This window comes from Cervus canadensis, chromosome 22, assembly GCF_019320065.1.
Source record: "Cervus canadensis isolate Bull #8, Minnesota chromosome 22, ASM1932006v1, whole genome shotgun sequence".
Lineage (NCBI taxonomy): Eukaryota > Metazoa > Chordata > Mammalia > Artiodactyla > Cervidae > Cervus > Cervus canadensis.
Genome location: NC_057407.1, coordinates 10433070 through 10554965, shown reverse-complemented (window position 1 = coordinate 10554965; position 121896 = coordinate 10433070). Strand labels below are relative to the sequence as shown.

Genomic DNA, 121896 nt, shown 5'->3' with positions numbered 1-121896 from the left:
GACAGTGTGACCTCAGATAGGTCTGGAACAGTTCTGTCCCCAGCTGTGGCAGCTGACCCCACATGAGGTCACAGCCTGAGCCCCATAGACCTTCTAGGCCCAGCGTTAGGTGGGTGCCACTGCCCTTGACCTCCTGCAGAACTCTGCAGCCCAGATCCACTTGCCTCTCCTGGTGGGCACTCCCAGGAGTGTAGACTTGGGGCTTCTGTTCCAGCAGGTAAAACTCAAGTCACTTAGTACTTCCTCTCATCCCTTCTGCCCTTGCCTTCTTACCTGCCGCCTGCCCCCATGAACATTTGGTCTACACTTCTCAGGTCGAGCTGTGGGGCCAGCTGTGAGGCCAGTTCTCTGCTAGGCCTAGCCTTTGGCCATCAGCCCAACTCCCTATAAGAGAGGAGAGAGTTCAGGGACACAGGCTGCTGGGTCTGAGAAGTTGGCCTACCTGTCTTTTGAAGGTTTAAACTGGTCAAGTCTGGAGCAGGATCACCCTCTGCAGTCGGGACTTGAAGTTCATCTCTGGGTATCTTCCCATCTGTGCAGTAAGATGCCAGGCATAAGGCCCTATCACCCTTCACTGCCCCTCCTACTGACTGCCCCAGGGCCAGGGTTCTGTGGTGCGGGTGGCATCCCGTCATCACTGTCCCACTGTGGGGCACTCCCTGTGCTGGGCTTGCCCTAGCTGACTCTAAAGCGGGAAACAATGAGGGTCATGGCTCTGCTTCCCCACTCCCTCCCACTGGGCTGTGTGCACTTCCTTCCTGCTGGCTGCCTGAGGAAATGTCCCTGCCCTGGAACAGTATAGTCTGGCCTTTGTTTCCCCAGGGGCCCCCGCCCTTGGAGCTTCCAAGGCCTGTGTCCCTTACAGAGCCAGCTTGGTGGTCCAGGGATACCATCCTCCCATGCCATGTCCTGGACTCCTTGGTCATCAGGGGTAGACTATAGGATATGTGCCCACCTCCCCCACTCCACCAGGCTTACACAGCCTTCTATTAGGGGAGAGGCCCCAGGCATCAAAGGGGTGGGATGGTAGGTCCAGGGGGAGTAGGCCCAGGGTGATTTGAGGGTATGCAGAGTTGTCTGCACCTCTGAAGGAGTCTGCTGGAACCCTGCTGCAGCCCTCCCTAGAGCCAGCCACATTATGGACACCCTCTTCCCACAGAAATACACCCCTCCCCTCATCCATTTTCTAAGGAGCCCTGTATTCGGCAGCATCTTAGTGAGAACCACCCAGGAATGTCCTCTGACGAGAGCACCGTACAGAAGCCTCCCGGGCCCTGTCCCCCCCTCCCGCCCATCACCCACATCAACACTCTGTCACACTTTGTCCACTCTGTCACACAGAGATGCTTCCGCTCTCAGTGGAAAAAAAGATGACTCAACTCCTGTAAGTTCCCCCAACACCCCCCACCCCGGGGCTGGTTCTCTTCACCACCTGCTTTAGGGAACCATCTGCCAAACATCCCCCAAGTAGTTTGACTTCCCAAAGCACCACCACCAGGGCCCCTCCACTCATAAGCTGCTGGATTTGAGGATGGGCCTCAGCCCTAGGGGCAGGTTTGGGAAGCTGTCAGCATGGGGGAGGCTGGCACCTTGACTGGGTCCCCCAGCCTTCCTGTCACCTGGTGTAGTTTGCTGGGCCAGGGCCTACTCAGGGGAGGGGCGGGGCAGGCAACCAGCCAGCAGGACAAACCGGAGGGAAACAGGGTCAAGGCGGTCCCTTCCCCCGCGCCTGTTCCTGGCCCTTTCCTCTTTGAGGGGCAGCAGGAAGTGAGGATAAAGGGCTGGGGTGGGAGGCGGGAGCCGGTGGGAGGGATGGGGGTTTATCAAGTCGCCGGCGGGCTGCCCAAAGGGCAGGAGCTGGCGCGAGTAGCTTGGCTAGAGACTTACCCCGGGAAGGAGGGAGGCCGCCGACCTACTGGGCCAACGCACTCCCACACAGGTGAGCCCAGGGCAGACGACTGGTCTGCACCCTGGTACATGGCGCTCCCTCTCTCTCCTCCCAGGCGCGTGCGCGGGGAATGGGCTGGCCAAGCAGACCCGGGCCCTTTGGGGAGCTGAGGACCCTGGGGAAGCGGATTTAGGAAGAGGCAAGGAATTCTCGCTTCCATTGTAGCGCCAAGCCTGACCCCCAGAGGGAGGGGCGTGCAGGGCGAAAAGACAGGATACCCAGCGGAGGCCCAAGGGAAACCTTCTGGCTGAGCCGGTTTCCTCTGCCCTTCGGCCAGGAACTTCTGTAAGGGTGGCAGCCTTCTCAGAGTTGAAAGAACCACTTGGGGGTTCCCATAGGGCCCCCAGAGGCTGGACAGAGAGGATAGAAGCTCAAGCACTGGCCCGTCCCAGATGCTAGTCGGGAGCAGGGGGACGCCCTACCCTCAGGGCTCGCTGGGCTTATAGGCTCCCAGCCAGGCAGGCCTAACTGCGACCCAGGAGCTTGTGTTACCAGGACAACCACTGCTTCCACCCAGCCCTGGATGGGCTAAGACGCGGGTGCTAGGCCCCCCAGCCCCAGACTGGCAAGGGGCGGGGATTCCCTTCCGACCAGGGTCGGGGGAGGGGAGCCCTGAACCGTAAGGGGGCGGGGCAGTACTGTCCCGGGAGACCGCAGACAGGCTGCGGGTCACCGTCCCCCTTTCCATACAAAGGGGGGGCCCCAGGACTGGAGATTACACTCAGGGGTGCAGAGCCAGATTCACTACTGCCCCCAGCCAAGGCCTCAGGGTCCCACAGCACCTCCTTACGGACGAGTGAGGGAACGCCACACTACTTTCATTCCCTTCCCGACCCTCGTCCTTTACGCTGTCCCTTTAAGCGGCGGGCCGCGTCGCTGAGCAGGGAGGAGTGTACCACTGGCCGCAGGTTGAGGGGGTGAACTCTAGGCTGACTTTGCGCTCATGGCTGAGCCTCCGGGAGAAAGCCCCATTTGGAGGCACCTCAGAGTCCCAGAACGGTGGCTACATCCCTCGGAAGAGGATCTGCGGTCCTCGGAGCCCAAAGCGCGGTACTGGCACCTCGAAAGTCAGGCACACCTTCCCTCCCCCGCCGTAAATCCTGCGCAGGGCCCGCCTCCGCGCTGGATTCTTAAAGGGCCGGAGGGCTGGGGTGGGGGGGGGCGGAGCCAGGAGAGGCGCTGAGCCGGGGCCGTGCCTAGGAGAGCTGCGGGCCGGGCTGGGACGGAGATGGAGGTGGCCATGGCGCAGGTCCCGGCGGCGCCCTGCGCGAGGTGAGTGAGGGCAGTGCGAGCCGAGCTGCTGTCTCCGCGAGCTCTGTTCTGAAGCCCCCGGGGAGGCGGCCCAGACCGCCCCCCTTGCCGGCAGGGTTCAGCCCCCACGTGCGGGGCGGGGGCGGGGTTCCGGACAAAGGCCAGGTGGAGTGGGCTTTTACCCCCGGCCGCCTGGCCCGCGGGCACGCGCATTCCTGGTAGCTGTAGAGGGAAAGGCCGGTCTGCTGGCGCCACCGTGGGAGATCCACCACCCCTTTGTCCCCGCGGGGCCTCCACCAAGCTGGGAGAGAGTGTCTGCGCTGAGATAAAGTCTGTTAGCCTCACTTTTCTGTTGGGCGGGTGCTAAAAAAGATACCAACTCGGGGCTGAGTTACAGCTTCCTAGCTAGTGCAAGAGCTGTGCCTTGCCTCACCCAAATGCTGTGATTTCTCAGGACCAAGAGTTCTTCACGGGGGCCTCGGTTTGGGGCTCTCAGAAACTTTGTCCTGGGTGATACTCAGTCATGAGTGAGCCTCTGGGCAGTGAGTCCATAGCTCAATTCGTCCAGTTTCGGAGGGGTCACAGACCTAACAGCAGTTCCTGCCCAGCCATAGGCTACTTGTCCAGGAAGGAGCCTTGTGCTCCTGGCAGTGAGCTACCTGGATGTGTTGCTTGTCCTTCAGTGGCCTGTGGTCTTTCAGACTTGTTATAGCTAATAATAGAGTCTGAACAATCCTGGGCACGGTGGCCTGCTGCAGCATGGGCTTTGGGAGTGTGGATGGGTTTGGGGTGGATGACCTCCAGGATCCTCTAGACTTACTTGCTATCTCCCACCTTTTCACCAGTTCCTGAGCTGGTGCCCGGCAGGTGACACTGACTTCCTGCAGCCCCCAGCATGTGGACAGGCCTGGGCCCCGCCGTCACACTGGCCCTGGTGTTGGCGGTGGCATGGGCCACGGAGCTGAAGCCCACAGCACCACCCATCTTCACGGGCCGGCCCTTTGTGGTCGCATGGGATGTGCCCACACAGGACTGTGGCCCCCGCCACAAGATGCCATTGGACCCAAAGGACATGAAGGCCTTTGATGTGCAGGCCTCACCTAACGAGGGTTTCGTAAATCAGAACATCACCATCTTCTACCGTGACCGGCTGGGCATGTATCCACACTTCAATTCGGTGGGGAGGTCAGTGCATGGTGGTGTGCCACAGAATGGCAGCCTCTGGGTACACCTGGAGATGCTGAAGGGACACGTGGAACGCTACATTCGTACACAGGAGCCTGCAGGGCTGGCAGTCATCGACTGGGAGGACTGGCGGCCAGTGTGGGTGCGCAACTGGCAGGACAAGGATGTGTACCGCCGATTATCACGCCAGTTGGTGGCCAGTCGCCACCCCGATTGGCCACCAGAGCGCGTAGTCAAAGAGGCACAGTATGAGTTTGAGTTCGCTGCACGGCAGTTCATGCTGGAGACACTGCGATTTGTCAAGGCGTTTCGGCCTCGGCACCTATGGGGCTTCTACCTCTTCCCTGACTGTTACAACCATGATTATGTGCAGAACTGGGAGACCTATACAGGCCGCTGCCCTGATGTTGAGGTCTCCCGAAATGACCAGCTGGCCTGGCTCTGGGCCGAGAGTACGGCCCTGTTCCCCTCTGTCTACCTGGAAGAGACACTGGCTTCCTCCACTCACGGCCGCAACTTCGTCAGCTTCCGTGTCCAGGAGGCTCTTCGCGTGGCTGACGTCCACCATGCCAACCATGCACTCCCAGTCTACGTCTTCACGAGGCCCACCTATAGCCGTGGACTCACAGGGCTTAGCGAGGTATGTGCCTCCCAGGGCCCTGTGTTCTTCCCTGGGAAAGCACTGCACGTTTGGGTTACCAGAGGGTCTCCTGCCCCCAAGTTTACTAACTACTCTACATCCCCTCACCTCATTCTCTCTGTAACCCTATGAGAGGGTGACCTTGTTATCTCCATTTTGTGGGTAAGAAAATTGAGGCCCAGAGATGCTGAGAAATTTGCCCAGAACTTCCCAGGAAATCCAGGCAGAGGAGGCCCTTGGGCCTAGCATTCTGACTTTGTAGTCCATCCTGATAGATGTAGGGCTTCCCTGGTGGCTCAGATGGTAAAAAAAAATCCACCTGCAAAGCAGGAAATCTGGGTTCGATCCCTGGGTCAGGAAGATCCCCTGGAGAACAGAATGGAAACCCACAACAGTATTCTGGCCTGGGAAATCCCATGGACAGAGGAGCCTGGCAGGCTACAGTCCATGGGGTTGCAAAGAGTTGGACACGACTGATAGATTCATGCCAGGCTCAAGTGGGCCCTTGGCTTGAGAATGGGAGGCCAAAGTGGGGGGGCGGAAATGGCTTAAACATTTAAGGAGAAAGTGAACCAGCTGCTGCCTGGGAAGGGGAGGGCTGGGCTGGAGTCGGGGGTCAGTAAATGGGTACAGGCTAGGGCCTGCCTACCCCATCTGTCCTTCTCACCCTGTGGTCTCATCCGCTTCCCCTACAGATGGATCTCATATCCACCATTGGTGAGAGTGCTGCCCTGGGTGCAGCCGGCGTTATCCTCTGGGGTGACGCAGGGTTTACCACCAGCAACGTAAGTAAGACCCACCCAGCCAACCAGAGCTGAGCCTGCAGGGAGAGGCAGAGTGGTTGCACTTTTGAATGCAAACCTCAAAGTGCTCCCCTCCTCTGTTTCCCAAGGCAGCTTCTGTCCCAACAGAGAAGACAGGATCCACCCCCACCCCCACCCTTGCCCTTCACCCAGGAAGAGGGAGTTGCTCTCTTGACCAGCTGTTGAGTTCCACCCTGCCCCACCTGCCCTGCTGGGTTCCAGTCCCTGCCCGCACCCTCTTCTTAGAAGGAATGGGAACAGTGAGGACTCAGGCGTACGTGCGTGCGTGTGTCACGCGCTGTTAAAAGAAGGTGCAGTCACACAGTGTGGACTGAGTTTCCACGTTGGCTGAGGCCTCTGACCCGCCTCCCTGTCCTCTGCCCCCAGGAGACCTGCTGGCGCCTCAAGGATTATCTGACTCGGTCGCTGGTACCCTATGTCGTCAATGTGTCCTGGGCTGCCCAGTACTGCAGCTGGGCCCAGTGCCACGGCCATGGGCGCTGTGTGCGCCGGGACCCCAATGCTCACACCTTCCTGCACCTCAGTGCCAGCAGCTTCCGTCTAGTGCCTAGCCATGCACCTGATGAGCCGCGGCTGCGACCAGAGGGGGAACTCAGTTGGGCCGACCGCAACCACCTGCAGACGCACTTTCGCTGCCAGTGCTACTTAGGCTGGGGCGGTGAGCAATGCCAGTGGGACCGCCGGCGGGCAGCTGGTGGTGCCAGTGGAGCCTGGGCTGGGTCCCACCTCACTGGCCTGCTGGCACTGGCAGTCCTGGCCTTCACCTGGACTTCGTAAGGGTCTCTCACCCAGCTGCCAGGCCAGCTGGCCTCTGCCACAAGGGGTCTGCCAGGCATGTAGGAGCCCGCAAGGGGTGGACAAACCAGAGTCTGGAGGGGCAGAGCCCTCTGGGATGCCCGGTAGGATGTCCATACCAGCTCCCGCCCCCTGTTCTAAGGGGGAGGGGCAGTCCCCTGGAAGGCCCCATCTCTCCCTGCCAGAGAGGAAGAGGGGCATGGCTGGGCCGGGGAGGACCTGACCCTACTCCCCTGCCCCTGGATAGTTTTATTATTATTATTTTGGGGTCTCTTTTGTAAATTAAATATAAAACAACTGCTTCTTTGCTTGGACTGTCCGTGCCTGGGCCAGGGCATGTGAGAGCGCTTTCAGGCTCTTCCAAATAAGGTTTGAGCTCAGCGGTGTCTCTGTGAGACTCTCTGCTGGGGCCTTCTCATCTATAACACACGTGCACTGGGATCTGCAGGCCCGAGCTGCCCGATTTGGCTGTCCTGCGAGGGCACTGGCCACTGGGAGCGGAGGGACTCCCATTCTACGCCAATACCAAGGACCTCGCTTTCTCCACGCTGACTGGAAAGCAGTTGGGTCCAGCCTTCTGTGAGGGGCAGGGCCCCTGTGCTGCTCCTACTTGGTGCTGTAGCCCCAGCTGGGCTGGTGCCAGTCTCCTCGCTTCGCCCACCCAGGGAGAAAGTGGGAAATGGATGTTTGATCTTCCCTGGCTGGGCAGGTAGCCAGATCGCTCCTCCCTGCTATTCTCAAAGGCAAGGGCGTCTCCTCCACTCCCTGTTCTCAAGGGCAGTGGACTTCAGCCACACGCACCTCTCCCCGTCTGGGTCAGAGTCTTCCAACGGGTACGGTCAGGGGGAGGCCAGCAGGGCACCAGGATCTGAATCATGAGGCCCACTCCCTGTTCCACTGCAAAGATGTATGATGGGGTGAGCGGGGGGCCTTCTTCAACAGGCTGCCCTGTCCTGGCCACAAGAGAGCATAGCTTGTCCCCATCTGTCCCAGGGGAGAGGAGGAGTAGCTGGAGCAGTCAGACCTGCTTCACTTCCTCTGCTTCTGTTGTGAGTTACCCTGGGTGGGGCGCTGCCCCTCCCTCCAGCCGTGGACCCATACCTGCATTCCTCCCGTCCACATCAGGACTGAGCCCCTGCCCTCAGCTGACACCGACTCTGGGGAGACAGACTCAGGAAACTGCCCCGTGGCAAGAAGGGCACCCCTCCTCAGGAAGTCCTGACGCCACCACCGGGACGTGGGAAGCAGCCTTGAGGAAGGGCTTTCTACACTGAGTTTTGAAAGAGGGGGGGAACGTGATGCTGGGAACAGCACGGGCACAGTCTGGCGGAAGACCGAACACAAAGGGGGATGCAGCATTTGAGGCAGGGGTGTGACTGGGGGTCTGCCACAGGCAGCTCTAGAGTGGCAGCAGGCCTGATTTGTCTGAGGGCGGTGACTGTCTCACCTGTTCAGTGAAGGCCCTGAGCCACACGCGTGCCAGGGCTGGGCGGGTGCGCCCGGGAACCACCCCAAAGACAGCCATCCCCAGGGGCGGTGGTTTAGTCACAGAGTCTTATCCAGCCCTTTTGTGACGCCAGGACTGCAGCCTGCCAGCCCCTCTGTCCATAGGATTTCCCAGGCAAGAATGTGGGAGTGGGTTGCTGTTTACTTCTCCAGGGGATCTTTCCGACCTGTCTCCTGCAGTGGAAGGTGGGTTCTTTACCACTGAGCCCCCTGGGAAGCCCATATATTCAGGGCTATGATGGTGTAAGGGAGATGCGTATTGGATGCTAAGACCAAGTCAGACACTGGGCAGTGGAGAGTATTCCACAGGGAAGCATGCATGCAAGAGGATGGTGTGGTTAGAGCCTGGGGAAGCCATCCCTCCCAATCCAGAGAACGCTGGTGGGCCGGATTGTGCCGATTGCAGCCATAGGTTTCGGGGGGTAACGTAGGAGTTACCTCAGTTTCAGGAGGTAGGGTGGAGCCTTGGGGAGAGGGGGTCAGGGGCTACTTTGATGGTCTCCTGTCCCCTCAGCCCTTGGGAGTTGTGCCAAGATCTCTAACACTAATGCTCATCCCTGGGGGACCCTGCGTTCTGAACAGAATCCTCAGCTACCACTGCCGTGGGTAGATCCCATGCTTGGGTCTGGCTGGGGCACTCACAGCCCCCAATACCCGGGACCCTCCTCCCCTTCAGCCCTGCCCCCTTCATCCTAGCCAGCCTAGAGGACCAGTCCAGATGGTAGCCAGCTGTGTTCGTGCCGGGGGCCATGAGCTCAAGTTCAGACTGGGCTATAGACCCAGGCAGCGCGTTCCCCTGGACCAGGGATGTGATGCTTCCTTCACCCAACTCAGCCAGGCAAGCCTGGGCCCGAGCACCTTGAAGGTCTCAGTTACTAGGGTCTGAATCAGCAAACAAGGGGAATCACAATGGAAAGAACAAGTGTGTCATCAATGATTCCCTTGTGCTCCTACCCATGGTCACACAGGCATGGGGTCTCATGGTCATAGGACAACAGGGTCCCAAATACACCAGGTCCTGGGCACTGGGTCCCACGCTTGCATATGCCCACTCTCCTGGAGTTTGTGGAGAGGCCCAGATGGTCACTAACGAGCCTCATAAAGGCCCAGTCGCTGAGCCAGCACGTACACAAAGGGTGACCGCGCAGCCCTGACTTCAAACACAGGTCCCTAAAGCAGGGGCGACTTATCCACTCGGCATGGTAGGCACAGGGCCACAGTATTTATACAAGCCTGCAAAAAATGTTTTAATTTTAATCTTTTTTAATCAGAAGAAAATATTAATATAAAATAATGAATTCAGTCTAGATTATATCTGTGCTTATACCAAGGTAGTTGTAATATATATATTTTTTTGACTACAAGGTTGTGAGAGCTTAGTTCCCTAATCCGAACCCCTGCCCCCTGCATTGGAAGGGCAGAGACTTAGCCACTGGACCACCAGGGGATTCTCTTAAAATGTTTTTTTTTAAGAAAGGGGTCAACAAAAGCGAAAGTGCCTAGTGCCCAGAGATGCCATAATTCAGCTCTGTGGGGAAAGCACCCAGACTTCAGTATTACAGACAAGCCTGCCCCGTGGGTTCTGCCACCCAGACAGCCCCGACGCACTGCCTCCACTCCCACCCCATCCCAAATAAACCCACCCGAGTCCTGATACAGACAGTCCAGCCCAGTGCTGACCGAGTGGGAGGGGCCACTTCCGGCCCAGTCCCACCTCCTACCAAGGGCTTTTTTTTTTTTTTTGCTTGGAGCGCAGGGGTGGCTCAGCTGTCTGGCCCAGCCCTCTCACCCACGGCCCGCCCCTCAGCCCGCCCCCAGACTGGGTGGGGTGACCCCCTACAAAAGCTCAGCGTTTCCAGCAGCAGTTTTCTTCCTCCAAGAGTGTCGGTGCGCCTGGGACCAGAGTTAAGGAACAGAATCTTGCTGATGCCTGCACAGGCCCAAACCCAGGGGTCAGGAAGTTTGGAGAATGAGGCCTTTCAGCCCTGAGGTCAGCAGGGACAAGTGGGCAGACTGGAGGGTGTACAGAAGGGCTGGGTTGACCTTTCCTGCGTCACTGAGCGGCCCCTTCTCCAATGGCTGGCCAGGATTCCTGGCAGAAGAGACAGGGAAGCCCCTGCCTCCATCCATCTGCCAGCTTGGGGGCTGAGCACCTGGCTCTCAGCCACGCTTCTCAAGACAGATGTCATGGCTTCTATGGCCCTTGGGGAAGTGGGGGTGGGCGAGCTTAAGCCAAGACCAGACTTGGAAGGGAGACAGAGGCTGGCCCAAGAGGCAAGTCGAGTGTGCCCTCTAGTGGCTATGTTCCCCTCATTGCCTCTCCTTTGCCCTCTGACCACCCTGAGCCCTGCAGGTCCATACTTGCCTGAAGCCAGAGCAGAAGTGGATTAAAGGCACTTGTCCTGCCTGCCCTTAGTAGGGGTCAGAGAGTTCAAGGCCTGCTCTCCACTTTGCCTTCCCTGGCCAGGTTTCCCTACACCTGCCCTGGGCCATGGCAGCCCGCTTGCTTCCTGTCTGCACCTTCTTCCTGAACTTGCTCAGCATGACCCAAGGCTCCCGGGACCCTGTGGTACCCAACCAGCCCTTCACCACCATCTGGAACGCTAACACCGAGTGGTGTATGAAGAAACACGGCGTGGACGTGGACATCAGTATCTTTGATGTGGTGACCAACCCGGGGCAGACCTTCCGCGGCCCTAACATGACCATTTTCTACAGCTCCCAGCTGGGTACCTACCCTTACTATACATCTGCTGGGGAGCCTGTGTTTGGTGGCCTGCCCCAGAATGCCAGCCTGAATGCCCATCTGGCCCACACATTCCAGGACATCCTGGCTGCCATACCTGAGTCTCACTTCTCAGGGCTGGCAGTCATTGACTGGGAGGCATGGCGCCCGCGCTGGGCCTTCAACTGGGACACCAAGGATATTTACCGGCAGCGCTCACGGGCACTGGTACAGAAGCAGCACCCAGACTGGCCAGCTCCTCGGGTGGAGGCTGCAGCTCAGGACCAGTTCGAGGGGGCTGCAGAGGAATGGATGGCAGGCACCCTCAAGCTGGGACAAGCACTGCGGCCTCAGGGCCTCTGGGGCTTCTATAACTTCCCTGAGTGCTACAACTATGACTTTAAAAGTCCCAACTATACCGGCCAGTGTCCACAAAACATCCGTGCCCAGAATGACCAGCTCGGGTGGCTGTGGAGCCAGAGCCATGCCCTCTACCCCAGCATCTACCTGCCCGCAGCACTGGAGGGCATGAAGAAGGCACAGATGTACGTGCAGCACCGTGTGGCTGAGGCATTCCGTGTGGCAGCGGGTACTGGGGACCCCAAGCTGCTGGTGCTGCCCTACACGCAGATCTTCTATGACATGACTGACCACTTTCTGCCCCCGGTGAGTCTCCTGCAACCCCGCCCACCCGTGACCTGCCTTGCCAGGCCTTAGTCCAGCACCTGAGGCCACACAGCCCTGGGGCACTTCAGCCTCGGGGCACCTTCATCCATTCCCTTTCATATTCTTTGAGCACCTCCTGTGTGCCAAGTTCTGTGCTAGCCACAGACGATTCAACATTTTTCAGAAAGAAATTGTCCCTGCCTGCATGGCACTCACGGGCTAGAAGGAGGGCAGGCTTACCTCTGGCCACCAATGTTAGAGCAGCCCCCAGTGGGGGAGATGAATTATTTGTCCCATCCAATAGTGATTCAGCAGCCTGCTATGGGAAGCCAGGGAGGCCCCCTCAGAGCTATTCTGTCCTTTTCCCAGGAGGAGCTGGAACACACCCTGGGGGAGAGTGCAGCCCAGGGGGCAGCGGGAGTGGTGCTCTGGGTGAGCTGGGCGAACACAAGAACCAAGGTGAGCTCAGACCCAGGATGGGGGTGAGAGTGGGGGCAGGGGTGGGGCTGCCAGGCTGACAGGTGAGACCCCAGCCCACCTTTTACTCCTGCAGCCTTGGCTGGCCAGGAGGCGAGTGCTTCAGTGTCCTAGGTGGACCCATGCATGGCCATGGTGTCCCTGATGCTCCCCTTCCCACGTAGGAATCATGCCAGGCCATCAAGAAGTATGTGGACACGACGCTGGGACCCTCCATCCTGAATGTGACCAGCGGGGCTCGTCTGTGCAGTCAGGTCCTCTGCTCCGGCCATGGCCGTTGTGCCCGGCGCCCCAGTTACCCCAAGGCCCGCCTCATCCTCAACTCCACCGGTTTTTCCATCAAGCCCACGCCTGGTGGTGGGCCCGTGACCCTACGAGGTGCCCTCTCACTCGAGGATCGGTTGCGGATGGCGGTGGAGTTCGAATGTCGCTGCTATCGAGGGTGGCGGGGGACACGGTGTGAGCAGTGGGGCATGCGGTGACTGGCACGGGCACACACTGGGTATCTGATGCAGTCTGGGCCTGGCTAGGGCTTTCCCAAGTCCAGGCAGGCACGGGAGTCATGGCTACAGTCAGAAGTCCATTCAGCCAGTGTCATGAGCATACACCAGTGCGTGCACACCTGCTTACAGACCAAGATAGCTGCATAAGGAGTTAGAGCCCTGGGCATCCACCCAACAGAGTCAAAAATACTTCCTCTGGAGACACTGAGTCAGTCTTCAAACACAAGCAGCCACAAGCAGTGACATTCGGGACTTCCCTCGCCGTCCAGAGGTTAAGACGTGGAGCTTCCACTGCAGGGGGCACGGGTTCGATCCATGAGTGGAGACTATGATCACGCATGTTGCGTGGTGCGGTTAAACAAATAACAAATAAATAAACTGACATTCACTGGGCGTTACTCTTTCCAAGTCCTGTGCTAAGCATTTTAAGTAGGCTAACTTAACTGTGCAATCCTAACACGAGGAAACTGAGGCACGCCCAGGGAGGGTAAGCACTCTCCCCAGGGTTGCACAGCCAGAAAACAGAGCAGCTGAGATTCAAGCCCGGGCTGCCTGACCAGAGGTACCACCTTTTGGCTCCAACTGATAAGTCGATGGTAACCAGCTCTGCACTGCACTCTGAATCCGTTCAGAGGTAGCAGCCTCGCAAATAAAACAGGATTCTAACTTCAAAAGCTCTTTGTTGAGGGCCTAAAACGTCCAGGCGCTGGTATCCAGAGGGTGCTGGAAAAGTTCTTTTCTCTCACTCAGATCTGATGTGTGTCCGAGGGCGGCTGCTTCCCCAGTGTGGGGCCCAAATCTGAAGTAGAAGCTCCGCCTGATCGTTTTCACGCCGCGCAGGAGGGATAGCGTGAGCCCAGACAAAGCTAAACTTTGGGCGAGACCTATCTGAGGCTGGGGCAGGGCGAGGACGGAAGCCCAGCCAACCCGAGATGGAGCCAGGGTCACTGGGAGCGAGGCTACGATAAACCAGGGTGGGAGGGACAGAGCTAGAGACCGGGTAGAGACCAGCCTGCGTCTGGTCGGTGTTACGACCCGCCGGGTCGGGGGAGGGGCCTAGGCGGAGGTACAGGGCGGCCCCCGGCCGCCCGGAAGACCCCGGACTAGGCGGTGTGCCGCGGACCGGGACAGCTGCAGTTCGTCCGCCGCACCGCTAGGGGGCGAGCGCTGGGAGCCGGAGGGGTCCGAGCCAGAGACAGCGAGATACCGATCCAGGAGAAGCGAGGACGCGGAGCATCCCGGAGCCCGGCAACAACATGTCAGTACTACCCCGTCCCCACGCGCGGCGTTCGTCTTCACTGTCCCCCCGCTCTCCCAGTCCGCTCCGCGCGGACAGTTCTCAAGTGACTAAGCCGCCCCGCACGCCCTCCCTGCGTCTTTCGTTCCCTCCCAAAGCATGCTGAGCCACACCCGCCCAGGGTCTAGCATCCGAAGCCCCCACCCCCAGACTCCACGGTTTGTCACCCACTGGGAGGAAGGGGGAAATCGAGGCAGGAGAGACTGCCGCCTCTCTCGGTGGACCCGGGAGCCCCGCCTCACAATGGTTGGGGTCGGCATAGAAGGGGTTAAGTCTGTGAGGGAAGTCTGGGGTTCCAGGCCCAGGGGGCGGATCCTGGGGCTTCCTCCCTCCTGGTCCAGGGTTGCAGCTGCTGCGGAGGTGGCTGATGCAGGTGAGAGGCTTATAACCCTCTGTGAGGGAAGGGGTATGAGGGAAGGGGGCTGCCTGTTACTGACCAGTGTGAAATTGGCCTCAAGCTCACGGGGTCTTCCTGGGGAGGTGGGGATGGGGAGGGAACCAGCGCATCCCCTCTGAAGCAGGTGAGTAGGAAGATGGGGCCCAGAGGCCACCTGTCGCTAGAAATCCCCCAGCATAGACCCTCCTGCCAGCAGAGCCTGAGGTGGGATGGGCAAGCAATGGAGTTTGGGGGCAGGAGGTCTGAGCCCCCAACCTGCTAGCCGTTAGACACCCCTGTGGGTGTAGGAAGGAAGCTGTGGTTCTTATCTAGAGTGGCTACGAAACAGACCAGTGAGGAACCAGGCCTGCAGGAGCCACGTTGCTGTATGAGCCAGGCCCCTTCTGAGGGGCAGTTGGGTCCGCAGGCAATCAAAGTGTCCCAAGCTGGGCCGTTTGGGGGAGGGAGCCATGGATTCTGTCCCCTAGGCAGGGAAGGCAGTCCAGGGAGGGGAAATTTGAGCCTGATGGGTGGGTGAATGGCAACCCAGGATCTTAAGTGGCCGGTGTGGCCCAGATGTTCAAAAAGGCTAGGACCTGGAGTAGGGAGTAGGGAGAGGAGAGTTCCTGGGGTAGCTGGGGTTAAAGCAGGGGGTTGTGGTGTCTGGTTTGCATGTTCTGTCTGATGGCCAGCCACCTGCAATGGTGTAGGGCGGATCTACTGTCCTAGGGAGGACAAAGTGGTAGCCAGAGCAGACTGGGGCCAGGCCTCTTGAGTTCTTGGGGCCGGCCCTAGCCTTTAGCCCTCAGCCCCCGTCCAGTATAAGGCAGAGCACCCTGGACCCACCCCCTCTGCTCTTCATTTGAGTCAGCGCCCCCAAGTATAAGGGATGGGATCCTCCAGGTCACCTGGGCCATCAGATGAGATCCAGGATGCATGGCCCTCCCTAGGCACTCCCTGCCCCAACCCCGTCTTCCTTCTGGCACAGCCCAGCATGGCTGTTATCCACAGGAGCAGCAACCTTGTGGTCTGAGGAGACCCCACTGCCTGGAGACTGTGGCCTTAATACCCTGCCTGGCCCTGAGCCATCTGTACCCCAGCAGGAGATGACCCTGGCTCCCAGCCTGACTCAGCTGGGCCTGGATCCTACATGTAGGCAAGAACTGACTCTGAGCCCTGACCGAGGCATGCTGATCCATAGCCTAGACCCTGTGCACCAGGTGGGGCCGATCCTGAGTACCCGCCCAGCCCAACTGACTCTGGATCCTGCATGCCAGCCAGAGGTGACCCTGAGATCCAACCTGGCCAAGCCGACCCTGGATCCTGCACACCAGCCAGAGCTGACCCTGAGCCCCAGGCTAGCTGAGCTGACCCTGGTTTCCGCATGCCATCCAGAGATGACCCTCAGTTCTGGCTCAGCTCAGCTGATCCTGGATCCTGCACGCCAGCCAGAGGAGACCCCAGTCCCCAGCCTGGTTGAGCTGACCCTGGAGCCTGTGCACTGCCGACCTGAGCTCCTGGATGCCTGTGCCGACCTCATCAACGAGCAGTGGCCCCGCAGCCGCGCTTCCCGCCTCCACTCCTTGGGCCAGTCCTCAGATGCCTTTCCTCTCTGCTTGATGCTGCTAAGCCCCCGACCGACACCAGAGGCAGCCCCCATTGTGGTGGGCCATGCCCGCCTGTCCCGGGTGCTGGACCGGCCCCAGAGCCTGCTAGTGGAGACCGTGGTGGTGGCCCGGGCACTGAGGGGCCGTGGCTTTGGCCGCCGTCTCATGGAGGGCCTTGAAGCCTTTGCTCGGGCCCGGGGCTTCCGCCGGCTACACCTCACCACCCATGACCAGCTGCACTTTTATGCCCATCTGGGCTACCGGCTGGGTGAGCCAGTGCAGGGCCTGGTCTTCACCAGCCGGCGACTGCCTGCCACCCTGCTCAATGCCTTCCCCAGGACCCCCTTTCCCCGGTCACCCTGCAAGGCCCCTAGCCTGACTGCCCCAGCTGCCCCAAAAGTCCCCAAGGGCTCATCATTGCTGCCACCCCCTCCCCTGCCTGAACCCCCGACCACCTTACCCCCACCTCCAGCAGGGCCCCCTCCACAAAGCCCCCTGGAGACACAATACCAAGACCTGAGAGGACGCCCCATATTCTGGATGGAGAAAGACATCTGAGGCTATTCCCAGGGCAAGACGCTGTCTTTCTGGGTCAGTGACTGCCCAGGACAGTAGCAGCTTCAGCCCACTGGCCATCCCTCAGCTTCTAGCCCCTGAGGGTGGCTTCAACTGAGGCCTGTTTCCTGACTGCCAGTGGAGATGGGACCATGGCTGTGGCTCAGAGCTCTCAGTGTGGCTGAATAAAGGCTTCTGCTGGGTGTGTCTGTGACAGTGTATTTGTTGACCCCCACCCTCATCTCCCAGTCATTTCTTAGGTCCGCTATCCCTGCAGGAGCCCCCAGATGCACCTTGGCCTCAGGGCCATGGATGGAGGGAAAGCCCTTTGCTCCTCTCATTCTGCCTGCCTCAGGCGTCAAGGTGTTTCTTTCTTTCCACCTTCACTCATCACCATTCCCCGAGCACCTCCTGTGTGACAGGCCCTGGATTGAGCACAGGCAGGGAGGAATGAGACAGATACGGTCTCAACTCAAGGGACAGGGCAGGCGTATAGTGACAGGGCCTATGCTGGGACAGTGGGAGCTCAAATGTCCTCACTCCACTTGCGCCAGAAGATGATGTCATAGCAGAGACCTGAGTGCTGAGTAGGAATTAAGTCAGGCAGAGTGGAGGTTGAGTGTTCTTGGGGCAAGAAACATAATGGGCAGAGGAAAAAAGGGGACCTGTGAGAGCTGAGGGTGGGAGAGGTTTCAGAGGGCACAGTGGTGCCATGGTAGAGATGGACAACACCAGAAGGGAAGTGGCCAGGCCAGCTTGGGCTTGGGTTGCTCTGAGAGGTCTACGAGACCCCTTAGGAACCATGCTTTGCTCACCTCCCTTCCTTGTGAGGAGGAGCTGGAGGAGTCTTCCCAGCTTGATCTGCTGTGGGGAAGGTGTGGTCATGGCCATGGACTCTTAAGCTCACACCCCCTCTCTCCTGCAGGTTTCCATCCCTGGGGCATGACCATGCAGCTAGGCCTGGCCCTGGTGCTAGGGGTGACCCTGTGCTTGGGGTGTGGCCGATCCTTGCTGCGGGCCCCTGCACGCCCCTTCTCGGTGCTGTGGAACGTGCCTTCAGCACGCTGTAAGAACCGCTTTGGCGTGCCCCTGCCACTTGAGGCCCTGGGCATCTCAGCCAACCGTGGCCAGCATTTCCACGGCCAGAATGTCACCATCTTCTACAAGAACCAGCTCGGCTTCTACCCCTACCTTGGGCCGAGGGGCACAGCTCACAATGGGGGCATCCCACAGGCTGTGCCTCTGAACCGCCACCTGGCACGGGCTGCCTATCAGATCCGCCGCAGCCTGTGGCCGGGCTTCGCTGGCCTAGCAGTCCTGGACTGGGAAGAATGGTGTCCACTCTGGGCCGGGAACTGGGGCCGCCGCCGTGTCTATCGGGCTGCCTCCTGGGCTTGGGCACAATGGGTATTCCCCAACCTGGATCCCCAGGAGCAACTCCATAAGGCCCGCGTTGGCTTCGAACAGGCAGCCCGAGCACTGATGGAGGACACGCTGTGGCTCGGCCGGGCGCTGCAGCCCCACGGGCTCTGGGGCTTCTATCGCTTCCCAGCCTGTGGCAATGGCTGGCATGGTACAGCTTCCAATTACACGGGCCACTGCCATGCTGCTGCCCTGGCCCGCAACACCCAGCTGCGTTGGCTCTGGGCCGCCTCCAGTGCCCTCTTCCCCAGCATATACCTCCCACCCAGGCTACCACCTGCTCACCACCAGGCATTTGTCCGATACCGCCTGGAGGAGGCCTTCCGTGTCGCTGTCGCTGGGCACCCACATCCCCTGCCTGTCCTGGCCTATGCCCGCCTCACACACCGGAGCTCTGGGAGGTTCCTGTCCCAGGTGAGTGAAAGCTGAAATCTAGGGGTCTGATGGGGAGGCATGATGTTCTCTGAGTGGAGGGCCTGAGAAGCCACTCAAAGAGGCTCAGGGCCGAGGGGTCCTCCTCTAGAGGTGGAATCAGATCATGCAGTGAGCCATGAAAGTTCTTGAAGGTAGAGTTAAGGACAGAAGGAGCTGGGCATTCCTGCCTTGGCTTAGCAGCTCTCTGCCCCCAGGACGAACTTGTGCAGACCATTGGTGTGAGCGCGGCACTGGGGGCAGCCGGCGTGGTGCTCTGGGGGGACCTGAGCTTCTCCAGTTCTGAGGTGATCACTGCCCCCCTCCAGTCTGCCACACAGCCCATGCTGGGGTCCCAGAGACGGGGAAAGACCATGGCAGGGCCATGAGACAGGAGCATTGATACGTCCCTCCCTTCTCCTCAGGAGAAGTGCTGGCATCTCCATGACTACCTACTGGGCACCCTGGGTCCCTATGTGATCAACGTGACCAAGGCAGCCGTGGCCTGCAGTCACCAGCGGTGCCATGGCCATGGCCGTTGTGCTTGGCAAAAGCCAGGACAACTAGAAGTCTTCCTGCACCTGCAGCCAGATGGCAGCCCTGGAGCTTGGGAGTCCTTCAGCTGCCGCTGTTACCAGGGCTGGGCTGGCCCTACCTGCCAGGAGCCCAGGCCTGAGCTTGGGCCTAAAGAAGCAACATAAAGCCAGGAGTCACCTGCCCCTGACCGTCTTGTTCCTGCTGTCATTTTTCCAGTCCTGGAGGGAGGACTCTGTCCCCCCTCTTGTTCTATGTAGCTTATTGTCATTTCTCCCATGCACATACTCCACTTCCCATAGCACCCCTGGGGAGTGGAAGAGGCCAGAAGAAACACACCATTTTAAAACCAGAGGCCCTCTGATCCCTCCTGACATGAAAGCAGTATGCCAAAAAGTTAAGGTTGCCAGCTCAGGGCTCTGTTCTACACCTCACTGAGTCTGCGCAGAGGTCACAGGCGACCCGTCCAGGGGCAGGGGGTGGGGCCCCCAAGGAGATCCTGGATAACATCTGTTAAGTGCTAAGCTGTTGTCTCTACTCTGCTTTCATCATAAAGTTACTTTTTCTCTCACTGCATGATGTTTGGCTGGTCCCGAGTTCTTCCAAACCCACCACCCTTCCCGTGGTGAGCGTCCTGCTGCAAAATGCAGAGAGATGCGGGTCCTGCGTGGTGGACAGCAGTGTGCGGGCAGCTTCAGAGTTAATGACTACACGTGCTGGGGGGAGGGCGCAGGGCATTGTGGGTGCATAGTTCAGCTGGGGCGCCGTGGGCTTATGGGCACCCCGGAGTAGACTACAATTCCCGAGGTGCTCTGCGCCCAGCCCGGCGCCGGTAATCTGCGCACGCAGCACCTTGGGAATAGAAGTTTCGGCCGCATGGATGCGGTCTGAGCCGAGTGGCCAGGGACTCGCCTTCCCGGCCACCCATTTAGCGGGGCGGGGCGCTTCCACCCATCTGGCAGGGCGGGGCGCCTCGTGAAGATGGTGGCGCGCGCAGCGTGTGGCTCCCGTCGTCTGCCTAAGTCTCAACTCAGCGCACCGGCCGGCGACTCGCTGGCCTGGAACCCCCCGCCGCCGGGTCCCTGACCCCGCGCCCCATCGTGCCCGATTTGCGGCATGCCCCGCGCCCGAAAAGGCAGCGCGCCCCGCAGAGGCGGCCAGCGCCGCGGAGGAGGTAAGTTGGGGTGGAGTGGGTGGCGGGGCATGGGGCAACTGAGGAACGTCAAACTAGGGTCCTGAGTGGGTTCCCGTCAGTGTCCCTTAGAGTTTTCGGGTACAGACTCCTGCCTTGCCCAGTCTGGTGCCGCCACCTGCGCACTCCCCCCCGTGACGGGCACGTGCCCCAGAAGTCAGCGGCCACGTGTGCGCCTGACTGGCGTGTGCTGCCCGCGCGCCCGAGCCCTCGCTCCGACTCGCACCTGCTCCGCACCTGCCGGCCTTGGTTGCTTTCTCATTGCCTCCCTACCCAAGCTGTCCGCTGTTCTGGACAAACTGGCCAGACGGAGCTGGAAGCCTGTCCGCTCTCCAAACCCTGATCCTTCCCCAGACCGGACTAGGAAATTGGTGGGAGACCTGGCTTATCCTGGAGTACTGGGAGATAGGGTGATGGGGAAACTGCAAAATTTGGGGCCTTGACTGCCCGGCCCTAGAAGGCAGATGAGCGTCCTGGGGCCCGAGGCAGTCCTGAGAGGCGCTTATCAGGTCGACCAGGAGGTGCAGCATATGTCCTGATACAGTAAACACGTTTGTGTTTACTCAGCAGCGATGGGGTGCCTTTTAGGCATGGCTGACACCTGGCCACCATTTTAATGGGGCTTGGATGAGGGTGTTACCGAATCACACTTGGATTCACTTGCCTGGGAGCAATAAAGCCAGTCTACTGATGAAACCGCAGAAATGCGGGGCGCGGGGGTGGGGGTGCGGAGGCGGGGGTGAGGCTCTGAGGAGCGCTGGTTCTTTATGTATCAGAGCACAGAGAATTCAGCAGGAGTTGAAAGTGATAAATAAAAAGTGACTTTTTAGAATAGGACACTTGAGAGGCCTACAAGTGGGTGGGTGAGAAGGTGCTGCCCCAAGAACTTGGTGGGTATAGTTTTATAATCAAAGGAAGAGTGGGGAGAGCAAGAAGACCACCTTCTTCCTCATTCTTGAGGAGATGTCATGCTTCCATCATCAGTTCCTTCTGCACATGGGATAGGGGAGTTTTCTGGCCCCTACAAGGTCAAATCAGGACTGTCATGGCGCAATAGGAATGTGCAAAAAGGCAGTAACCATATACTGAAATATGATAAGTCATTTCAGGTTTTAGTGTAATGTCACTCTTTCCTTAAACTTTTTCTTTTAGTGCACTCAGGGAGCATGTCCTAGGAATCATTGGGCTGGATGTAGATTTCCTTCTACCATTAAAACAATGGTTGTTTGGGGGCATGCCTCCTGCTTCTGTTTCATGATTTTATGATTAAGCAAACCTACTTGCTTTCTTTTTTTAAAGGTGCTTTCTTGAATGATGATTAACTTAAAGCAGTCTCCCATAGTTTTTTCTTTAACTATTTAATCACCTACTTTTGGTCTTTTTACTGTCCCTGTCATTCCCTGCCTCCAGGTGTTTATCCCTTATGCTTAAAGGGGGTTAAGGGCCAACAAACTTAACTGCTTTCTGCTGAGATGGGATGTAGGCCTCCCTGGGGAAGAAGTGTAAGACCTGACTGAGTCTGCCTTCTCTTTTGGGAGAACTGTAATGCTAACTCTGGCTGTGTGTGTGTTAGTCACTCAGTCATTTCCGACTCTTTGTGAACCCATGGACTGTAGCCCACTGGGCTCCTCTGTCCATGGAATTCTCCAGAATACTGGAGCGGGTTGCCATTTCCTCCTCCAGAGGATCTTCCCGAGCCAGTGATTGAACCAGGGTCTCCTGCATTGCAGGCAGACTCTTTACTGACTGAGTACTATTCTGTTAGCCCTTGTGGGTGTTAAACATCAGAGAATGAGTTTATAGAAGATACAAATGAAAAGAATCAAAGCAATAGACATTAGAAGAGTTATTAAAAGAGATTGTAGCCACAGTTTTGGAGACCCAAACCATATTTTCCAAGCAGTTTCCATATCTGGAGAGGGTTACTTGAAGCCTCACTTGTTTGCTTTTGGCTAGGCCCGGAGCCTTAATGTTTTATACTTCAAAGTCTTTTAGTTATAGATTTAGTCTTGTTATTTAAAAGAAAAAAAATTTGTTCACATCATTTAGTGATAAGGGTGGCTTCCTTGTCCTTCGAGAAACAGAGTGGCCCCTAATTTAGTTAATAAGTCCCATCTATTAAAGGGAGAGGACAATCCGGCACAGACAGAAAGGAATGTAGAAATGACTGGCCACTGATGTTGCACAAAAAGGGTTGCAGGAAAGTATACCCGTGTCTCTTTACTGACACTCCCACTACATATTTCTTATGATTGTTAAGGCTTTCAGTCTTTAGGTTAAGACTGAGAGGGTTGCCCTGGTGCTTATGAGAGATTTTATCAAGTGGCTCACCACATCAATGACCGCCTGAAGCTTGAGGCTCACCACGAGTTATGTAGGTGGTATCTCTACCTATAGCCACTTTTGGTCTTGGGCTCCCTCAGCCTTTTGATTATAAAACCATCAAAAGCTTATGGGTCCCTGTCCCTTTCTGGCATCTGGGGCTTTCCCTCTGCCAAAGCTCTGATTGTTCTCAAAGTGGACTGAGCCCCTTCTTTCCGTCAGTGCCCCGTCTGACCACCCAGGGTTCACTGGTTTTGTCTGGGTGTCCATGAGCCTTACGGTTTACCACGGCCAGTTTGGCCTGGAAAGGCCAGCCTCGCCTTCAGTGGTTTTTCAATGGACAAAGCCACTGCCAGCGTTTGGGCCTTTTGTATATTTCTTTGGGTGCCTTTGGTCTCTTAGTTTATATTCCTATGATTGAAAACTGAATAAACCAACTGGAGCAAGTCACTTACAGGGGTCTGAGGACTGGTAGTTGGCGTTTTGAATCCTGCACTGATGTCTCGGGTGGACTGGGCTATGAAATGCATAGCCTGAACGGCCTGTGCCTGGAGGAGGGAGGGATCCACATTCATATACTTCTTATTCATTTATCTGGCTCTGCCTGGTCTTAGTTGAGACACCTGGAATCTTTAGTTGCAGCATGCAAACTCTTAGTTGTGGCATTTGGGATCTAGTTCCCCGACCAGGGATTGAACTCACATTCCCTTCATTGGAAGTGCGGAGTCCTAAACGGTTGACCACCAGGGGAGTCCCTGTTTGCAGACTTTTTCATGATGGCCCTTCTGACTGGTGTGAGGTGATACCTTGCTGTAGTTTTAATTTACATTTGTCTAAAAATTAGTGATGTTGAGCATCTTTTCATGTGCTTTTTAGTCATTAGTATGTCTTCTTAGAGAAATGTCTATTTAGATATTCTGTTTTGTTTTTTTTTTTAAACATAGAACTGTATGAGCTGTTTGTATATTTTGGAGATTAATCCCTTCTCGGTCGCTTTGTTTGCAGATATTTTCTCCTATTCTGTGGGTTGTCTTTTTGTTTTGTTTATGGTTTCCTTTGTTGTGCAGAAGCTTTTAAGTTTATTTAGGTCCCATTTTTAAATTTTTTAAATCTTCATTATTCTAGGAGGTAGATCAAAGAAGATACTGCTGTGATTTATGTTAAGGAGTGTTTGCCCTATGTTTTCCTCTAGGAGTTTTATAGAGTCTGGCCTTACATTTAGGTCTTTAATCCATTTTGAGTTTATTTTTGTGTATGGTGTTAGTGAGTGAAAGTTGTGTCTAACTCTGCGACCCCATGGATATACAGTTCGTGGAATTCTCCAGGCCAGAATACTGGAGTGGGTAACCATTCCCTTCTACAAGGGGTCTTCCCAACCCAGGGATCAAACCCAGGTCTCCCACATTGCAGGTAGATTCTTTACCAGTTGGACCACCAGGGAAGCATGTATGGTGTTAGAGGATGTTCTAATTTCATTCTTCTACATTGTAACTGTCCAGTTTTCCCAGCACACCACTTACTGAAGAGACTGCCTTTTCTCCATTGTATATTCTCGCTTCCTTTGTCATAGATTAATTGACCATAGGTGCATGGGTTTATTTCTGGGTCCACTGATCTGTATGTCTGGTTTTGTGCCAGTACCCTGCTGTTTTGATTACTGTAGCTGTATAGTTTAGTCTGAAGTCAGGGTGCCTGATTCCTCCAGCTCTGGTTTTCTTCTCAGGATTGCTTGGCTATTTGAGGTCTTCTGTGTTTCTATATAAATCTAAACATTTTGTTGTTGTTCTAGTTTTGTAAGAAATGCCACTGGTAATTTGATAGGGATTGCACTGAACCTGTAGATTGCATTGGGTAGTAGAGTCATGTTTTGACAATATTGACTCTTCCAGTCCAAGAGCATGGTGTATCTTTCCATCCGTTTGTGTCATCCACAATTCTTTCACCAGTATTTTCAGAGTATAATTCTTTTATCTCCTTAGGTAGGCTTATTCCTAGGTGTTTTACTCTTTTTGATGTGATGGCAAATGGGGATTATTTCCTTGGTTTCTTTCTTTAAAAAATATTTATTTGGCTGCACCAGGTCTTAGTTATGGCATGTGAGATCTCTGATCTCTATTGTGGCAAGCAGAATCTTTTCATTGCAGCATGTGGAATCTAGTTCCCTGAACAGGGATTGAACCCAGGCCCCCTGCATTGGGAGTGTGGAGTCCTAGCCATTGAAGGCAGGGAAGTTCCCTGTTTTCCTTGATTTCTCTCTGATTTCTTGTTGTTAGTTATAGAAATTCAGGTGATTTCTATATTAATTTTGCATCCAGCAAATTTGCCACATTCATTGGTGAGCTCTAGTAATTTTCTGATAGCATCTTTAGGATTTTCTGTGTACAGTATCACGTCATCTGCAGACAGTGACAGTTTTTCTTCCTTTCCAATTTGGATTCCTTTTCTTTCTTTCTTTTCTCTGACTGTCATACTTAGGACTTGAGAACTATGTTGAATAAAAGTGGCAAGAGTAAACATCCTTGTGTTCTTTCTAATCTTAGAGGAAATGTTTTCAGCTTTTCACCATTGAGAATGATGCTAGCTATGAGTTTGTCGTGTATGGCCTCTATTATGTTGAAGTAAGGTCCCTCTGTGCCCACTTTCTGGAGAGTTTTTATATAAATGGATATTGAATTTTGTCAAAAGCTTTTTTTTTTTTTGAACTGTTGTTGGAGAAGACTCTTGGAGTCCCTTGGACAGCAAGGAAATTGAACCAGTCCATCCTAAGGGAAAAGAAAGAAAGAAAGTGAAGTCGATCAGTCATGTCCATTCTTTGCGGCCCCATGCACTGTAGCCTACCAGGCTCCTCCATCCATGGGATTTCTCCAGGCAAGAGTACTGGAGTGGGTTGCCATTTCCTTCTCCATGTCAAAAGCTTTTTCTTCATCAATTGAGATGATTATATGGTTTTTATTCTTCAGTTTGTTAATGTGGTGTATCACACTGATTGATTTGACTATATTGAAGAATCTTGGCATCCCTAGGATAAATCCCACTTGATCCTGGTGCATGAGCCCTTTAATGTATTGTTGGTTTCAGTCTGCTGGTATTTTGTTGAGGACTTTTGCATCTATGTTCATCAGTGATATTGACCTGTATTTGTATGTGTCTGTTTTGGTATTAGGGTGATGGTGGCCTTGTAGAATGAGTTCAGGAGTGTTCCTTCATCTGGAATTTGGGGGCATATTTTCAGAAATATAGGTGTTAACTCTTCTCTACATGTTTGGTAAAAGTCACCTATGAAGCCGCCTGGTCCTCAGCTTTTGTCTGTTGGAAGTTTTCTCATCACAGTGTCGCATTCATTGTGATTGGTCTGTTCATATTTTCTATTTCTTCCTGGTTCAGTCTTGAAAGCTATACATTTCTAAGAATTCGTACATTTCTCTTTTTAAATTAAAACTTTTTAAAGTGTTTGTTTGTTTACGTTTGCACCCTGTGGCTTGCATGATCTTAATTCCCTGACCAGGGATTGAACTTGGGCCACTCTGCGCAGTGGAAGCGCAGAGTCCTAACCACTAGACCGCCAGGGAAGGCCCAGAATTTGTCTTTTCTTTTAGGTTGTCCATTTTATTGGCATAAAGTTGTTTGTAGTAGTCTCTTATGACCCTTTGTATTGATATTTCTGTGGTGTCCATTCTCACTTCTTTTTCTTCTCTGATTTAATTTTTTTATTATTATTTATGTATAGGCTGTGCTGCCTGGGCTTTTCTCTGTTGGCAGTGCACAGACTTCTCACTGCAGTGGCTTCTCTTGCTGTTGAGCACTGGCTCTAGGGCGTGCTGGCTTCAGAATCTGTGGAGTGAGAGCTCAACAGTTTCAGTTCACCTGCTCTAGAGCACAGACTCAGTAGTTGTGGCACGCGGACGTAGTTGCTCCACCACGTGTGGGATCTTTCCAGATCAGGGATCGAACCTGTGTCTCCTGCACTGGCAGGTGGATTCTTTACCACTGAGCCACCAGGGAAGCCCGCTAATTTTATTGATTTGAGTGCACTCTCTTTTTTTTTTCCTTGATGAGTCTAGCTAAAGGTTTATCAATATTGTGTATCTTTTCAAAGGACAAGCTTTTACTTTCATTCATCTTTTCTATGATTTTCTTTGTCTCTATTTCATTCATTCCTGTTCTTATGTTTATAATTTCTTCTACTAATTTTGGATTTTGTCTGTCTTCTCTAGTTGCTTTAGGTATAAGTTCACCTTGCTTCTTTGATATTTTGTCTGGTTTCCTGAGGTAACATTGCATCCCTGTAAAGTTGCCTTTTAGAACTGCTTTTGTGGCATCCCATAGGTTTTGGATTTGGTGTTTTCTTTGCCATTTCTCTCTCAGTTCAGTTCAGTCGCTCAGTCGTGTCCAGCTCTTTTCTACCCCATGGACTGCAGCACACCCGGCCTCCCTGTCATTCAGCATCTCCTGGAGCTTGCTCAAACTCATGTCCATTGAGTCAGTGATGTCATCCAACCATCTCCTCCTCTGTCGTTCCCCCTCTCCTCCCGCCCTCAATCATCAGGGTCTTTTCAAATGAGTCAGTTCTTTGCATCAGGTGGCCAAAGTATTGGAGCTTCAGCTTCAGCATCAGTCCTTCCAATGAATATTCAGGACTGATTTCCTTTAGGATGGACTGGTTTGATCTCCTTACAGTCCAAGGGACTCTCAAGAGTCTTCTCCAACACCACAGTTCAAAAGCATTTCTCTCTAGGTATGTTTTTTCAATTCCTCGTTGATTTTTTTCAGTGATCCACTGAATATATATATTCTTATTTGAATTTTTTTCCCATATAGGTTTTGAGAGAGTGTTGACTAGAGTTACCTGTGCTGTCCATCAGGTCCTTGTTGATAATCTGTTTTACATACATTGATGTATATGTGTTCATCCCAACCTGCAAATTTATCCCTCCCTCCCATCCCTCCATTTGGTAATCATAAATTTCTTTTCTTTTATATATATATATATATATATATATATATATATAGGCTCTGGACTGCAGATTCTGGCATCTCAGTTCCATGACCAGGGATCCAATCTAAGACCTTGACAGTGAAACCTGAGTCCTAACCCTGTACTGCAGGGGAATTTCCCATAAATTTCTTTTCTAAGTCTGTGAGCCTGTGTCTGTCTTATAAATTAGTTCATTTGTATCAATTGTTAGATTCCGCATATAAGCAATATCATAGGATGTTTTTGGATCTCTACTGATTTTCTTGAATCACTGTAATCATCTCTAGGTCCTTGTTGCTGAAAATTGCATTATTTCATTCTTTTTTTTTTTTTTTTTTGGCTGATATATCATTGTATATATATACCATATCTTCTTTATTCATCTATCAAGGGACATTTTGGAGACTTCTGTGTCCTGGCTGTTGTGAATAGCCAGGCTGCAATAAATGTTGGGGTGCATGTATGTTTAGGAATTATAGTTTTCTGAGGATATCCACTGGGAAAAGCATTTCCAAATCCTATGGTTGGTGTATTTTTCATTTTTTCAGGAATCTCCCTCCTCTTTTCCCAATTGGCTGTGCCCCTTTACGTTCCCGCCAACAGTGTAGGAGGGTTCCCCTTTCTCTACACAGTACTTATTATTCGTAGACTTTTGGAGGCTGGTCATTCTGCCCGGTGGGAGGTGATACCTGTGGTCCTTTTGATTTGCATTTCTCTACTAATAAGCTATGCTGAGCAAGTTTTCAAGTGCTTTTCTTTCTTTCTTTCTTTCTTTTTTTTTAACAGCGAGAGTGAAATATTCATCTTGAAATTGACTTCGTGAAAGTCCACCCTCTGAATTTTTTTCTGATTACCTCCCCAGGGATATTTCTTACGGGCAAGTGCCACTTACTTACAGTGCCCCAGCCCTTGTGATGATTAAGTACCCAGAAAATGAAAGTGACTCAATCCTGTCCAACTCTTTGCGACCCCATGGAGTATACAGTCCATGGAATTCTCCAGGCCAGAATACTGGAGTGGGTAACCTTTCCCTTCTCCAGGGGATCTTCCCAATCCAGGGACTGAACCCAGGTCTCCCGCATTGCGGGCCGTTACCAGTTGAGCCACACAGGGAAGCCCAAGAATACTGGAGTGGGTAGCCTATCCCTTCTCCAGTGGATCATCCTGACCCAGGAATCGAACCGGGGTGTCTTGCATTTCAGGCGGATTCTTTACCAACTGAGCTATGAGGGAAGCCCCGAGTGTCCAGAAGCAAGGGTTTTAAAGCTGTAGTTCTGAGAAGTGGCCACAAGGCGGAAGGATTTTTTTCGTGCCCAACACTGGGTCTTCTGGCCGCCAGAGCCTTAGCAAAGAGGCCTGTTCTTGGCTTATAACTGAGTGGAATGTGCCAGATCAAACAGTCAAGGGCTTGTGGCTCTTGTTCCCCGTTACCCTTCTCACCCCCGGACAAACACCAACGCTTGTAACGCGGCAGCGCTCAGGGTGCGGTCATAGAGGACAGGGTTGACTCGAAGGAAGTAGGCTGGAGGTGGGAAGCCCACCCCCCGGAGACCTGCACACAAGGTGACTCTCCCTCGCTCTTCCAGCCCAGAGGGTGCCCCACCCTTCGGTTGCCCTAGTTTTGGTTTTGCTGCTGGAGGGCCCGCCTGGATGTGGACAGCGTGGTCCCATTCAGAGGGGATCAGACACCGCAAATCCAAGGGGGGTTCTTGTGCAGGCACGTGCTCCCTCAGCCCCAGGGCTGCTCTGGCGCCCAGGGAATTAACACCTGCCTAGGTCCCCCTGGTCTGAAGGGAATATAGTAGGCATTTCTGTTTCTTTTTTAATTGGAGTTTTATTTTATGTTGGAGTAGGGTTGATTTGCAACGTTGTTACAACTTAGGTGTACAACACCTAAGTTGTGTTTGTTTTTTAGGTGTGCAGTTTCAGGTATATGTGATTCAGTTCTGCATATACATGTACCTATTCTTTCTTGGATTATTTTCCCGTATCAGGTTTGACCGAGTATTTAGTAGAAGTTCCTGGGCTCCACAGTAAGGCATTGTTGATCACATATTGTGTATATGTTTTGTGTTTATGTTTATCTTAACCTCCAAATTTCTCTCCCCTACCCCACCTGATTCTTTTGGTAAACATATATTTGTTTGCCAAGTCCTTGAGTCTGTTTCTGTGTTTTTAAATTAGTTCATTTGTATCAGTTATGAGTGTCCACCTATAAGAGATATCATAGGACGTTTTTGTTCCTTGTCTCCATTACACTTCTCGGTATGATCATTTCTACCTCCAGCTGTGTTGTTGCCAGTGGCATTATTTCATTCTTTTTTATGCCTGAGGAATATTGCATTGTCTATATGGACACCATGTTTATTTCTTCATTCACCTGTTGATGGATGTGGAGCAGACTTCTGTGTTCTTGCTGCTGCAAATAGAGTGGTAACGAATGTTGTGGTGCATGTGTGTTTAGGAATTATGATTTCTGAGGACAAAGGAATGCCTGGGAGGGGCACTTTGGAATTCTGTGGTTGGTCTGTTTTTTTGTATTTTCAGGAATCTCCCTGCTGCTCTGCATATTGGCTGTGCTGCTTTGTATTTCTGCTGACGGTGTAGGCATGTTCTCTTATTTCCATGCCAGGTTCAATATTTACTGTTTGGAGACTTTTGGAGGACGGCCACATTCCCTGGTGGGAGGTGATACATCGTGGTCCTTTTGATTTGCATTTCTCAAATAGTGGTGCTCAGCAAGTTTTCATGTGGTTTTCTTTCTTTCTTTTTTTTTTTTAAATTAAAAATTTTGTTTGTTAATTTTCAACACCAAAAACATTTTGTATTGGGAAATAGCCAATTAATGGGGCTTCCCTGATAGCTCAGCTGGTAAAGAATCCGCCTGCAGTGCAGGATACCTCAGTTTAATTCCTGGGTCGGGAAGATCCGCCGGAGAAGGGATAGACTCCCCGCTCCAGTATTCTGGCCTAGAGAATTCCATGGACTGTGTAGTCCATGGGGTGGCAAAGAGTTGCACACAATGGAGGGACTTGAACTTTCACTTTCACTTACAGCCGATTAACAATGTTGCGATAGTGTCAGGTGATCAGTGAAGGGACTGGGGCATAAATGTATCCATTCTCCCCCAGACCCCCTCTCACCCAGGCTGGCATGTAACAATAACATGGAACATAGTTCTCTGTGCTATACAATAAGTCCTTGTTGGTTATACTTTTTTTTTGTTATCCATTTTTAAAAAATAATTTTATTTATTTTAATATAGTTGATATACAGTATTGTTTTTGAGTTCTACACCAACCTGATTCAGTTCTACATATACCTGTACCTGTATTTTCTCGGGTATTTTACCCACAAAGGTCATTACAGGTTGAGTTGCGTGTCTTCTGCTATTTCATACATCCTTGCTGATTATGTGTTTTACATACACACACACACACACGTGTATTTACTATGTATTTATGTGTTGTGTTCTGTCAGTCTCAGCCTTCTAATTTATTCTTCTCCCATCCCCAACTGTTCCCTTTAATAAATTTAAGTTCCTTTTTTTAGTCATTCTTCTCTTTTGTTAGTACACTAGTTCATTTGTATCAGGGTTTTGATTCCACCATTAAGTGATATCAGTGATACTTGTTTTTCTCTGTCTGACTCTCTCTACCTGGTGTAGTCATCTCTTTGTGTATCCGGCTGCCACAAATGGCGTGGTTTCATTCTGTTTTCTAGCTGAGTAGTCGTTCATGGGGTATGTGTTGCATCTCTTTTTCTTCCTTTTATCGATGGATGTACTTTTGTTTTTTTTGTTTTTTTTTTTTTTTGGATGTACTTTTGGGTGGTTTCCACGGATTTCCTATTGTGAATAGTGGAACACGGAACTTTGGGCACAGGACTATTTTTGAAGGATGGTTTTTTCTCTGTTATTGTCCCAGGACTGAGATATCCAGGGCTTGTGATAGCACTTTGTTTTGTTTTAGAAATAACTTCCATAGTGTTCTCTATTTCAAAGTGGCCACTGACAGCATATTTGCCCCAACAGTGCAGTAGGGACCCTTTTCTGCCCAGCCTCTCTTGCATTTTTTTTTTCTCTCTTGCATTTATTTTTTCTCTCTTGCATTTATTGTGTAGACTTTTTGATACCTGGTATGGGGGTTACAGATTTGTCATTTTGATTTGCATTTTACTATCACTGGAGATACTGAACAACTTACCATTTGACTTTTTGTTTCCTGTAAATAGGAGTGTAGTAACACTTAGCTCTTGCCATTCATTTCTTGAGAGTGAGCCCCATTTTCAAGTTGATTTCCTTGACCTACCAGAAGACACTCCTTGAGGGCAGGCATCGCTCACAGCCCTGCAGTCCTTGTGAATGGTAACTACCTGCCCTTTGTCTGGGCTTCAAACTTGATGTTACAAGAAGAGCCCACGAGGTGGCAGCACTTTCCCCCACCCACCCTGCTGTTTCCAGCCAGCAAACCTTTCATCAGCTCAGGGAAAGCCGTTTTCCGGGGTGGTCCATCCGAGTGCAAAGTGCCCGAAGGGAGAGCCAAGGGTTTGTGACTCATCCCCACGTCTGTCCTGCTCTCCAGGCTCCGCTCTCCCCTCCCACTCTGGAGACACATCTCAGGCCCTGCAGTGGTGTTTGCTGAGGGTGCTGCTGTTTGGAGGTGGGGCGACCCAAAGGAATCAATGCTTAAGTGGGTTCCCCAGGAGCGGGAGCCATGGAGACAGGGAGGCTTTTCAAAGCTCTTACTACTTAGTGACTACAGCATCCTTCATGCACTAGGCTTGCCTTAGCTGATAGAGGGCCAGCCTGCCTTACAAGGCTGTGGTCCCCTCCAGAGGGTCGTAGGCTGCACAGGTGCAGTTCAGTCGCTCAGTCGTGTCCGACTCTTTGCAACCCCATGAACTGCAGCACGCCAGGCCTCCCTGTCCATCACCAACTCCTGGAGTCCACCCAAACCCATGTCCATTGAGTCGCTGATGCCATCCAACCATCTCATCCTCTATCGTTCCCTTCTCCTCCTGCCCTCAATCATTCCCGGCATCAGGGTCTTTTCTAATGAGTCAGCTCTTCGCAACAGGTGGCCGAAGTATTGGAGTTTCAGCTTCAGTATCAGTCCTTCCAATGAATATTCAGGACTGATTTCCTTTAGGATGGACTGGTTGGATCTCCTTACAGTCCAAGGGACTCTCAAGAGTCTTCTCCAACACCACAGGTACAAGGGAGCCTGATTTGCTGGCCCAGGCTCCATAGCTCTCTCAGAGTTAGCCCAGGACAGCTTGGGACCCAGGCCTGCAGGGGCTCTGTGGGTGTGACACCAGTCCAGGAGACATAGTCCTCCTCGAATAGAATAGGCAGTCCAGCCTCTGTGTTTTGTTTTTTTTTTAATTTCCATTTTGTTTTGCAATATAGTTGGTCTAGAATATTGTTTTTGAGTTCTTCACAAACCTGATTCAGTTCTACATATACCTGTACCTGTACTTTCCTCAGGTGCTTTACCTACAAAGGTCATTACAGTGTTGAGGAGAGTGTCTTGTGCCATTTCATTCATCCACGCTGATTCTTGTTTTATATAGATGTTTATTTACTACTATGTATCAACAGACTGGTTCCAAATAGGAAAAGGAGTATGTCAAGCTGTATGTTGTCACCGTGCTTAGATGGATGGATGAAGCACAAGCTGGAATCAAGACTGCCGGGAGAAATGTCAATAACTTCAGATACACAGATGACACCACCCTTATGGCAGAAAGTGAAGAACTAAAGAGCCTCTTGATGAAAGTGAAAGAAGAAAGTGAAAAAGTTGGCTTAAAGCTCAACATTCAGAAAACTAAGATCATGGCATCTGGTCCCATCACTTCATGGCAAATAGATGGGGAAACAGTGCAGACAATGGCAGACTTTATTTTTGGGGAGCTCCAAAATCACTGCAGATGGTGACTGCAGCCATGAAATTAAAAGATGCTTACTCCTTGGAAGGAAAGTTATGACCAATCTAGACAGCATGTTAAAAAGCAGAGGAAAAAAAAAAAAAAAAAGCAGAGGCAATACTTTGCCAACAAAGGTCCATCTAGTCAAAGCTACGGTTTTACCAGTAGTCATGTATGGATGTGAGAGTTGGAATATAAAGAAAGCTGAGCGCCGAAGAATTGATGCTTTTGAACTGTGGTGTTGGAGAAGACTCTTGAGAGTCCCTTGGACTGCAAGGAGATCCAACCAGTCCATCCTAAAGGAGATCAGTCCTGGTTGTTCTTTGGAAGGACTGATGTTCAAGCTGAAACTCCAATACTTTGGCCACCTGATGCGGAGAGCTGACTCATTTGAAAAGACCCTGATGTTGGGAAAGATTGAAGGAGGGAGGAGAAGGGGAGGACAGAAAATGAGATGGCATCACTGACTCAATGGACATGAGTTTGAGTAAACTCTGGGAGTTGGTGATGGACAGGGAGGCCTGGCATGCTGCGATTCACGGGGTCGCAAAGAGTCGGACACGACTGAGCGACTGAAGTGGTGTATTGACTTGTCATTTTCTGTCACTCCCAGCATTCTCATTTATTCTTCTTCCCACCCCAATTGTTCCTATGGTAAATTTAAGGGTTTTTTTTTAGTCCTCCTTCTGTGTCGTTAGTACACTAGTTCTGTTGTATCAGCTCCACCTCTAAGGGGTATCAATGATATGTGTTTTTCTCTGAGTTTCGCTCAGGTGGACTGAGTGGCTGAACTGAGCTGAGCTTTCATCACGTTAGAGAAAGCCGTTTTCCTGGATGGTCCCTTTGAGTGGAAAGTGCCGGGCAGTTTGTGATTCATTCCCTCTTCCCTCTTGCCCTTCAGGCTCTGCTGTCCCCACCCCTACTGGGAGGCACATCTCAAGCCCTGCAGTAGTGTTATGCTGAGGGTGCTGTTGTTTGGAGGTGGGGCGACCCACAGGAATCGATGCTTAAGTGGGTTCCCCAGGAGCAGGAGCCATGGAGACCAGGAGACTTTTCAAAGCTCTTACTACTTGGTGACTTCAGATCCTTCCAGGTGCCCTCGGCTAGCCTTAGCTGATAGAGGGCCAGCCTGCGTTACAAGGCTGTGGTCCCATCCTGAGGGCTGTAGGAAGTACAGGTGTCCGGGGGGCGCACGTGCCTGCAGGCTCTTCCACTCGCTCAGGCTCGCCCAGGCTGTCCAGGCCTCGTGGGTGTGACCTGGACCTCCTGGAACAGGGTAGGCGCCCAGATTTATTTTAATTTCCATTTTGTATTGTAATATAGATGGTACAGTGGTGTTCTGCTGTTCTGCATCACCCTGATTTACTTAAATATATAATTGTACCTATATTTTCTTGGATCATTTACCCACAGAGGATATTACAGTGTGGTGAGTAGAGTCTCCTGTGGTATTTCATACATCCTTGGTGATTTTGTGCTTTATATGTATATATACATCTATACACACACTATTTATTTATTTGCGCTTTCCTGTCAACCCCACCATTCCCATTTTTTCCCTCCACTCCCCATCTATTCCCTTTAGTAAATTAAGTTCTTTTTTTGGTCTCCCTTCTGTATTGTTGGTACAGTGGTTCAGTTGTTCCGGGTTTGGATTCCCCGTTTGTGATATGAATGATGCGTGTTTTTCCCTGACTGCGTACCTAGCGCAGTCCTCTCCTGCTGTGTCGCAGAGCCACAAATGGCATGGTTTCACTCTCTTTTCATGCTGACTACTAGTTCATGGTATGTTTGTTCCATGTCTTTTTCTTTCATTAATTAATGAATGTAGTTACCGGTGGTTTCAATGGCTATGCTGTTTTGGATATTGGAGCAAATACCATTTGAATGCATATATGTCTTTTCAAAGGATGGTTTTCTCCAAGTATATTCCCAGGAGTGTGATTTCCAGAGGTTGTGGTAGCAGTCTGTCTCGTTGTGGAAGGAGCTTCCATAGTGTTCCCCAGGGCGGCCGTTGCCAGTTTATATTTGCACTAACCGTGTAGTAGTGTTCCCTTTTGTGCCCAGCCTCTCTTGAATTTTTTGTGTGTAGCCCTTTTGATAACTGGTGTTACGGTTTACCGATTTGTCATTTAGATTTGCATTTTTCTAATCACTGAAGGTGCTGAACACCTGACCATTAGACTTGTGTGTGTGTGTAAAGTAAGAATGTAGTAAAATTTAGCTCTTGCAGTTGGTTTCCTGAGAGTGAGCCCGGTTTTCAAGTCGATTTTCTTGACCTGCCAGAGGATATTGCTTGAGGGCAGGCGTCACTCACCGCTCTACAAACCTATGTTGAGTGCCCTGAGGCGCCTATTGAAAGCTGCTGTTACTAGTCGTGGCCACAAGGTGGCAGCTCTTCCCCTTCGTCTCCCCTGTGTCTCGGGCAGCCTGATCCTTTATGAGCCTTAGAGAAGCCGTTTCATCGATGGTCCGTTAGAGTCGAACTTGCCAGGAGAAATAGCCATTAGCTTATGATTCAATACCTCTTCCTTCTTGCCCTTCTGGGTCCTCCCTCTCCTCCCACCTTGGAGACAGATTTCAAGCCCTGCATGAGTTTTATTCAGGGTTCTGTGGTTTTAGGTGGGGAAACCGAAAGGAAGCCTGCGCTAAGTGGGTCCCCAGGACCAGGAGCTGTGGAGGCCGGGAGACTGCGGAGCTCTTCCTACCCAGTAGCCCCAGCATCCCTTCAGGTGTGCTAGGCTGGCCTGAGCTCTTAGAGGGTCAGCTTGCATTACCAGGTTGTGGTCCCAACTGGAGGGGAGCAGGAAGTACAGGTGCCAGGTGGCACTCATTTGGAGGCACCAACCCTTCAGCTCTCAGATTCACCCCAGGCCACCCTGGGACCCAAGCCGGTTCAGGCTTCAGTACTCTGACCCTGCCCAGAGGGCACTGGCCTCATGCAATAGAATAGGTAGGCCCCAGTCAATTTTTTAAAAATATCATCTCCATATTCTGTTGCATTATAGGTGATACACAGTGTTTTTATTTCTGCAGCAACCTGATTTTACACATGGACTTTTACCTGTCCCTTCTCGGGTGCCTTACCCATGTGGTTATTACAGAGTGTTGACTAAGTTCCTTCTGCTGTCTCATATGTCCTTGCTTGTTAAATATACTTATGTGTGTGGGGTGTGTATTTATTTGACAGAAAACCACAATCTCAACGTCCTAATTTATTCTCCTCCTCTCTAACCTTTACCTTTGGTAAATCTGAGTTCCTTTTTAGTATCTCATCTGTTTTATTTTTTAGTACCTCAGTTGTATCAGTGTTTAGATAGCACTTCTAAGTGTTATAAGCAGTGTTTCTCTTTTTCTATTTAGTGTAATCATACCTTGCTGGGTCCAAGTGCCCAGAGATGGCATGATTTCATTCTGTTTACTGGCTGAGTACCAGTCCATGGAGTGGTTGTGGCAAGCCTTTTTTTCCTCATTTATCTGCAGTTCGACATTTCCATGGTTTCGGTTGGTATTCTATCTTGGATTATGGCACAAGGACGGTTGGGTTTCACGTGTCTTTTCGAGGATGGTTTTCTCTGGGTATAGGCCCAGGACTGGGATTCGCAGAGCTTGTGGTAGCATTGGTTTTTGGTTTTTAAAGAACCTTTATAGTTTTCCGACAGAGCGGCTATTTCCAGTTTACACTTGAACCAGTAGTGCTGTCGGGCTCTCTTTCTGTGTGTCTTCTCCAGCGTTTTTTGTGTAGTGACTTTCTGATGACTTGTGTGATGGGTTGCTTCATTGTCACTTTAATTTGCATGCATTAATCATTGGAGATGCTGAGCATCTTTTCAGTTGATTTTTGTTTTAAAGTATAAAATTTAGCTCTTGCAATTGATTTCTTTAACTGCTCTGAAGTGTTGGTTTTAAAGTTCTGTTACAAGCAGCGGCCACAAGGCGGGTACCACCTTGCCCCAGTCTGTTATTTCGGGCGAGCTGAGCCTTCATGGCTCTTAGAGAAAGCTGTTTCCCTGGGTTGTCAGTTTGAGTGGGAAGTGCCCAAACAGCCAAGAGTCTGTGACTCATCACCGCTTCCCTCTTGCCCTTCAGGCTGCTGCTGTCTGCTTCTACCTGATAGACAAATGCCAGGTTCTGCAAAAGTGCTGTGGTTTGGAGGTGGGGTGACTCAAAGGAAGCAGTCTTTACTTGGGATCCCCAGCAACACGAGCTGTGCTACCCAGGAACTTTTCACAGCTCTTCCTGCCCAGCGGCCCCTGCATCCTGAAGTTGTGGTCCCAGCCAGTCGGGACCAGGCACTGCCGTCAAGTGGGGTCTTTCCGCCTCCCATCCTGCTCGGCTCCCTCAGCCCCAAGCACACCTTAAAGTGTAGCCTTGGGATGAAGCCTGCTCAGGCTCCAGGGATATAACACCAGACCAGGCTGCAAAGGCCTGAGGGCAATAGAATTAGCAGTCTGTCTTTTCATTTTCAATCTTTATTGCACTCTGTGTGATATACAATATTGTGTTTGAGTTCCGTAGCCACTTGATTCTGCTGTACAGATTGCTGTAAGAATTCCTTTTCAGATCCTTAACTCAGGTAGGTTATTACAGGGCGCTTGAGGCGCTGTGTAGTGGTCGGAGTCCACTCTAAGGAAGTAGTCTGGAGATAACCACCTCACAACTAGGAGACCTGCAGACAAGGTGAGAATTTAAGGCTCTTGCAGCTTAGAGGGTTCAAGCCTAGAAAGCAAGAAATAGATGAGAGAGAGGGGTAGGAAGAAATTAGGAGAGGGGAAGAGGGAGAAAAAGAGAGTGAGATCTATAGAGAGACACTGTCAGAGAGAGAGACTGTAGGGATGAAAAGTGGGTAGAAAGAGAAAGAAAGCAATAGAGAGTGATAGAGACAGCGAAAGGATGAGAGAGAGGAGAGGAAGAAAGGGATGGTGAAAAGAAACATCGTGAGAGCAAGCGAGAGAAACAGACGTGAAGAGATGGAGCGAGGAGAAGGGAAAGGCAGAGAGAGAAAGGGAGAGAAAGGAAGAGAGCGAGCGACAGACTGGAGGGAGGGAAGAACAAGGAAAGATGCAGAGAGCCGGAACAGCGGAGGAGCACAGTGAAGGAAGCTGTCAGGAAGGGAGAACAAGAGAGGAAGGAAGATACAGAGAAAGGAGTAAAGAATCAGAGAAAGGGAGAAATCAGATAGGAAGATAGAAAGAAAGAAGGGTAGAAATCAGAGGAGAGAGAGAAGTAGTAATGAGAGAAAGAGATGAGGGAAGAAAGTGAAATAGGAAAAAAGGAAGAGAGGAGAAAGGAAGGAAAGAAGATAGAGAAAGAGGGAAATGGAGTGAGAGGACACATAAAAAAGAAAGGAAGGCAGGGGAGAGAGAAAAAGTTAAAGCAAAAGGAATACAGAGGAAAGGGAGAGAAGGAAAGAGTGAAAGAAAATCAGAAGAAAGGAAAGAGAGGAAAAGGAAGGAGGAGAGAGAAATAGAGCAAAGAGGAAGAATGGAAGGAAGAGAGAAAGAGAAAGAAATAGAGGTGAAGGGAGGTGGGAAAAGAGAAGGGTAGGAAAAAGGGAAAGATGAAGGAAGATAGAGGGAAGGAGAGAGTATGAAACAGAAAGAGGACAGAGAGACAAAGAAAAAGGCAGGAAGCAAGGACGATAGAGGGGAAGGAAGGGAAAGAGAAAGAGACAAATAGAGGGGAAGAATGAAAGGGAGACAAATAGAAAGCAAAGTAGAGGGAGGGGAGAAAACGAGGATTAGAGAGACACGGAGTCAGAGACAGAGAAAGAAGGAAGGAAGGGGGAATGAGAGACAGATATAATAAAAAGAGGAGAAGAAAGGGAAAAACAAAGTGAAAGGAGGAAAGAAGATTGAGGGGAAAGAGAGTGAAGTAGAGGAAGGGAGAAAGAAAGAGGAGAGAGAGAAAGAGAATCAGAGATGGGGGAAGGAAGGAAGAGTTAGAGCAAAAGAAATACAGAAAGGGTAGAAAGAATGAGAAGGAAGGAATCAAGAAAGGAATTAGGGAGAAAGAGAGGGAAGGAGCGAGAGAAAGAGACAGAGAACCAGAGGAAGGAAGAAAGGAAGGAAAAAATGAAGAGAAAAGGAGACAGAAAGGAGGAGAGAGAGAGAGAAAGAGAGTAATGGAAAGACAGAGTGAGAGAGAAGCAAGAGAGAAATAGAGGGAAAGGAAGGGGAAAAAAGAGGATAGAAAAAAAGAGGAGGAAGGAGAGAGTGAAAGACTGTAAGAGAAAGAAAGGAAGGCAGAGAGACCGACCAGAGGTGAAGAATGAAAAGGTGAGAGAGGAAGGAAGCTACAGAGACAGAAAGGGAATTAGAGAGAGAAGGGTAGAAATCAACAAAGGAGAGAGAAGAGTGAAAGATAATCGTAAATGTTGAGAGGGAGCAAGGAGAGAAAGGGAGGGAGGGTGAGGGAAAGAGATGGGGGAAGAAGGAGAAAGGAAGGAATCAAGGAAGGAGAACGAGAGAAAGAGAAATGCACTAAGGACAGAGAGAGCAAAAGAGCAAAAGACCCACAGACAGGAAGCAAGAAAGAGAGGGAGAAAGGGGGGAAGAAAATCAGAGGAAGCAAGGAAATTAGAGAAAGAGTTAAAGAGCGAAGGAGAGAGAGAGAGGAGGAAAAAGAATCAGGAATAGAGTAATAGAGGAGAGGAACAATGGAAGGAAGAGAGATTGAGAGAAAGATGAAGGAAGGGAGGTACCAAGGAAGAAAGGAAGGAGGCGAGAAAGAGAACAAAAAAAGAGTGAAAGAGTGGGAGGAAGGGAGTAAAAAGAAGGGAGAGAGAGAAAGTGTTAGAGGAGAAAAAGAGGGTGGAAGAGACAGAGACAAGGAAATTGAAGGAAAGAGAAAAAGGGAAACAGTGAAACAGAAAGAGAATCAGGAAGGAAGCGAGAGAGAGGAGAGGAAGGAAGAGACAGAATAACTGAGACAAAGGAGAAAGAGGAAGAAAGGAGTGAAGAAAGGAAGACAGGAGAGGGAAGGAGAGAGAAAAACAGTGGAAAAGAAGAGTGAAGGAGAAATAGAGGGGGAAGAAAAAGAGAGAAGGAAGATAGGAAGCGAGGAAGGCAGAGTAGGATAGAAGAAAGGGAAAGAGGAAAGGAGAAGGTAAGAGAGGAAACAAGGGAGAAAAAGAATAGGAGAGAGAAATGGAAGGAAAGAAAAGGCATTAGGGAAAGAGAGAAAGAGGAAGGAAGACAGGAGGAGGATGAAATCTGAGAAGGAAGGAATCAAGGAAGACAGAGAAGGAAGGAAGGGTCAGAGGAGGTGAGATAGGGAAAGAGAAGGAAGAGACAGAGAATCAGAGATAGAAAGGAGGGAGAGAGAGAGGGGAAGAAATAGAGGGAGACAGGAAGGGAGGAAGAGTTAGAGAAAGAGAAAGAGTGTGAAGGGGAAGAAAAGAAAGAAGGGTAGAGAGAAAGGAGGGGAGAGCAAAAGTGAGAAGAACAGGAGAGGAAGACAGACAGTAGGAAGGAAGGAAGAATCAGAGAGAGGAACAAAGGGGGAATGAGAGGAAGCAGAGAAGGAAGAGAAAGGGTGAAAGAGGAAGGAAGATGAAGAGAGGGAACATGATAGGAGAGGAAGGAAGAAAGAGAGAAAGAGATTAAGGCAGAGGAAGAAGGAAAGAAAGGGACACAAAGGGAAAGAACGAAAGGGGGAGAGAAAGGAAGGGAGAGATACGACAGAAATGAGTGAGAAATAGAGAAGGGAGAGAGAAAGGAGGATGAGGGAATGAGGGCATAATGGAGCAGAGAGGAAGGAAGGAAGCTGTAAGAGAGAAAGGGAGTTAGAACAGAAATCAACAAAAGAGAAGAAAGAGGGAAATAGGAACAAAAGAGAAAGAGTGAAAGAATCAGAGGGAGAGGGGAAGAGAGAGAGATGAGGAAAGAAAGGGGAATAGGGAAGACGGAAAGAAAGGGGATAGGGAAAGAATAGGGAATGAGAGAAGATAGAGTGAGGGAAAGAGAGAGAAGGGGAGAGAGAAAGAGAAAGAATAAAAGAAAAAGAGCCAAAGATAGGAAGAAAGGAAGGGAGAATGAGAGAAAGAAAGAAATGGAGTGAGAGACACAGAAAGAGGGCAGAAAGAGAGAAGGGAGTAAGAACATGAGACAGAACGGGTGTTAGAGAAAGAAGGGTAGAAGTCAACAAAGGAGAAGAGAGAAAAGGGAGAGAGGGAACAAAAGAGTGAAAGAGAATCAGACGGAGAGAAGGAAGAGAGGGATAGTGGAGGAGAGGGACAGAGAGGAAGGAAGAAAGGGGGAATGAAAGGGGGAAACAGGAAGGAAAGAAGATTGAGGGAAGGAGAATTAGAGAAAGATTGAAAGAGAGGAAGGAAGGAGGAGAAGCAGCAGAAGAGGAGGAGGAGGGGAGAAATTAAGGAAGAGAGCAAGAGAGGGAGGCTAGAAAGAGGAAGACAGAGACACGGAGGGAAGGAAAGAACAAGGGGGAAATAAAACTAGAGAAGGAATGAGAATGAGAGATAGAAAGCATTAGTAAAAGCAAAAGAAAAGAGAGAGAAAGAGCAAAAGAAAATCAGAGAAAGGAAGAAAGAGATAAAGAGCGAAAAAGAGAGAGGAACGGAGGAGGAAAGAGAAACAGTAATGGAGAGAGTGAGGGAAGGAAGAGGAACAATGGAAGGCAGAGAGAATGAGAGGGAGAGACGGAAACAGAGGGGAAGGGAGGAAAAATACGTAAAAAAGAGACGGAGGAAGGAAGAGAAGGACAGGAAGAGTAAGGGAGAGACACACAGAGACTGAAAGAAAAAGGAAGGAAGGAATCAAGGGAGAGAGAGAGAAAATGAGGAGGGAAACAGAAATAGACACACAGAAACAGATGGAAAGGAAGGAAGGGAGAAGGAAGACACAGAGAAACAGAAAGGGAGGGAGGGAGGAAGTTAGGAAGACAGACAGACTGCCTGAAATTGAAAAAGAGTGAGAGAAGGGGCAGGGAGGGAGGAAAGAGTGAGACAGAGGAGAGGAAGGGGAGAGAGAATCAAAGGAAGGAGGGAGAGAGGAGAAAAACTGAAAAGGAGCGAGAAAGTGAGAGAGACAAAGGAAGAAACAGTGACAGAAAGAGAGGAGGGAGGACGGAAGGAGAGGGGGGAAGACAGCAAATAGGAAAGAGAGGCTCAAAGGCAGGCAGGAAGACAGCAAGCGAGAGAGGGGGAGAGAGGACAGAAGGGGTGAGAGAAAAAGGAAGAAAGATAAACAGGAAGGAATCAAGGAAGGCAGGCAGAGAAAGAAGAAAGTAAAAGGGAGAGGAAGCAAGGAAGCTAGAGAGGGAGACGGAGGGAGGAGGAAAGAGCAAAAGAGAGAGAAAGGCAAGAGGGGAAGGAAGGAAGATAGAGACAAAAAGTTAGGAAGGAACCAAGGGAGAAAGACGGAAGAGAAAAAAGGAGAGGAGGAAAGCAGAGAAGAGACACAGAAACAGGTGGAGAGAAAGGCAGGGTGAAAGAGAAATATACAGAGACAGAGAGAGGAAGGGAGGGAAGGGGGGAGGAAAGAGAGGAGAGAAAGAGGGAGGATCGAAGGAAAGTAGAAAGGACGAAAGAGATGAAATACAGGGGAAGGAAGGAAGACAGATAATGAGAGAGAGCAAAAGACAGGAGGACAGAAAGGGTGAGAGAAAAAGAGAGGCAGGAAGATAGAGGAAGAAGAAAGATTGAGAGGGAGAAAAAGAGAAACAGGAAGAAATAGAGGAAGGAAAGAAGCTAGAAAAAGATACAGAGACAAAGAGAGGAAGGAAGAGTGAAACGGGAAGAGAGTGTGGGAAAGCAACAAAAGCAAAGAAGAGTGGGGGGGGGGAGAAAAGGAGGGAGAAGGGAAGGAAGAAAGGGGAAGGAAGATAGAGGCAAAAGAAGGAGAGGAAGCAAGGGAAAGAGAAAAAAGGGAGAGAAAAAGACAAAGGACAATGGATAGGCAGAAAGGGAAAGAGAGAGGAAGGAAGTGTAGGAAAGAAACAGAAGGAAACCAAAAGCATTAGAGAAAGAGGGAAAGAAATAGAGAAAGAAAATCAGAGATAGAAGAAGAATGGAAGGACAGTAGAAGAGGAGAAAGGGAGGAAGAGAGGAGGAAGGCTGGAGAAAGAGACGGAAGGAAAGAGAGGAGGGAACAGAATCAGAGATAGAGGGAGAGAGGAGGGGAGGGAGAAAGATGTAGAGAAGGAAAGAATCAGAAAGAGACAGATGAAGGCAGAGAGTTAAGGTCAGACAGAGGGTAGAGGGAAAGAGAAGGGAGGGAATCTAAGGGAAAGAAACAGAAGGAAAGCAGGAGAAAGAAGGGACAGAAAAAAGAGCGGGGAAGGAAGGCAGAGAGAAAGGGAGTCAGAAAGAGAGGAAGGGGGAAGGGAAAGAATCAAGAAAGGAGAACGAGAGAGTGGGAAAATACAAAGCGAAAGAGGAAGAAAGGAAGATAGAGGAGGAAGAGAAAGAGTCAAAGAGGCGAAGGAAGATAGAGAAGGAAGGAGGAGGAAAAGAGAACAACAGAGCGATGAGAGACGGAGCAAGAGGAAAGGGGAGAGAGACTGGCGAGGAAGCGGATCTGGGCTGGCTGGTCCCCACTTACCTTTTTCTTCCTCCTTCTTCCCTCGTTTCTTCCTCCCTTCCCTCCCCCCCGCCGCCCCACCCCCACCTTTCCTTCCATTTTGGTTGCATTTTTACTTTATTTTGGTGTGTATTTGATTTACTCTGATGTTTTTTTAGGTGTACAGAAACATGATTTAGTTATACATACACACATAGATCTGTGTGTGTACAGTATATATGGATATATAGATCTGTATGTACATATATATATAGTGTATATATACTGTACACACACACACATGTACAGATTCTGACCCAGGGCTGAGTAGAATCCCCTGTGCGCCACGTTAGGCCTTGGTGACTATGTTACTTACACTACTGTGTATATGGCAGTTTTATGGGCAGGTGGCGCTAGTGGTAAAGAACCGTCTGCCCGTGCAGGAGATAGAGGAGACATGGGTTTGATCCCTGGATCGGGAAGATCGCCGGGAGAGGGACATGGCAACCCACTCCAGTATTCTCACCTGGAGAATCCCATGGACAGAGGAGCCTGTGAGCTACAGTCCATGGGGTCACAAAGAGTCGGACTCGCCTGAAGCGACTGAGCACACACAGATGTCAGTCCTAACCTCCTGATTTATCCCAGACGCACCATTCAACAGCAGGGGCGAACCTCCCCTCTCCGCGGGCCCAGGCTTCTCAGAGGGTGCCTGAAGACAGGCCGTCTCCACCCCACCCCGTCCTGGGCCCTGCTCTGACCTCGGCAGCCCCATCTTCCGCCGCACACCCCCCCAACCACGCAGGGTCAGCCTGGTGACCAGCAACTGTCTGGGTCTCCAGCTGCAGCTGCCGTCCTCACACACGAGCGTCCAGCTCTGCTGATGACCCGGCACACCTTCCTGTGTTCACCTTTCTCAAGGGCTCCCGAAACCAGGGCCACTTGGCGCTCTGTACATCCCAGGGTCAAGAGGAGCCTGTGTGTCCATCCACTCTGGGCCAAATGGCACGGCCCAGGGGAGCTCAGGAGACTGTGTGTTAGAGGCCTGGGGTGCCCACCCACACCCACCAGGAAGAATGGAAGTTATAGAGTTACAGAGCGTAAGAGAAAAAAGAGGGCTCGACCCCCAGTGCTGGTGGGTGAGCTGGCTGACCCACCGAAGAGCCAAAACTAGTCACCTGTGTACTTACTGTCTGCATTGCTGGCCCCAGAGAGGTGCTTTTCACCTCTTTTGCGGACGGAGAAAGTGAGGCTTTGAAGACTAAGTCCTCTGACCTGGTTAACCGGCGTTAAGCTCTGCAGCAGGGATGTGGATCTTGGGTCCGTCAGGCTCTGTAATCTAAGGCCCTGGCCTTTAGGGGCATCATCTGGGCCGGTGATCCAGCTCCCCCAGAATCTGCCTGGATGTGCCCCTACTCCAGGCCAAGGTGGGGTCTGGGCAGCCCCTCTGCACCAGCTCACGTCTCCTCCTAAAAGCACACTCGAGCCTCAGGAGGCCCTGCCCACCAGGCCTGCCAGGTTATCCGAGGTGGGACCTGGTGCATGACCACCGCAGGCCGCCTTCCTGGCTCAGGGTCTCAGGCACCAGTCAGCCTTGAGGAGGGCAGCATCCTGTCCGGCGGGGTCGTGAGGCTGGCGAGGTAACCCCCGCCATCACGCCTCCACCAGGGCAGACCAAGTGCCCCCGTCCCGCCCTCCCCAGGTGCCCGGAGCAGTACCCAGGCTGACTCAGGCTCCAGTGAGGACGAGGCAGCCAGCGAGGCCCGCAGCACTACCAGCGAGTGTCCCAGCCAGCTGAGCGCCGCCGCCGAGGAGAGCCTGGGTGAGGGGATGGGGTGCAGCGGGGACCCCGCAGGGCTCCGGGGGTGGGCCGGAAGGGGCATGACGAGCTGGCCTTGCAGGGGGGGAAGCCGTGGAAGAGCAGGGTCAGCAGGAGGACCTTGAGGAGAAGGTGAAGGAGTATGTGGACTGCCTCACAGACAAGAGGTACCCCGACCTCCAGCCAGCCCTGTCCCGCGTCCCCGCTCAGCCCGCGCCGGCTGCCAGGGCAGGCTGGCCCACGAAACCCCTTCTCCATCCCCCAGTGCCAAGACCCGGCAGGGCGCTCTCGAGAGCCTGCGCCTGGCCCTCGCAGCCCGTCTGCTCCCCGACTTCTTGCTGGAGCGCCGCCTCACCCTGGCCGACGCCTTGGAAAAGTGCCTCAAGAAAGGTGGGGCCCGGGGGTGCAGGGGGGCGGCCCTGAACCGGCTGGGTGCTGGCCCTCCCTGCCTGGACTGACCGCCGGCCTTCCCGCAGGCAAGGGCGAGGAGCAGGCCCTGGCCGCGGCCGTGCTGGGCCTGCTGTGCGTGCAGCTGGGCCCCGGCCCCAAGGGCGAGGAGTTCTTCCACAGCCTGCAGCCGCTGCTCGTCTCTGTGCTCAGCGACAGCGCGGCCAGCCCTGCCGCCCGGCTGCACGTGAGTGTCCTTGTCCGGGCCACCCCGCCTGCACCTCATCCCTCCCCCACCCCGCCTCCAGGCTCCCCCTGCTCTGAGGGGGAGCCCCGGCCGGCAGCGGAGAGCCCGGGCCTGCCTCTGACCGCCAGCCGCTTTACCCTCCTCCCAGCAGTGCGCGTCCGCTCTCGGCTTGGGCTGCTACGTGGCCGCCGCCGACATCGAGGTGAGTGGCCTAGAGGCCCCGGCAGGAGAGCCCCCAGGCCCCGGCTCTGCCCCTGAGCCCCTCCCCTGCCTCCTGTGCGCCCCCCAGGACCTGGTCTCCTGCCTCACCTGCTTGGAAGGTGTTTTCAGCCGGGCCTGCAGCGGACGGGGCCCCGGCCCCGTGGTCCCCGCCAGCCTGCAGGGCCTGCTCTGCGCAGCCCTGCAGGCCTGGGCGCTGCTCCTCACCATCTGCCCCAGCACGCACATCGGCCCCATCCTGGACAGGTAGGGGCGCTGCGCCCCCGCCCCCGGAGCGGGAGGGCCGGGCTCAAGAGGCCCCCCGACCCGCACACAATGGCTCAGCCTGCCCCTTCCCCAGGCAGCTGCCCCGGCTGCCCCAGCTCTTGTCCAGCGAGAGTGTGAACCTGCGGATGGCTGCCGGCGAGACCATCGCCTTGCTCTTTGAGCTCGCCCGGGACCTTGAGGTGTGAGCGCCGGGGGCGCACTTGGGAGGGTGCCTGCCAACGCCTCCTGCCCGTCTGGGGCGGGGTGCAGGGGACGCCCCAGAGAGCAAGGCAGCCTGAGGTCACTACAGAGGGAACGTGGCCCCCACCGACTCAGATGCCCGGTGCTCTGAGAGGCCCCCTGGCCGGGGTGTCTGGCACAGGCAGGGGCCAAGGAGGAGGGATCGGGGGTCAGGCAGAGGAGAACATCGCTCCCTCCGAGAAAGGCAAGGTTGGGGCGACCCCACCAGGCTCAGAGCCAGCGGCGCTCAGGCCCGGCCCTCGTGTCCTCCCCGGCCCCGCTGCAGGAGGACTTTGTCTACGAGGACATTGAGGCCCTCTGCAGGGAGCTGCGCACTCTGGCCACCGACAGCAACAAGTACCGGGCCAAGGCCGACCGCCGGCGCCAGCGCTCCACCTTCCGGGCGGTGCTGCACTTCGTGGAGGTGCGTGTGCGGAAGGGTGCGGCCCCGCGCGGGTCCACCCCACCCCCGGGCGCCGTCGGGCACAGCCGCCGAGCCCAGTCCCGGCCCCTCTCACCTGCAGGGCGGCGAGTGTGAGGAGGAGACCATCCGCTTCGGCCTCGAGGCGCTCTACGTGGACAGCTGGGCCCGGCGCCGGGTCTACGCCGCCTTCAAGGACGCGCTGGGCTCCGGGATGCACCACCACCTCCAGGTGGGCGGGCGGGGAGGGGGCGCCCTGGGGCGGTGCCACGCGGACCCGAGCTCACGGCCTTCTCGACCCCCAGAACAACGAGCTCCTCCGGGACATCTTCAGCCTGGGCCCGGTGCTGGTGCTGGACGCCGCTGCCCTGAAGGCCTGCAAGATCTCCCGTTTCGAGAAGGTTCGGCCCCTTTCTCTCTCCTCCACTGCTTTGGCCTGGCGCGCTGGCGGGGGCTGGAGGAGGGCTGGGGCCGCCGCCTCCCCCGCTCACGCCCCTCACTCTGCGCCCCCAGCACCTGTACAACGCGGCGGCCTTCAGAGCCAGGACCAAGGCGCGCAGCCGCGTGCGGGACAAGCGGGCGGACGTCCTGTGACAGACTGTCCGCGTCCTCGCCTGTTTTTTTTAACAGAAGACCGTGCAACACCCTGTCCCTGCCAGGACTTGTCGCTTTTATTTTTTTAATGACAAAACCAAAGAGATACGGGGCTGGGCTGGCTGGAGGTCACTTGGGACCCCCGCACGCAGCCCTGTGGCCTCTCCCCCGTCTCAGGGCTGCGGGGCGGGCAGAAGGCGGCGCCTTCCTCAGGCCTTGTGCCCCTGCGATGAGTCACTTCGTGTGTGGGGGGGAGGGGGGTGTCTGGACAAATGCCGCTACGCCACAGTGGGGAGGTGATGCTACCTGGAGAGGAGTTTTGTGCTGGTTTTTAAAGATGATTAGAGATAATTAAACAGAACGCGCAGCCTTCTGTGGCCCCGGCTGTTTCCTCTGCCCTCCCTCCCACCCAGGTCTGCACGCCGCTGGGCCTCCCCGTCCCCTTCTGCTTACCTGTGCCCTTCGAAAGTCTCCCCGCCATGGCCCGCCTGCCTCCTCCCCGGAGCCCAGCCTGCCTTTTGAGCGTGGAGACTGGACCCCACATTGGGAGTCCTGGCTGAGTTTGGGTGACCAGCTATATTTAGGCTTCTGGACCCACCATCTGGAGGAGGCCAGTGGGTGCTGCCAGGCCCCAAGAGGAGCCAGGAGGCTGGTGTGGCTTCCTCTGACCTTGGGCCACACCAGGCGGAGCCTCGGCCTCAGAAGGCCTGGCCTGGCCGGAGAAGGCACGAGAGGCGGGCAGCTGTGGGGTCAGATCAAATCTCACGCCAAAACCACACCCAGGAAGTCGTGAGGAGCAGCAGTGGGAGAGGAGAAAGCTGCCAACGGCCACTTTATTCCCCGGCACACACCCCCAGGCCCCGGGTCCGAGCGGCATCTCAGCCGGGTGCTCGGGCCTCACTGGAGTTGAGCCTCCGCAGCTGGCTGAGGCTGGCGAGCCGGAGTTTGAGCAGCACCTCCTCCCGGGTTCGCAGCGTGTGCGCCAGCACGCGGAGGGACTCGCTCTGCAGCACTGCCGGAGGAATGGGGATCAGCCACCCCGCAACCCCTGCCCTCCCAGCTCCGCACTGCCTCGGCCTCCCCCTTCGGCTGGCTCCCGACGCCCTCCCTACCACTCAGGTAGACGGCCAGCACGGCCAGCGCCAGGCAGGTGAGGACCAGCAGCGCGAGCAGCAGCAGGAAGGCCCCGCGGCTGTGCACCGGGCCGCAGCCGGCCTGGGCGCACAGTGAGGGCGGCAGCACGCCCAGCAGCTCGCCCCACGGCTGCCCCTCCTCGGCCAGGTAGGGGCACAGCGGACCTGCAGGGCAAAGGGGGCATCAGGAGGGTAGGCAGGCGAGCCTGCATTCCTCCCCGCTCCCTGCGCTCAGACCAGCGGCCCCACTCCCCTGCCCTCTCTCACCGCCGTTGTGAAGGTCGCTGATGGACTCCACCTGGTGGAGGCGCACCTCCTCCACGTGGTTGGGAGCCAGCGGCGCCCTGCTCCTCATCAGGGCCGCGGTGTCTGCGGGGGCAGCGTGGGGCTGGTTGAGCCAGCGGGTCAGGCCCCCCTCGCCCTTCCAGAGGGTGTCCGGCAGCAGCAGGGGTAGAAGGGGCCGTCAGACTCCTAATCCCCTAAAACCAACTCAGAAATGACCTGTGATTTGCAGCCAAGACAACCCGAGAACCACGTGGGCCTGTCTCACCCACAGGAGCAGGAAGGGCACATGACTTAGCTTTGTTTCCCCCAGGCAGGCAGGGACTCTCGGCAGTCCTCTCTGCCTGCTCGTGGCCAGATCATTGGAGGACTAAACCCACGGCCCCCGACACTCACTGCTGCAGCCGCTGCGGTCAGTTTGCCCCACACACCCTGTGCCTGCCACCTTGTTCCTGTCCCCAACAGCAGCAGCCAGCTTGGTGCCCTTCCCTCCTGGCCTCTGCTCTGCCAGATTCTGAGAACTCTCTTCTACTCAGGATCACAAGGAGGCCGCCTTTGTTACCTAACTGCTGCACGTGCCTGCGAGGTCTCCCCTCCAGGCTGCCTGAGCATTTAGCTTGTTTCCAGTTCCCTCCTGAATTCAGTAACTCCTAGGAAAGGATGTGTACAAAGGTTCCCCCCAATTTCCCAGTAGTTACTAAGGATGGATTCCTAGAAATAGAATTAGCTATCATCAGGTTTTCCCTGGGGATAGTTGTCCAGAGCCCCTAAAAGAGTACAACATCGCCACCATTAGGCATCTCCACTGAAAAAAAATTTTATATATGTAAGCGTTCACATACATATTTGCTAAGTTAGGAGATGGTGGTTCTTCCCAGCTCATCCTCTTTAAATTTTGGCCCCTTGAGATCTCCAGGACTTCCCTGGTGGTGCAGGGGATACGAGTCCACCTGCCAGTGAGGGAGACACGGGTTCAATCCCTGGGCCAGGAGGATTTCACGTGCTGCAGAGCAACTAAGCCTGTGTGCCACAACTCCGAGCCCACGTCCTGCAAGTACTGAAGCCTGTGCCCCTCGTCGGGGAAGTTGCCGCAGTGAGAAGCCTGCGCGCCAAAGAGTAGCCCCCACTCTCCGCAACTAGAGAAGCCAGCACAGTGCAACCAAAAAAAAATAATAAATATAAAAAACCTCCAGAAGCCTAGCTGGAAGCTAGAAAACAAATTTGGGGGCATTGGGAGGTCATCTCCAGATAGAGCCAAGGGTGATGGGACTCTCTGGGTCTCTGGCTTTTAGAATACTACCTCGACTTTCATATTTGCTTCAGACTGGCTTTTGAGATGCTCAAAATACGTAAAACCAAAACTGACGCTGTCTGGGTGGTGGCGGGTTGGGGTCATATTAAATGCCTTCTGTGCACTTGGCTGTGCTTTTTCCACACTAAAAACTGAACTTAGATTCTGTTTGTGACCACAAAACACACATAGAAAATGTCATCCTTAAGACGTCAAAAGGAAGCACACCCAGGGCCAGGCCCCTCCCATTCAGTAATAAACGTTGACACTGTGGGTGGGGCGGGGGGAGTTGACCAGCTGGTCCCACACGCTGGCCAGCATCGAATGGGAAGCTGCCCGGGTCCCTATGCTCCCCCTCTGAGCCTCTGTACCTCCTGCCCGAAGTGCGGCAATTAGGAGACTGGCCATCAAAGTCTAACTAGAAGTCAGTCTGGCCAGGCCAAGGGACCCCAACCTTTAGCCAGATGGGGCCACACAGGCCCACGTGGAGGCCAGAAGCCGATCACTCCCAGCCCCTGAGCCATGTGCCCAAATGCTCCCCAAGACCACCTCCCGCGCCCGATCCTATGCCCTCCCTGAAGGCAGACCTTCCCTGAACAGCCTGCCCCACCCACACCCACTTGGGCCTATAGGTGACCCTGCCCCAGCTGGGGAGCTGCCCCCAATTCCTCCCACTGTCCTTCGCATGGGGGACAGGTATGAGATGAGGAGGCATTCCTGGCAGGAGAGGCCCTTCCTCCACGTGTAGGGGACATGGGGCCTGATGACGCATCAAGGAAGTGAGGTCAGTGGGACAGGAGCCAGGTTTCTCCACGGTCCACAGGGTCACAGCACTGGGGCCTTACCCACTCCCCGCCCAGCGATCATCTCCTACCTTCCTGGGTCTCCTCTGACATGGTGGGCGGTGGGCAGGCGGGGGGCCGATGAGGGTGCCCAGCAGCAGGACCGGATAGAGGCAGCGGTGGCTTCGCTGAGAGGCCGGCAAAGGCCTGGCCGCCTCCCAACCTCGGCTGAAAATAGACGTGAGCTCAGCACTATGGGCTATATTTAGAGGGGGCATCTCCCAGCCATGGGAAGGAGCGGAGTGACCTACATGGACCAGGCTAGGCTGTCCACCTGGTGACCCAGGCCAGAGCACACCTCCAGCGGTGCACGCCCCCTGGGGGCCCCGCCGTTCACGTCTGCAGGGCCCTGGCGTCATCCAGACAGACCTCCAGCGATGCCCCCCCATGGCAGCCGAAACACGCAAGGGAGCCCCGTGCATCTCCACCCTCTGCCTCTGAAGACCTCTTCTCCTGGCAGATGTGGGACAAGCACCCACCGCTGTGTGATCTGCTGGCATCACAGATTAGGGGTGATGGACTACTGGAGCCCAGTGCCCTGAGGACTCCGAGAGGCCCCCTAAGGGGACAGAGACACCCCCCAAATACACACAGGTACCCCTGCTGGTCGGTCGAAGGTCATTACTTCATTTACAGTTACTAAGTTTACAGCTTTGGGTTTAGGCGTGTCCCCTTTCAGACCTCAGTTTTCTCATCTGTAAAACAGGAGGGATGATGGTTTCCACCTGGCACAGGGGACACGTGAATGGAAAATACCACGTCCGAAGCGCTCAGCCCAATGCAAAGTTTTGATCTTCCTCTCTCCACAAGGGCCGACAGATCACACAAGGTCATGAGAGGATGCCCATCACCTCTGGCCCTTAAGGAGAGCAAGTGCTCCAGCTTAGAACCCGCCCTTGTGGACCCCTGTGCCCCTCCTTCCCAAGTGAGACAAAGCCAGACAGCAGGCTGTACTTTCTAAACATCCCAACTCCCGTCACTCTGCTCCGTCACACTGACCTCCTCGACATCCTCAGACTTGAGCTCGTTCCCACGTCAGGACCTCGGCGGGCTGCTCCCCGCTTGGAGCGCTGTTCCCTAGATGTCCCCATGGGCTGGCTCCTCGTCATGTCACTCAAGTATCACACACACACACACACACACACACACACACACACACACACACCCCGCCCAGTGAGGCCTTCTGCTCCTCGTCATGTCACTCAAGTATCACACACACACACACACACACACCCCGCCCAGTGAGGCCTTCTGCTCCTCGTCATGTCACTCAAGTATCACACACACACACACACACACACACACACACCCCGCCCAGTGAGGCCTTCTGCTCACATTTAGCCCAGGAATTGTATCATTCAGAATATATAGCTGACAGACTCTGAGGCTGTGCACTGGAAAATCCATGTATAACTTTGCAGTCCCCCCTATCCCCCACACCCCCTGGGTCCATGGTCTGAATCTGCAGATTTCACAAACTGGGGATCCTGTCATACTGTTTATTGGAAAAAACCCACATCTAAATGGATTCCATACAGTTCAAACTGGTGCTGTTCAAAGGTCAAATGTACTACGCATGTCAGTATCTGCTCAGGTCCTAGAGAGTCCACTCGGTCACGTGGACCCACCTTTAATCCTCACTACAGTCTCCTTAAAAGAAACAGATGTCTGACACTTCTAGGAAGTGGTCCAAGGCCACAAGGCAAGAACCAGTGAGAACAAACCTCTTCTAAAGCAACAGAATACAAAGAAACAATAAAGGACTAAAAATAAGTGCAGGCATGCTCACTTGGGGAAAACTGTGAAGAAGATACAAAAGATGCAAAAAGACCAAAAACTCAACTGTGATATCTGAGGTGTGGGAGAAAAAGCAGGGCACCACTCATGGTCAGATACACACCCAAGGATGTGGGCAGACCTTTACCACCTAAACCATGGATCTGACCCTATTTTCACCCTGTTTAAAGGACCAGCTCACAAGGACCACCACACCATTCCTGGAGGGCGAGATGAGGGACATGTATGTGATAGACTATCAGCCAAAACCACCACCATTGAAATTACGAAATGATGCCACTGGTAGCCACAAGGATGGCCCTGAACAGATAATAAACTGAGGGAAGCAAGCCAGACAGAAGGAGACGATAGCATAGGATGTCCTTTCTAAAGGAAAAAAGATGCCAAGGAAGAAATTTACAACCGTAAGAGACGCTTAGAAATTGAAAGACACAAAAAGGGTTCCAAAACAAGAAAAAGCACTGAGGATGCATTCCACAGGAGGTTTGGCCAAACAGAGACACAGAAATGTGTGTCTGTAAAAAATAATCCACAGGATTCTCTCCATCCTGCCTCCATCCACACATAGAATTCTGGACCTAAACCCTATACACAGAAATCTCTACCTGTAATGAATAATCCAAAGAATTTCCTTCTTCCTTCCTTGTTCACATATGAAGAAAACTGTATCTGAGACAGATAACCCACAGGGACCTGATGGGGACCACGTTCCTCAACCTTCTGCAATAAGCTCTGTGGGAAGGGCAGTCAGAAGAGACTAGATACACTCCACATATGCCTAATACCTGAAACGGTCAGCTGAACAGTGACGACAACACGCCTTGCAAAAGGACTATACTCCAAGAGACCACTGGCGTGACATTCATTCCAGAAAGGGAGAAAGGGCAATGAGCACTCTTTCCCCTCAAAGCCTCTGAACTTGGAGCGAGATCGCATCCCTGCAGCCTGATCAGACATTGGACCCATGTCTCCCCTGGGGTAAGGTCCACACAGCCAGGTAGAGTGCCCTGTCCTCAGCCCCATCTGAATCCTCTCTGCTCGTCTCTGCCTGGGACTACAATCCCGAGGAAGACCAAGGCATCCAGGGCCTTTGGGTTCCATCGGCATAATAGTCACCCAGCCTCCACGCCTCCTGGTGCTGGGGTTCCCGCCGCAAACCCTTCCTGAAAGTGCAGCCTCCTGGGCTTCTATGTGAAAGTGAAAGTTGCTCAGTCATATCTGACACTTTGTGACCCCATGGACTATACAGAATTACCCATGGAATTCTCCAGGCCAGAATACTGGAGTGGGTAGCCTTTTCCTTCTCCAGGGGATCTTCCCAACCCAGGGATCAAACCCACATCTCCTGCGTTGCAGGCGGATTCTTTACCAACCGAGCTATCAGGGAAGTACCTTCAGAAAGGTTCTGCGGCCTTGGTTTGGACTGGTCCAGAAGGGAGGGGCTGTGAGGCTTTAGGGGAAAGCAGCAGTGAGACAACCCTTCAAGCCGACCTGCCCGGAGGCTCTGTTTGCCTGAGGAACCACAGGTGGGCAGGAGAAAGTGCTGCCGTCTTGTGGACACTTCCTGTAACTACAACATGACGTGACCACCGCTCCTTACTTGCACCTCGAATTCACAAGGCCAGGGGCCTCTTAGACACAGCTGCCTTCACAAAATGTCCTGGGGCAGATTTTGAAGGGACAAATTCCCAACACAAGGGACTTTCAAGAGGCCAGTTACCACAGGTCACTTAGCCTCACAACCTTTGAGGAGACAAAAGAAAAATATCCACAAACCTGCACCCTAAGAGAGGACGCTCAGCATCCCTAACTGTGACAGGCATGCCAGTCAAAACAGCGACAGAGTGCAAACCCCGGTGCTCAGAATGGCCATCCTCATACAGCTGCAGGCCATAAATGGGGAAAATACCCCGGTGGAACTGGAATCTCCCAATACAATTTGCAACGATGTACAATGGCAAAAACCAGTGTAATGAACAGGCACCAAATGCCAGACTAAATCAGTATGAAAGGCTATGCCTGAGATCTGATGTCACATCTGGGCGTATATGCGGTCAAAAGCATTGTTCCAAAAGGCACATACACCCCATGGATCACTGTAAGAGGACCTATGTAAGCCAAGACACAGAGCAACCAAAATCTTCACTGACCAATTAAAGTTTTAACCAGTTGAGGTACATGTATACAATGGACTATTATGGAGCCATAAAAGACCACCATGGAAATTATGAAATGATGCTGCTGTGAGCTACAATGATGGACCTGGACGGATCATAGGCTAGGGGAAGCTCACCAGACAAAGGGAGACAATAGCATAGGATATCCCTTCTAAAGAAAAAAGGAAGAAATTTACAACCCAGACAGAGACTCTTGGAAATGAAACATCCACAAAGGCTTAAAAAAAAAACTGAATTGCTGGGACTAAATCATCAGGAGGTCGGGGCTTCAGAGAGACACAGAAATCTGTATCTGTAAAAATAATCCACCAGGATGATCTCCTTCCCGTCTCCATCCACACATACACAGAATTCTGGACCTCTCCCCTATATAAAGAAATCAGTAACATCTGTAAGATAATCCACAAGGATATGTGCCTTCCTTTCTGTTTCATAGAAAGACAACTGTATCTGGGACAGAAAAACCACAGGGACCGGATGGGGACCACGTACCTCAACCTTCTGCAATAAGCTCTATGGGAGGGGCAGTCAGAAGAGACTAGATACACTCCACATATGCCCAATACCTGAAACAGTTGGCTGAACACTGACAACAACACAGCTTGCAGAAGGACTATACTCCAAGAGACTACTGGTGTGACATTCATTCCAGAAAGGGAGAAAGGGCAATGAGCACTCTTTCCCCTCAAAGCCTCTGTACTTGGAGCGAGATCACATCCCTGCAGCCTGATCAGACACTGGACCCATGTCTCCCCTGGGGTAAGGTCCACACAGCCAGGTAGGGTGCCCTGTCCTCAGCCCCATCTGAAACCTCTTCTCCGCTCTGCCTGGGACCAGAGCCCTGAGTGCGATCAAGGCATCCAGGGCCTTGGGGGTCTTGTGCCAAATAGTCACCCAGCCTCCGTTTCTTCTGGTGCTGCGTTTCCCTGCTCAAAGCTCCCTCCTGAATGTGAACTTCTAAGCACCTTCAGCCGGGTACTGCAGCCCCCTGGATTGTTTCAGAGCTGTGCGCGTGTGAATTTAGGGGAAGGCAGCAGTGAGATAGTGTCCTTCGGTGCGTACTCAGGCACAATTCTCTTACTCGCAGCCCAGCAAGCTGACTTTCCCTATTCATCCCAATCTGAAAGAAGGGCAATGCCAAAGAATGTTCAAACTGCTGCACAAGTGCACTCATTTCTCTTGCTCACAAGATCATGCTCAAAATCCTCCAAGCTAGGCTTCAACAGTATGTAAACCAAGAACTTCCAGGTATATAAGCTGGATTTAGGAAAGGAGAGGAACCAGAGATCAAATTGCCAACATCCTTTGGATGATAGAAAAAGCAAGAGAATTCCAGAAAAACATCTACTTCTGCTTCATTGACTATGCTAAACCCTTTGACTGTGTGAATCACAACAAACTGTGGGAAATTCTTAAAGAGATGGGAATACCAGACCACTTTACCTGCCTCCTGGGAAGACTCTATGCAGGTCAAGAGGTAACAGAACTGGACATGGAACAACAGACTGGTTCCTAATTGGGAAAGGACTATGTCAAGACTGTATACTGTCACCCTGCTTATTTAACTTATATGGAGAGTACATCATGTGAAATGCCGGGCTGGATGAAGCACAAGCTGGAATCAAGATCCCAGAAAGAAATATCAATAACCTCAGATATGCAGATGATACCACCCTTATGGCAGAAAGCAAAGAAAAACTAAAGAGCCTCTGGATGAAGGTGAAAGGAGAATGAAAAAGCTGGCTTAAAATTCAACATTCAAAAAATGAAGATCATGGCATCTGGTCCCATCACTTCATGGCAAATACATGGGGAAACAGTAAGAGAGTTTATTTTCCTAAGCCAAAATCACTGCGGATGGTGACTTCAGCCGTGAAATTAAAACATGCTTGCTCCTTGGAAGAAAAGCTATGACAAATCTTGCCACTGTGTTAAAAATCAGAGGCATCATTTTGCCAACAAAGTTCTGTATAGTCAAAGCTATGGTTTTTCCAGTATTCATATAAGGATATGAGAGTTGGACCATAAAGAAGGCTGAGCACCAAAGAACTGATGCTTTTGAACTGTGGTGCTGGAGAAGACTCTTCAGAGTCCCTTGGACTGCAAGGAGATCAAACCAATCAATCCTGAAGGAAATCAACCCTGAATATTCATTGGAAGGACTGATTCTGAAGTTCCAATACTTTGGCCACCTGATGCGAAGAGCCAACTCATTGGAAAAGACCCTGATGCTGGGAAAGATAGAAGGCGGGGGGGAAGGGACGACAGAGGTCGAGATGGTTGAATGGCACCACCGACTCAATGGACATGAGTTTGAGCAAGCTCCAGGAGATGAAGGACGGGGAAGCTTGGCATGCTGCGGTCCATGGGGTTGTAAAGTGTCCAAAACGCCTGAGAAACTGAATAACAACAACTGGGTGCCTAAGGTGAGTATGAGATGGTGCCTCTGTCTTGTGGACATTGCCTGTAACTACAATTTTTGACCACTGCTGCTTACTGGCACCTCTAACTCACAAGGCTAGGGGGGCTTTTAATGACAGAGCTTCCCTTAGTAAATGACCTGGAGCAGTTATTGCCAAAATACATTCCAAAAACAATTGACTTTAAGGAAGCCAACATGTGTTTTTCCCTCAAAGATTTTAAGGAGGGGGAAGAAAAAAAACAGTCTACCACCAGAGAAGCAGCAGCTTGGTGTCCCTAATTATAGTAGCATTGCTAATGAAAACTCACTGGAGAAGTCTAATCTTACTAGTCAGGAATGGCCATCCTCACACGTCTACAAACAATGAAAGCAGGAGAGAACCTGGAGAAAGGGAACCCTCTACGCTGTCAGTTGGAAGGTACATTGTCCACAGCCACTGTGAAGGACAGCCTTCACTGCCAGAAAAAAAAAAAAACTTTCAAGAGAGGCTAAGCTTAGGATCTGATATGCGCCCCCTCCATGGGTCTATATCCCAAGAAAACCATCATTCAGAAGCATACATATACCCTAAGGTTCAGAACACACTACCTGTAATAACTTAGACCCAGAACCAGTAAAATGTCCTGGGACACATTAGAGCTTAAAGAAGGTGTGGTACATTTATACAATGGACTATGACTCAGTCACAAAAAAACAGCCCTGAAATGATGCCCCTGGAGCCTCAGTGATGGACCTTGAATGTTTATACACCAAATGAAGTCACTCTGAGGAATAAAATAGCATATGATGTCCCTTTTAGGCAAAATTTAAAAAGAGATACAAAGGAACTAATTTTCAACACAAAGAGAGACTCTGAGGATTCATACGCAAAGTGTTCCAAAGGGAAAAAAGTGAAGGGCCAGTGACAAATTAGGAGATCAGGAGTAATATATATATATATATATATATATACACAGAAATCCATATCTGTAATGGATAATTCATGAGATTATCTTCCTCCTTCCTTATACACATAAATCTGAATCTCCAATAGATAGTCCGCAGAGACCTGATGTTCGGCACATGGAACTTTGTTCAACCTTCTGCAGTAACAGCTATTTCAGAAGAAGCCTATGATGAATAGATATGCTGTCCTTACAATGTCATAGCTGAATCAGGCAGCTGTACCCTGAAACGAGTACAACATTACAAATCAACCATACTCCAACATACCATCGGCATGAAATGAAAATAAAGCAAAGCAAAGCAATGCCTCGGTTCTTCCCTCCCACCTCCCTGTCTTGGGCTGCTATCACATCCCTGGAGCCTGAGCAGCCTTGAATTCTGTGGACTGTGCTGGGGTCAAGACAGCTAACTGGGTCCTCTTAGTTGAGACTCCTCTTAGACCTAGAGTGTCTGGTTTGCTCTAGCCCTAACCGGAGTCCCCAGTGTACCCCGACAATGGTGGCTGGTCCCTGTGGCCTTTAGGACCCTGATAAAGTCTCCGCGTCTCCTGGTGCTGGGGTTCCCCGCTCAAGCCTCCTTCAACATGGTGCTGTGGTCCATGGGACTGGTCTGGAGGGAGGGGGTGTGAGGCTTTAGGGGGAAGAAGTAGTGAGACAAACCCCTGGGTGTTTGCTCAGGCACATTCCACTCCCATTCACAGCCCAGCAAGCCAACTTTCCCTAAGGCTGCTTGCCTGTGGAACCACAGGTGGGCATGAGAAAGTGCTGCCCTCTTGTGGACACTTCCTGTAACTACAACTGGATCGCTACTGCTTCCTGGAGCCTCAAATTCACAAGGCCTGGGCGGCTGCTCATAACTGCCTTCAGGCAATGTCCTGGGGCGGGTATTGCAGAAACAAATTCCACACACAACCAACTTTCAAGAAGTCAGTTGCCACAGGTCAATTTTCCTTACAGCCTTGAAGTGGCGGTGGTGGGGAGGGGAGGGCGGAAACACCAACAACCACAGGACAAGATGCTCGCATCCCTAATTATTATAGGAATGCCAATCAAAACAAGGAGACATCAAATCCCACCAGTCAGACTGGCCATCCTCACAAGTCTATAAACAATAAATGCGGGACTGTGCCTGGAGGAAAGGGAATCCCCCTACACGTAGGAAGGTGGGAATGTATATTGGCAACAGCCACTCCAAATGACAGTCTCCGAATGCCTCAAAAAAAAAAAACTGTCAAGAGAGCTAAGCCTAGGATCTGATATTTCCACCCCTGGGCTTCTACCCAGAGAAACCATAATTCAAAAAGATACATGTACCATAACGCTCACTGCAGCACTGCTTACAATAGCGAAGACACAGAACCAGCAAAATATCCACCGACAGGTTAAAGATTAAAGAAGATGTGGTAAATATATGCAGTGGATTATTACTCAGCCATAAAGAACCAAATGAAATTATGCCACATGGATGTACTTTGGAGGATCATATACTAAGCAACAGAGGAGACAATAGCATGTGATGTCCTTTTTAGGCAAAATGTATAAAGATATACAAAGAAACTAATTTACAAAACAAAAGGACACTCTCAGGATTCAAACACAAATATAGGCTTTTACACACACACACACACACACACAGATGTAGGGCCTGGGATGAATTAGCAGGTGAGGATTAACAAATACAGAGAAATATGTATCAGTAATAGATAATCCACAAGGACCTGATATTCAGCACAGGGAATTTTGCTCGTCCTTCTGCAGTAACTTCTATGGCAAAAGAATCCCCAAAAGAATAGATATTCTGTATGAATATGTAGTTAAATGAATCAGGTGGCTGCACCCTGACAAAAAAGAACGGTGCAAATCGACTATATTCCAACATATCATCTGTATGAAATGAAAATAAAGAAGAGCAATGTCTAGTTTCTTCCTTGCAGCCTCCATGATTTGGGCTGTTTAATCACATCCCTGGGGCCTGAGCAGACTTCGTCAATGGCCGGTGGGTTCGAGACAGCCAGTGGGGGTGCCCTTAACTGACCCCGCCTCTTAAGCCTGTAGTGTCTGGTTTGCTCTGGCTGGGACCAGGGTCCCCCAGTCCAGGTCAGCTCTCCTGCAGCTGAACCAACCTTAGTGCACCCAAAGGATGGTGGCCCGACCCTCCAGCCTTGATGAACTTGGTAAAGTCACCCCGCCTCCTCCATGTCTCCTGGTGCTAGGGTCCCCAGCTCAAGCCTCCTACCTGAAAGTGCAGCCTCGTAGGTACCTCAGCAGGGTGCTGTGTCCCAGGTTAAGATTATTCTGGAGGCAAACAGTGGGGGGAGCTTTAGGGGGAGAAATAATTAGATAGAAGCCCTCGGGTGTTTGCTCAGCCACATTACACTCAAATTCACAGCCTAGGAAGCCAACTTTTCCTAAGGCTCTGGTTGCCCAAGGAACCAGAGGTGGGTGTGAAAAAGTGATATTTCTGTTAACTACAATGGGACAACGTGCTTACTGGCACCTCCAACTTACGAGGTTTGGGAGCGCTTAATGACAGCTGCCCTCAGGAAATGTCCTGGGTGAGTACTGCAGAAATAAAATCCAAACACAAGTGACTTTCAAGAACCCAACTGCAACAGCAACACTTTCCTTACAGCCTTTAAGGAGAAAAAACATAACAAAACAAAACCACCACAGGACAAGATGGTCAGTATCCCAATTACAGGAAAGCCAATCAAAATGACGAGAAATCAAATCCCACCAGTGAGAATGGCCATCATCAAAAGTCAACAAACAATAAATATGGGAGGGAGCCTGGAGGAAAGGGAACCTCCCTACACTGTGAGTGGGAATGTACCTTGGCAACAGCTACTATGAACGACAGTCTCCGAATGCCTGAAAAACACTTTCAAGAGAGCTAAGCCTAGGATCTGACATTCCCATGCCTGGGCTGATGTTACGCGAAAATCATAATTCAAAAAGACACCATGTACCCCAATGTTCACTGAAGCACTATTTACAGTAGCCTAGATTCAGAACCAGCAAATTGTCCACTGACAGGTTAAAGCTTGATATCAATGCCAGATATACACACACACACACATATATATATTCAGCCATAGGTATAGAATGAAATACTGCCATTTGTAACAACATAGATGGACCAGGAGATGATTACACTAAGTCAGACAGAGAAAGACAAATATTGTGTGATCTTTCTTACAGGTGGAATTTTAAAACTGATAATCCAAAAATAAAAAATAAATAAATAAAAAATAAAAACTGATAATCCTGAACTGACAAAACAGACTCACAGCCTTTGAAAAGAAACTGGGTTACAAAGGGGGAAGTCGTGCAGGGTGGAGGGAGAAATTCAGAGGTTGTGTTTAACACATACACACTTATATAAAGTAGATAATTAATGAGAACCTACTGTATATAGTTACAACTATCTCACAATTCTGTCAGAACTTACATGGGAAAAGAATAAAGACTAGATACAGGGCTTCCCAGGTGGCACTAGCGGTAAAGAATCCGCCTACCAATGCAAGAGACACAAGGGACCTGGGTTCTATCCCTTGGTTGGGATTCTCCCTGGAGGAGGAAATGGCAACCCACTCCAGTATTCTTGCCTGGAAAATTCCATGGACAGAGGAGCCTGGTGGGCTACAGCCCACGGGGTCACAAAGAGTCAGACACAACTGCGCACACACACACAAAGGATACATGTGTATGTATAACTGAATCATTTCGCTGGACACCTTGAACACACACTACATGATCAATCAAGTATATGCCAAAATAAAAATTTAATTAACAAAAGAAAATAAATAGCTATTTTTTTTCAGGCTTCTGGCACCTTGGCCTGTGGCACACCCCTGGAGCCTGAGCGGGCTTGGTCTCAAGGCTGGAGGGTGGTAAAGCTCCAGGGACTAGGGAGGCTGTGTCATCAGAGAACCTCGCTTGGCCCTGTAGCGCCTGCTCCCCTAAGATCACAATCTCCAGATCCAGTCAGACCCTCCTATAGCTAAACCAAGCCTAGTGTACCCAAAGGATGGTGGATTCTGGGAGCTAGAAGATCTTTTTGGCATTTTTAGTTATTTTTAACAATTTTCTTGGCCACACCACATGGCATAAGAGATCGTAGTTCTCCAACCAAGGATGGCACTCGGGCCCCTTGCACTGGAAGTGTGAGTCTTAACCACTGAACTGCCAGGAAAGTCCCAGGGCTGGAGAGCTTTGTAAAGTCACCTGGTTTTCACGTCTCCTAGTTGGGGGGGTTCCCACCTCCAACCTTCCTACTTAGACTCACCCTACCAAGAGTACCCTCAGCACCCTCACTGTAGCAGTTTTGCAGGGGTTTGGATTTGTCTGGGGGTGGTGAAGGGTAAGGTGGAAGAAATAAGACACAAGCCCTTGGGTGTTGTTTCTGGCACATCCCACTCTAAGTTACAACCCAGGAATGGGACTTTTCCCCGAAGGCTCTGCCAAGAGTTGGGCAGGGAGAAATGCTGCCGCCTTGTGGTCATTTCTTATAATAACAAATTGAAAATTGGTGCTTCTGGGGCTTTATTTTGTTGTTTAGTGGCTAAGTGGTATACCACGCTTTAGCAACCCCATGGACTGTAGCCCACTGGCTCCTCTGTCCATGGGCTTTCCTAGGCAAGAATACTGGAGTGGGCCACCATTTCCTTCCCCGCGGGATCTTCCCGACCCAGGGATTGAACCAATGTCTCCTGTATGGCAGGAGTTTCCTTTACGGCTCAGCCACTGGGAAAGTCCAAGCTATGGCCTATAACTGCATTAACAATGTCCATTTCAGGGACTTCCCTGGTGGTCCAGTGGGCCAAGATTTTGCGCTCCCAATGCCAGAGGCCCAGGTTCCATCCCTAGTCAGGAACTAGATCACACATGTTGCAAGGAAAATCACAGATCCCAAGTGTCTGCTGCTAAATAAATGATAATGTTCACTTCCTAGGGCTGGCGACAGGACTGGCAGCTCCACGGGGTAGCTTCCCCTACCAAGAAGCCACACTGAGAAATCTCACCAGACAGCTTAATTCTGTGATAAAACCGACAGAGCAAGATTTAACAGGAGTTAAGCCCTCTCTTGTTACTTGGGCTAATGTATTTACCTCTTGATAACCATCTAGTTCTTGATTACCTTCTGACAGAACAAGGCACAATTCGAGGGGTAACTAACACTTCCTGCTGCACCTAAATCAATGCAACAGCAAAGAGAAAAGTTAAAGAAATAGACATCCAAGCAGCAATGGCTTCACAATTTTGGCAGGGGCGCTGTCGCCTTCGCTGTCTGGGCAGCAGTTAGGGAAGCCCTCTCAAAGTTATCCTGGTTCCTTCCCTTTCTAGACCCTCGAGTGAAGCAGTCCCCAACCTTTCTGGCACCAGGCACCGGCTTCCTGGAAGATAATTTTTCCATGGACATGGGGTAGGTTGACTCAATTATTTCTATTATTACATCAGCTCCACCTCAGATCGTCAAGGCGTTATTAGATCCTGGAGGTTGGTGACCCCAGCTCTAGTGGCTTTTTACTGTTCTTTTTGGCCCTTGTCTGTTTAACCCCTTGGTTAAGTTTGTGTCTTCTAGGTCCCAACGGTTTTCAGGTAAGGCTCTTGATGGCTCAAGGATTTCAACCCATTCCAGCTGAGGGGAACCCAGGTCCCAGAAAGCAGTCAGCGAGAGACTTCTACACCTCTAGGGTAGGCTAGGATCTGTGGTTTCAGAAGAGGGGATTTCAGCCCCTTAACCCTCAAGAATAAGGGGTGTAGAACCTCTCAGAGGGGAATCAGACAGGTTGGGACATGGGACCCTTTGCTGCAGTACTTAACACCTGGACAAACATCTCCTGGAGCAAGAGACTACAAAGAGATTGTAAGGCAGTGGCTCCCCAATCATTTGGGCAACAGGGATTGGTTTCGTGGAAGACAAATTTTTCCAGGGACCAGATGGGAGGGATGGGGGTCGTTTCAGCTGGTAATGCAACCAATGGGGAGAGGCAGAGGAAGAAGCTTTGCTCGCTGGCTTGCCCTCTGCTCACTTCCTGCTGTGCAGTCCAGTTCCTAACAGGCCGCAGACCAGTGTCAGTCCTAGGCCTGGGGGTTGGGGAGCCCTGCTGTAAGCAACTAAAAGTAACTGTACACACCTGCGGTTAGGGCAAATTATTAAACAAGACACAAGAAAGACCAAAAAACCAACTGCTGCACCACAAGGGGGTGGGCTGATCACCTAAGCCACCCCTACTGCCTGAACCATGGATGTGACCCTACCCTCACCCCATTTAAGGAACCCACTTGCCCCTCCTGCCCTCCTCCCTGCAAGCAAGCGAGAGCACCTGTTGCTTGTTGGGCACCTGTGGCTTATTTCCACTCCCTTGTTCTGCAGCATGAATCCCAATAAAGCCTTGCCTGAATTTCTCATCTGGCCTCTTATCAACTTCTACTGATTAAAGAGTCCAAGAACCTGGGTCGGTAACACTAAGACCAGCGATTGTCTGCTGGGGCCATTCCAGCTTTGGCTGAAAATGTGTTTATTGCATTAGTACAGTCGGCCTGTCCCACCCCACCCACCCAGCCTGTTCACAGCTTTCTGCTCATTGCCCAAAGAGGTGGTCCTTCCTCCAGGGTGGGCATTCCGGGCACCACTCCCACCCAAGTGCTCGGGGAACCCTGCTTCTCTGCCGCCTCCCGACCAGCTGGACCCTGTGCCCAGCCTGGGCCGCCCCTATCGGGGTTACATTCAAGGGTTATCCTCTTGTTAATAAATAAGCCAGCATGGCTGCCCCTTGGCCAGGGCCTGTCGGTCGGTGTCGTCCCTCCATCAGGCAACGACGGGCCCCTAGCCGTCTCCCAGGGTCTGAGCGCCCCCTCTCCCTCCTGCCGCCGCCTCCCCAGTCCCCAGCGTGGGGACGGCCAAGTCACCAGTCCGCTGCGCTGCGCGGGCCCCGCTCAGCCCGCAGCTCTGGGGCGTGTGTCCTCCGGTTGCGGCCCTTCCTCCGTGACTCAGGGGCCTGTGGGCGCGACGCGGGCTGCGGGCGACACATTCGCAGGGAGTTCGCACCACCGCCGCCGCCGGGCTCCACCAGCTGCAGAAAGTCCCGGTACCAGAGCTTGGGGCCCGGCGGGGCGACTGGCGCAGTATCCTCGGTCCGGGCCAGTCTTTCAGCCTGTGCTGCACTCAGCACGTGCAGCGCCAGGCGACGCAGTGGCTGCGAAAAGCCCTGCTCCACCGCGGCACACAGGTACACGCCGGCGTCCCCACGCCGCAGCCTGCGCAGCAGCAGCCCCCGCCTCGTGCGCTCCGCTCGCTCCTCCACAGGCACCTGCAGGTGGATCCGCGGGAGGCGAGGATTTTAAAGGAACGGGCGGGGGGGCGGGGCTTATCTGCACGTGAGGGCGGGTCGGAGACCTCAGTGGGCGGGGCGAGGGCGGGGCTTCTCTCTGATGGGGCGGGGATGTCAGGCGCCTAGTTAGAGGAATGCGGCTTCACCTGGATGTAGAGTGCGGGCCAGAGACCAAACTGGGCATTAGGGGTCTGATTGGGCTGAGACTCACTGGGCGGGGCTGGATCGCATGTAGACGTGCGGAGCGGGCCAAGAGCCTCATTAATCAGGGCTGGCACTTTCTGGACGTTAGGGTTGGAACAGGGCCTGTTTGGGGAGGGGGTGGGGGAGGCTCACCTGAGTGTAGGCCGACTCCCCCGCACGTTGGAAGGTCCACTCCACGTGCGCCTGCAGCGATCGGGGCTCACACTCCAGGAAGGCGCTACCTCCCTCCACACCCAGCACCTTCTGCTCCAGCAGCGCAGGGTGGGATGAGTCTGGGGGCAAATGTCAGATTCAAGCCAAGCAGGACAGGGCGGGGCAGTCTTTAAGCGCTGAGGGGTGAGAGCGGCTGAGACACTCACCGCCGGAGCACAGTGTGCTGGGGTCGCCGTTCCTTACGTCCTGCCGTCGGAACCGCCTGGGGATGGGGAACATTAGAGCCTCCGTGAGCGCGTCTTTTAGCCAGGGATGGATTAAGACTCCCTCCAGGCAGCGCGTCCTTGACCATGCTCACCTCTTGGCACTGGGCTGGAAGCGAGTGCACTTGGCCCCATCCCAGGCACAGTAGGGGTCACGTGCCAGACAGCATTCGGCACAGGCACGGCCATGGGCAGCGCAGCGGTGCAAGGGGATCTGGGCCACCCCGCTCCGAGAGGCTACGTACAGTTGGTGCTAGGGGAATAAGGGCTCCAGGCTGACCGAGGGAGGCCCAGTGCTCACCTCCCATAGGTCAGGAATCCTTCCCCCCACCCACCTTTGACAAAAGGGAACACTGGGGTCTCAAGTCACAGAGTCTAGCGAGGGCAGAGCCTGTCCTCAAAACGGAAATTGGGGCTTATCATTACCAAAAGAACGGGAGTGGGGGCACCTGGGAACACTTTGGGTCCATTCCGCCCCCAAGCACTCTGGTCACTTACCCTCTTGGAGGAGATTTGCATGCTGGTGACAGCAGCTGAGTCCTGAGAAGGAGGAAGGGCTCTGGGATCATGGCTCCATGGGGTGGGGGTCCCCCATGCAGTGGGGGCTAGGTCTCACCTCAAACATGTGTAATTCCTCCAGGAGCAGCCCCTCGGCATTCGGCCTGCCATCCTTGGGAACAGAGATCACCTTCAGCACTGTGCCTACATCTGCAAGGATGAGAAGGGTGGGTGACTCTATGTGCCCCCTAACAGCTAGCGCCAGGGGTCTCCTTGCCTCTGATGCCTCCACCCACAGCACGGCTGGAGAGGTGAAGAATGTGGGTTGGAGCAATCAGAGCAGCATCCAGAAGGAGATGGGGGACACAGCCCCGGGAAACATATGGAGATGGGTCTGAACGCAGGGAAATTCCACTAATAGGCCAAAGAGCCTGCGCTGGGTTTTGTGGGTGGTCGTGGAAGGACCCCGACCTGTGCCGATGAAGAGGACATCGTAGTATCCATCAGCAGCTGTGACACGGTCCGCAGTGATCTGGGTGAAGGTGTACCCGGCTCCCACTTGTTGGAAGAGAGGGCGCCCACCGATGGGCAGGACGGAATTGTACATGAGGGGGTGGTTCCGGGCAAACTGGATGACATCATCAGGAAAGTCCTTGGTGGAACTGAAGGTGCCAAAAGTCTTGCTGGGGCACTGGGAGGTGGAGAGGAGGCATGACAAGGATGTGGATAAGAAGGCCGGGTGGGCAGCCCTCCACAGGAGACCTCCCAGAACTTGGAGTGTGTGTATGAGGGGGCGGGTATTGGACAGAGCCCTGCCCTGGGAATCTGAGGGGGAATCATGACCTTCCCCTGAGGAACCCTGTCTGATGAAGAGGATATTTTCCCAACCATTAAAAAAAAGAAAAGGAAGAAACCACATTCACCAAGAAGACCCCAAGTCAAGTCCTCCACCCTGCAGGTTTAACTGGGTTGTGGAGGCAGTCCCTGGGCTACGCACCATGCCAGGCCGGGGGTAGGGGACACGTCCCTGGTAGGACACCCACTGGTGCATGGGACCCTCCTTGTGTGCAAAGGGTCCCAGGAAGGCCCGGCGTACATCATTCATGCTGTACACGCACACGGCAGAGCCCTGGAAGATGCTGCTGCAGGTGAAGGTGTCAGTGGAGCGAAGGGCTCCAGTGGAGCCCGGGCCGCCCTGCCCACTGCCTCCCACACCTCACCTGGATGTGGAGAAGACAGCATAGAGCAGCGGGGTCCAACGATCTCGCGAGGACAACAGGAACACGTCCTCTGTGGGGAAGGGACCACGTTGGGGGAGGGTGAAGATCCAGGCTCCAGGGTCTATGGCCCTGCATTCACGCCCCCCCACCCCATCCTCCACTCCTGCCGCTTACGGAGCTGGTCAAAGTTCGTGTCACCCTCGGCACCCGGCACTGAGCAAACCAGCCGCGCCTTCAGGAACGTCGTCCACTTGTTGACCAGGCTGCGCTGGCCACCTACGTCATTCTGCAGGGGCCAACAGGAGGGGATAAGGGTGAGGCCCCGACACGCAAAGGGGCTGTGGCAGAATCCCTGAATGTGGCCCAAGAAGGCCTCACCCTGCAGATCTGGCCAACGCGGGACACAGACAGGCGTCCCAGTGCCGGCGTGGCCTCCACCGCCGACTCACGGAAGAAGAAATAGATCTTGTCATCATCCGGGTTCTCACTCTCCGGGATCCAAAAGACCTTGATAAACTTGGGCTCTGGCCACAGCAGGAGGCGAGGGGTCAGTGAGGTCCCCTTCTCTTTAAGCCAGCAGAAGCCCTCAGGGCAGCCACTGACCACCCCACCTCCAGAAGCAAGTTCGATGGGCTCCTCAGGACAGAATCAAAGAGATGAGGGCCTGCGAGTCAAGAAGCAGCCACGAGAGGGCAGCAGAGACCATGGCTACCTGGGCTCACAGGCAGGTGACCTTGGCCAGTGGCAGGCCTCTCACCCCTCCCCTCCCCTGGCAGTCCTCCCTGCCAGTGCACCAAGAAAGGAGCGATCCTGAGTATCTGGGTTTTGCTTTCACTTATGAATCTTCCTCTCTAGCGGGAAGTAGATGCCCTGACTCCTGCTTCAAATACTCTGCTGGGTCCCCTCACTCTTAGAATAAGGTACTCTGGCCCTACCCTTTCCTCAGAGGGCAGGCCCCTTATGGTTGCCGCCTTCAAGAGTCCGCTCCTTGGCTTGTTCCTGTCCCCGGGGCCTTTGCACTCATCCTTCCCGCTGCCTGGAATGCTCTTCCCGAAATCCTGCTGTGTTCTGGGAATTAGCTCATTCCTCTTTCCAGCAGAGTGGCTTCCTGTCCCCAACCCTCCCACCACCACCACCAGCATGACTCCCACCTAGTCTCCTCTTCCTTCTCCGTTCTCTCACGGTATCTCCTGGCCATTGGAGCTGATCTTATTGTGTGTTCACTCTGAGGTCTGCACTCAAAGAGGGCATGGGTCACACCTATCTCGTCTCACCCTCTGACCCAGTGCTGAGTGCAGGGCTTGACCCAGGATAGGCATCTGGACAGCAGGTGCCTTAATCAGCACCTGCTCTGTTGGAGATGAGGGCCCCCTCCCAAAAGATCCCCCCCACCCCGAGCCTTTCACCGTTGAGCCAGCGGGAGTCATGCGGCTCTGTCCGGAGACTTGGACGCTGGCCCAGGCTGCGGAAGATGGTGAAGTCCCGGCCCATGAGGTCCGCGGCTACCCCTGAGTACAGCTCTTCCCCTGTAGACACAGCAAGGCTTGCTGAGTGAAACCAAAGTCTCATATGGCAGTTTGGGGGAGCTCTGGGGGCTCTTTGGGGAATCAGTGAGGTTTGGGGGGATCCCTGGGGCTCTAGGGAGGGTCTTGAGACTTTAAGAGATGCTAGAGTCTCTGGGGGGGGTGGTTCGGGTTCCAGGAGCTCTCCTGGGGTCCCAGCCTTTGGACTCACCCACCAGCACGGAGGCAGCCCGATGCCTGGGGTCATAAGGACTCTTGCCCTTGCCATCCTCCAGCCTCCGAGGGTCCAGCCGGAGCATGGGCTCCTGGGAGGCAGCAGGGAGTTACTCGTGCAGGCCCCTCCTCCTTCCTTGCCCTCCCTGCGTCCCTCCTTGACCAGCTCTGGCCTTACCTCCAGCCGCTGGCCCACCTCCACAAATGCACAGACAGGGTGGAAGGCCCCTGTGCCACAAGCCAGCAGGTGGGTGTGGTTGTAGGCATGGAGCAACTTCACGAAGTTCATGCACTCGGTCTAGCACGCAGGCAGGCAGGGTCAGGAACAAGGAGGCCTCCCTCAGGGAGGTGGCCTGAAGGGGTCCCCGCTCACCAGCGGTGCCCCCACCCCTTCTTCTTCGGTGCATCAGCCCAGGCAAGTACTAACGTGGGTGACACGGACCCGGGTGCCCTTGGGGACCAGCCCGGCCCTCCCACCTCTCTCCAGAAATGGGTTCATGGGGAAGCAGAGGCCTGCATTGTCCACCATGACTCAGAGGCCCCCAAGAAGAATCACATGAGCCCCCCACCCTGACTCACTACCTCCGGACTTCAGCCACCTCGACCCTCCTGCCCCCAATCCCAGCCAGAACAGGGGGCCCTCTGTTTCAGCACTGCCCATCGCTAGAGTGAGGGGCTGACCCGCCCCACTCCCACCCGGGCGGCCAACACTCACGCCAATGTCCTTCCCAGCCCAGTTGCACTCCTCTCGCCATTCCACACGGGCCGGCCAGGCCAGCTAGGGGGAGGGTGGGGAGGGCAAACACAGGGCACGGTCTCTAAGCTGAGGGTGTCCATCCGGGGACCCAACCTCCCCGGGGCTCTTTCCTGGGGGGGCGGTGCTGAGGCTGGGTGGTGGTGGGGTTTCTGGCACCTTCTTGGCCCGCTTGCTAATGTTGTCCAGGCTGAGGGAGGCCACGTGGTTCTCGGCGCCCACAAACAGGCGCCCACGTTCCTCATCGAGAAGCAGCGCTTCATAGCAGCAGGTCCTCTCCAGCCTGAAGGTCCGGAGACCGTGCCGGGCCTGGAGCTCTGTGGGGTGCGGACACCACTGAGGATTCGCCAGTCATGCTAGAAGCTTCCTCCAGGTCAAGGTTGCACATATGACCTGGCCCACACACAGGTGGATTTACACGCGTGTGCTTTTACAACTCGGGAGGACAGGCCCACCCAGGTGCTGGCCGAGCAGCCAGGGTGGGCAGTTCAGCCCCCTACCCCACCCCCATGGGGGAAGCAGGTGGAGCTTCCAGGGCGTGCTCAGACAAGCAGTGTCTCCAGGCGGTGCACAGGCAGGCAAGGGTTCTGGGATAGGGCTAAATGTTGGGCCAGCCAGAACCCAGACCCCAAAGTCAGGCTGAGGGTTCTCTGCCACCTGCCCAGGTTCAGTATGATGACGCTGCCTAGTTACCACCCTGTGTAGAGGGGGTGTGGGAAGGCGGCTCTGATGCCCGCCCCCCCATCTCAACCTTCCTGGGAGCAGGGGATGGAGCGGAGGCAGGATCTGTTGCCATGGGGACAGAAGGGGTCTTCCTGGGAAAGCATGAGGAGAATGTGGGCAGAGAGCTCGGGGACTGAGGCCAGGAGAGGGTTAACTGGAGGTGGCCTGAGCGTGCCCCCAAGTCCGGGGCTGGGTGGCACACACACAGGGTGACAGCAAACACAATGCCCCCTACCCACCCTGGGCCCCTCTCCTCCCTCCCGCCTGCCAGGTGCACCTACCTTGGAAGGAGAGGCGAAGGCGTGGGGTGCTGGGGGCAGCACCCCCCAGCCCTGCTGCCCAGAGAAGGGCCAGGCCCGGGATCATGGCGGCAGCCTCTGCCCGCCCCATCCCCGCGGCTCAGGGAGCTCAGGGTTCAGCGGGCGCGTGTGGAGGAGCCTTGAGCCGCCCTGGACTCTGCCCCGGGATCTGGAGGAGAAGGAGTTGCAGCAAGGGGTGAGGGCGGGAGGCTGGGGGTGGGGGGGAGTCCCCAGGGATCAGATTACAGCCCCTAAGGAAAGAGGCTGGGGGGTCGCATTCCACTTCCGAGCCCTCCTCTCCCTCGCGGGGTGCCCTGTCTGGCCACAATCGCAGACACACCCACGCTGGGCACACCCTCGGGGTCAACCCTACACTGGCAGGCGCCCGCCCCACCACGTCACCCTCGCCAGGAACCCGCCCTCCTGTATACACACCCACAGGGATTAATTCACCGTCAGTGCGCCTACTTCATGCCAGCCGGGGACTGGGGCTAGGGGCATTGGGGCACACAGGCAAGGTCCCCCCTGCAGGAGGAGGCAGAGGACCAACGAGGATTCGGGTTGCTTTCAGTCCCTACAGATGTGCCAAGGGCAACGAGCAAAACCAGCCGGTCATGGGTATGAGTGTAACAAGAAGGGGTCATGCCTCTGGAGAAGGCTGTGCACCCACGGGTCCTCAGAGAGACAGAGGCACCTTTGGAGCAAGAGCCGATAGTGTGGGTGCCTGTGAGCGTGAATGTGCTTCTGTGGGTCCTTTGTGTAGCTGTATTGGGCATCTAAGTATTGTGTGTGTCTTGCGTGCATATCTACACATACCTATGTGAGACCATTTGGCATATGGGCTATATTGTACACATAGGTGTGATATGCATGTGTGTGCACACACATGGCATTGTACGCATGTGTACGCAGGATGTACATATTGGGGTGTACGCAGGATGTACATATCAGGGGTGTACACTTTGTAAGCATGTACATGTGTGTCGCACATGTGTGTATGGATGTGGGCGCAAGTGTACGCATCTCTCTTGACATGCAGATGAGCAAATATAACTGCAGCATCCATCACTGCTTCAACTCTGAGACACCCGGGAAGCTCACTTCTCAGAGGGAGAAGTGCAGCTAGCTGGGAGACCCAGGGCTAGGCAGATGCCTCAGTTTCTGATTTGGGAGCTGCGCCCACTTGGACCCAGCAGCCCCAGCTTTGCGATGGACCTCTCTCTCCACACCCCAGAGGGCGGGAGGGGCCGATCACACCCAGAAATGCTGTGATCTCAGACTTCAGACCCAAGAGGAATCAAGAGGGGAGAGCCAAGGGCCTGGGGCAGCCTCTCACCCCCCAGCAGCTCGGGGGAGCTGTCCTTCCGTCTCCAGCCTCTTGCGTCTCCCTCAGCCTCTCCATCCCGTCTTTGCCTTCAAGGGTTTCCCCATCTTTGAGCCCCACCACTTCTGTGAGCCAGAGTCCGTCTTCCCTGGACCCCTCACATGGGGCCAGGCTCTGGCTGCAGTGCCCACCCTTCTTCCCAGAAGCGGGCTGGGCAGGTGCCGGGCACAGTAGCCCTGGTATGGGGCAAGGTCCTGGGGCACGATCAAGTGAGGGGCGCAGCTGCTGGGGCACGTTCATCCCAAACCACGCTCCCCAAACCGCCCCCCTAGCTCCGCCGCCGCTTCCAGACCCCTCCCACCCCAGGACTCCCACCTCCCTCCTTCCTGCCGCTGACACTTGCCACTGCCTCTTCTAGGCCCGGGAGGTCTGCGGCATCCCAGGACGCCAGGCTGCCTCCCCGCACTCCACCGAGAGCTCCGGCAGTGGTGGCTCCTCACCCTGCTGCCTCTTCTCACCCTGGAGAAGGTCGGAGAAGCCGAGGGGCCCCAGGGCACCCTCTGACGGCTCCTTTAAGGAGCAGCCCCCGCCCCCACCAAGCCAGCTGCGCCCGCCCCGCCGTCAAGTTTACGGGGCGGGTCGGGTGACTGGGCAGGCAGCCGGGACCGGCTGGAGTTGGTGGCCTGGCCAGAGTGGAGCGGGCACGAGGGGGGGGGGGGGCAGGGCCGACCCCTCCCCTGCGGGGCTTCACGGCTGGAGGATGCCCCACGCAGCGGTCCTGGAAGTGAGGCAGGCCGTCCGGGCAAATAAGGAAGAAGCACTAGAGACCTCGTAGCCCCAGGCAGCGCTGAGAGCCGGCAGAGGGAATGGGCAGACCCTCAGCAGCCTGGGAGCTGGAGGCGGGGAATGAGGGGGCTTAGCTGCCACCTGGGTCCCCAGGAGTCTGCTGAGAAGGGCTGGTCAGGGAAGGGGTCCTCAAGTGGAGATCTGATGGGCCCCCGAGACCCAGCCCCCACCCTGCCGCAGGGCTTGGGCAACTTAGTACTTCTGCCACCTGGCTGGCAGCGGCTCTGAAGACGGCCAGTGTGGGGTGGGAGAAGAGGGCTCGAGGGGCAGGGTGGCGGCTGGAGGTCAAGTCTGACTTGGGCACTGCAGGGTCTGGACCCATTCAGAGACCGGTCCTGACCAACGGTCCCACGTCTGTGTTGGGAGGTGAGGGGCGTTCTATGCCATGTCCATGGACTGTCTTTCTTCCAAGGGTGTAGGTGGCAGGCAAGGTCTGCCTCACCAGAGTGAGATACCCCAGGGGGCTTCAAGGATAGGAGGGGGCTTCTCAACACCTCAGCTGGGAAGGGTCTGTGGCCTTGGCCTAACGGTGACTCTGGGGGACACACCCTGTTGATACTGCCAAGGGTACTTCCTTGGAGGAGCTGAATGTCGACCATGGCCAAGGGGGTCCTCAGGTGCACCTGGGTAAACATGCCAGGGTTTGAGGGCAGGCGTCTTCCACCCCTCAGTTCCCTCAAAATGCATCCTCTTACATTTTCCCCAAGGCTGACTGGCAACTCCTCGGGGGGTCTGCAAGGGAGGCCATGGTTCTCTGGTGCATTTCCTGTGAGTTCCTGGAGTAGAGGTGTCTGTGCCCAGTAGGGTTGGGGGGTTGGGGAGGGACCTGCCTCTCTTAACTGAGCCTCAGGCCTGATGTTTCTGGCCTGGTCTTGCTGACTGGTTGGCAGTGAAGGGTGGGCATCCGTGGGATGACCAGGGGCCTTCAGGAGGGAGAGTGGGGGGACGCAACCCTGCCTGAGCCCCAGGACTTCCAGCACGTGGCCTCTCTCCCTCCTCCCAGGCTCTTTTGCTTTGGGTCTGGGCAGCCTCCTCTGGCCCCATGCAAGCAAACAAAATTCTTTGGCTGTTTACAATTTTCCACCCAAGCAGCCAAGATCAGCAAGTGCCTTTGAGGTCCCCACCCAACCCCACGGTGCCCCCTACCTGACCCCATTGCTTTTGGTTCGTCAGGCCCAGGGTCCCAGGCTCTATTTCATGCCCCTCCCCCAATAACCCAGTGTCCATATTGGATAATGAGATCAGGACCACCGCCCCCGCCCCTGCCCCCGTCTCTCCAACATCCTGGGACTCAACCCCCAGCCAAAAGGATCAGGCTGTCCCCCGGTCCACGTGAGTCCTTGGCATTGCCTTCCAGCTTCCAGATGTCCCCGGAGCAGGGAGATCCCCAGCGGTGAGAGCTCAGGTTGTTCCCACGAGGTCTTTCTGCTTCTCAGTCCTCGGTCCCAGAGCATGCAGACCCTGGGGAGGGACTTCATGGAGCCAGCCCTCTAGGGTCAGTGGGTCACACTGGGCTCTGGAAGTCCCCAAGGATTCTGGATTCACACAGCCTGGGCCTGGGCCTCGACAGAACTGAAGAAACCAGGGGAGGCACAGTGCCTGGTGCTGCCTGTCAGCAGTACAGCCTGCTAGGGCCTTGGTTTTTCCTTCTGGAAATAACTGGATTGTCGTGCCAAATGCCAGCACCTGCCTCCACAGTCCTCACTCTCAGCTGGGCGTGCCCCTTGCACCCTGCCTGGACTCGGTGGTGGTGTGACTGGGCTGGGGTGGGACATCCATTTATGGAAGACTGCAGCCAACCCTCTCAGTGCCCAGCTTGGGCTGGGTTGAGTCCTGGCTCCGAACTCACACCTGCTTTAGCCATCAGGGCCGGTGGCTCCAACGGCTGGCTCGACATTTCCCTCTTCCGGCCACGTGGGGACTAGGACGTGCTACCCAGAGGAGGACTTTAGGCAAGGGGGGGATAAGCGGTGGAAAGCGGGCCCTGGAGAGCCCAACTGAGGACTGACTTCCCCGACACTCTGCGAGCCACGCCAGGGGATCTCCCGGGAAGGTCTGCCTGGCATTGCCCTCACCCACCCCCAGCCTGGTGTCCAGGCTCCCAGAGGAACCCCCGTTGGCCCACCTTTTAGGGAAGATGAGCTCCTCCCCTCCTTGCCTTCTGAGGGCCATGTCAGAGCCGGGGTGGAGGGGTTGAGGGAGGGGCCACCGGGAAGCCTGGGCCTCTGGCTGGGGCCCTACCCCCACCCGCTCCGCCCCTGCCCTCCGCCTCCTGCACATTCCTCCCTGGCTGAGGTCAGCCCCTCCGGGACGGGGGAGCACCCCCCCCAACCAGCCACATCACAGCTCCTCACTCACTTCTGTTTTCTTCGTTGCCCAGCAGGGGGGAGAGGGGGTGGGGAGAGAGACGAGGGGCCTAGGGGGTGGGGCTTCCCTCTCTCCTCCTTCTCTGTAACCCGGGGGAGGAGGTGCCAGGAATGCGGCAGGGTGGACTCCGGTGGCACCTAGTCTTCATTAACATACATTAACATAAATGCTACCTTCCCTCCCTCGGCTTGGGGGCAGGGCAGGGGGGTGGTGGGGTGGGAGAGCCTCCGGGGAGTGCCAGATGGGGGCTCGGGCTGCTCCGGGAGGCTGGACTGGAGGCCCGTCCCAGGAATCCACCCCTATAGTAGCCGGGGAGTGGCTGGGTTGAATTCTGATTCTGCTGCTCACCAGCTGTGTGTCCCTAGGGGGGGAGTGGACCTCTCAGTCCCCTCTCCTCACTTGTCCTGCGGTAGTAAAGGGGGGGGCCAGGCAGGGTAGGGTACACAGGTGCGCGCTCTGGCTGCCATCTCAGCGCTGGGCATCCTGTGGCATGCAAGCCCGTAGGCCCGAGGGAGACTCACCACTGCCTTTTCCAGCCCAGCTTCACGGGGCCCTTTCTCTGCCCTGACTCCTCTCCTGTCTTTCTGTCCCCTTTCTTCCCTTACCCACACCCCCAGCCCCCAGGAGAGCACTCTGACCCTCCACCTGAACCTCCTTCCCTCCCCAGCTGCCTAGGATTCCTTAGTCTTCCTCCACGAGTCTCCAACCCACCCCCAGCAGTGCTTGAAGCCCATACCCTCCGCCCTCCAGAGAGCCCTAAGTCAGAGAGGCCTCTGTCTCCTTTAAGACAAAACAAGGCCCCACCTCCTTGTCCTGCAGCTTGAAGCCTGACCCCTTCACCTGGGGGTGGTCCCCACGCTCTTTCTGCCAGATCTCCTCCAGTGCCTCCTCTCTGCAGCTACCCTGCTTCCCCAGCTCCTCCAGCTTGGGGACATCCCAGGCTCTTAGCCAGGCATTCACACACCCCTCCCTGGCTCAGCCCTGCTAACCCTGCCAGCACTTCAGCTACCCCATTTCTGGGAGGTGGCGGCTGCTTCTTTGCCAGGACTTAGCTTAGGCTGTGCCCTCTGCCCTCCCCTTTGCCACTTGCTGGACTTTTCCTCATCACTCACTACCCACCTTTCTCCGTGAAAGCCCGGATGCTTGTAACACCAGGTCCAGGCCACTCTGCAGGACTCTAGGATCCCCAGCAGCCACTATCACTTGGGAAGCCACCAGGCACAGGGAAGCAAGAGATAGAGGAAGTGCCTGCAGGAAGCCCTGCCACCTTCTTGAGCCTGGGTGAGGATTGGGGGGGGCGTTGATGGAGAAGACAGACTTCAGGCATCAGCCACTCAGGCCTTGACTCCCTCCACCCACAGTGAGGTCAGAAAACAGGATAAATACCAAGGAATGTACAACTGATTTTTCTCTTAAATAAGATCACCTGTGAGGCTCCGTCTCCTGCAAAGGGGGGAATCAAAGCAGAGAAAAGAAAAAGATCCATAGCCTTGACCTCTGGCCCCTTGAACACTAGTGCATGTCGCTGTGTGGTTAACGGAGGCGCTGACTGGCTGGCAGCCAGGGACATACTTGCTGTCACACAACTGCACACAGACCTCAGCTGACTTGAGGCTCTCCTTGGGGGCGTGTGGGCTTCCCTTGTGGCTCAGCTGGTAAAGAATCCGCCTGCAATGCAGGAGACCTGGGTTCTATCCCTGGGTTGGGAAGATCCCCTGGAGAAGGGAACAGCTACCCCCTCCAATATTCTGGCCTGGAGAGTTCCATGGACTGTATAGTCCATGGGGTCACAGAGACACAACTGAGCAACTTTCACTTTTTCACTTTGGAGGCGTGCTGGGAGCTGGCTTCCCCTCTCCGTGTTCAAGGGGGGTTGGGGGAACGCACAGCCCCACGGCAAGGATGAGGTCCCCTAGGATCTCTTTTAGGGCAACAGACCCAAGGATTGAGGTCAGTTGTATGGGAGTGGGCCAGGGCCCAGAACTCAGCCAAGAGAAGCTGCCGTCCTATCCCTGACTCCCTGGGGCACCTAGGATCTGGCTGGCCATGCCACAGGCCAGGTAGCTGGAGTCAGGACTTGCATTCTCCAGCCTTAATAAATGGCTTGGCACTCTGGGGTGCGGGGTGGGGAGCACGATTCTGAGGGGAGTAGGAGGGTTTTCTGGAGGAAATCAGGAGCAGCTATGGGGCTGCCCTGAACACGGCCAAGGGGTTATTCTAGGTCTTGGAAGCTCCTGCAGCCTCAGAGGCTCCAGTTCTAATGGGGCCTCCTCCCCTTTCTGCTCCTGGCATCTGGGCCTCCACCCACCTGCTGGGGGTGATGGCTCCAGCCCCAGCCCCGGGGAGTTGGGAAGTGACTGCAGGCCTGGACTGGCTTCTCCCCACAGGGTCCCCTACATCCTTCAGAACTCTCTGACTCTCAGAGCTTGTCTCTTTCTCTCTTCCCAGCTGTTGCCCCACCCACCCCGCCAAAAAATGGGTTAAAAATAGTCTGCTACCACATCAGTAGTCTGAGCAACTATTTGGAGTGGGACAGGCCCTCTGGGTGGTGGATGAGCCTCGTGGCGGTCCCAACTGACTGGAGGCAGCCTGCCTCATACTGGGATCCGTGGCTTGGTCTGGGAGCAGGAGCCTGGGTCCTCTGCCTGTCTAAAAGTGCTGAGCCTCAAAGATGTAGCTGCCTCTGGGCGGGGCCAGGAAGATGGGCCTTCTAAGGCTGGGAGAAATCTGGAAGACACACCACCAAGGAGCATCAATCTCTGGTTCTCCTTGCCCAGAGATGCAGGGTGGTTGGGGTCCAGCCCTGGACAGCTCTAGGTAATGGGGGGAACCCCTCAGAGTCAACTTCACGGAGTCCCTCCTATTGGGGTATAGGACACCTGGGATGTATCATCCCCTGCCTACCGCCCCCCATGGCTGGGAATTTCCCAATCACTAAAGACAAGGATGAATTGAGAGGCCGCCCCCGCCAGCGCTGGGACAATGAAGCCTTATACTCTCAAAATCTGAGCAGGGGTAGGAGGGCCAAGGGCAGGTGGGGGCCTAGCTGCCTGCACCCAGGGAAACAATGCTTACCAGGACCCCACCCAGACCCACTGCCAAGCCGGGAACAAGGGGATCCTGGCTAGAATCCTGCATGGCCCACTCAGGGAGGGAGACGTTGGGTTCATCAGGCAGACAATGCCAGCTCCTCAATGGTTCCTCTGTGCAGGGTTCCCCTCGGGACGGAAGGAAGGAACTATCTCTGGCCCCTGCTTCCTGCTGGACGGATATCAGGGCACCGGAGCTCGCCCTGCTCCCCGCCCGCGCATCTGGGGTTCAGCGGGGTCCAGGGCTGACTGCTGAAGGCAAGAAGGGATCCAGGCTTGGGCGTGGGATTCTGTTCTCCTTGTCAGTTGGTGCTCCCTGGCCCTGAGAGATAGGGTAGCGGAAAGGCCCGAGGGACCGGGGAGGAGTTGGGGGGCCGCTGAACTCCATCCGAGGGGGGCGGCCACAGCCTCTCATCGCCTGCCAGGACTCGGGGGCCCGGAGGCCGAGAGGGGATTGGCAGGTGTCCGGAGGCGGGGTCCCAGGTCCCTGGCGGTGTCCTCCCGCCGGCCCCGCCCTCCCCGCCTCGGAGGCGCCGACCCCGGCCCGGGCCGCTTTGTCCCGCCGCCGCCCTACAAAGCTGCCTTTGTGGCCCGCGGCCTCCGCAGGACCCGATGACGTCAGCCTCCGTGACCAGCCCGGCGGGGCTGAGCGCGGACCACCGCGCCCTCTGGCGGCCGGAGGTGGAAGAGCTCATCTACGAGCCCCGCCCGGCAGAGGCGGGCCTTTCACCGAGCCCTCCCCACGGGCTAAGCCGGCTCCCTGCCAAGGCTCCCGGCTCCCGGCTCCCGGCTCCCCCGTGGTCCAGGGCAGAGAAGTCCAGGCACCTTGCCTGGCTCTCGGGGCTCACCCACAGCCACCCAAGCACTGTCATCTGCCGTTTCCTCCAGAAACGCACGAGCACTTCCCATAGCTTCATGAAAGCCTCTGAGACTCACTGGACACTCCTCCTTCTCCCAGTGTGGAAGAATCCCTTAGGAGGAGAACTCCTTAAGAAATTGGCCCCACTGTTCCAGAAAGCTCCCCCAGACCCAAGACTGCAGAAGCGCTGGGGGTAAAGGGGGAGACCTAGAGGCCCCAACACGTTAAGATGACTAGTCCAAGGGGGAAAACTGAAGCTATGAGTACTGGGCCTCAGCATGACCTGGCAGTTGAGTACCCAGGGCCTTGCCACTAGTGAGGATCCGGAGCCAGACCACTAACACCTTAGCCCATCTAAACCTGGGTCTCTGCCCTCATGAGAAAAGAATGGCGAGCAGGTCTTGGAATTTTTTTTTTCTTTCTACGTTTTATTATTTCAAACCAGGTGAACAATTCCATAAAACATGTGAAAAAAGCAAGGAAGTGTTCAACGCTGAAGGACCCGGGCCTGGGGCGAGGGCATGAGGGGCATGGCCCCTCAGCAGGCAGCGGCGGTTCCTAGGTTAGCGCTAAGGAGCTACATTTAGGTTAATGGAGCCAGGGCCCAGGGCCACTGGGGTGGGGACCCTCAGTGACGTTGGCAGTTGTCTGGAACAGCCCTTGGAACCCAATTCTGTGGAGGGCAGGGTCGGGGTGCCACCCGCACAGGGGGCAACCAGCAGAGGGATGGGTGTAAACACGTAGACACGCTCAAGGCACGGAATCATCGGAAAGGGGCTGGGTGGGTGCTGGTCAGGATCTGACAGTTTTAAATAGTTTTTTCTAAAAAGTTTTCTAGGTTTGCAGTTTTCTCTTTTTTTTTTTTCCCCCTTTGACTTTCTCTTTTTTTAATTAAAAAAAAAAAAGCTACGAGAATGAGCAGGTGGACTGTGGTCTTCAGGAATGGTGGCGTCTCACGCTTCTTGTGCTTTTTCCTTTGGGGCCTCCGAGTGGCTTGGGTGGGTGGGGGGCGGTTGTGGGGGTGGGCAGGAGGCTCCCTGTAAACATTTGGACTCGGGTTGGGTCAGGGGCTGGTGTTGGGCGAAGCCAGGGGTCCCAGGCTGGAGAAGTGGTGCCCCTCCAAACAAACACAGGCCGTGGGAGACTCAGCATGGGCTCCCCTCCCCCATCACAGAACAAAACAATGGTTAAAACCAGAACGGAGGCCAGGAGGGGCTACGGGCATTCCCTGCACCTGGAGCAAGGGCAGGCTTCAAACAGGGAGGCCTGTGGCAGCCAGTCCCCCAAGTCTCTGGAGCTGAGGGCGGGGACGGCGGGGAGCCAAGAACAGAGAGGAAAGAGGGGAAAAGCGGCCAGGGGGACAGGCGGGGAGCGTGGTCCTCTTGCCCCCATCTTCCTCAGGGGCTGGGGTAGCGGAGTCGGCGGTGGCCCTGGAGGTAGGGGACAGTCAGGGCGTGGGTCGGGACGGAGGTAGCCAGTGTAGGTCTCTCTGCCCACCTCCCTAGACGATGACCCTTCTCCAGTTTCCCCACCCACGTGTTACCAGGGACATGGTGGCCAATGTGTGTTGCTAGGTTACACACACACTGTAACCCCTGTTCAAGAATGAATGGGAGGGGAGACTGGAGCTCTGGCAGAGCCCTCCCCACCCACCGCTCCCAGGGCTGGTGAAGCCAGCCTCAGCCCCAGACCCTCAGATGGGTCCGAGGGAAAGATGGCAGGGGTGAGCAGAGCCGGTCGTACTGAGTGGAGGGCGGCTGGGCCCCTTCTGTCATCTCGATCCTTCAGGCCAGGCCAGTGGCCTGGCGGGTGGGAACGTGAGTTTTCGCCAAGGAAAATGGGGACAGCCCTCCAGTTCTGTCCCAGGACACAGCCCGGAGCTTCTACTGTCTGGACCACTGGGCAGAACGGAGCCCGGGCTGTTCTGTGCCACATGCTCAGTGCCCAACCCGGTCACCCTCCTGACTCAACGCCCTGTGGCCCCCCCCGCCCCGCGCTCTGGTCTCTACAGGTGTCCAAGTTCACCACCCGCAGCTGGACGCTCTCTGGCCCCAACCCTGTCCCTTCGCTGGGCTCGGTGGCCCCACTCTGGTCCTCCCTGCCCGGCCCCCTCTGGCTCACCATCCTGCCAGGCCCCGCTGCCCCTCAGAAGAGGCCGCAGTCCTTCAGGTTGTTCTTGATGATGACATCGGTGACAGCGTCGAACACGAACTGCACGTTCTTGGTGTCGGTGGCGCACGTGAAGTGCGTGTAGATCTCCTTGGTGTCCTTGCGCTTGTTTAGGTCCTCGAATTTGCTCTGGATGTAGCTGGCTGCCTCGTCGTACTTGTTGGCCCCTGGGGGGTGAGGCAAAACGGTGAGGACTCGTGCAACGTGTGCGGCAGGCGGGCCCATCCCACAAGGACAGAGAAGGTTCTGTGTGTGTGAACCAACAAGCATGTATGTGTGACAACTGTGAGAGTGCACAGGCACATCTGAGTGTGCAAAGAGGGGCACCTGATTGTGTGAGGGACGATGCCCAGTGACATGTATGGGGTACCTGCCCGAGTGTGTTAAGAAGAGCCCTGGGGTGTACAGACACAAGTGTGTAAGCCTGTGAGGCACCAGCTGTGTGAGTATCCTGCAGTTTACCCTTCTGTCCAGCGGGGGGCGCCCGTGGGCCACCTGGTCACCACCAGCTCCTCCCCAGAGGCCCAGACCCCACACCTGTATACTCAGGGAAGCAGATGGTCAGGGGGCTGTGTATGATCTTCTCCTCGAACAGGTCTTTCTTGTTGAGGAAGAGGATGATGGATGTGTCCGTGAACCACTTGTTGTTGCAGATACTGTCAAACAGCTTCATGCTCTCGTGCATGCGGTTCTGGGGGCAGGACAGAGCTCTCAGCACCAGCCACCCCCCCCACCCCTCACCCCTGCCCTCCCTTCCCTGTGACCTCTGGGTCTCTCACCATCTCCTCGTCCTCGGCTAGCACCAGGTCATAGGCGCTCAAAGCTACGCAGAAGATGATGGCTGTGACGCCCTCAAAGCAGTGGATCCACTTCTTCCGCTCGGACCGCTGACCGCCCACATCAAACATCCTGCGGACACAGCGTCTTAGCTCCAGAGAAGGGAGTTCTGGGAGAAGTTCCCTGCCCCATTTCACAGGCTGACCGACTGAGGACAGAGGCCTGCTCAGGGTCAGGCAGCTGCCTCCACGGTATCACCCACACTGGCCCACGTTCCCCGCCAGTTCTGGCCCAGCAGAGTGAGTGAGGCTGGTCAGCAGGGCAGGTGGCTGCCACACGGGGCCGGGTCAGCAGAGGCTGTGAGGTGCTGGCCACCACACAGCCTTAAGGAACTCAGAATGGGGCCGGGGAATCCCAGATGAACCTTCTTGCCCAGCACAGCCCTCAGCAGGCCCCGGTGTGAGGATCTCTACCCGTCACCCCCCAAGGCTGGCTGCTCCTAACCCTGTTACCCAGCCCACAAGCCCGCTCACTTGAAGTGTAGGTCTTTGAAGGTGAAGTGCGTCTCCACGATGCCTGTGGTCTTCACTCGAGTCCGCAGCACATCCTGCTGCGTAGGGATGTAGTCGCTCTGGGCGATGCGCTCCAGGTCATTCAGGTAGCTGCGAAGGGGTATTGGGGTGGGGGGGGAGGGTGTCAGTGGGGGCCAACTGGCCCCTTGCCCTTCCGTCCCTTTATATCTCAGGCATAGCTCCTGACTCTTCTTTATTTATTTATTTTTAATGGAAGGTTAATAGCTTTACTGTATCGTGTTGGTTTCTACCAAACATCAACATGAAGCAGCCATAGGTTTACCCATGTCCCCTCCCACTTGAACATCCATCCCACCCCTGTAGGTGTTACTGAGCCCCCAGGTTTGGGTTCCCTGGGGTCTTACAGCAAACTCCTATTGGCTATCTGACTCTTTAACCCTTGCCTACGCTGCATTCACTGCTCAGCTGAAGGGCAGCTCTGAGGCCAGCCAGCCAAGCCCCAGCACCCGGGTCGGAGGCAGGCCGGCCTCACAGAGGATCCAGCGTGGTAGAGTTGCAGGCGAGGGTGGCGGGAGGGGGCGAATTCGTCCTTTGGGGAGGGATGCAGGATGCTAATCGGCGCAATTACGGCACCCGCCGCAGCGCAGCCTAGCACTCCCCTGACGCGGGGCTGGACAGGTTGAGGCCTGCCAGGCCCAGTGGGCTCTCTGCCCAGAGCCCAGCAAAATCTGGGCTCCTCAGGGGAAGGGCATAACCACTAGCTTGGCAGGGGTCCCAGGGGCTCCCCACTACCAGCTCTCTTAATTAGTACCAATGCCGCCCTGGCCTAGCCCTGAGACTAGCTCAGCTGCCTGCCTCAATATCCTGGCTGTGCCCTTGGGGTTTGGGTCTAGGCCTCCCAGTCACTGCCCAGGACCAATGTCTTGCTCTCAGGGCAGGGCTGCTGGGGCCAGTGCTTGGCTCCCCCACAGGCAGCTAGGCCAGAGGGAAATGACTTCAGAGACGCAGAGACCGAAAAGAAAAACAGGAAGGGCTATGGGGAACCGTGACGCATGTGCTGTGACCTGCAAACTCTACCCCGCCCCCTACAGAGAGCCTCCAGCCTCATGGTGAATACCACACCAGTTCTTCCCTTGTCTGCAGCAGGGGGGCTCACCCCAGGGCCCCAGGGCCCCAGGGCAGCCTTGGAAGATTGCTGTGAGGAGGGGCTGGAGGATACCTGGACCCCGGAGTGTTCCAATCTGCTCCCCAACCCTGGGTGATCTCGTTGCAGCATAAACCTGCCTGGGAGGGCAGGGCCCATGTTCACTGCTGAATCCCCACACCCAGAACAGCACTGGGCACGCAGTGGGTGCTTAATGTCTGGGGAATGAAGGACACGGATGATACAGGAGTGGGAAGGGGCCGGAGGGTGGTCATGAACAGGACCTCCTTGAGTATCCCAGGCCCTGAGATGACAGGGGTTTATAGGAGCCACCACTCCCTGCCCACAGGACCCCAAGCTCTGCTGGCACTGAGCCTATGACCTCTGGGAGTAAACCCCCCCAGCCCCCCCACCCCACCGTGTGAGGCTGTGACTCCACCGCTCCTATGGGGGAGCATGCTCTCGCAAGTGCATTCAGGCCACTGCAGGGAGGGTGGGAGGCTGTCCACGTGACTGGGGCAGGGCTCAGGAATCACGGCCAGGCAAGACCGGCCTCCCGCCCAGCTTCACGGAGGTCCAGCTCCTCTCTGGGTGGGCTCAGGATGGGAAGTGCAGTGAGAGTGGGAAAGCTGCTCAGACAGAGCAACTGGCTTACACAGAGGTAGGAGATGGGAGGTGAGAATACAGGGCCCTCAGCCTATCTGGGGGGGGGAGCCCACCCAGAGCCCATGGATGTCTCCCCACATCCCTCTTCCAGGCCAAACCCAAACCACCAAGACCCTGGCTGACAGGGCAGAAACTCATCGTATCCTCCTGAGGGTGCTCAGGCCCTTGGGTTCAGGCTATAGTCCAGGCCTCCCCCCGCTCCACCGCCGGCCCGGCCCCGTGGAATGAGTACTCACTAGGCGGCAGAGTCGTTGAGCTGGTACTCCCGCGAGCGGCCAAAGCAGGCCTGCACCCCGTGGTCAGCCCAGAGCCTCCGGATGACGCCGGACAGATCCTCAGGCAACACGCCCTGCTCCTCAGCCGTGCACGACAACGCGAACAGCTGCCTGGCATCGTCCTGGGCACAGTGGTAAGCGGTCAGCGCGATGCAGGAGCACACACCCACCCCACTACTCAGAGGCAGGGAGGAGGCCTCCGGAAGGGGGCCCAGACTGGGGTGTTCTCAGCTCCCCCTGCACAAGGCTTGCCCTGAAGCGTTATGGGAGGCAGGCAGGGGTTGGGGAGTCCACGTACCGCGCGGGAGGGGTCGGCAAAATCAATCTGCAGATTGCCCATGGCTTTGACAATGGCCATGATGGACTGGATGGTGTTGCTGTAGACGACTGCCCGGTACTGTCGGCATTCTTCCTCTGAGTAGCCATCCTCGTGGATGATCCTGGCAGCCAGGGGGCCGGGGTTAGGATGTATCGGGCACGGGGACCCCCACATGGGCGTCTGGAGCTACGGGGGCCTGCAGTAGCTACTTCAGACAGGAGGAGACTGCCTCTGAACCACTGGGGAGCAGAGGATGAACGTGGCCTCTGGGAAAGTGCTGGACCTGGCTAACACGGGCTGGGCCTACACTTGGGGGCGGTACAGACCCCGAGGAAGAAGAGGGGAAACCAAGGTTTGCAGGCTGTCTCCCGCACACATCACTTACTTCATCTGCTTGACAATGGTGCTCTTCCCTGACTCCCCAGCACCTGGAACAAAGGACACGGGGGGTCAGGGAGCAGGCCCAGTGGGGACACAAAGGCCAGCAACTAGCGGCCCGGCCATGTGGCCCGGGAGGCAGGACCCATTCTTCTCTTCAGTTGCAGATGGAAGCAGTCAGGTCTGGTGGGCAGCAGAGCTACCGGGGGTGCGGTTGGCAGGGCCACGGGGTGAAGACAACCTAGGCCACCTGGACCCCATGGTGGACTCACTCCAGGCCTTGGCTTCCCACAAGGCCTGTTGCTCAACGTGGTTCCCCGCTGCCCTGGCTGAGTCCAGGGGCTTTGGCTGGAGACCTGAGGCTCAGCAGTCACCCTGTCATTCTCGCACACGCAGGCTCGCCACTCTGCGGACAGTGCTCCCCAACGTGGCACCGGGCCATAGCAGGCAGAGGAGCCCTGCTTACTCTTCTCCCTACACCGTGAGCCGCAGCTGCCGTGGGGCCTGGGTCCGGGCATGGTGTCATACTCCTGCCTTCCAGACACAGCTGAGGCCCAGCACCCTGCTTGTGGGGCCGAGCTCTCCTCTAAGCAGAAAAGACACCAGGACCTGGGGGAGAGGCAGTGTCACAGACATACACGTACTGACTCATGATGCTTCTTCCCCAGCCTGGCAGAGCCCCATCCTGTATTTCTCTTCGACCAATGCTGAGGAATTCGCTCCGGTGACTGTCGGAGCAGCCCCACAAAACAGGTACTATTTCTACCATTTTACAGATGTGGACACTGAGGCTCAGAAAAGTCTTGGCCCAAGACCATGTAGCCAGGATTCAGAAGAGCAAGGAGGTATGTAGGATAATGATGCCTGACCTGCCCAGCCCTACTCAAAATATGGCTCAGATCTTGCAGGACAATGTCTTTTGGGTTTTTTTTAAACAAAACATCTTCCCGGGCTCCATCCCAGAAACCTGCATTCCCCAAGGGAGTCTGTGCAGGGAAGTGTGAGACCAGGAAGGCCACTCCTGTCCTGGCTAGGGGTCGGGACAGGGCCTTACTTCTTCCCTTTGGCCGCTCCCTGTCCTAAGCTCCAGGGAGAGTGCACCTCAGCTGAGCCCAGCTTTCCCCCAGCCTTTGCCCAAACTGCACCCCTGCTCTGTCCCAGCACTGTCAGGCACTACCTCTTGCCAACTCCAGGTCTTTGCCCAAGGAGTTCTCTCTGCCGGGCATACCTGCCCAATGTCCCACCTACACGTGTCCCAACCCTCTTGATCACTGTGGTGGGTCTGTCTCTCTGACCAGCTCAGCAGGGTGGGTGGTGGGGTCTGTGGGGGAAGTCACCCTTGGCCCCCATATACCCCTCAGGGATGGTTAAGAATCTCAGAGGATGAAGGGGCTAACACACACACTGCCACGAGCAGCATGAATGTCAGCAACGGTGGTCTCAGCACAGCCGCGAATTGTGCCCCCTACATGTCAGTCACTATTCTTTTTTTTTTTTTTAATATATATATATTTTTTTTTTTTGTTAGTCACTATTCTAAGACTACCCCGTTCGCTAGGTGGTCTCACAGCAAGCCCCGGGCATAAGTCAGCTCTACTCTCATCCCCACCTCACAAATGAGGAAACTGAAGGATTTCCCTGGTGGTCCAGTGGTTTAAAACTCCACACTTCCAGTGCAGAGGGCATGAGTTTGATCCCTGATCGAGGAACTAAGTTTCCATGTGCTGTGGGACATGGCCAAAACATTTTTTTTTTAAAGGTGGGGGGGCGGGGCGGAAACAGAGAGACACCGCTATCAAATGGTTACAGCTCCTCTGCATGTGGCCCACCTTGCCTCCTAGCACTATCCCACGTGCCCAGAGAGTCTCAGGTCCAAGTCTCCGCACTGCCCTCCAAGCAGCATCAGACCCTGGTTGCCAACTCCGGGTCTTTGCCCACCTGTATCCATCCTACCTCCCACCCCACATCCACACTGACCAGGAGAAACTGAGGTGTGGATTGCGGCCACAAGCCAGGGGCCTCTGTGAGGACGCTTCACAAATGCCGCCTGGAATCACTGGGCTTCTCTGACTGTCCCAGGCCTGCTCCCCAGGATCGGGGAGCACTGCGGGGGGAGCAGCACAAATAGGCAGGCTGGGGTGTGAGCCCCTCTACTGGTTCGACCCCTGGGCACTGGAGGCCCCAGGCCTAGCGTATTTCCCCTGGGCGTGGGCTGTGGTCAGGGGCAGAATTCCTCTCCATAGGGCTGGCAGGGGAGCGGCCAGGACAGGACCCCTCACTTAACACCCCCCACCTGTGGAGTGGGCCCAAGGGGAGAGGGCCTGGGAAGGCCCAGTGGTGACGCTGAATCATGGAGGCTCTTCCCCCAAGGCCCAGAAATCCACGGGGCAGGGAGGACAGCACTGGACTGGCTGACCACGAACAAAGGCCAGGTGACATCTGACTGTCCTTCCCACCTAGTCACTTGCTCCCAGAGAGCAGGAGGGAGGGTGGACAGCCTGGGGCAAAGGAAGACCCAGGAGCCACGAGTCCCAGCCAGGACTGGCGGCCCAGTGCAGGAGCGGAGGCCGAGGGCGTGAAGTGATGGGTCACATGGATCACGCTGTCCTGAGTCAGGTGATCCAAGACTCAGAGGGGGCAGCTCTCCGGGGCACAGGGGACCTCAGGTGGGGGTGATTTGGGGACCACGGTGCACCTGAGGCACCAGCCTCCAGGTCTGGTCCTGTGATTACTCTCTTGGTAAAAGGCATGGACCACTCCGTGACCCTGCCCAGAGATGAGGATGCCAGCACAAACCTGCTTTGCATCTGATTTTCCTAGCAGCGGTGGACCCTTTCCCTGTCCCCTTTGAGCTTTAGTCTCGCTTCTTCTCCCTTCGAAGAGGAGACATATTCTTTGCCCCCAGCAAGGGGACAGGTGGACAAAGTCACAGAGCCCCCATCCCTGGACTCAGAGCAGTCCCTTAGTCTTTCCTACAGCTGTGACTCAAAGAGGGAAGGAGTTAAGTGGCAGGACAGGGGTGTGGTGGTAGCAGCCAAGCAGAAAGCAGGGGAGAGCACCAGGACAGAATCACAGGCGTGGCCCAGGAGGAGCTACCATAGATCCTGGGGGTTGGGGGCAGAGTTGGGTGCGGCCATGGGCTCTATCCAGTTGGACACCCTGGTTCTCAGGCAGCCCACAAGCGAGGTGTCCTAGGAGCTCCTTTTCCATTGGCGCCTGATGACGCTTCCCTATTAGATAGGCTGGCACTTGGCCCGGGGTTTGCTTGTACCTTGCTGATCCTAGGCACCCAGTTCTCCCCACCCAGCCCTGCACCTTCCCTTGAGAGAAAGGGGCATCACTAGCTCGATCCAGATTGCTGCAGAGGTGCTGGGGTGGGGGTGGCGGACTCAGCCAGCAGAAGGCGTCAGGAGTCTTGTACCCACGGCGGGCCCACTGGGCGCTCCTTTCTCCAGCTGAGTGGGACCAGAGGGACCTACAAAGGATCCCCGCAGCGCCCTCAGTGTTCCCACTGGGCCATACCTCTTCCCACCACCAAGGAAGAAGCCTCTGCAGCCCTTGCCTCGGGGCGCAGCTGCGGGGCCCCCAACGGGCAGGCAGTAATTGCCGAGACGTGCAGGGCGACAAGCGGCTGCTCTCCACTGGAACATCTGCTTCCACTCTGGGAGCCCTGGGCCCCAACGGGAGGAGGGAACAGATGGGGGGGGGGGGAGAACGGCTCCACCTGCCTGAACGAGGACAGCAGGGCCTCTGCCAGCAAGACAGAGCCCCCGGTACAACGGCGTGATGCTGATCCCAAGTCCCTGCGTTGCGTTTCCGCTGTGGTCTGTCTGTGTTGAAGCCTCTACCTCCCAGACATGGCTTTGTCCTGCTGGGAGGCCCTGACGTGCTGCTTTCCTCGCTGGCCCCACTTTCCCTTCTGCAGGAGGCACGAAGCCTTGAGGGGCCAGCGGGCCCATGTCACGTTTTCAGATCCTCTCCCAGAGGGAGGTCCAGACCCACCACAGCCCTGGTGCCCACCTCCATCCTCCCCGAGATCTCCAAGAATGGCTGCCCGATCCTGTCCTGGCTCTGGCACCTCATCTGTGCAACAGGATACCACCATTATCTCATCCTAGGAGACGGGTGAGTGCCCGGCACACTGCGAGCATTGAGATCAAAGTTATTATCGCTGTTTTCTTTTACCCTTCGGAAGAGGACAAAGCTCCCCAAACCTCTCATTTCCTGCAACCCACAGTGACCACGCTGCATAGGTCACTGCGACCACAGCCTGCAAAGGAGCCTGCCGTGGCCATCTCATTTTGAAGGCGAGTTTCTGAGACTTTCAGGCAAAAGCAGAGCCCAGGGCAGTGACCAGGGGCTTGAGAGGTTGACTCAGCAGTGATTGTGGTTCCCTGCCGGGACTTGTATAACCTGGGACCGGAGTCAGAGCCACGCACTTCTTTGCTGGCTTTCTGCTCTCAGTTCGTCACTTCCCTTCTACACAACCTGGCACTCCTACCTGGGCAGGGTACTCCTTCCCGCCCAGCAGGTCTCACTGCAGACACCAATCCCTGGCTCTCTCCGCACCCTGAAGGCCGGGGAGCAGGGCTCCCTGCAGACGCTCTCGAGCTGGTGGGCTCCCCAGGACCATGTGGGGCCGGGGAGAGCTGCCAGCTGACGTGGCAGGCCTGAGGGCAGAGATTCTCAGAAGCAGCCGTGGCTCGGACCACAGGGTAGACGTGGGGAGCAGCCCAGCTCAAACCCACAGCCGGGCCCGCCCCCCACTGCCAGCCTCCCAGCACTGCTCCCCGCCCCCCTCACTGGCCTACCCTGGTGGGCCGCTGGGGGAAGGCTGGGATGCACCCTGGGAAGCCCACCCCAAAGGCGCCACCCCTGGCACTACCTCCCACTCTCATCTCAGGAAGGTGCCACGTCTCCAGCCTCCGGCCCAGCCTGCCGTTTCTGGGCCCCCCCTTCTCCCGCCCCACCCCGCCCCGCCCCTGCAGCCTTAGGGTCCCCGGCCCGCCACCACCAGGGGGAGCCCGGCCGCCAGGGACCCAGCGGAGGAGGTGGGGGTTGGGCGGCGCGGAGGAGCGTTTGTTTCTGGAAAGCGACCGCGGCGGCGAGGGGCAGCTGGGGGAGGTGCCTCACCCACGGCCCCCCTCCCGAGCCTGGGAAGCCGTCGGCCTGCAGAGACGCGGCACACAGGGGAACAATGGGGACGACGGGGAGGGGGAGAGGGCCCCGCCAGACAAAGGCCCTCCAAGCCCCGCCCCTGGCGTCTCTTCCTTCCTCCAGGTGCTGCGCTTCACTCCCTCCAAGGAGGCTCAGCAGGGGTCTGGCACGGGGGTGGGGGGAGGGTCTTGGACGGACCCGGGTGACACCCTACCCACATGCGTGGCCTCGCCTTCCTCCAGGTGCTCCAGCAAAGCCGGAACCTCCCTCCCTCCAGTCTCTGCCGCTTGGGAAGCCTCCAGCGGCTTCCTGACACCCATCAGGGAAGCACTAAGGACCAGGGCCTGGCCAAGGCTTTGCTCTTCGTTGCAAAGCAAACAGGCCTCGGATTCTCCCAGGCGCGAAGAGGGCTTTGCAGGGCAGGGCTGTGTCTCCTGCAGTGGGGCCCTGCCCACCGAAAAAAGGGAAACTGAGGCACCGGGTAAAGCAGGCCATGCTGGAGGAGAGGAGGCCCTGAGACCTGTCCCTCATCGGCCACTGAGGCTGCATACAGGTCTCACCCTCCACTGCCAGGCACTGCTAGACGGGGCCCAGGTCGAACAAGGAGCCGGGCCATTTGGCACATCCCTCTTCCTGATGCTTCTTCACTGGAGGAAATCGCCTTGCTCTTTTCAAAGAGTCTGAATCACTGTGGTAGACCCAGGGTGAGATGCCCACGTCTGGGCCTCAGTGTCCCCATCTCTGAAATGTACTGCTCAAGGGAGTGTGCCAGGCTCAATGCCCGCCCCGAACAGCCTCCCTTGGGTCTTCACACCCACCCCAAACTCCACCTCGGGGTCCAGCCCACACGGGCAGTGTGTCTGCATGCCCACAAGCCACAAACCAGGCTTGAGAAGCGTGACGTCACGGGACCCAGCCCTGGGCACAGACAGGGGCGGCCAGTCTCAGGGCACACAGTGAGGAAGGTGGGGGAGAGGGCGCCCTGGGACCTGGAGTCTGGACTGGCCATGAGGATGCCATGTTCATTCAGCTCTGTGTTTGGCCTCGATGCTTCTGCCGCCTCTGTCCTCGCTCTCTCCCAGGTCCTTTAGACTCCTCAGTTCCCTAGGGCCTGGCCTGACAAGTCAGAGCAGAACCCTGGGAACTCCGCGGGGAAGGGCAAGGCAACTGAACTTTGGATTTCGGAGGCCAAGAAGGATGAGGACCAGCTGTGGTCTTCCCATGCTGTGGCCAGCCCATACCATGGACACATGAGTCGCCATACAGGAGCCCACCGCAGCCTTCGCTCTTAGTGGGGACCCTCAGCAGGACCACTCTTCCCTTCTCCTCATCTGGACAAGCCCCAGTCTCCAGACCAGGCTCAGGGTCCCCCCACACCGCACCCTGACAGCCTCCGAGCTTTCCTCAGGCCGGGACTTAGTCCTCTCAAGCCCAGGGGTTGTGGGAGGCACAGACATGTTTGGGGAAAAGCAAAACCCTAAGTTGCCTGACAGTGACCTGAGCATTCCTGCGAGGGGACACGGGCTGGGAGGGGGAGTGGGAAGCGAAAATGGGGGCACCTGTATTGGGACGAGGTCACCCCATGGCCACACAGCATATTTCTGGCTTTAAGCTGGAAAAAGATTCACGCACAGTCTTGGGTCCCACTCTCTAGAATAGATGGTCCCCTTAGAGTCCCCTAAAAGAAGAATCAAGGCCCTCAGGCATATGCAGGACATGGGGACACCCAAAGCACCTGCCTGTCACCCTGACTGAGCAATTCTTGCCAACTGGGCATAGAATCCTGTGGGGAGACAACAGCCGGGGACAGGTGCTCAGAGTCACCGCCTGGGTTGTCCTCTGGTGTCTCCACTTACTGGGTACGTCACATGATGTTCCCGACCCTCCGTTTCTGCATCAGTGAAATGGGTTTGTCAGTCCCAGCTCCACAGGGTTAAACACGAAGAGACCGGCCCTATGCAATGGTCACAGCTCAATCTGAGGTAGCTACTGTTATCACCGGAGGGGAAACTGAGGCCCAGTGAAGGCACCCACTACCCAGGCCCAGTGGGTAGTGGGGTGGGGGAAATCCTCAGGCTGGATCAAGGGCCCTTCTGTCTACCTCCAGGCAGGGGAAACCCAGAGTGAGCTAATCCCAGGGCTGCTGCTCCATTTCCGGGCATTCTTCTGGGCCTGCAGCCGGCCTTCCGGCTTTGGAGGGCAATGGCGGCTCGGGAACATGGGAGCAGCCCTCTGCTTTCCTGCTACACCCCCGCCCCCTCCACCAGCGTCCCTCTTCCAGCCACCACTTCCTGTGGCCAAAGGAGGAGCCTGGAATCCTTCTCAGAGGCGCCACCTTCTCTGAGATCCTGGGCCCAGTGGCCACTGGGACAGAACTGTCTGGATTGCCTCCAACCCGGGGACCACCAGTAGGGGCAGCCCCCGGGGCCCCCTCACAGGTGGGGCTCACCTTCTAAAGCCCCCCCCCCCCCCATTGAACTGCCTCACACTCCCCACCCCAGTGCACAGTGTGAGCGGCTCTCTGGCCTCTTCCTCTTTTGGGCTCCTCCTCCTCCAGCTTCTTCCTCCTTTTCCTCTGGTGTGGACACCACTTCCCCGAGAGGCCCAGCCCTGCCGTGCAGACTTCACCACCCCTCCTCCAACCCCGGGACATGGTACCTGCTGCCATCAATACACCCCCCCCCCCCAAACCGGAGATTCTGAGGCTGTAGCAGCCTTGGCACCCCGAATCCTCTGAGGCACAAGGACACCCTTCTCAGCACAAGCCTTGTACGATCCCACCTTTAGGCTTTGGCTCAAACGGGCCTGGCATTTACTGCCAAGCCTTGGAAGTGTACGCAGGAGGCCAACACTGAAGGGCCAGTCCAGGTTAGAGAGAGTGTGGCTATTCCAGGGAGACTATTCCCCTAGCGACCAAGACGATCAAAGCCCCACGGTGCAGCCTAAGGGTGAGGGTGGAGTGTTTGGGGTTTAGTAAGAACAAGAGCTCCAGGCAGAGAGGCTGGGTGGGGCTGGGCAGAGGAGCCCCACCCTGCACCTGTGGCTGACGAGAAGCTGTCTGAGAGGATCAGGTACTAGGGCCATCATCAGAGGGGCCCAGTCCTTCGCCCTCCCAGGGCCTTCTTAGGCAGGGCACAGCAGCGGTGGTCTGCCAGAACCCATTAACCCCTTTCCCCTGCTGACCTTTTAGGTTAGGACTCCTGCCCCTGAGAGAGTGGGAAGATGAGATTAGAAGCTGGCTTGGGTCCTGCCTTGGAGACAGCACTCAGGCTCTGGCTTGGACTGTCTCATCCTCTGCTGGGGATGAGGGAGGCCAAGTCCTTGGACCCTCAGATGCTAAGAGCTTAAGTGGACAAAGCTTCCTCCATCCTGTTCCTGCCTAAAGAATGGGTGGCTTTTAGAGATGGAGACTGAGAGAGACAGCCAGGGACGGACATCAAGGACAGGGTGTGCAGGACCTGAGTGCCCCCGCCTGTGGCCCAAGCTGCCGCAAGTGCCAGCCCTTGCACTGCTGGAGCCTGGGAACCTCGCTGGGATCCCATCAGGTCCCACCCCCAGCACTACCTGCGGTCACTTGCTGGGTTGCTGTTAGCAGGCTTAGGATATCTATGATGCCAGCCAATGATCCTGCAGCTCAGGCCAGCCCAGGGCCAACCCGAAGAGGCCCTTGACTGTGCCAGTCCCCATCTGGCAGCACAGGCTCCAACTCAAGCACAGTGGGTGGCTCAACGCTGCCTCAGGGCCTTGCATGGAAGCCTGAGTGCCCCAGCTGGCCTCACTTCCACCTCCAGCCACAGGGGCAGGCATTCCCTCTGTCCCTACCACCTGCTCTGCCCTCTGTCTTGGGGTTCTCCAACCCCTCCTGGGATGTCTTCAGCTGAGCTCCAGGGTCACTTCTCTTGCAAAACCGCCCTGATTCACCCAGTCTCCCAGCTCAGGGGTAGCCCCTGAAGGACCCAGCTTCACTCCTATCCTAGAGGTACAACTGCTTTCGTGGGCCGCACCAACACTGGGGTCACAGACAGGGGCTGAGCCCAGGGGGACTGGGCAGGCAGAGGGGGAGTCAGAAATGGTTTAGACCCCCTACTCACTCCCTAGCTTGGGAGCCCCAGCAGTGCAGCTACCGACTCAGGAAGACAAAGCCTGGCCTCGCCTGGGGGAGGGGTGGGAAGAAGAGACTCGCGGCTCAAGCTGCCCCGCCCCCCATTCAAGTGCTAATGAGCTCCAGCCGGATGGCGGAATAGCAGGACGGTGGGATGGAGAAGGTGGTGGGGAGAACAGGGAGGCTGGAGGCCAGTCTGGGTACCAGCCCACTTGGTACCCCAGGGCCCTGCCACACCCCAACCCTAAGCACCCCCAGGAAGGTGGCTTAGCCCCCAAAGGTTGGGCGTAAGGTCCCTAGGGCAGTGTGTCACTCCAGATGCCACCAAATATCTACAAGTCTCAACCTCTAACTCGCTGTGAGCAGCGGCCCAAGGGCAAGGGTCAGGGTTCCCAGGGCCTCCATACTAAGGCTAGGCAACCTCTGAGCTGGGGAGATTCCTCCCCATCAAACTCTCAGCTCTGCAGGAGTCAGCAGGGGGGGTCCCTCTCCTGTTCTCACACCCACAGGTCTTGGGAGTACCATCCCCGCAACACGTGTGGCTGCAGGCAGGCACCCCATCCCAGGTTGTAGACGGAGAGCAGAGCATCTACCAGGATTTCACCTGTCGCTGGGTTTCTCGGCTGCTGCACCAGGTGGAGCAGGGATCTGAACCTAGGTGTGTGTGATCCCTCAGGAGGGTGAGCCCTCCTCCCCCGGGCCAGGCCTTCCCACTTCCCAACCCATGCTGAGTGGGTCCCTCTGCCCCCAGTGCCTGACCCTGGCGAATACTGCTAATTTTTCTAGGCTAACTCAGAGGACCCCTTCCCAGGAAGGACTATTCCCCCCACCCCCGCAATTCACCCGCATCACTAGACTCTACCTATTACCCAGCCAGCCAGGATCCCAGGCTAGCCCTTCCCACTAACTCCTGCTACACCAAGCCCCAAGCAGCAGCTTGAGAATTACTTATCCCTGTTCAGGGATGTGTGCAAAGAGTTTCATTCTTTCCACACTTAATAGGCACCTACAGTGTGCCAGGCCTCTTGTGAGAGACAAACAGGACTAACGTCACAAAACACCCTTCCTTTCATTTGATAAAACTCACTGAGCCCCTCAATGTCCAGTCTCCGCACTGGCCAGGCCAAGAACTCCCACAGCACTGTGCTGGTCTGAGCCCCATGGCTGTGGGGCAGCTCCAGCCCTAAGAGCTAGACAGGCTCCACTGCAGCAGAGAGAGCAGGCCTGCAACAGTCCCCAAACAGCCTGAGCTAAAAGAAGAATGCAAAGCTGGTTTTCCCATATGAACAGCTAGAGTCCCTCCTATGTGATCTGCAGGGAGTGGATAAGGGCTGTCTCCAGAGCCTGGCTCAGAAGGCAAAGGATCTGCCTCGGATGCAGGGGACCTCAGTTGGATCCTTGGGTTGGGAAGATCCCCTGGAGAAGGGAATGGTATTCTTGCTTAGAGAATTCCATGGACAGAGGCAACTGGTGGCCCGCAGACCATGGACTCGCAAAGAGTCGGACAGGACTAAGTGACTGAGCATGCACTGAGGTGCCAGCAGAGCGTGATGAGACCACAAGCAAACAGCCTGAAGGATTTTTCCCTCAGTCTCCTCTTGAGTCCTGGTCATTGGCCTTACACAGTCCTTGCCACCTGCCCATATGGCAGGCGATGGCTCACTGATCGCTATCTTACTCCTCCCATCTACCCATGTCCAAGACCAAGTTCACACCAGTAGCGCTTCTTTCATTCAACAAACAGACAATAGTTCCCAGGCTCTATGCTTGGCATAGAAGGCTCAGAAATGAACAGGACACAGTTCTGTTCCAGCCACGGGGGAGGGCAGCTGTGACACAGACAAATACCGTGCTCTAATTGGGGGGGGCATGGGGGGGGGGTTAGAGGAGGTGCTTTACCAGCCTTCGAGAAGGGGGTCAGGAAAGATCCTGGGAGGTGATCCCTGAGGCAGAGTCTTGAAGAACAATCAAGTAGGAGTGAAATGCGGGGAAAGTACATCAAGTGAAGGGAACAGATGCAAAGTCCCAGGGGCAAGAGGAACTGTTGTATTTATACCATGAAGCCTTCCTGGAGCCATCTCTCCTTTCTCTGTAGACTGCCCACACAAGCCCAAACAAATCAGAGTCACCCCCTAAACACACACTCTGGCTTACTTTACCCAAAGTGCCCACGCCGAGGCCCCAGATTCTACCAGGGGACAGCAGGTCAAGCAAGCTGAACTGGGTGGGGGTGGGGGTATCTCTGAAGTAGAGCCGGTATCAGCAGCTCTGCTCCCCCAACCCAGCTGCCAGGGAACACCCCTCTCCCCGGTGTGTACCACATCTGCCTTTGCCCCAGGGACAGTGACTATGCCCGCCGGCTGACAGGGCTCCCCAGGACGGGAAGGAGCCAGTATGCGGGTGGAGCAGCAGGCGTGGTTGGGCTGGGAGGGAAGGTTGGCAATTGCCCAGCCCAAGTCCCGTTGCCTGGACAGTCTTTCCGCTACGTGGGACAGGCGCCCAGCTCTCTGAAGCTGCCTCAGCTGGGCTCCCATCACCTCCCCCGTAACTGGACAGGCAAAGGACAGCCAGCCAGGACCCTTCTCCGGGCAGTCCGGACAGACTGAGTCCTCAATTTCAGGCAAAGTTTGGTCTCCCAGCCCCTTACAGTGAGTGCATCCTCTGCAGAGTCTTAGCCCCCACTCCCCATCCTGGGCACGGCACTTCTCTGGCCCAAACCCAGGAAGCCCATTTCACAGTGGAAGCAAAGGCCAGAAGGACAGGATGCTGAGATGGACTCCCCAGCCTACAAAGTGCCAAGCATTTCTAGGGGACTCTGTACCCCTGGTTGCTGCCAGCTCAGTATGAGAAGGGTCGTCAGGCCCAAACCTGAGCCGTGTTCCAAGACTGGTGGGATGGGGTCAGCACACAGAACCAGGCCAGGGGCCCTGTGTGCCCCAGGCCCATGGCCCAGTCCCACACCTCTTCGGGCACAACCATAACTGCGATCGGCCTGGGAAGGGGCTGGCTAGTGACCCCCTGGCTGGGCACTGGGAGGCAGCAGTACCCAAAGCACCCTTCCCAGGCCCAGCGGGCAGCATCGATGGGCATTCCGCCGCGTCGACACCCACTCGCTGCCACTGCCGCACTCGCAGCAGAGACAGGAAGAGGCAAGCGCCCAACGCAAAACAGCCCAGGAGGCTGGGCCGCCGCCCCTTCCCGCCCCTTCTCTTCCTCCCCGCAGCGGCAGCGGATGCCATTTTGAAACCTCCGGGGCTGTGCCCCTGAGGCCAGGCCCCCAGGGACAGTCAACAGATGGGCCCAGGATGGGAGACACACCGTCCCCTCGGCCACACGCTCATCATGAAAAGCTCCACTTTTCACAGCCTGGGGACCCCAGGGCAGCTCTGGGGCTGAGGGGCCACACCCCCCCACATACATGGTCCAGCCCCCAACACTGCCGCGAGGGCCTCCTTCCCCACTAGGTTTGAACTCCACCCCACCCCCCAATCAGGCTGCCACTGGGCGCACCACACCTGCTCCCAGTGAGAGGCTGGACTGGGGCAACTACCAGGCCCCCAGCCTCTACACAAGTCCACTTCAGATGCCCACCCCGTAGCAGGCCCCCAGCTACTCAACCAGCTGGTCCACCACTCCCCCCTCGCAGGGCCTCAAGGTCCGGCAGGCCCACCCACTCTCAGAAGCCACGTCCTAGGCCTTTGGGCCCAGAAAGGGTGCGGGAAGCCCAGCACCCATCAGCGGCTCTCCTTGGCCCGCCCGCCCGCCGGGGGCAGTAATATGTCGGCTGTCTCACCACTTCCACTTCCCCCCACCCCTCAAGCAGCCACCATCTTTCCTGGCCTTGGAGCCGACGCAACCCAAACTCCTCCACACTCCCTCCTAACCCCAGACCCCCCCCTCGCTGGCCCAGACAGGGCTTAGAAACTGGGAAACGGATAGCCAGCAGAGCTCCCTGGGCAGCCTGAGGCCTGGTCCCCTCCCCCAACATGACCAGTGGAGCCCTCAGGGGGTCTGAGGCCAGTCCTTTCAGACCAGCCCACCTGGCGCAAGAGGTGGGTGTGGAAATCTAGAGAAGGCTAGAGTGTGGGAGAGAAATTAAGAGCAGGGGAGCCCAGGGTTTGAGGAGAGATGCATGCAAAGAGGGAGCTGGTGGGCCAGATGCAGGGAGCAGGGGTCTCTAAGGGTTTGGGGGTTCTGGCTGGAAGGTGATCTCCTAAGCAGTCATTCCACTTGAGAGGTGCAAACCAAAATTCCACCTGAGAAGTCCCTTGGGATCAAGGTGCACAGGTGGAGGATACAGGGTCCAGAGTAGGGATGGGGCACAGAATGGGAGGGAGGAAGTGGGGGCCTGGGAGGGGCCCTGGAGATACCCAGGCCCAATAGGAATAGGGGGAGAAGTGAGGGAACAGGTGGTGCCTGAAGGTGGGGGCTGAGTAGGATGGTAGGGGGTTGGGTAAAGTCTAGGGGAAGTATGGAAAGACAGGCAGGGGGCTCTGAGGGTCTGTCAGGCTGGACAGTAAGAGTGGATGGTCAAGCAGAGTTCTGGGCAGTGGGTGTTGGGGCACTGGTGGCTGTATTTGGGGGTTTGGGCTCTGGGATGAGTTGAAGATGGGGCCCAAGGGCTACGGATCAGAGGTCTCCGCCAACCCAGAGTTTTGATCCATTTTTTTGGTTATGTCTTTGCCGGGCGGGTCTGGGGGGTTCAAGTCCAGGTGTGGGGATCCAGGCCGAGTCTGGGAGTTCGAAGCCCTAGTCCACAGGTCAAAGTTGGGGATTTGGACGGGGAATCGGGGGGTCCCAGCGCAGGGCGCGGCCTCACCCAAGAGCAGCAACTTCACCTCCCGCGCCGCCTTCTCGCCGTCTTCCCGCAGGTTCTTGTCGATCATCTTGGAGCGCTCGGCCGCCGCCTTGTCCTCGGCGCTCACGGTGCAGCCCATCCCGCCGTCCGCCGGCCCGGCCGCTGCCCGGCCCCCACAAGGCCCCGGCCCGGCTCGGCCCCGCCCGACCCCACTCCGCTCACGCCGCCGGCCCTCAACGGGTAGCTCCCGAGTCGGCAGTTCCGAGCGTCTGCGGGCGGTGCCTTCCAGGCCGCCGCGCACCGACGGCAGGGCGGGCCGGGGGTGGAGCCGGAGCGAGTCAGGCTTGGGACTGGGCCGGGGCAGGGCCGGAGGCGGGGCCATAGGAGATATGGGGCCGCTGATTGGCTGGAGGGCGGAACGAAGGCGAAGTTAGGCTCAGCCCAAGCTCGGCCCGGGCTGGAGGCGGAGCCACGCCGAGGGAGAGCTGCAGGGGTCGAGCCTAGCCCAGAAGGACTGGGCGGAGGGCGGGCTGCAGGCGGGGCCAGGCTCCGATTGGGTGCAGAGCGCCTGGAGCCCCGTTGCTCGACGGCGGGGGAGGGCAGATCTCGTAGCCTGAGGACCGGGATCCGGTGCACCTCAGGGGCCGAGCAGGAACCAGTCCTCTGAGTTGAGCGAGCAGAGCAGAAAAGGCGTGTCTTAAAGTTAATGAACCCAATAAACTCGTCTCGGGATCCACAGAGCCCCGGAGGCTCTCTGTACCGCTTCTTTCGTCTTAAAGCGGTTTTGACCCCTTCTCTCTCACATTTGAAGTTAAAAAAGAAAAAATTCTATTGCCACCTCAATGCCTTTGCCCAGGCTGTCTCCCTCAGTTGGGGGTACCTTCTCCAATCATCCAAGAGTTATCTTTCTCTGATCTTCTAGGAGGGAGCCATTCAACAGGGAGCCATTCTGGGCTCCAGCCTGGGACCCAGCTACCATGATCAAGGAAGAGAAAGAGGTGCCACCAGACTTCTGGAAAATAAGTGGCCATGATCTCATGGCCTGTCATCACTGGACAGTGGCTGCAACCCCATGGCTGGACAAAGGTGGAGGCGGGGGGGGGGGAGGGGCAGGTAGGCAGCAGCATTTCTAGCAGGACATTTCAGTCTTTTTGATTCTCTTCTCCATAAGAAGCCCACAGCCCCGACCTCTATGGGACAGTTAAAAAGTCTGCCAAGGGTTACCCAGAAAGGTGTCCTGTGTGCCTTGAGCTGGGGAGGGCTCACTCAGTCCAAAGACAAGGAAAGTCCACGGAGCCAGGAAGCGAGCTGGCCAGCAATGCTTGGCCACCCACAGTCCCGTTCAGCACAGACTCCCTCCTTACCACCTTGACACACATCTTGTTTCCGCTCCCAGTTCTCAAGCTGTCTGCTCTCCCTGGAATGTCTGTGTGTCCCTATTTGAATGGCTCCCCTGTTGAGGAGGTATTGGCCTGTAAATCTTCAAATGGTTCCCCCAGGACTCTCTCCTGCCTGGAATCAAAGCGCAGGCAGGGCCTGCTACAAGCACGCAGCGAACCTGTTGAAAACACACAATACCCACCCAGGGACAGACATTCTGAGATATGCTCTATACATCCACACATAGGCTCAACCTCCAAAATGCTTCAAATCCACAGAACACTTTGTAAACATGGGTGCAAACAGTCGAGAACACAGCCTGTCCACAAAGGCTACAAACCCAGCTCCAAGGCGGGCCTCTTTCCTCGACAGCCCCGCCCCTCACTTGAGAGCTGATCCTCCCTCCTCAGGCCTCCTCAGCATGCTCCTAGCAACAGCCAACAGCTCTTGCAGTTGCCAGGCAACAGGAGAACCTGTCAGCCCCTCGGAGGCCAGGCTCACCAGAGGTGGGCAGACACAGACCCCAATCAATGGAGGCCAGGCAGGACAGGGCCACTGGGAGGCATGGCCCCTTGGCCCCAAGCCAGTTCTTGTGGTATTTGTACCAGTTAGTCCCTCCTTTCAAGTGCTCTTCCTAGAGTCCAGCGACCTCTGCATCCAGTGCTCCTGGCTCTCCCTCCCTTTCTCCATGGGGGCCCCAGGGCTACTGGAAAGAGGCCTCTGTTTGCTCTTCCCGTCACATACCACTTCTGGGGCTCAGAACCCCACAGGACCATCTCCAGCCCAGCTTCTCCCTGAATCACCAGCCCCATGTTCATCACTGCTCTGAAGCCCAGTCATTTCAAGTACCCCCAATAATCCCTATTCCTGGGCTTTCCACCTGGTGGCCTTGTGACCAGCCAGAGCCATCATCCTTCCTCTGCATCCCTACACCCCGTCAGTTTCTTCCCTTCCTTACCTCCTGAACTCCCACTCAAATATGGCCCCATTGTCCCTTATTCTAGGCCTCCAGCCTTCTCCCTGGCTCTCCAGTTTCCTCTACAATACATCCTCTACATTGCAGTCAAGGGAATCCTACTCAAAGAAGCCACATCACTGTCTTGCACACAAACCTTCTGTGGCTCCCCAGTACCCTGAGAATAAAGCCCACACACATTGCTTTGGACCGTGCAGGGGCACAAATGCAACAGTGGTGGCTGATAGCAAGGACTCTCCGGAGAGCAGTCTGCAAACTGCCTGGCTGCGTATTACTTTGGACAAGTACCAGAAACTCCTTGGGTCTCAGGTCTTTTTATCAGTAAAGTGGACCTAACAGTCATAGCTACCCATTGTACTGGCAGAGATCAGGGCTAAGGAAGGAAATGTAGGTAAATGTTCAGAATGTGCATGGTACATGGAACACCCTCAGTATGGGTGACTTGCTATAATAGTAATTTCTGCCAGGCCCTGTAGGAGCTGTCCCCCACCAAGGCCCAAATCATCTCCCTCCCTGTGACACCCTAGCACTCCAGCCATCTGACTTGCCTTGCTCTCCCCACCCTCTTGCATGTTCTCCTTTATCCCTTCCTCCATTTCCCTCCTCCCTATCTTTCATTCCCTGGTTATAAACTGGGCATCTCTGACTCCTATTGTCCTGGGGCTTCCCCTCCCCCAACAGATCCTAACAGGCCTGGTAGTGAGTCTCTCCCCCCATTCAGATCTCTGATTCCAAACCCCTTACAGCTTAATCCTTGAGGCTGGTAGGTAAATCTTTGTTAAATGAAATCAATGAATCACATAAACTTTAATTCACCCTTTCCAGGGGTTCCCCTACCCTGGATCGGGGAGAAGTGTTAACAATTAATCCTGCTGTTGCTATAAAAAAAATATGCCATAGCTGTTTGTGGAGAGCGGGGAGAAATTCAAGGTACATGGGAAGGTTGGGAAGCTTTCTTGGTGGAGGTGGTGTGCGCAGTGTTAGAGGGAGATCACTGAAGGAAGAGGGAACAGGGACTGGGAAGGGGGTTCGGGAAGAGGTGGGGAGAAAATCGAGGGTCAGAGCTAGAGAAACATCTGGGTTTGCAGCTGAGGTCACTGAGACCCAGAGGGATCGGGACCCATCCATGGTCGTCCAGTGAGGGACATACAGGCATGCTGCTTCCTTCACAGTTGGGAACCCAGGAGTTCTTTTATCCTTTCATGAGACGCTGTTCTGGGGGCAGAGGATGGTTGCCCAGCCAGGGCCTCCTGGGCACCAGAGGAGCCATGACTTGTCTCTCTGCACTGCACGTTGCTCCAGCACCCCATGAACTAGACTGTAAGGGACAGTGAAATGACATTCAGCAGAAATGAGGATAGCACCCCAGCTGTAATGAAGGGCCTGCTACTGGCTCCCTTGGAGAGCTAGGACAGCCTTGGGGCAGGCCAGAGGCCACAGAGCAGCTCTTCTGTCCTGAGTTCCTGTCATGCACCAGGTTGAACAGGGTGAGGAATGGAGACCCCCTTAGTGGGCCGTGACATACCAGCCCACGGGCTCCAGGAAGGGGAAGCTGCCAGCACTTCCCCAAAGGCAGTTTCAGGGTAGGCATGTCTGCCCCCGCCCAGAGTCCAGGAACAGCCAAGGCCCCACAGGGATGCCGAGTCCAGGATTCTGGCCACCCCACCTCCATGGCTCACAGATGGCAGGGAGTCGCCAGCAAAACTCTACCATTAAATCACAGCTTTACAGATAAAAGAGTCTCAGCGAACTTCTGCCTGTAGATCTCAGTGGCCGGGGCTGGTTCCCTCCCTGCAACCCTTAGCCAGGCTCCACCTCCTGGTACACCCCCGGCACTTCCTCTTTCCTGCTTCTGAGCCCAGCAGCACTTTTGAGATTGGAGTCAGCCACCTCATCCTCTCTGCCCCTTTCTTCCAAACCTCCATTCCCAGGCTTCTCTTCCCTCCCCCTAGAGAAACAATCCCAAGCCTGGCAGGCCTTGGGGTCAGGGTCCCCTTCCTTCCACTGGCTCTGGCACCTGGAGAACTGAGGCCGCCAGCACTCCATGCCAAAAAGTTGCTTGATAGGCTAGGGGGTTCCACCTGATACAGAGGCAGGAGGCTCTCAGAGGAGGAGTCATTCGTTCAACGACTGTGTGCTGAGAACCTGAGGGTGAGGGAGGCAGCTGGAAGCCTGCCCTTCAGGAGCACATGCCAAACACGACAACAGGGAAATGAACTCCAGGGTTTTGGAGGAACTCAAGAGGGTGACACGGAGCCCCTGGGAAGTGTATGTATGAGGAACAGTGACTTGTTCCCAAGGAGGGGAACTCTGAACGATGAGAAGGGACCAAGCATGTGACAAGCTAAGAGAAGAGGGTAATAAACAGGCGGAAGCGACAGCAAAGACACTGGGGCAGGGCGGGAAGGGCCTGGGTGTTCCTGGAACCGAAAGGCCAGCCTTGCCAGAGCAAGAGGGTCTGTGGTGTGAGAGAGGACACCTATGAGACATCAGTGAGGTGAAGAGCAGGCAGGGAGTTCCCAAGTGCCTAAGAGATGCTGAGGTAGGACTGTATATGAGGCTGTAGCAGATCCCAGCATCTCCAAGCATCATGTCTGGCCCTGAAAATCCGACTTATCTTTGGCACTCACAGGGTGCTGCTGCTATGACTGGGGGAGAACTGTCCAGGGGATCCAGGGAGCCTTCAAGGCTCTGGGTCCAGGACTGAGTTGAGACCCCCTCCATGTCCTTGAAGAGCTCTTGTCCAACCTGCCCCTGTGTCTGCCACCTACGTGGCCTCTAAAGGCCACCTCCCCTGGGAAACCCAGGATCCTTAAGAGGGCCTGGGAAATAATAATCAGCCTTATCCCCAGGAGCCACTCCTCTGCTCACCTTGTTGCCTTGCCTTCCCTGTCAGTGCTATCCAAAGGCTGGAGCTGGAAGCTTCTCCTGCGACTCGTTAGGGCCTTCATTAGCACCGCTTCCTGGAATTTAATTTAATGAAGAATCAAAAACAGCCCTAATGAAGGTGATGCAACAGCAAGCAGCCCATGAGGTGCCTCCAAGGCCAAGCCACCAAGGCTCAGGCACTTCTTGTAGATTGTGACCAGCTGTAGCGGGGGAAGAGGAACGGGACCTGTCCTGAGAGAGATGCTAGTCACTGGGCCCTGAGAGCATGAGATATTGCTCTGCAGAACTGCAGAGAGCAAATGCTGCCACTGAAGCCACCTAGACAAAGTTAGAGGAATAAGCCTGGTTGGGGATGGTGACAGGCTGTTGGGGAAAAACTTCTGAGATGCTCTGGGCCAGCACAGTCCCAGCTGTGGGCTAGTGCCAGCAGAGAGTAAGGACAGGTCAGGGTATCAGAGCCACAGGGCAGGAAGATGTCCAAATTTCATTCCAAATGTGATGGAAACAATTGGAGGTTTTTAGGGAATTCCCTGGTTGTCCAGTGGTTAGGACGTAGTACTTTCACTGCTGGGGCCCAGGTTCAATTCCTGGTCAGGAAACTAAGATCCCACAAGCAGTGTAAGGTTAAAAATCAAACAAACAAAAAAACCCCAAAAACAACTGGAGGATTTTTGAGAATGGGTGACATGATCTGCTCCATGGGAGGCTTCCCTGGTGGCTCAGTGGTCAAGAATCTGTCTGCCAATGCAGGGGACACAGGTTTGATTCTCCGTCCAGGAAGATCCCGCCCATGAGCCACGACTACTGAGCCTGCGCTCTACAACAAGAGAAGCCACCTCACTGAGAAGCTGGCACACTGCAATTGGAGAAAGCCCATGCAGCAAGGAAGACCCAGCACAGACAAAAACCAATAAAATTATTTTTAAAAATAAAGTTCTTTCTGGCTGCTGTGAACGAGAGAAAGTAGGAAAGAAGGCATGGGGTGGCCACCATGTGGTGCAGGAGATGAGGGAGATGGAGTGAAACCTATGGAGACAGGGCTGTCCCACATCCTCTAGGAGAGGGTAGCTGGGGACGTGTGTGGGGTAGCGCACATATAACTGGGCTGAGCTAGTTTCCTCCAGCAGGTTTGGGCTGACTAGTCCCCTTTTAGTCCTCTCCACAGGCTTGGCCTCTTCTCCAAACGGACATTGCTCCAACATTTAAAGAAAATCTGCTGAAAGTCTTCCCCAGCCGCCTCGAGCTGCTTCCCCATCTCTGAGCACCTTTTTACTCCACTGCTGGAAAGCCTTCCTTGCCCTGCCCTCAGGTCTTGGGCAGCGCCAAGCCTCCCAGGAGCTCCAGGATTGTATTTCACAAGGGAAAAGGCTGGAGGCTTAGGTGTGGGGGCCAAGAGCTACGAAGGGTGCAGCCTTACAGACCAGAGTCGTCCCTCCCCTTTGGCCTCCTGACACTGTTCCCCACCCCGACCCCGCAACACTGCCTGCCCTCGGCCCACCACGGCTTCCTCGCACACTTCCCTCTCCCTCTTATTGACAATCTTCCCCAAGTTTCGGAACCCAAACCCTCCTGACTCCCTGCGCACCCCTATCTCCCCACCCCGCCCCCCCCACTTCCCCGCCTCCGGTGTGAACTGAAGCCGGAAGCGGCCCCGGAGCGCGCCGCCCCGCCCCTTCCGGGGCTTCTCGAGGCGGGAGTGCGGGCTTTGGGCGGCGCCAGAGACCGAGCACGGCTTCGCGGGACAGCAGCGCCCTCTAGCGGTTCTCTAGCGCAAAGCGGGAGCCAAGGCTGGCGTAGGGCCCCCACCTCCCAGCGGTCCTCTAGTCTTCTGACTGCCGCTCGCGCCAGCATCAGTCCTGCCTTCAGTTTTGTTCTGCCTCCAGCCCTGAACCCCTGCCTCCGTCGATCTGCCCACTCGGTGGCCAGCAAGGCTCTCCCTCCATAGGGCAGCAGCCGCTCGGCGTCCTCTTGCTCAGAGCGGTCCGTGGTGCCTCAAGGCCCTCACCTCGCTCTGACCCCAGCCCTCCCCGCCTGCCTCCAGCCTTAGCCGCCCAGCCACAGAATGTGCCACGACACGTGTGCCTTGCTTCTTCTGGTCCCGGCATCTTCCCCCCCTGAGTTCTAGAATGCTCTCTAACCTCCATCCTCCAAACTTAGAGCAAAGATTAGACGCTGATTTTGGTTGATTATCCTGGTGGGCATGTCCCTGCTTCCCACGGCTGGGGTGGCTGAGTGCCCATATTGTAAACTAAGCCGGGGGCCGCGGGCGGGTGTGATTTGGGGGCTCCGGGTGCCTTGATGAGCTTGACCCTAGGAGAGATGTGGACAGGATAAAGAGATGAACGGGGTGATGCTTCGTGGGGCTCTCAGAACGCACGGTTAAGGGTGAGTCTGGGACTCCAGCCCCTTCCTCTGAGCCAGGAACCCCTCCAAGGTCAGGCAACTCATGGAGGAAGGGACCAAGGCCTGGTTCCCTAATGACCTGGCCAAGCGTGAGAGTGGCAGCTACTCACTTGCCCAAGACGCTCAGTGTTGAGTGAATGAAGCCCCCACCCTTCCCTTGGCCGGCCCGAAGCCTTCTTGCTTGCGCCCCTCCCATGCGCCAGCCAGGACTTTTTCTTGGACAGCCTTGGAACCTCAGGGCTCCCTGCACATGCAGCTGAGCGTCCCCACCACCAGGTTCTGTGGTGTATGGGCTGAGTCACCGCACAGCCCAGACTCTGACCGTTGACCGCCAGGGGGCAGCAGAGGCCGCTTTGTATGGACATGCTGGGTCGGGAGTGGATGGGTGTGGGGGGTTAAACTTAATCCAGTCCCAGGTCCGGCTGCGCGTGGCAGGGCAGGTTTGCAGCCTTGTATGGTTTTGAAAGCAGTTCTGTTCTTTCCGATATTTCCCAGCGCTACGTTTTCTTTCTAAGTAGCATTCAGTCTATTATTACTGTTCCACGGTTAAAAAAAAGAAGGGCAACCCACTCCAGTATTCTTGCCTGGAGAATCCCATGGACAGGGGAGACTGGTGGGCTATAGTCCATGGGGCCTCAAAGAGTCAGACGCGATTGAGCAGCAGCGACGATGTTTGAAAGTTAGTCGGTTGCTGGATGACTTTAAGAGAAGTCAAGGCTGAGACCTGAGTGAGTCTTCTGGGTCCGTCTATATGCTCCTTGTGGGGGCTTCCCAGGTGGCCCACTGGTAAAGAATCCACCTATCAAGGCAGGAGATGCAAGAGACATGGGTTTCATACATAGGTCGGGAGTAGGATCCTCTGGAGTAGGAAATGGCAAACTTGCTCCTGTATTCTTGCCTGGAAAATTCCATAGACAGAGGAACCTGGTGGGCTACAAGAGCCTGGTGGTCGCAAAAGTCAGACACAACTCAGCGACTAAGCACATGTGTTTGTTCCTTGAGGTCCCTGGCTCCATCGTGGACCCAGGATGCTCCTTGTTAGCAGCGCTTGGCTTGGCCACGCTGAGTGCCCCCTGATGCTACTGTCCGATCTCCATGTGCTGTCTTCCAGGGCTCTGGCCCAGAAGTCCTTCCGTTGCCTCCAGCCCACCACCCTGCCAGCTTCTTCCCATCTCATACCCTCAATAACTGCTGCTTCTTCCCAGACTTCCTTAAATGTCTCTGTCAGCCCTGCCCCTCTAAGTTCATACAAATTGTCTATGATTGTTATTTCCAGGTCCTACCTCTCCTTCCTCTACCCTTTCCAGACAGGCTTGCCTTTCCCTGCCCAAAAAAAATCCCTGGTCAAGGTCCTTAGTGACCTACACGTTGCTGGACCCACTGGCCTGTGCTCCACCCTCAACTCCTTGAGCAGCTGATGCTTGCCTATCTCCTGGGAGCCCACACTCTCCTGGGTTTCCTCCCATCTCCTGGCTGCTCCCACCAGCTTCTTTGCAGGTTTCACCTCATCTCTCCTACCTCCCAACAGAGAAATGTTCTAGGGCTCAGTCCGTACTGCTCCCCTCCTCCTTCCAAACCCAAACTGTCCCTCCCCATCACATCTAGAACCCTGGCTTCAAGTACCAAGTACCTGGCTTCAAGTACCTGGCTTCCACTCTCTTTGCCTCCCGGATCCAAGGCCCCAGTACTGGTCACTCTACTGAACCTGAGTCACACACCTTAGCATAAAAATGGCATTTCCACTTTGATGTCCAGTCAGTGTTTTAAACTTTTCATGGGCAAAACTGATCTCCCTCCCAAGACTCCTGTTCTTCTAGCTTCCCTCAGCACATACAGGAGAAGCTTGGAGTCGCCCTGGACTTGTCTCTGTCCTTCCCCTCATACACACGTACCCAAGCCATCGGAGAACCCTGCCACCTCTACCTGCAGGACATGCCCAGCTTCTCGCCCTAACTATGCCCCTAGCTGGGCTGAGACGCCTGACATGCCCGTCTGGACCATCTGTAATAGCCCTGTGTCCCCATCACCCTTTTGCTCCCTGTCCCTCACCCCAGAGTCTAGTCTCAATGCAGCAGCCAGAATAATCCATTTAAAACTTAGAGCTGCTACTGAGTCAGATCCTGCCCCCTCCTCTGTTCACGACCTGGCCTTGGTTCTCACCTTTTCCAGAGAAAAATCCAAAGTCTTATGGTGGCTGACCAGGTCCCACAACATCCCCTCCGTAGCCACGACTCGTCTCTTCAGCCCCCCTTCACCTCACTCAGCGTTAGTCTCCATGGCTTCCTGGCTGCCCCTCTCCCATGCCAGGCATATTCTGCCTCAGGGCTTTGCACTGGCTGATCCTCCTAGCTGGAATGTTCCCTGCAGACATCTGCATGGCTTCCTCCCTCTCCAAGCTCTGATCAAACGTCCCTTTCTCAGTGAGGCCCACCTGATCCACCTCCTAACTGTTTTTTTTTGTTTTGTTTTGTTTTTTAATTTTTTTAAATTATTATTATTATTTTTTTTCCCAGTGGGTTTTGTCATACATTGATATGAATCAGCCATGGATTTACATGTATTCCCAATCCCGATCCCCCCTCCCACCTCCCTCTCCACCCGATTCCTCTGGGTCTTCCCAGTGCACCAGGCCGGAGCACTTGTCTCATGCATCCCACCTGGGTTGGTGATCTGTTTCACCATAGATAGTATACATGCTGTTCTTTTGAAATATCCCACCCTCACATTCTCCCACAGAGTTCAAAAGTCTGTTCTGTATTTCTGTTTCTCTTTTTCTGTTTTGCATATAGGGTTATCGTTATCACCTTTCTAAATTCCATATATATGTGTTAGTATGCTGTAATGTTCTTTATCTTTCTGGCTTACTTCACTCTGTATAATGGGCTCCAGCTTCATCCATCTCATTAGGACTGGTTCAAATGAATTCTTTTTAATGGCTGAGTAATATTCCATGGTGTATATGTACCAGAGCTTCCTTATCCATTCATCTGCTGATGGGCATCTAGGTTGCTCTAACCGTTTAAATTTTATTTTATTTGGCCCCACTGCATAATATGCATGATCTTAGTTCCACGACCAGGGATTGAACCTGTGTCCCCTGCGTTGGGAGTGTGGAATTTTAACCACTGGACTGCCAGGGAAGTTCCCCAACCCTTGTTCTTCATTGCCCTTACCACGCCATCTTTACTCCCTATACTACTGATCATCTTTTAACAAATGATATAACTTAACGGATTATGTTTCATGTTTCTAGTCTGAATCTAATCCCCCACCTAGAATATAAGTTCAAGGAAGGCAGGGGTCTTCAATTTGTTCATTGCTATATGAATAGGTGCTGGAAGAGTGCCTGGCACATAGGAAATCTTAATAAATACTTGTCGAATGAATGAACAGTGGATTCTTTTTCAGTTGTTAGGTGAATCTGTGCATGTGCATACAGGCAAGAAGAGTGCAGGCAGAGGCAGCTGCTGGTCAGGGAGACCAAGGCCCATGCCTTGGCCCTTTTTCCTGATCTATATCATCTTGTTTTTCTGTTGCAAGAAGTCATAAGGAAAGAGGTGGAAAGAAATATAGACGACCTTTGTACTGCTCTAATTTTTTTTGGCTGTGCTTCATGGCTTGTGGGATCTTAGTTCCCTGACCAAGGACCACGAATTGAACCCGGGTCCTCGGCAGTGAAAGCATGGAGTCCTAACCACTGGGCCGCCAGGGAATTCCTGCTAATTTGTTAACATTTCAGATTAAAAAAATTTTTTTTTCAGAACAATTGTAAAAAGCAAGAAAGAAGAAAAATGTCCTGAGAAATTCTTCCAAACACATAAAAGTGCTTAGCGATAACCAAGGGCCAGCAGACCCATCTTCACAAAGGCTGAATGGCTTAGAACTTGACAGCCAGGGCTAAAGAGGTCCTCATTTGCAAACCATCTTGTGGGCACCCGACTTTTGGATATAGTGTAGTGGCCACATTGCCTGCCCCCTTCCCCCTGGAGCCACTGCCCACCCATCAGCCTGGAGGAGACCTTGCTAGGCAGGCAGAGATGGCCTCCATGGGCCAGAGCCCTTGGTCCACCCCATATGGTTATATGTGGGTGGGTGTCTGAGGGTGGCGGGTGGGAGGGCTGGGTGGAGCTACTGATCTGAGAGGCCTGAAGCCAGGCCTGGGGGTCTTAAGGGATTCTAGGCAGTCCTGTGGCTGCTCTGGCCTGCAACCTTCTTTGGATGGAAGGAGTATGAGACAAGACTCCCAGGGTCTGTCAACAGGATGGACCTTGGCCTTTATTGCCTCCTACTCCCCAGGAGTCCAGGGTCTCGGGCAGGGCCATGGGCCCAGCTGATGAGGAAGAAGCCAGACATTCCCATGCAGAGGGTAGCCCTGCTCCCCGGGGGTACTCTGGGTTGCGGCCACCTCTAGGCCAGTGTCCAGCTCTTTCCTGGGGCCACAGGGCTCCTGGGTGAGTCCCCAGGCTGGAGTCAGGCGCCCGGGACTGATGAGAACCAGACTCAGGAAGCCCCCCTCTGATCAGCTGGCACTGCCATGGGCCTAGCAGCCACCGACTTGAGGAAGTTCTTTCTTCAGGGGTTTCTCAGGCTGGCAGCTGCCTTGCCAGTTCAAACTGGATTTTTCCTGCTGCCCCTTTCCCCAGCCGCCTAGCCGGGTACGGGGTCTTTCCTAATGAGGGTTTGATGCCAAAGCCTGGGCAGCTCCATCCTGCTGAGTTCCAGCTGATTCAGGCCTGCCCCGGGCAATGGGCAGCTCCCCAGCCGGCCCCCTGTCCCAGGCTGGGGCACCTGGGGCCACTCTGCATCCCTGGAACTCTTGCCCTGTGTTGGACTCCCCCTCTCAGAATTCAGGCCCCACATACAGGCACTTGCTAACCCACCTTTATTCGCAGCAGGTTTTACTAGTAATAAAAGATCCAGACAGGGCCCAGGATCCCAGGACTTTTGTCCCCAGACGCAAGCCATTGACAGAGGGTTGACATGGCAGCCAGGGAGGGTAGCGGGCCCTTCTGCGGGGCTTCTGCAGGGCTCAGCTGCCCCCAGCTCAGACCCTCCCTGAAGCTGCTGAGGATGCACCTCACGTTGCCTCCTTCCGGAGGCCTCTCTCTGTCCCATTTCCTGGGGCCTCATTAATTCCTCCCCACCTCACCCCGTGAGAAAGCAGGTCTGTGCTAAGCCTGGCCCAGGCCCAGCACTGGGTCTCAGCACGCCACTGCTTGGTTTGGGAGGCATGGGACGGGATGGGGTAGAGGACTCACCCTGTCCCACACTCATCCCAGGGAAACAGGCAGGGTGGGCTTCCATCAGCATCTGTGTCCCGGCTCCCACCCCACCTTCCAGGAACCCAGGCACCCTGGAGATCAAGAATATAAAGCACAGCTGGTCTTATGTATAATATTTATAAAAGGGGGCTGCCAGCTTCTCCACCCCTGCCCCAGACTGGCCCCCAGGGTCTTTGGCTCCTAGGGGCACAGACGCTCTGGGCCCCAGCCTCTTTCTTCTCCCAGCAGTGGAATGTGAACTGTGGCCTGGGTTTGGGGTGGGGGGGGAGTCCCAGCCTCCCCAGGACTGGCAAAGGGCCAAGGAAGAGGTCCCTTGGGGGTGCCCACGCCCACCTCAATTGAAAACCAAGTTCTGGCCTCAGGGATAGGGTGAGGCCGGCAGGGGGGTTGCGGGAGCCAGGGGGGTGTCTGCTCTTGGTTGGGGGGATGGGCAAAGAGGACTAGATTATCCAAAGGCCTGAGCCCCAGTGCCTGAAAGGGGCCTCAGGGACAGAAGAAGGAAAGGCAAGTGGGCTGAGGGAGATGAGGCCCCAGGGTGCAGACCATGGCCCGGCAGCAAGGTGGGGGGTACTGCAGGCTGATTCAGCTGTGTGGCCTCTACAGGCTGTGGGACCTGAGGGGGCAGCCGCTGGGCCTCAGTCTTATGCACCTGTGCAGAAAGGGTAAGGGGCTTGGGTAGGATCTGAGGCAACAGGAAGGGAGCAGGGGTCCAGCCCCACCCTGCTCCCAGCTCAGGAAGCCCCTGCAGCCCAGGAGCTCAGTGGGGTAGTGGCCCAAGGGCCTTGGTCCTGGCGCTAACAAACTGGGCAGGGCCAGATGCCAGTGCTCAGCACGCCTTTCTCCTCCCCCCACCGACTGGCCACTAGATGGGAGCAGGGACTGAGGAGTCTGGGCAGGAAGACGAGGATGAGGAGACAGAAGGAGATGCGGAGGTCATCCTAGTGGCTTCCTCCGTGCCGACTGGTGCCCGAGACCCAGTCCATGATGATGAAGCTCAGGCTCATGGTCATCAGCAAGATGCCAAGTGCACCAAAACAAAGGGCCTGTGGGATCAGAAGTCAGGGTCAGGCCTGAGGTTGGGGCAGACCCCCTCAGTCTCACACCAGCCCACTGACCTCCAGGCCCTTCGCACCAGGATTTTGGGGGTAGACCTTGCAGGTTCCTTCTCAGTGGGTATGATGCGAAAGTAGAAAATGGCCGGGAAGATGAAGATGAGGCATGGGGCAGATGTGGCACCTGCAAAGACATGGCCACTGTTGGCTCCTCACAGAGGATGAGATGGTTGGATGGCATCACTGACTCAGTGGACATGACCTTGAGCAAACTCTGAGAGACAGTGAAGGACAGGGAAGCCTGGTGTGCTGCAGTCCATGGGGTCGCAAAGAGTCGGACACGACTGAGCGACCGAAGATCACAACTCTTGGCCCACTTCCACCTACTGGCTAAAGTTCAGGGTCGGACACTTTAATGAGATCCAACATTCCTTGATGAGGGAGTCTCATCTTGACACTCCACTTGGGAACTCTGCCTGATTCTGGAAAGTCCATCAGCCCCTCCCCTTATTCTCCATCCACCAGGATAGAAGGCTAGGGCTTTTGGTATCTGAAGAATCTGTCAGTGAAAGATAGCAAAAAAACAAGCCAAGAGATAGACAAAGCTTTGAGGATATTGGACTGCTGGATACAGCTATTCCTGCAGGCATTTCAATCAACTGAGCCCCTGCATTACTTTATGCTTAATTCACTTTGAGTCAGATTTCAGACATATAGAACCAAGAATACTGTCTATGATATAAATGCTACTCAGTCCCCAGGTCAGTGTGTTGGTCCTTACAGAGTTGAAGAGTCAGTTCCCTGAGTTGAGTCACCCCAAAGATGTCAGAACTGTTTGATCTTCCCGCTCAGAGCTCCAACTGGGACAGTTGGACAGAAGCCCAAATCTATGGTTCCATGATCCTGGGGCTGAATCAAGGCTCTCCGCTTAATAGCTATATGGCCCTCCCTTAATCACTGTATACTTCCTCATATGTGGGGTGGGGACAAGGCCTGATGAAATCCTTTGTGGAGGCCCCTTGACCCCTGGGCTCCACCCCATCCCCCAACACCTCCAGCAAGGGTAACTGACCCAGTGGTTCTGAGCCCTCAAAATGGATTAAGAGACAGGCCCTTAAGAACAAATCTCAGATGGGAGGCCAAGCTTGCACATGGCAGGCAGCCATCTCTTAAATGTAGGGTCCGAGCTCAGGAATCTGCCAGGGTTTGCAGAGAGGAAGTTGCCTGGGGCAGCACCCTGCCTCCATTCACAGGAGGTCCAGACCCCTTACCAATGACCCCGAAGATGCCCAGGATGTTGGGGGCAAAGATGACCAGCAGGTTGATACACGTGAGCAGGCCAACGGCAATGAGCACGTGCCGCAGCCAGCTGAACTCGCGGTCAGGAAACAGCATCTGCTGGAGGGCGCGGCGTACCTGGGAAGCGGGGGTGGGGAGAGTCATCAATCTGTCAACCACCTCGGCCCGCCCCCGCCTCAGTCCGCCCCCGCCTCGGTCCGCCCCGCCTCCCCCGCACCCCCCTGGCCAGGGTCCTGGCCACGTGCACGCGGGCTCACCGGAAACAGAACGATGGGCACTGTGAGTGTGACTGCCGTCAGCACAGCCACGCGCACGCACAGGATCAGTACATCAAACGGGTCCACCTGGTTGTAGGCGTGCAGCAGCTCCGACTCAACCCCGTCTGTGGCAGGCAGGGAGGGTGGTCAGCAGGAGGTCCCGGTAGGGGGCTGGGCTCTGAGCCTGGGTTGACCCTGACACTGTGGGGAGTGGCAACCGACTCACCTCCACAGTCGCAGGGCACAGACAGGCATCTCAGACCTAATGAGTGCCTACAGGACGCAGGCTGCTGTGGCCGCTGGCCAGCCCCTTGCCCCCCAGCCTGGCCTCTGCCTCTGCCCCCCACGGTCCAGCCATACCGTAGAAGGTGAGGTAGCCGAAGAGGGCAGCCAGGAAGTACATGACATACATGACGGCGATGGAGAGGTTGGAGATCCGCTGCATCTTCCTCTTGGAGGGGCTATGGGGCAGCAGGGGAGGGGGTTGGTGCCAAGCTGGGCAACACTGGGAAACCCCGGGTGTCCTAGGGTCTCTCTCTGGCAACACACCCTCACCATCTGGTAGCTCAGGAGCCTCCTTCTCGCCCCCAGTCGCCCCTCTGGCAGCCATAGAGACCTTGGATAAAATGACTTGGCTCCTGACATTCCTCCCCACTTAGGACCACCTCCATTCACTCCAGGGAGGACCACCTCCCCTTCTCCCATACATGGATACCTACTCCTTGAGCTCTGTGTAAATGGGCAGCACCTCAGGGTGGCAGACAAAGGCGAAAGCCATGATGGGGATGGTGTATGCCGTCTGAGGAAACACGGATTCTATGTCAGGACAGGCCGCCCCCCTCACCGGTCCCACACTCTCCCCTGGCCTGCTGCAACCTGAGTGTTTAGCGTGAAGTAACTCGGGGTGCAGAACGCCCCGGCCTCCGTCTTGGCCTGCAGCCCTGCCTCGTCTTTGTCGATCTCCACGAGGCTGATGTTGCTTGTCATGTTGCCCACATTGGGGGACAGCGGGCAGGGCACGTGGAACTTTTTGTAGATGACCTAGGTGGGCAGTTGCGGGGCGGGGAGAGGATGAGGGCATCAGGGCCAGGCAGGGGTCCTGGGAAGTCACTGTGAAGTCACGTGCAGATCAGGAGGCGTGGAGCTGCCCTCCTGACCCAGGCTGCCCAGAAAGACCTGCCCCCTCCCTGAACCCACGTGGAGGGTGACTCACTGCAATTAGGAAGAACATCATGCAGCTGAGGGAGAAGCCGCTGGAGTAGCCCAGGTAGCCTGTGAGGTGCGGGAGGGGGCATGTGAGTTGGAGGGGTCCTCCCACACCTGCCCCAGGCCCCAGGCCCTGGAGCCGCCACGCTCACCGAGCTGCCGCATCAGGGCTAGGGGCAGAATGACGACGACAGAGACCAGGATCACCAGATAGTTTCCATTCATGTACCAGTCCCTGCAGGGGCAGAAGTGGGGAGCCAAGTTAGTCACTTAGCCTCGGGTGGCACGGCTGGCTTGCCCTCAGTCAGGGTCAGCGGTAGGTACCACTGAGGGATGCCACACAGCGACCTCTGAAGAATACTCGTCCCCACCTCCGAGTCTCCCTTTCTCCATCTGCAAGATGGGCCCACTCCCAGCATTCTCCAGGGCAGGGTGAGGACTAACACACGCGGCTCCCGCTTGGTAACCATCACGATTACAGTCACTGTGGCTGTTTTTCCCAGGACACACAGATCTGGGTCCAGCCTGCCCAGGAAGTAGCCCTAAGTGGGTGGGATGAAAACACCTGGGTCTGCGGGGGCGGGGGGGGGGGGAGTGAGGCGTTTTCCATGGGGGTCTCAGGGACTTGCCAACCACCTGAGCTCCTTGCGGTGCCCCCAGGACCTTCATCCTACATCATCTGACCCACACTCTCACTAGACAGTGGGCATAGGGATGAGGAAAGAGAACCTCCTTCCAGGGTAAGTCCAAAGGCCAACTCTGCAGGAGAGGCCCCCAGGGCCTGGGCGCCGAATCCTGGCTGTTTGTTTCCACCCAGAGTTGCTCACAGCCACACGGCCGCTCTGCCTGCTGGGGCTGTGTCTCCAAGGGCAGGGCCTGGCTATCTTCTCTGCTCTTACCCACAAAACATGGCTATGCCATCAGTACTGGCTAAACTGATGATAGGCAACTGGGACACTGTGGGCTTAATTTCTCGGTTGGGGCGAGGTGGGGGGAAGCTAACACCCAAGCCATGGTCAGGAATAGCAGGAGCTTAGAGCTAAGCCCGAGGTTCTCAGGTCCTCCGTGCTCATGGGCTGGATCCAGGGCTAGGCGGGGCCAGCTTGTTCAGCCTCACCACACCTCCCAGCCCCACAAGGCTCTCCTGGGAAGGTTCCCCAAGATGCCTCATAAATGCTTATGCACTGGATTTCAGCTTTTCCAGCAGCTCTCTGCCCCCCACTCCACCCTGGCTGGTCTCTCCCACTAGTCCAGCCTGAGCTCTGCTAGTGGTGCGCAAGGAGTGGGGGTAGCCCAGAGCCTCCCACCCTCACCCAGCCCCGCCCCACCCTGGGGCTCACGAGGTCCGATCCTCCAGGTTCAGGAAGGTCTGTATGACAAGAGGCAGCTCGGACTTGATGATGTACAGGTAGCTGGACATGGCTGCAGGGAGAAGGGCAGGTCAGCCAAACCAGCCAGCCTTCAGCCTGCCCACCGCCCACTGCTGGCCTGTCCATCAGCCTCACCTCCGATGTTCTGCAGCGTGATGGCCAGGGCAGCTGCCAGCTTTCCTGGGGTCCCAAAGGCACGGTAGCCTAGCTGCTCATAGGCACGGATGCCTATGGGGGCAGGGAACCAGGACAGTCAGAAGAGCTCTCCCCAGCCCACTCCTCCCTGCTACGGGCCAAATTTGGGGCTCACCCACGATCCCTGAGGACTTGAGTAGCAGATGAATGGAGTAACTGGACAGCAAGGCGACGGCCGTCAACAGGAACCTGGGGAAGGCGGATGAAAAGAGGCTACTGGGGCTCCCCTGGCAAGCAGGGGACGATGAGCTCTGGGGAGGGGCTGGGTGTGCAGGGTCCGCAACCCAGGTGTCTGGACCCCCAACATATGTGGATGCAAACTTGACAGTCCCCAGGGGTGGCGAACACCACCCAGGTTGACCCAGGGTGGTCAGGACTCAGAAGAGACCCTCTAAGCACCACCTCCCGTTGAGCTCTCAGAACAAACATATTTTCTATTTAGGCTGCAGGGCAGAGCTCCCAGGTAAGGACACGTGTACCCACATACAGCCTGGCCACTGGATTCATCCATCACGTGTTAAATGTGGTAGGACAGACTCAGGCCTGTTTGGCTGGCCCCGTGTCGTCATCTCAGCAAGTTTACCAGGAAATGAGGTATATTTGTCTGGCCAGGGCTGTTTTTTTTTTTTTCCAGCTGTGGTTTGGGGCGAGTGTAAGTGCCTACCCACTGCAGCCTGGGTCTTGGGATAGGAAACTGGCAGGTCCTGGGAGGTCAGGGTTGGTGGCCTGTTTGGGGCTCCTGTATTTAGAAGGTTTGCTGAGGACACTCACAGGAAAAGGATGATGCCCGTGTTGGCCATGGCATAGGCGAGCCCCAGGATGCCACTGCCCATGATGGCATTGCTGAGGTTGAACACTGACATCCCGAACGATGTCTTCCCCTCGAACTGCGGGCACCAGAGTGAGACGGGAGGGTGGGGTGTCAGCGAGTTGCAGAGGGCAAGCCAACGTTCCCTCCTGCACTGTCTCTCAGCCTCCCGGCGCGTCTCATTACTGCTCCCATGCCCCTGAGCCCCCGACTGCAGCCCCTGCTCACGTCGGTGAAGTGTGGCTCCTTGCTGGGGCTCTTTGGTAGGAAGCCTTCGCCCTCAACACAGCTCCGTCCGGGCCCCTCGACCCTGCAGGCACAGGCCAGGGCACGTAGCTTAGCTCTAGCCTCTTGCCCCCCACACCCCGCCCTGCCGTATGCCATGATGGGGTCCTGCGCTCACCTCTGGCCGCCAGCTGTGGGGGGAGTGACTGCGAGGAGCCCCTCCAAGTGCTTGCCGTTGGGCACCAGCTCCACCATCTCTGTCTGCAGAGGTGCCTCCATGGCTCCGGGACCACTGCCACGGGAACACCGGCTCACACACTGATGCGGTCAGACGTCTGCAAAGCAGACAGTCCTTCTGGTTATCCCCGCTCCTTGGGCTTGTGGCCCAGACTCCAGCAGAAAGTCTGCTCTGTAGCACACCTCCCAGTTCACTGGGGACATATCCGCTCGCATCTGCCTGCTGCGTCCCTGGAAGCTGCCATTGAGGGGCAGAGCTGGCATCCCTGAGCCCCCCAGACCATCCTGAGGGGACACCTCGGCCAGTACCTAGCGCTTACCCCCTCCACCGCCACATAGACATAGCGGCCCAGGCAAGTCTTTTGGGGGCCTTGCTTTTACCATCTGTGAAGTAAGGGTCAGTTGCGTGACCTAACTTGCCACAACCCGAGGGTGCTGAGTCCCAGGCCTCCAGACCCCTCTCTGGGGGTGGGCCCTGGGCTGACTCCCCCTCCCTGACATTAATACCGGGAGACGGTTTCCTGTGCCCTGTGTGCCAGGGGCCTCCGAGCCAAGCTAGAACGGCACTGCCCGACGGCTGGAAGCCTCGGGACAGGGCGAGGGCTGTGGGCCCTGTTCCCAGCCGCCCGGCGGGCTTTGCTGGCAGCCAGAACAAAAGGCCCTCTGTGGGCTGAGAGCTGGCGCTGGGAACGGCAGGCGCAGAGACTACCCCCCCCAGAGTCAGGAGGCCTGAGGCGGTGCTGGGTGGCTGGACACCTGGGCCCTGCCCGCTCGGCTGCAAAGTGCCCGCATGGCCTTCCAGGAAATGGGAGCCCCCAGAGCCCAGTTTTCTGGGCCACGCAGCCCTGGCCTCAGGGCCATGTTCTCTTTCAAGCCTCTCATCCCCCGCTGGGGAAGCCCCCACCCTTAGGTGCCCACACTTTGAGCAGACTCCCCACCGCCTGGAGCCCCAGGTCAGGAGCTCGGGGCCTTGGCCAGCTGTAGATGGGACTGGACCACTGGATCAGTCTTCCCTTCCCTATGCTTTGCTGGACCTCAAAGGGATCCCCTCCTCCCCGTGCCCAACTCTGCCCGTTGCCCAGACAACTCGCTGGCCCCTCTCCCATCACTGGGGCTGGGAGCCACCCACCCCATGTCTAGAAGGTACCTGGGCATAGTGCCCCCAAGCATCTCTAAGGACATACTGAAGGCCAGACAGAAGGCCAGGGCAGGGACCAGGGAGGCTGCAGCACTGCCAGGCAGGTCAGCCAGAGCCTAGTCTTGACTAGTCCCTCTGCTTGGGAACCTGGCATCCCACCCTAAACCTCCAGATCCTGATGGTGTCAAGTGTGCTCTTAAAACTAGAGCACCAGGGGTCTCAGACTCAGCATTCAGGCCTAGGGTGGGGAGGGGAGGCTAAGCGCAGGACTCAAGCCTCAGGCCGCAGGCCCTGGTGTCCTCGGGGCAGAAACCACATGGAATTGACCAAAGGACCTCTTTGTGATTGCCCGACGCAGCCCCAACACAGAGTTCCGATCCTAGGCACCTTGGTCCTGAAGACTCCATACCTGGCACCCTTGGATCACTTACCCTGCCTCGCCTTCCTCTGATGCTGGCACCTACACCTT

At 55.3% G+C, this 121896-nt stretch overlaps 8 protein-coding genes and 1 non-coding gene across 26 annotated transcripts in view; 5 read left to right on the top strand and 4 right to left on the bottom strand.

Annotated features, from left to right (window-relative positions):
• The first annotated feature begins 1784 nt into the window (after positions 1-1784).
• Positions 1785-6945, top strand: HYAL2 (hyaluronidase 2). Of its 2 annotated transcripts, none has more exons than XM_043443424.1 (4): positions 1785-1939; positions 4045-5024; positions 5720-5809; positions 6215-6945. In XM_043443424.1, the coding sequence occupies exons 2-4, from the start codon at positions 4095-4097 to the stop codon at positions 6623-6625; spliced, it is 1431 nt and encodes a 476-aa protein (XP_043299359.1). In that variant the 5' UTR covers positions 1785-1939; positions 4045-4094; the 3' UTR covers positions 6626-6945. The 2 variants fall into 2 exon arrangements, with proteins under 2 accessions (XP_043299359.1, XP_043299358.1); XM_043443423.1 differs by lacking the exon at positions 1785-1939 and adding an exon at positions 3088-3220.
• A 2952-nt stretch (positions 6946-9897) lies between these two features.
• On the top strand, positions 9898-12913 carry HYAL1 (hyaluronidase 1). The gene is made up of 4 exons (XM_043443425.1): positions 9898-10139; positions 10617-11540; positions 11910-11999; positions 12182-12913. Exons 1-4 carry the CDS (start codon positions 10119-10121, stop codon positions 12497-12499), a joined length of 1353 nt encoding a protein of 450 aa, XP_043299360.1. The 5' UTR covers positions 9898-10118; the 3' UTR covers positions 12500-12913.
• Positions 12914-13537: 624 nt separating this feature from the next.
• On the top strand, positions 13538-19298 carry LOC122425091 (hyaluronidase-3). 9 transcript variants are annotated; one of them, XM_043443418.1, is made up of 4 exons: positions 13538-13778; positions 17281-18191; positions 18407-18496; positions 18614-19298. In XM_043443418.1, the coding sequence occupies exons 2-4, from the start codon at positions 17298-17300 to the stop codon at positions 18887-18889; spliced, it is 1260 nt and encodes a 419-aa protein (XP_043299353.1). In that variant the 5' UTR covers positions 13538-13778; positions 17281-17297; the 3' UTR covers positions 18890-19298. The 9 variants fall into 9 exon arrangements, with proteins under 9 accessions (XP_043299353.1, XP_043299354.1, XP_043299355.1 ...); XM_043443414.1 differs by lacking the exon at positions 13538-13778 and adding an exon at positions 13785-14190; XM_043443417.1 differs by lacking the exon at positions 13538-13778 and adding an exon at positions 16605-16718.
• A 283-nt stretch (positions 19299-19581) lies between these two features.
• IFRD2 (interferon related developmental regulator 2) lies at positions 19582-48202 on the top strand. Of its 2 annotated transcripts, none has more exons than XM_043443426.1 (12): positions 19582-19896; positions 45362-45481; positions 45561-45645; positions 45744-45868; positions 45955-46112; positions 46261-46314; positions 46402-46577; positions 46672-46777; positions 47104-47241; positions 47342-47470; positions 47544-47639; positions 47752-48202. In XM_043443426.1, the coding sequence occupies exons 1-12, from the start codon at positions 19839-19841 to the stop codon at positions 47830-47832; spliced, it is 1326 nt and encodes a 441-aa protein (XP_043299361.1). In that variant the 5' UTR covers positions 19582-19838; the 3' UTR covers positions 47833-48202. The 2 variants fall into 2 exon arrangements, with proteins under 2 accessions (XP_043299361.1, XP_043299362.1); XM_043443427.1 differs by having other exon boundaries at positions 19585-19896; positions 46264-46314.
• Positions 48203-48424: 222 nt separating this feature from the next.
• On the bottom strand, positions 48425-55972 carry LSMEM2 (leucine rich single-pass membrane protein 2). 4 transcript variants are annotated; one of them, XM_043443434.1, is made up of 4 exons: positions 54570-55972; positions 51413-51548; positions 49233-49334; positions 48425-49130 (listed from the first exon to the last, which is right to left on the bottom strand). In XM_043443434.1, exons 2-4 carry the CDS (start codon positions 51432-51434, stop codon positions 48730-48732), a joined length of 525 nt encoding a protein of 174 aa, XP_043299369.1. In that variant the 5' UTR covers positions 51435-51548; positions 54570-55972; the 3' UTR covers positions 48425-48729. The 4 variants fall into 4 exon arrangements, with proteins under 4 accessions (XP_043299369.1, XP_043299371.1, XP_043299370.1 ...); XM_043443436.1 differs by lacking the exon at positions 54570-55972 and having other exon boundaries at positions 48425-48844; positions 48945-49130; positions 51413-52517; XM_043443435.1 differs by lacking the exon at positions 54570-55972 and having other exon boundaries at positions 49233-49444; positions 51413-52530.
• Positions 55973-65204: 9232 nt separating this feature from the next.
• SEMA3B (semaphorin 3B) lies at positions 65205-76304 on the bottom strand. Of its 4 annotated transcripts, none has more exons than XM_043443023.1 (18): positions 76203-76304; positions 71890-72076; positions 71045-71202; positions 70847-70909; positions 70310-70429; positions 70130-70223; positions 69802-69921; positions 68774-68919; positions 68570-68681; positions 68396-68465; positions 68173-68317; positions 67647-67866; positions 67294-67385; positions 67176-67217; positions 66773-66930; positions 66621-66676; positions 66394-66533; positions 65205-66036 (listed from the first exon to the last, which is right to left on the bottom strand). In XM_043443023.1, exons 2-18 carry the CDS (start codon positions 71996-71998, stop codon positions 65632-65634), a joined length of 2250 nt encoding a protein of 749 aa, XP_043298958.1. In that variant the 5' UTR covers positions 71999-72076; positions 76203-76304; the 3' UTR covers positions 65205-65631. The 4 variants fall into 4 exon arrangements, with proteins under 4 accessions (XP_043298958.1, XP_043298957.1, XP_043298956.1 ...); XM_043443022.1 differs by lacking the exon at positions 76203-76304 and adding an exon at positions 73607-73826; XM_043443021.1 differs by lacking the exon at positions 76203-76304 and adding an exon at positions 73635-73826.
• A 4495-nt stretch (positions 76305-80799) lies between these two features.
• GNAI2 (G protein subunit alpha i2) lies at positions 80800-101004 on the bottom strand. The gene is made up of 9 exons (XM_043442279.1): positions 100732-101004; positions 86661-86703; positions 86255-86396; positions 85918-86078; positions 83872-84000; positions 83341-83470; positions 83099-83252; positions 82514-82728; positions 80800-81822 (listed from the first exon to the last, which is right to left on the bottom strand). Exons 1-8 carry the CDS (start codon positions 100847-100849, stop codon positions 82538-82540), a joined length of 1068 nt encoding a protein of 355 aa, XP_043298214.1. The 5' UTR covers positions 100850-101004; the 3' UTR covers positions 80800-81822; positions 82514-82537.
• A 5478-nt stretch (positions 101005-106482) lies between these two features.
• Positions 106483-106554, top strand: TRNAE-UUC. The gene has a single exon. It is a non-coding gene; the product is annotated as a tRNA-Glu (tRNA).
• A 6669-nt stretch (positions 106555-113223) lies between these two features.
• SLC38A3 (solute carrier family 38 member 3) overlaps positions 113224-121896 on the bottom strand; it is a 14961-nt gene continuing 6288 nt past the window's right edge. The window contains exons 2-16 of one of the 2 annotated variants that reach the window (XM_043442980.1): positions 120231-120387; positions 120056-120137; positions 119791-119906; positions 119135-119208; positions 118960-119052; positions 118795-118876; positions 117607-117689; positions 117462-117520; positions 117125-117289; positions 116968-117047; positions 116609-116709; positions 116249-116373; positions 115964-116108; positions 114773-114876; positions 113224-114683 (exon numbers count right to left, since the gene is read on the bottom strand). In XM_043442980.1, coding sequence (XP_043298915.1) covers positions 114579-114683; positions 114773-114876; positions 115964-116108; positions 116249-116373; positions 116609-116709; positions 116968-117047; positions 117125-117289; positions 117462-117520; positions 117607-117689; positions 118795-118876; positions 118960-119052; positions 119135-119208; positions 119791-119906; positions 120056-120137; positions 120231-120331 — 1515 coding nt within the window. In that variant the 5' untranslated portion in view covers positions 120332-120387 and the 3' untranslated portion in view covers positions 113224-114578. Of the gene's footprint in view, positions 114684-114772; positions 114877-114945; positions 115252-115963; positions 116109-116248; positions 116374-116608; positions 116710-116967; positions 117048-117124; positions 117290-117461; positions 117521-117606; positions 117690-118794; positions 118877-118959; positions 119053-119134; positions 119209-119790; positions 119907-120055; positions 120138-120230; positions 120388-121896 lie in introns of those variants that run through there. The other variant, XM_043442981.1, reaches the window with a different exon arrangement.

What these genes read in the sequence shown, in the direction of transcription:
- LOC122425091 (XM_043443414.1), top strand. Translation starts at nt 13,917, where the DNA reads ATGCTGAGCCACACCCGCCCAGGGTCTAGCATCCGAAGCCCCCACCCC. An exon ending in TGCGGAGGTGGCTGATGCAG is followed by an intron (nt 14,191 to 17,280) that starts GTGAGAGGCTTA and finishes TCTCTCCTGCAG; the next exon opens with GTTTCCATCCCTGGGGCATG. An exon ending in CTGGGAGGTTCCTGTCCCAG is followed by an intron (nt 18,192 to 18,406) that starts GTGAGTGAAAGC and finishes CTCTGCCCCCAG; the next exon opens with GACGAACTTGTGCAGACCAT.
- SEMA3B (XM_043443023.1), bottom strand. Translation starts at nt 71,998, where the DNA reads ATGGGGCGGGCAGAGGCTGCCGCCATGATCCCGGGCCTGGCCCTTCTC. An exon ending in TGACTCCCGCTGGCTCAACG is followed by an intron (nt 68,920 to 69,801) that starts GTGAAAGGCTCG and finishes TGCTGTGGCCAG; the next exon opens with AGCCCAAGTTTATCAAGGTC. An exon ending in AGGAATTACACATGTTTGAG is followed by an intron (nt 67,218 to 67,293) that starts GTGAGACCTAGC and finishes CCTCCTTCTCAG; the next exon opens with GACTCAGCTGCTGTCACCAG.
- GNAI2 (XM_043442279.1), bottom strand. Translation starts at nt 100,849, where the DNA reads ATGGGCTGCACCGTGAGCGCCGAGGACAAGGCGGCGGCCGAGCGCTCC. An exon ending in TTGCCGACCCCTCCCGCGCG is followed by an intron (nt 86,079 to 86,254) that starts GTACGTGGACTC and finishes CACTGTGCCCAG; the next exon opens with GACGATGCCAGGCAGCTGTT. An exon ending in TAGCCGAGGACGAGGAGATG is followed by an intron (nt 83,253 to 83,340) that starts GTGAGAGACCCA and finishes TCCTGCCCCCAG; the next exon opens with AACCGCATGCACGAGAGCAT.
- LSMEM2 (XM_043443434.1), bottom strand. Translation starts at nt 51,434, where the DNA reads ATGTCAGAGGAGACCCAGGAAG. An exon ending in GTCAGAGGAGACCCAGGAAG is followed by an intron (nt 49,335 to 51,412) that starts GTAGGAGATGAT and finishes CTGCCCCCGCAG; the next exon opens with ACACCGCGGCCCTGATGAGG. An exon ending in CAGCGACCTTCACAACGGCG is followed by an intron (nt 49,131 to 49,232) that starts GTGAGAGAGGGC and finishes TTTGCCCTGCAG; the next exon opens with GTCCGCTGTGCCCCTACCTG.
- IFRD2 (XM_043443426.1), top strand. Translation starts at nt 19,839, where the DNA reads ATGCCCCGCGCCCGAAAAGGCAGCGCGCCCCGCAGAGGCGGCCAGCGC. An exon ending in CGGCCAGCGCCGCGGAGGAG is followed by an intron (nt 19,897 to 45,361) that starts GTAAGTTGGGGT and finishes CGCCCTCCCCAG; the next exon opens with GTGCCCGGAGCAGTACCCAG. An exon ending in CGCCGCCGAGGAGAGCCTGG is followed by an intron (nt 45,482 to 45,560) that starts GTGAGGGGATGG and finishes CTGGCCTTGCAG; the next exon opens with GGGGGGAAGCCGTGGAAGAG.
- HYAL2 (XM_043443424.1), top strand. Translation starts at nt 4,095, where the DNA reads ATGTGGACAGGCCTGGGCCCCGCCGTCACACTGGCCCTGGTGTTGGCG. An exon ending in GACTCACAGGGCTTAGCGAG is followed by an intron (nt 5,025 to 5,719) that starts GTATGTGCCTCC and finishes CTTCCCCTACAG; the next exon opens with ATGGATCTCATATCCACCAT. An exon ending in CAGGGTTTACCACCAGCAAC is followed by an intron (nt 5,810 to 6,214) that starts GTAAGTAAGACC and finishes CTCTGCCCCCAG; the next exon opens with GAGACCTGCTGGCGCCTCAA.
- HYAL1 (XM_043443425.1), top strand. Translation starts at nt 10,119, where the DNA reads ATGAGGCCTTTCAGCCCTGAG. An exon ending in TGAGGCCTTTCAGCCCTGAG is followed by an intron (nt 10,140 to 10,616) that starts GTCAGCAGGGAC and finishes TTCCCTGGCCAG; the next exon opens with GTTTCCCTACACCTGCCCTG. An exon ending in CTGACCACTTTCTGCCCCCG is followed by an intron (nt 11,541 to 11,909) that starts GTGAGTCTCCTG and finishes TCCTTTTCCCAG; the next exon opens with GAGGAGCTGGAACACACCCT.